The sequence below is a fragment of the Pogona vitticeps genome, chromosome 4, assembly GCF_051106095.1.
Source record: "Pogona vitticeps strain Pit_001003342236 chromosome 4, PviZW2.1, whole genome shotgun sequence".
Classification (NCBI taxonomy): domain Eukaryota; kingdom Metazoa; phylum Chordata; class Lepidosauria; order Squamata; family Agamidae; genus Pogona; species Pogona vitticeps.
Window position 1 is genome coordinate 235245635 of NC_135786.1, and position 144179 is coordinate 235389813.

Below are 144179 nucleotides of genomic sequence, written 5' to 3' on the forward strand. Positions count from 1 at the left end.
GGAATAGATTCATGGTTTGTGTGGCCATGTTAGGGCTTTAGGCTTCCTGTGTGGGGAGATGACCATTCTCCCCCCCCCCCGCCATTTTGTAGGTGGGAACTGTGTGTGTCAAGCAACAGATGATGTGATACGTTTTATCTTTTTCTGTTGTCATTATATATCTTTTAGGTCATTTTTGTGACTCTCGTAGCTTCCCAGATATGCAACGTCTCCAGAGTGTCTGTTCCCGTGTTTCCATGGCTCTAGTGTTTTGAACACAGATCCTTTAAATGCTAGTCCCACATTATTAATGGCTGTTACGTCTATGGAACTCCTTGCCACAGGATCTGGTGAGAGGACATCTGGCCTAGATGCCTTGAAAAGGGGGTTGGGCAGATCCCTGGAGGAAAAGTCCATCACAGGTGACAAGCCATGATGGGGATATACAATCTCCAGGCTTAGAAGGAAGGGACCTCCAAATGCCAGGTGCAAGGGAGGGGTATTAGATTAGGAGAAAGGTATCCAGTTGTCTGGAAGGACAAATCCTGAAGCTGAGGCTCCAATACTTTGGCCACCTTATGAGAAGACTCCCTGGAATAGACCCTGATGTTGGGAAAGTGTGAGGGCAAGAGAAGGGGACGACAGAGGACGGGATGGATGGACAGGGTCATCGAAGCGACCAACATGAATTTGACCCAACTCCGGGAGGCAGTGGAAGACAGGAGGGCCTGGCGTGCTCTGGTCCATGCGGGGTCACAGAGTCGGACATGACTTAATGACGACTACATCCAGTTGTCTCGTGTGCTCCCAGAGGCATCTGGTGGGGCCACGGTGATAAGCTGGACTAGATGGGCCCTTGGCCTGATCCAGCAAGGCTGTTCTTACCTTCACATGTACCAGCCTGATTGGTTTGAGATCATGAGAAGGGGACGTACGGTTTGGAACGCAGAATATGGTGTAGGTGGCAATGGAAGCAGCAGGTGGAGAATGGAGACCCCTTGGAAAACACCAAGAAGGTGTGTGACTTCGGCGATTGTCACAGCAGGAGTTTCTCTCAACTCCGACCGCTCACAAATTAGCGGGATTCTCCCAACTTCCCAAAACTCATATTAGTGGGTTTCTGCCACTGGTCTCAGTACTTAAACACAGTGTTCCTTTTACGTTTGATTTCTCAATTGTGAAATTCTGCCCAATTTACGAGTAATCTTCAACACCAACGTGCTTTGAACTCTAATGACAGGCTACGTATAATGTACATTTCTGCCCCAGTAGGGAAAAATTAGAAATGGGAAAGGATTGTCCACTTTCATACAAAACAGCGAGGCCTTTTTATTTTAAAACTTTTCCTTGTCTTTACGGCTGGAAGCAAAATTCAGCTTGGCACACTTTAAGGAAACCTTTCACAACTCAAGAGTGATTATTTAAAAAAAAAAACAACAACACAAAGTTTTACACAGGACTTGAGCAAAAAACTGACAAGTTTTATTTTTCCTTATTTTTATTTTTTTTAAAAAGGTTATAAAGTGACAAGATTCTAGACCTCATTGGTATATGCCAAAATTTATCCTTGCCTGATATAAAAGCACTGCGTATAACATTAACAGTAATAACTTAGCTATGGCTCAGAAGGAAAAGAAAAACCAACTGTATATCCCAGAATGTTCTTCATCTATGAATTACCGAGACTGCACATAAGAGGAGGAGGAGACACATAAAACCATGATGCTGAAGAAACGGGAAGGGGGAGCCAATGCTTCTTTTGGGAAAACACTTTTAAAACAGAAGGAAAACTCACTCCAAATTGGTGCTTCTGACACTGAACCCAGGCAGAAGCACGTGGGAGCAAGTGTTCCCCCTCAAGTCCACACCAGGGACTAGAATCTTGTTTGACAAAAACATCATCTTTTTCCAACAGGTTAGCGAGGTCGCTAAGGTTCAATTTGCTTTCCATGGCAGTGATGCGGGAGCCATTTCCTTGTGACTCTTTCCCTTGGCGCTCAAGAAGTGTGCAAATCTAAGGACCATTCTATGGGTTGGATGATGTGCTCAGCTCCCTCCTGCAACAGCCGTGGTCTCCTACTTGGCTAGGCAAAGAGGCAGGATGCCCTTTTGAAGCCTCTCTTAAAAGTTATTTTCAGCTTCACCTTACTATACTGCACATTAGCACTCCCATATCCATAGGGGAATTGGTTCCAAGCACCACTGCCCCGTGGATGCGGGGAAAAGTGGATAATTGCAAATGCTATATGGAGAATGGTAAAAGAAAAAAATTCAGAAAAGAAAATTTCACATTCATTACCAGAACTGGCCAGGAGAGGACGCCAGAGACCATGTTATGCATCTTCCAACAAGAATTCATAGTATGGTCTCTGGTTCCCTCTATTGGCCAGTTCTGGAAATACACGCGAAAAGATTTTTTCTGGGTTTTTTCCTTTTTTAATATTTTCAGACCGCAAATAAATGAAACAGATACTGATTCTGCAGTTATAGGGGTCTCATTGCATTTAACACTTGCTTTGGGCTGCGTTCCTAAGCCACATGACTCGTGAGAAGACCTGATCCCAATGCCCTTGGGGGAAACTGCTGCTGTTACACATCCACAGATGACAAAAAATAATTTGAAAAGAGGTACACCATTAGCAGGCTAAACGGACGATCTGAGGTGGGCCATGTGCTCTGGTGTATTGGGATCAGGTCGGTTGAGTTGGGAACATCACTCAAAGCCAACGTTCAGCTTTGTCAAAGGCCAGATATTAGCAAAAAAACAGAGTCAACTAGTAAAGTTGAAAAGAAGACAAACCAGCTGGGAGTTGTAAAAGGTCCTACATGACAATGACCTGAGACATGTGGGAGAGTCAGTTCAAAATAGCTCCTGTCGCCAGCCCAGCAGGAAATGTATTTATAGGGAAAAGAATTACTCAAGCACTACAGCTATGTTTCCCAACCTTGGGTCTCCAGACGTTCTCGGACTACAACTTCCAGAAGCCCTTGCCAGCAATGAAGGCCTCTGGGAGTTGTAGTCCAAAAACATCTGGGGAGGCAAGGTTGGGAAGCACTGAAGCAGAGGTTGTGAATTTCTCCTCCCGTTTTGCCTTCTTGCAGGAGCCACTCTTAAAATAGCCTGAAGATGTCAAAGGAGTGGAGGCTCATGAGCTTCATATGTTGTCCTTTCAAAGCCATTCAAGTTACGTCGAACGTACAACAATAAGGGCTTGGATCCAATCGCTGTTTCCAACCAGAGTAGATCCACTGAATCGGTGGGATTTATGTAAGTGATGCTGACTCGCTATTTGGTGCTTCATTCTCTGGGACTAACAAGGGACTTTAGACCTACTCCTTCTGTGGACGTGGGGTTAGGGAGACCGGTTGTTCTCAATGCCCGAGACCCATTCAGGCTTGTGCGTATGGACAGAGAGGTGTTCTTTTTCCCCCCCAAGACCCAGACATCACTGAACAACATTTCACTGAGTTGCCTTAACAAAAGAAAAGTTTCAGGAAATCCTAACGAACATCATCCCGAATCCTAATTAGAGGGACCAGCTAGCTGTCTTTGCTTCCACAAAGTGCATGATTCACATTCCTGGACAGTGTTACAAACCACATCGGAACAAAATGAAGGGTGGCCAAGAGGTTTTGAGGTCCAAAATTCCCAGAATTTGCATTTTCAGGGCACAGAGGCCTGAAAAACGACAACAGAACAGTCAGTTTTGCTCTACAAGTTGGGAAGGGGGGGAGGGAAGAAAGATCACCAACACAAAGCAGGAAGGCATTACAAATTTGTTTTTTTGTTATTACATCTTTCGTGACACCCCCCCCCCTGCCCCAAAGTCCTTCCAGCTCAAGGATACACACACAGGCTTTTATTTTTTAATTCAAGATTTCCACACTATAAGGCTATTAAAAATGCTGGTATATCTCTGGTTGGCTGAGCCTGTCAATTCAAAGCCTGAAGACATGATGCGCCATGATGGGCTGTCAAGGGACCTAAAGAGGATTTAAAGAAAGGTATGTGTGGTCCAGGGAAGAACATCAACGGAAGCAAGGTAGGTTTGCTTGTTTTTATAAAATTCGGGGTTTTACACTCAGGGGAAAGACAAGAACGGCAACCCCCTGACTGGCTAGGCTTTGTTGCAACACTGGCATCCCATAGATGAGGGCCGAAGCTTTTGAAATTATGATCCCAGGCAGATCTCGGTAATTCTACAACTCCGAATCTCTCTTAACGAGGGATTCAAGGTTCAGCTTCTCCAAGGTCTGTCTGGCATTCGTAGGCTTGAACCTTTGGCCTCTTGACGACCCAGTGCCACAGATGAGGGAAAGGAGGTAGGACTGAAGATTTCCCCCATGGCGGTGAAATACAAACCGGGGTTCACGGCTTCACTTAGAAGAGGGGAGCAATTTCCTCCCCATTAAAGAGGCAGGAAGAAAGGAGAACCGGAAATGGGAGTCATGACCTCCTAGTCATTCCTGCCCTGGACAACACCTTCTGGGGTTGGCAGTGGGGGGGGGGGAAGATGCTCAGCACCGAGGAAAAGAACATAATCAAGGTGAGGAGCCTAGCTCCATTTTGTTTTCTCAGAAAGCAGAGCACCTTTTATAGATATAAAAATGCAGTCTTACTAAATCTTGGCCTATGATCTGACACGGTCCAATCTCAGGAAAACGCTTATCTCTTGATCCTGTCTCAAGCAGAAGTAGCTGTAGTTCTGGCACTGCTCTTGGGGGGAAAAACAATGGCTTTTTTGCACTGAAATTTAGTGGAATCCAACTTTCAGAAGAGCTGAGCCCCCTTTCCAAACAAAGTCGTGAGAGGGTGGCCATCAGAGAGGCTCCTTTGGACTGAGTTGGTGCGGGCTCTTAAGTGTCAGGTTGACATGACATTTGGTACAATCCTCACATCCAAATGGCTTATTGATCCAATTTTGGTCCAGTCCACCTCCTTCCAGTGGAAATATCTGATATTGTGAAGTGGCGTAACAAGCAAGTCACTTCAGGATATTGACAAACTGAACGCTTTCTGTGCCCCTCGGAGCAGAGGAAGTGAATTTTTTTTTTAGACTGCAGTAGACTGTCACTGATGCACTGCACCATGTCAGCAATGGTTTAATCTAACCCCCCCCCCAACTTCCTTCACCCCTCCATTAAGGAGTAAAAGAAGTGTTCACTTTGCTGCTATCCTGAAGTGACTCACTTATTAAGCCATTTGACACCACTGGAAATTCCAACTGGAAGCCTTGATGGCAAGAAGGCACACTTTTGGCCCGTTCCCAGCAATCATATGTACTAGAGAAAAGCTCTGATGAGGCTCTCAGAAAGAGGTGGGTAGGAACACTCTAGTGATGGTTTGGTTTGCCCCAACGATTACATTGCGTGATTGCCAGAAAAAGGAGCAAACCAACCCAACCCTACAGCAGACCAAACACTGGACTCCATACCCCATCTGACCACAATGTGTCTCAAGAGAGATCTGTGTCTTTAAGAGTTTAACTCAAATAAAACATGGTGTGGATGGGAAACACATCCCTCATCTCACACAGCTGTGAGAGATCTCTGGTTTATCCAGACAAATGGAGTTAGAAATCCTCCGGGATCCCTCCTCACCCTTCCCAACAGGAGGCAGAAAGGGAGATAAGCCAAAGTTCTCCCCAAGGTATGCGTGGGCAGGGCTAATGTGAACAGGAGCACTGGAAGCCGGCCATAATGGGTGTGAGGATGATTCAAGAGACCTGGAACATGAATGTCTGCTGCTAGAGACAGTGGCCAACACAGGAGCCGAAGGGCATGCATGGTAGCTCTTAAATAAAACCAGGACTAACACCAAAAGCTGGTTCCAGCCTTTGGCTTCTGTTGGATATATCTACTGGGGCAGAAGGAAGAGTCTTCCTTTCCTTCCAGGACACACTTGCACAGTCGTTCCGTGCCTTCTCTGTGTGTGGACGTGAAAGGAGTGTCTTCAATGTATGCTTTCCTTAAAACTACTTCATGAGATGCGGAAGGAAGCAGCCTGTCTTCTCCCGAGGAAAAGTACCATATTTTTCCATGTATAAGACTGTACTTTTGTCTAAAATCTTTAGAATAAAAATTGAGGGTCGTCTTATACACGGAAGTAAGCTGAGGAGAGAACAAAAACAAGTGGAAGGAAAAGTAGGGATCAAAGTGATCCTGCAGGGCCTTGATCCCTTTCCCCCTACACTTGCTAAGTCCCACTTAGATTTCTTACTTTTGGATTAGAAAAGTGGGGGGCGTCTTATACATGGAAAAATACGGTAATCTACCAGTTCTTTAATCAATGGTGAAGCATCGTTGGGTTTCTCATCTCTAAGCCCAAGAGTTTGGAGATTGTTAAGGGGTAAGGCAGGCCCACTGACACTGGAATGCATTTATCTCCTCCTCTCCCGTGGAAGCGTCAATATTACTAGGTTCATTCTTGTCTTTCTTAATTCACTCATCAATTGTCAGATTTTTTTTTCAAAGCATTTAAAAATGATCTAAAAAGGCCATCAGCAGATTGCAGTCATTAAGAAATTTCAATCTGCTCACTCAAAAATCACACCATCAGCAGTTTACAACTGAAATTGGGTTCTTTTTTTTAAAAAAAATTGCCAGCAAAATTGGGGGAATTTAACGGGAGGAAGACGGAATATTTATTTTTAATGACTGATTTCTCTAGGCCTGTCTTTGGCTCGTGGCACAGTAGCTAAACTGCAGCCATGCAGCCAAAATTCTGCTCATAATCCAGGTTCAATCCAAGGTGGGTGGCTCGAGGCTCACTCAACTTTCCATCCTTCAAAGGTCAGTAAACTGCATATTCAGCTTGCTAGGGTGGGGGGCAGAGTGCAGCCTGCTGTAAACAAGCCCGAGTGCTTTAAGCGCTCTGGAGCGGTATGTCAGCAGCACGCTTCACTTTTGCTTTCTAGGTGTGGTGGTGGGATACTAAATGGGGATAATGGGAACTGTAGTCCAATGGACTGGGAAGACACTGGCCTGGAGCAGCTTCCTCTGAGCAGATACCTTTCCTGCAGAGGTTCCAGGGTGCCACTGGCCACCTTTAACCAGGCAAAAATAAGAGACTGGAAACAATTTCCTTCCACACCAACCTATAAGATTTGTTATGCCATTTATACAATCCTGATTCATCCTATTATTTATTTCACGCTGTTTAGCCTTTACGAGCGTGGCCAAAGACAGAGGTTGAGAATGGCTGAGCTGGACTATAGAAAGCCATTTTCTGTGGGTCCTTGCTTTGACTTCTTCCCCATTCCAGATTTCTCTTCCGTGGGCTTGTCCCAAAGAAAGCTCGGTAAACACCCGCCCCGCTTCTCGCGGTTTGTGAAATCTCCACCGTTTGGGACAGCCTGGGGCTGCCGCGTGATCGACCAGAGAAGTCACAAAAGCAAAGGGGAAGGCTTTCTCCCTGCACGGCGTTGGCGTGGCTTTGCCTACAGGCGACGGGCGAAGCCGCTCTGCGGCTGTTCCACATCTCGGAAGGCAACCTGACGAGACAGCTCCGCAAGGACAAGCGTTTTAAAAATCCTTAATAACATCTCGTTCGTTTAATCGAAACACAAAACAGCCGCACGCCAGGTGTAACCTTAGATGCTCCCGGGAAAGCCGGGCTCAGTAAAAGCTTTTGCAGCTTCCAGATGCTCTTCACAGCCTAGGAGTGGTCGAGAAAACATGATTAGCCTGCTTTCTCCTGGGGGTGTGTGTGTCGAGCTTTCTTCCGAAAATGGCTCTCTCTATGTCTACCAAGATTTCTTCATGGGCACTCAGGCGGCGGGGAGGGGGGGGGGAGCAAACTATTTCCTTTATTCTCTGTACTCTTTCCCCAAAGGTTGCGCATACTTCACTAGTTTCATAGCTGCAGGTTTTGCTTCCTCTGTACAGTAAGCACACGGCATATACATTCTTAATCCTCAAACGGGTTGCCTCACCGCTCAGTTAAAGACCTTTGGACATCTACTGGAAACGTCTTCCTTCACTCACTCTTCGCCTCTCGCTTTTTGGCTTAAGTGTCAGTGGGACAGCTGAAAGAACTGGGCCGGTTTAGCCTTGAGAAAAGAAGACTGTAGGGAGACCTGATAGCACATTTCAAAGACTTGAAAGGGCAGGCAGGATCCGTTTTTGATCATCCCAGAGTGCAGAACGCACAACGAAGGGCTCAAGTTACAAGAAGCCAGATTTTTGGCCGGCTATCAGGAATAGCTTCCTAACTGTTAGAGCAGTACGACAATGGAATCCATGACCTCGGGAAGCGGCGAGCACTCCAACATTGGAGACGTTCAAGAGAAAATGGGGACACCAGATCTGCTTTGATTTGGATTCCTGCCTTGAAGAAGAGGCTGGAGGCAATGGCCTTCTAGGTCCCTTCCAACTCAAAACATTCTGATTCTATGTCTTGTCTATAAATCCCTTCCTTCCCAGATTTCTCTGCACTCAGAAATCTAGGTAGCAAGGAAAAGGGCTGGCTACAACTTTGCTGTGCTACTAATGTGGTCTTATGCCAAATATAGTGGTGCCTCACTAGACAGTTACCCCGCATGACAGTTTTTTCGCTAGACATTGACTTTTTGTGATCGCTATAGCGATTCGCAAAACAGTGATTCCTATGGGGGAATTTTGCTGGACAATGTTTGGTTCCTGCTTCGCAAACTGATTTTCGCTAGATGACGATTCTGACAGCTTCCTCCACTCCTCACAAACCAGGTGTTTTCGGGACCTAAGCTTCGCAAGACTGTGACTTAAACAGCTGATCGGCGGTTCACAAAGCGGCTTGCCTATGGCCGATCTTCACTAGACAACGATAATTCTTCCCCATTGGAATGCATTAAACAGTTTTCAATGCATTCCAATGGGGAAATGCTTTTCACTAGACAATGATTTAGCTAAACAGCGATTTCAGTGGAACGGATTATCATCATCTAGCAAGGCACCACTGTAAAACTTGGTTGTCTTCAACATGCCCCAAGACCCTTCTTAGTTATATTTGCTGAGATTAAGTTTGTACTGCAGATGGTTTAGTTTTGGAGGAGCATTTATGATATACTGACTGAAAAACTATTGCTCTTGGTATAGCGTCAAGTTATGCATGTCAACTTACACCCTGACCTTCCTGCTTTGCATACCTAAAAGTGCAACTAGCCTCACGACTGCACTGGTGGAACTGCCTGCTGCATAGGACTCCTGAAGTTCGCAACTCCTTTTCCTGCTTCAGATTATCCCTCCCCATTAACCCTTGGGCACTCCAACTGGCTGGCGCAGGTCAATCAGGAATGGGACACAGGATTCAAACCCAGTACTCCTAAGTCCTAGTCCATCACACTATCCACTACACCACACCGGCTTTTTCAGGTTTAGAACATGGAAATACTGCTTTCTTTCTTTTTTTTCTTTGGACTACAAATGCCAGACCAGCCCGCACGGTCAGTGGCTCTGCTGGATGGAAGATGATGAGCTCTGCAGTCCAGTGGTGCATGGAGGATTCTGGGATACATAGTCCAAGAAAGTAGTTCCCCCCCCCCCCCCACAAGCACTGCCGAAGGCTAGGCAGCGTATGTCTTTTAACGGCTCTGCACGTGTGCGTAAACAGCAAAAAAATGCATGCGGAAGGTGACATCCAGTCCTACAGGAATGGGTCAAAACCCTGCTTCTACTCTGTATCCGTTTCCAGCATCCAAACCCAATTTTACACAGGTCTTAACTCTTCTGCTCTTGGATCAAAGAGAAGCTCACATTCCAGCGTTTGGAAATGATGCTCTTTCTCTTTTGGACTGTCTATTCCCAGATCCACCAGCTAAAGCTACCAGCTGGTGTTAAGTTTCTGGGAGAAGGAGTCCACCCAAGTAACTTCTCTAAACTTCTCCCCATCAACCACACCCTTGCAAAAGGCATCTGGAGGTCAGGTAAGTCTTTTCAAGCCAGAGGTAGAGGTGGATCTATAGACTGTCAAAGGGAAACCAAAGGGACCCCAAAGTGGAAGCACAGGGACTTCTAACCGAGCGGCCCTTTCTTTCCCCGATGCACAACCAAAGCAACAACTTCACTCTAGCCCTCCAAACTGGGGGGTGGAGGTGGATAACGCCTCTCTGCTCCCATTCCTGGGCTTTTCACAATGATGGGGTGGGACCCAACCATGCATGGCAAAGAGCAGTCTATCAGTGCTGCTCCTACCGCCCCCACCCCCGGCCCACCAGCCCTCCCCTCCTTCTCTTAAGCACTTCCACCAATTCCTTCCCTCTGAAAATCCAACCATGCCCCAATCTAGAGGTAGAACCGGGATCGAGACCCAATACAGAAAAGCTGCCATTGGACTACAACTCCCAGAATCCCCCTCCTTAGGGCCACTCGCTGCAGTCCCCTAAAATGGAATTTCCCCCTGCTTTGGCTACAGACTTCCCCTTCCTGCCTACCATAGCCCTGGCGGAGCAACAGGAACATGGGTGTATTATTTCAACACCAAGAGGTGTGCCTGAGAAAGGACAAGAGGAACCGGGATCATTTCCTACCCTGTGGAAGCTAAAGAGATCAGCACTCAGATGCCTTTTGTTTGCTGAGATTTGGGTGAAACTTAAGGGAATCCGGACCGCCAAGAATAGCTGTGGCACCAAGGTCGCCTACGGGTTCAGAGGTCAAGCTGCATGTAGTCTGTGTGTTGTGTAATGGTGTAGATTTGTGTGTCCCCTCCCCCTTGTGTATGTGTGTGTGTGTGTTTTGGCAACAGGCTATGACTGAGGTTATTACATGATGCAGCACTTGTTCTTATGGTTCTGAGGGTCCTTGAATCGGAGCCGCTGTTTCGGACGGTACTTCTCCAGGTACGTCAGCTGCTTGCTGTTGATGGCTCCCCGGCGTTTCCTAGCGGGAGAAAACGGAAGGGGACGTTAAAAGCAGAGGAGGGAAGGGGGACGTATTAGCACTTCCAGCAAAAAACCCTTTTGCCCACGCAGAGGGGAAACCGACAATGCTTTTGGAAGACTCTAAACCAAAAGCAAAGCAAAGCAAAGCAAAGCGTGCTGCTTATATACTGCCCCATAGTGCTTCAAGCACTCTCTGGGCGGTTTACAAGTTAATTATGCAGGCTACACATTGCCTCCCATCCCCAGCGAGCTGGGTACTCATTTTACCGACCTCGGAAGGATAGAAGGCTGAGTAAACCTTGAGCCGGCTACCTGGGATTTGAACCCCAGGTCGTGAGCAGAGTTTTGGCTGCAGTACAGCAGTTTAACCACAGCTTCCACGAGGCTCAGTGGTTTCAACAAGAAGCGTACCCAGCCAGTCAGCATTCACCAGTGGTTTCCAACTTTACGTAGCTCAGGTGGCAACTCTCCAAAACCTCGGGCTAACACAGCTAGTGGGTGAAGGCTTCTGGGCATGCCCACATTTCCGCAGCCAGAGGTCCGGTTGAAGGAAGGTTCCCTAGAGCTTGGAGGTGGGGGCGTTTTAATACCACCACCCCCCGCGCTGGTGCTTGTGCCTCTGGCAAGACTGGATCCAGTTCAATACAGCTGGAGAAGAATTGCACACGTTTGCTCTAGTCTGTATAATGTATATGGATCACAAAATGCTGGTTTTGTTTGTGCTGAATCTTAATCCTTTTAATGGGTTTCAGATAAGAAGATGATTAGGTGAGTTTTTAAGAATTTTAAATGTTTTTCATCGCTCAATGTATCTTAATTGCTATGATAAGTTAAATTAATGTATAATTTATTGTGTTTTTAATTCTACTTTTTTAACACGGCAAGCTGCTTGGAGTCGCCTTGTCAAAGAAAGGTAGGTTCCATCCGTCCCTCTGTCTAGCCTCGCTCCATCCCTCCTGTCCTTGTCCTTCCTTCCTTCCTTCCTCCCTCCCTCCCTCCCTCCCTCCCTTCCTTCCATCTGTCCTTCCCTCCTTCCTTCCATCATCAGCAACTTCCTTCCTTCTGCCCTCCATCCCCCCTCTGTCCTTCCTTCCGTCTGTCCGTCCCTCCCTCCTTCCGGAGTAACTGAGGTTGAGACACTCCAAGCAGCTGCAGAGAGAGGATGAAGGGGTGGAGCAGTGGGACTGCTTGATTCTTGCCCGCCCCCTTCCAATGTGCAGAGGCGCCTCTGCCAAGAGCAGACAGGGCACAGAACAGCCCCACTCTCCTGCTGGAACAGAAAGTGCTAAAGAGATTAGAGGAGGGATCGAGAGCAAACCCCCGGGGCTGCAGCTGGCAAGGAGAGCTGGCTCCAAAGGGGAGCACGCACGCACGCACGCACACACACACACACACACACACAGATACACAAAACTTTTAAAGTGCAAGCTGAGCGGTTCAGCCAGATGGGCTGTAATCCCTGGCTGTTCTGCTCGGCCAGTTTGCACTGGGTATCAGAGTTCATTTCAGTCCTTCCCTCTATCCCTATCTGCTGGAAAATGATGCCCGGGTCACACTGAAAACTTCCTCCTCATGGGGTGGCAGATGGACCATAAAGAAGGCTGAACGCCGAAGAATTGATGCTTTGGAATTGTGGTGCTGGAGGAGGCTCTTGAGAGTCCCCTGGACTGCAAGGAGAACAAACCTATCCGTTCTAAAGGAAAGCAACCATGAGTGCTCACTGGAAGGACAGATCCTGAAGCTGAGGCTCCAATCCTTTGGCCATCTCATGAGAAGAGAAGATTCCCTGGAAAAGACCCTGATGTTGGGAAAGTGTGAAAGCAAGAGGGGAAGGGGACGACAGAGGACGAGTTGGTTGGACAGTGTCACTGAAGTGACCAACATGAATTTAACCCAACTCCGGGAGGCAGTGGAAGACCGGACGGCCTGGCGTGCTCTGGTCCGTGGGGTCACAAAGAGTCGGACACGACTTAACAACAACAACAACAACAAAACCTGAAGTTTTCTTTTTTAAAGATCTCCTGGCAATGCACCCTTTCAGACCGCAAGAGGTGGAGGCATGTGACTGAATGCCCAGCTGGAGAATCCCCCTCTATGCAAAAAAAGAACTGCATGCTGAGCTTTAAGGGAGTGAGCTAACTTTTCTTGCCCTGTGGATTCCACCAACACCAGGGAAGTCTTGCTGGATTATAGCAGAACACGCATATACCACGATTATAACCTGTACAGGCAGCTCAGAGCTTAACTGGGAGAAGTCAAGAGGGGACACTTACTGTCTAATGAACTGAATGGCATCTTCATATTTCATCCCGCTCTCGATCAGGGCCAACGCGACAAGGACAGGAGCCCTAGAAAAGAGAGGAAAGTGAGAAGGGCGAGACATCAGGTGTGTGCATTGAGCAAGTCCTGTCTGGTTTTGGAGGACCGTCCGCGGGCCAGGCAGGGAAGTGCAAAGCTTCACCCATACTGGGTGCAAACATCCTCAGCTTCAGCACCTCGACTAACTGTCGTTCAATATGGCGCCTCATAGGCTGGACTGCTAAATTGAGTGCACACGACAGGGAGACAATGTTTGAGAGGATGACGACGACGATAATATTTTTATAATTTTGATTTGACTATGTCTAGTTCTTTTGAATAACAACGATAGGCAGATCTCAGAGATAACACCCCCAGAGCTACAAAAAAACACAAAAAAACAAAACAAACAAACAAACAAAAAAAAAAAACGGCAATATTAGGCCCAGCAGACATACTGTGACAACACTGAACATACACTTTGGTTTTGGGTTAAAACTTGTGTCTGTTATATAATACTAGTTAAAGTTTTTATAATTTTGACTGATTGTGCCTGTCATTTTGGCATATTTTTAATAACAACAACAACAACAACAACAACAACAACAATAATAATACGACAACAATACTAATACTACTAATATTAATACTACTAATACTAATACTAATCATCATCATTGAGCCCAGCTCCTTTCAAGAAGGCGCTGCGGGGAATCGAACTCCCAACCATGCCTAAACCACTGAGCTATCCAGAAGTTCTTATGGGTGAGATAAATCAGCATAATCTAGAGAGGAAAAAGACTGGGGATGGTTGACCTGGCCTCTAGCCAGCAGAGATTAGACCCATCAAATTAGCAGCATTTACACAAGTATTGGCTTACCATTCAGTGGGTCTACTCTCGTTAGGACTAGCAATCAGACGGAAGCTTTTAGAAGGGACCTGTCTGTGTGTCATCACGTTCAGCCTCTACTGAAGAAGGAAACCACCACGAAAACACCCAAGAGATTATCATCTAATAAACCTTCATTTAACAGCTGTCGGTTGAAGCCACAATCCGCCACCCATGGGTGGACTCAGCCGGATGGAGAAGCTGCACAGCTTTAACTGCCCAGTTACCGTCCCACCTCCTGAAGCCTAGCGGTCACTTTTTCAATTTAGAATATAAAGGTCCCACATAGTGCCTTCCTCCACATTTGAGGCAAAACATGTACGAGCACAGGGAAGTGAAAACACCTAGACCCAGAACAGGCTTGCAGGCTTGCCCCAGAATTTCACAGCTGTATGTGGGAACTGTCTCTTTTTCAAAGAAATTTAGTTTGAACTGAAGTCAGGTTGATGCACCCATTCCAGCGACAGGTTGGATTTGCAGAGAGCATTTCCCTGCAAGCCCCTCTCTCCCTGAAGCTGCTCTTACCCTGGTGTAAACACCAGTATGGGGCAGAGCTAGTCTACAATCACAAGGATTCAGTCTCTACGATTCTGCTAACCACCTAGCCATGGTGCCTCTCTGGAACAGAGATGGAGACTGATAAACGCTTTGGACAACTGCCCAACTCCTACGGCCATGCTAAAATCTTCCACCTCTGCTGTGGAACTCTTCGCAATAATTTCAGGTTCCTCCTACAGCAGGAACAGAAGGTTCTTGCAGGCCAAGCTGTGCATTACAGCAGTGGTCCCCAACCTTGGGCCTCCAGATGTTCTTGGACTTCAACTCCCAGAAATCCTGGCCAGCAGAGGTGGGGGTGAAGGCTTCTGGGAGTTGTAGTCCAAGAACATCTGGAAGCCCAACATTGGGGACCATTGTATTACAGCAGTGGTCCCCAACCTTGGCCCTCCAGATGTTCTTGGACTTCAACTCCCAGAAATCCTGGCCAGCAGAGGTGGTGGTGAAGGCTTCTGGGAGTTGTAGTCCAAGAACATCTGGAAGCCCAACATTGGGGACCATTGTATTACAGCAGTGGTCCCCAACCTTGGGCCTCCAGATGTTCTTGGACTTCAACTCCCAGAAATCCTAGCCAGCAGAGGTGGGGGTGAAGGCTTCTGGGAGTTGTAGTCCAAGAACATCTGGAAGCCCAACATTGGGGACCATTGTATTACAGCAGTGGTCCCCAACCTTGGCCCTCCAGATGTTCTTGGACTTCAACTCCCTGAAATCCTGGCCAGCAGAGGTGGTGGTGAAGGCTTCTGGGAGTTGTAGTCCAAGAACATCTGGAAGCCCAACATTGGGGACCATTGTATTACAGCAGTGGTCCCCAACCTTGGGCCTCCAGATGTTCTTGGACTTCAACTCCCAGAAATCCTGGCCAGCAGAGGTGGGGGTGAAGGCTTCTGGGAGTTGTAGTCCAAGAACATCTGGAAGCCCAACATTGGGGACCATTGTATTACAGCAGTGGTCCCCAACCTTGGGCCTCCAGATGTTCTTGGACTTCAACTCCCAGAAATCCTAGCCAGCAGAGGTGGGGGTGAAGGCTTCTGGGAGTTGTAGTCCAAGAACATCTGGAGGCCCAAGGTTGGGGACCACTGGTCTAAGGGATAAGGCCAGTGGCAATATTGTCCCACCCTGACTTCTGCTGCTGTCTGGACTTCACAAATGATCTTCCCAAGAGTAATGGTTTAACAATCCCCAGCTCAGGGGAGTCTTGAAACCAGGCGACAGCATCATCGCAGGAACCTCTTGAGATCAAGGTAGCTTTCACTTACCGCCCCAGGCCAGCCACGCAATGAACAGCCACGCAGCAGCCAGGGTCTTCACAGAACTTGGTCTTCAGCAGGTTGAGCCAGTCGTCCACAATCTTGGTGGGTGGTGGCGCTCCATCATCAAATGGCCAGTCCTAGAGCAAAGGGAACAAAGCAGGTAAGCGGGTGCCCAGTTGAATACAGCAGAAGGAACAGTGTTATTCAGCACTGGTTGTGCTTCATCTAGAGCACGGTGTCCGGTTCGGGACACCACTCTTTAGGAAGGATGGGCACAAACTGAAGTAAAGAGGAGGGCGATGAGGAGGATCAGGGGGCTGGAAAACACGTCCTATGGGGAAAGGCTGAAAGAACTGGGCATGCTTAGCCTTGGGAAAATAAGACTGAGGGGGAGATAGGAGAGCACTTTTCAAATCCTTGGAAGGCTGTCCTACAGAGGAGGGGCAGGATCTGTTCTCGATCATCCCAGTAATCGTGGGCTCACAAGCTACAAGGAAGCCCGATTTAGGCTGAATATCATAGAAAAACTTATTAATGGTTAGAGCAATATGACAATCCAACCCATGACTTCAGGAGGTGGTGAGAGAGAAAACTGGACAACCATCTTATAGGACTCTTCCAGCTCAATTATTCTATGACTCTATGAAGATTGGAGGGCATCTGGGGTGGGCAGAGAGCTAAAACTCTAGGGTGGGTTCAGAAGCAGGGGCTTGCTCTCCCTGCGTCAAAGCTCACAGGTAGCCCCTGCACCTTGCACTCTTTCCCACCTTGGGACTGGACAGGTTTTCCTAGCCGCCAAGAACTTTCAAACCTGGGACCAATTTCTCCACAGGCAACGCTTCAAAACCTTCTGCATCATAAATCCCCCATTTGCTCTGGCAGACGTCCTGCTGATCCCAGTTTGGAAAGACGCCTACAAAATCCCTAAAACCTGTTTGGATGGGCAAGGAAACGGGAGGGATTGTCTTGCGGCCAAGCTAGATTGAAGAGACGGCTCTCTCTCTCTACCCCCCCTCCTTTCCCTGGGGTGGTGATAAATCTACGGCTTGTGCGTAATCGGCGAGGCACCGACCCAAGCGGGCGGCTCGTAAAACAGTTCAGGTCTAGGATACGATTCCCCTCCGTCTTGGCTAAGCAAATGTGGAAGGCACGCTCCGCTTGTGAGCGGCTCCTGCTGCGGAGGATTGGGGGGGAAAAACCCTTGCTGGCCTCTGGAAGGAAGCAAAGCTTTTCCCACTTGCTCGAGAGGAGAGGGAAGAGAAAGCAAAAACGCGAAGAAAAGAAACGAGAAGCTACGCTGTTGTTTGAAGGCGGCACTCTTTATTGTGATCTCTTTTCCTGCTTTTTGGCCAGTGAGACACTGTTTGGGGACTTTTGGTGGAATCTAGGAGCGCTCTCTCTCTCTCTCTCTCTGTGTCTTAATGACTTATATCAAATCCAAACAGAGAGGTGGGGAGGAAAAAAAAGAGAAAAACACAAGAGGCGCCTTCCTTAACTCCCTCTGCCTTTCTGACGAAAGGTCATTCAAGGTAAATGGGGCAGCTGATTCCAGCCTTCCAACCACAAAATGAAATGAAGGCAGATAAGATTGTGTATGTGTGTGTGTGTGTGTGTGTGTGTGTGTGTGAGAGTGTGTGTGTGTGTGTGTGTGTGTGTGTGTGTGTGTGTGTGTGTGTGTGTGAGAGAGAGAGAGAGAGAGAGAGAGAGAGAGAACCCCCTTCCAAAATCCACAAGGCTGACTTGTTTGCTGTGAAATAAGAGCCAGGTGGGACTCAACCACCACTAACACCTGCACAAAGAGTCCAAAACCACGAAATTTGGCTCTTGTTTCGCTTTGGTAGGAGGAGAAAGCTGAAGAATAGGGGGGTTTAAGCTCCCCCCCAGGAGGAGATAAAATGGGAAGAAAAAAAAATAAGGAGTGCCAGCAGTTTTACTCACTGCCGGGCGCCAGGGTGAGGATGGCCAGTCAATCCTCCTGCACGAAGCTCAGTGCAGAAGCTGGATCCTGATGGGTGCCTTCCGTTTTGGAAGTGCTCGGATCGCCCCCCTCCGAAGGAGAGCACCAGGGGGAACGATTCTGCTTCCAGCTCCAAAGGCAGGACCACATGGGTGAGCCCCCCCCACTTTCCGGCAGAGGTACGGATCTTGGGACAGGGTCCCCCCCTCCCTACGATCCTCCTCAAGCTCCCGGTAAGCTCTGGAACGTCTCTGAAGGTCAGGGCGACGTCAGAGATGGCATGTAAGGATGGCAAAGACATTGAGGAAAGGCTGCCAAGAATGTGTGTGGGGGGCAGGATAGGGGAAAAAAAAAGGAACAACAGCAGGTCATAACAGAGCTCCTTGACAAGCTTGAAGTGACATGTGGAATGGGAAAAGTCCCAGATTCATAGGCTTCTGCTCACATCGCTGGTCTAAACCAAGAAAGAGGGACCTGGGAAAAGCCTAGAAGAGACTTTCAACAACAGGCATCTGTAAAAAGCCCCCCGCTTACCCTTCCTTCTCTCGCCTCCTCCGCTTATCGACTGACAAAAAGTTTTCAAGCAAGGGCTGACTTTAGAGGTAGAAAAGCAGACATCAGCCTCAGAGAGCAGGATCTCTCTCTCTGCCCTTTTAAGATTTGCTGTGCATCATGAGCCAGAGTTGAGAACAGCTACCCTTTCCTGGGTTATAGCTCCCAGCCACCATGTTGGCTAGGGTGTGCTGGGGAGTTACAGAGTTCAAGGAAAGGAACTTTTCTCAACTGTGGAGGTGCACAAAGCTCCCTCGATAGGCTGGACTTCGTGTGCCTCTCTTTTGAAAAAGATTTTATTAAAAGTCTACATCGGCCTTCCCGGTTCCTGAGCTTTCCTTGTCACCATTCCTTGGCCAGAAAGAACACCAGATGGACACCAAAGCAATCGCTGGCTTAAACTAACAAGTTTTGAGGGCAGTGCTTCCTTACTGTCTTCTACAACAACTTCCCTCTGGCCCATCTCTGGAAGAGAATCATGAAATAATGCAGCTGGAAAGAGGCTAGAAAGCCACCGAGTCCAACTTCCTGCTCAAGGGAAGGAATCCAAGCCAAAGCAGATCTGACCCATTTTCTCTTGAAGGTCTCCAGAGATGGAGCGCTCACCACCTCCCGAGGTCATGGGCTCCCTTGTTGTACTGCTCTAACAGTTAGGAAGTTTTTCCTGTTATTCAGCCTAAATCTGGCTTCCTGTAGCTTCAGCCCATAGGCAGCAACCCAGTTAAACGGCACACAACTGCATTAAGATAGGCACGATCTAGTAGAGCAGTGGTTGCCAGCCTTGGGTCTCCAGATGTTCTTGGAGGACAACCCCAGCCATCACAGCTAGGGGTGAGGGCTTCTGGGAGTTTTTAGTCCAAGAACATCTGGGGGCCCAAGGTTGGGAACCACTAAAATAGAGGGAGGAGGAAGTCCAGAAACTCCAGGCAGCACAGCTAGTGTTGAAGGCTTCTAGTGGTGCAGTGGAAAATTCAGCAGTGCAGCTGCTGATTATGACAGACTCCGTAGCCATCCCAGCAATTCACAACAAGGAAATTTTTAAAATGCAAGTACAGTGGTGCCTCGCTTAACGAGTGCCTCGCTGAGCGATGAAATCGCTTAACGAGGCACTCTGGGCCATCGCTGGAGCATTCGCTCAGCGATGGCCCCTATGGGTTTTTTTCGCTTTGCGAAGATCGCTAAGCGATTCGCTTAGCGATCTTCGCAAAACGAAGCCGGGGAGAACAGCTGATCGGCGGTTCCAAAATGGCCGCCGGAAGGTCCGGGCCGCATTTTCGCGCCCTGCCCTCGCTTAACGAGGGCGTGAAAATGGCGGCGCTATGAAGAAACATCGCTGAACGGTGAGTTTTCAAGCCATAGGAACGCATTGAACGAAGTTCAATGCGTTTCTATGGCTTTTTTTGTCCCGTTTAGCGATGTTTCGCTATAGCGAAGGTTAATCCGGAACGGATTAACCTCGCTATGCGAGGCACCACTGTAGTTGGATTGATCCATTATCAACAAACAAGGAGGAGGTCTTTTGTAAAGCAAATGGCTTCTGACTACCTATTCATTACAGAACTACCTTTAAGCCCTTCGTATTACAACAGGGATACCGTTTGCAACACTATACTCACTGGAAAACCCATTTCCTTCCCTCCTCCAATACTGAAGTGAAATCCATATGGGAGGCCGAGGGGGGTGGCTATAATAACAGCCCCTGTTGATCACAAAGTCCTGGGGCTTTGACCCTGTGATTCCTGGTTCCATTATCCCTGGGTCCTGTGAAAGACACCAGCTGAGAAACATGACTGGTCTGAAATCAACCAAGGAGCTTCATAGCTGTGTAGAAATTTGAACCCAGGTCTCTTGAGATCTACTGTTTCTCTGAGAACTCCACTACGCTGGCTGTTTTTTTTTTTTTTTTTTTGTTCTAATATACTTCTCCCCCAGGGACGTGGTAGCACTTCATGTTAAACTGCAGAAGCCTCTGTGCTGTAAGATCTGTAGATCTTCAGCTGTAAGTTCGAATCCACGCGATGGAGTGAGCGCCCGTCGCTTGTCCCAGCTCCCGCCAACCTAGCGGTTCGAAAGCATGCAAATACAAGTAGATTAATAGGGACCACCTCGGTGGGAAGGTAACAGCGTTCCGTGTCTAAGTCGCACTGGCCATGTGACCACGGAAGATTGTCTTCGGACAAAACGCTGGCTCCATGCCACAACTGAAAGTTGTCGTGGCTGAGCTAGGCCTAGCTTCGCCCCAGTTGCTTTTTCTCGCCCCAGTGCTAGCTGGGACCTTCCTTTCTGAGCAGGAAGTCAGCTGGAGCTAGGCCTGAGTGCTTTCCAGTTTAGGCCTTTTCTCCCAGGTGAGCCAAATTCAGGTATCTGTAAGGTGTGTGCAAGTCAGACAGAACTCTGGAGAACGGGGAATTATGGATTTGTGGTTCAAGAAATCTGGAAATCCCATCTGTACTTGGAAATATCAACGTTTTGCATTTCACCTGTCAAAAGAACTGTGATGTTAGCTTTTCCAGAACTCTTGCACAGGACAAGTCATGTGAGTTTGTTTTTCCCTCAAAGGAAAACAAATAAACGGAAGCCACTATTAGAGACGTCTTGCCTCCCACAGCTTAAGAACTGTTCCCCCGTTTTCCAAGCCTTTTCCTTAAGCTTTTTGATGGGCATGGCAACTAACATTAAGGGAAGGCAATTTAAATGTTTTCCTGCTAGAGAGTTTAAAACCGGTTCAATCTCTGGGCAGTTCTTAGAAACCTATACATGCACACTATAATAATGAATCTTGCAAGTCTTCCTTATTTAGCCCGATTTATTAAAAGTGTACTTGAAGGAGCTAATGCTATTTTTTAATCATCTTGAAAAAAAATCGTAGGTTTTTTTGTGGCAAGAAATAAAAGATCTTTAAGAATGCCACGTATTGCATCCTTGGGCACTATCTCTGTGTATGCCTTCTATTTTTACCCAAATCCTTCCTCTGTCTTTGCTCCTTTGACAGTAAATCTTCTTATGCCCGGCTCAAAAACCTGGCGTGTGCCTAGCTAGCGCTATAATCCTGGCTCAGAGCAGCACACTGGAGCATTGACTCATCGGTCAGCCACTCCCACCGCTCAAGCATGTTAAAACAAACAAGTCCCCCCCCCCAGGCGCATGTCTAGAGTACTCTAAGCTGGCTTTGTCATATATGCTGCATGATCTCAGTATTTAAGCTTCACATGGCATGGACCTCAAAGGGCAAAAACAATAGGTAGCCCAGCACATGAGAAGAGTACAATGCAATGAAAATAGAGATCATTTTTTCCCTATAAAATACACATAACCCATTTTGAGATCCTTTTCCAGGTGCTGCTCGGTGCAAAAAAGTCCTTTCCTAGCACAGATATCTTGCATGCGTATTCTGTATTCTCTAGTCATCTGGCTCTCGGTGCAAAATTGATGTTGGAATTCACCACTGCTACTTCCAGTCTTTTGTTTCTGTCCATGGGGTTTTCTTGGCAAAGATACTGGAGTGGCTTGCCAGTTCCTCCTCCAGGTGGATCGTATTTAGTCACAACTCTCCACTATGACCTGTCCGTCTTGGGTGTCCCTGCATGGCATAGGCCATAGCTTCTCTGAATGACTCAAAGCCTTTCGCCACGACAAGGCAGCAACCCGTGAAGGGAAAAGACCCTGATGTTGGGAAAGTGTGAAGGCAAGAGGAGAAGGGGACGACAGAGGACAAGATGGGTGGACAGTGTCATCGAAGCTACCAACATGAATTTGACCCAACTCCGGGAGGCAGTGGAAGATAGGAGGGCCTGGCGTGCTCTGGTCCATGGGGTCACAAAGAGTCGGACACGAAATAACAACTAAACAACAACAACACTTCCAGTCTGTTCTCAGTTGCCATTGCTACTATCAAAATGAATCCACACCATTTGTAAATGTTCACAGGAATGGCTGGGGAAACCGTTACCAACTAAACCTATTTTTAGCCAATGTTAGAGTCAGCAGTGAGTTAGGGAGCTGGCTATGAGAGCCAGAGGTTGGGGGTTCAATTCCCCACCATGCCTCCAGGAAGTAAAGCCAGCCTATGTGGCCCGTGGGCAAGCTGCACAGTCCCAGAAGGGAAGGGTAAATCACTTCTGCGCTTTGTCTGCCTGGGAAACCCTGAAAAGGGTCACCATAAATGAGAACTGACTGGATGGCACAACTTTATAAATATTTCTCCACCAAAAAAACCCCCTATCTCATGATTATACCTGATAACTTGCCCTATGTGGGATAAAACAGTGGTCTCTCATATCACCCAGTATTTGCTTTACAGAAGCTTCTGTCTGGATTTCCTCTGGGGACCGGCCAGTTCACATTTTAATGTGAACTCACATAACGTGCACTTCCCAAACCAAAGCACAGTTCAAAAGTCACATCTTCTTAATTTTTCCAAAGCAGTTCTCAAATAAAAAACAAAATACAGTTGTGCCCTGCTCGATGATTACCCTGCTCTATGACGAATCCGCTTTACGTCGACGTTTTTGCGATCGCTTTTGCGATCGCAAAACAATGTTTTAAATGGGGTATTTTTCGCTGTGCGATGATTGGTTCCCTGCTTCGGGAACCGATTTTCGCTTTATGACAATCAGCAAACAGCTGATCGTTGGAGTTCAAAATGGCCGCCGGCTGAAGAAAATGGCCCCCCACTGTTTTCTAGGACTGATTCCTCACTTTACAGGCACCGAAAATGGCCGCCGTATGGAGGATCTTCGCTGGACGAGCAGGTATTCAGCCCATTGGAATGCACTGAACGGTTTTCAATGCGTTTCAATGGTTTTTTAAAATTTTGTTTGACGACGTTTTCACTCTACAGCGATTTCGCTGGAACGAATTAACGTAGTCAAGCGAGGCACCAATATACATGTATCAATTTTTTAAAAAAATGTACAAATTCAGTACACTGGGCAGGCAGGGCGCTTGCAATAATGCACAACAAAGCTGTAAGCCAGTGGTTGCCAAATTGGCAACCCAGCTGGTTCTTGGACTGCAGCTCCCAGAAACCCTGGCCAGCTCAGCTGGCGGTGAAGGCTTCTGGGAATTGCAGTCCAAGAACACGTAGGTTACCTAAAGTTCGGAACCACTGCTTTAGGCCAAAAGTATACAGAAATACATGTCAGTCAGGATTATTCTTTTAGATAGACCGGCTGGTGGGGTGGGGGAGAACCGGAGCAGGATTTATTCTTTAACCCCAAACATTTCTAACCTAAGACCTGGGAGACCATTAAATGAATGCCAAGAAAACGCACATGCCTTCCAAACACACACACACAAAAAATGGCAAACCGAGGCAGGAATACGACAAAAACAGAAGACGGGGGGAAAAATGAGAGAAAATAAACTCGATCTTGCCCATCCTTTACTGTGTCTCCCAACGAACTAGAAATTGAAGGCCGGGAATATAGACTTGCATCTCTTACGGAGTGATAAATTTTTTGGCAACCTCTCCTGAGGTTGCATGCTCCAAAATGCACGTATCTGCTACAAGCAGAGACTCTGCCTCAGAGGCCTCCAGAAGCGGCTCCTTTCCCATCCCTTGCCTCAAGCAAGGGAAAATCGCACCTCACACCACCATTAATTATTTATAATGAAAGAGGTTAGAACAGACACTTGCAAAGATCTGGTTTTTTCCCCTCTTTTTTTTTTTTTTTGGCAGCCTCTGGTTTTGTGTTGCGTTGCTGAAACGGTTGTGCCAACGGCTGAAACAGGGAATTTTATAATTTCATGCATTCCATAGGGCAGAATCATGGGAGTGTAACACAAGCAGCTGGCGTGACTTATACAAGGAAAGGCCTCGGAGAGCGTTTTGAAATGCTTTACGAATTCCCTCTGGAAGTCGCACATCAAGCTGACCAGTTATGTCCGGCATTTTTTTTGCTCCCCACACCTGCTTCTAAAGGGGGCGTTCCTGACCAAAGAAGCGCTGAAACGGCCCCGGCAAACCTTCCACTTCACCCACAACTCATCCAAGGGGCTGGCCAAGATGACTCGGTGGGAAAAAATATGTCTACACTTGTTCCTAGGTAGTCCGTTTTCTTTTTCGCTTTCCAGCATTTCCCTCTCTAGCAAAATTAAGCACATGGGATCCTAATGCTGATTTTATTGATCTGGCAGTTAGGAATGGCCACACCAGCCCAGCCCATGGCAAGTTCAACGGCAAGCTTTTTTCATGTTCACTTCTTCAGACATATGGAATAAAGTGAAATACAGCGGTGCCTCGATGTACGACCATTTCGAGTTACAACCAGCTCCAGCTGCAAAATTTTTGCTTCTACTTGTGACTGGAGCTTCCACTTATAAACAGAAAAAGGCAGGGGAAAACGATGGGGAATTCAAACTGCTAACTGTAGGTGGCGAAAGAGGCGGCTTCTTTGTAGCTCTTTTGCCCTAGCAGTTACAGAGGGTGCGATCGGACGAGGCTTGCGACTGCCTCGCTTCTGCTTCTGAGCAGACATGTATGTGTTTGCAGGGAGGCTTCGGGCTGCCTGGTAAGGTAAGGTGCCGTTTTTTGCTTTTAAAAACTGTTCTGGGTGTTTTTGCAGCGTGGTTTTGAGCTGGGGGGGTTATGTTTCTGTGCTGTGATGGGTCTTGGGGGGTTGTTTGTTCCCCCCATTTCCGATGGGTCTTGTGATTTTTTGTTGCTTTTTAGTGATTTTTCCTATGTCCAATAGGTCTTGGAGGTTTGTTTGTTTTTTGGTCTGCCCCATTTCTGATGGGTATTAGGGGTTTTGGTTGCTTTTTGGGTCCCCCCCATTTCCGATGGGTCTTGGGGGGTTGTTTTTCTTTTGGTTTCCCCCCCATTTCCGATGGGTCTTTTGGGGTTTGGTTGCTTTTAGGGGTTTCCCCCCTATTTCCGATGGGTCCTGCATGCTTCCCTTGCTTTTTCCTTTGTTCTCTGTGCATTTCCGATCTGCTCCGTTTGTTTTCTGTGCATTTCCAATGGGTCTTGCACGCTTGATTGCTTTTCTCCCCCCCCCACTTCGGCTGGAAGGGATTAATTGCTTTTCCAATGAGTCTTGCAGTGATTTGGGGGGGGGGTGGAGCGTGATTTTTTTTCTTCGGCCGGAATGGATTAATTGCATTTCAGTGAATTCCTATGAGAAATGGTGCTTCGACTTACGACCATTTCGAGTTAGGTCCATCTTCTGGAACGGATTATGGTCATAAATCGAGGCACCACTGTCTAGAATTCAGAAGTAAAACATTCAAAAATTCATTGGCTTTAAGAGTCTTGGGTGTATGGTTACATCTCACATACAGTAATTTATGACCTATGTTTGGTGTTCAGTTCTACTGTAAACACTCCCACAGCAAGGAGATAGCAAAACCTTCTAAAAGGCTTTCAGGGTGTTTCCCTGCTATACCAGATCAATTCACGTAACAAAGACCACAGTGTGCTTGGCAAAATCTGAGGAGGTCCACGGATCAAGACAAGCAACTCTCAAGTACACAAGGCAAGACAAGTAACCCTGCTACAATCCGAATGAAGGAAATGGAGAGACAAATACCTCTTTATGATCTCCGGCCATTACGATCAGAGGGGGAAAATACTCTAATCAGTTCCGAAGTTTCTCAATAAAAGCATCCAAGCTTAAATCGCATGACGTATTTGAGAAGCTGAACTCCAATCCATGACATTTGGTGTTAGTTCAAGAACTAGCAAGTTCTCGAAAGGGCCATGCAACTCTTTGGTCTTTTCCAGATCAAAAAAACACACTACACGTTAAAAATATATATGTGAAGATTCTCAGTCGTCCAGGTGAGGTCATCTGGAAGTTAAGTCATGGCAACGGGACTTCTTTCTTATTGGGCTGAAATGTTTCGCTACTCATCCAAGGACTGAAGAAGCGACTTGGATGAGTAGCAAAATGTTTCAGCCCAATAAGAAAGAAGTCCAGTTGCCATGACCCAACTTCCGTATGAGTTTAAGACATCCAAGTTCCCTACGGGGTTGGGCCTCCTCCACCTCTTGTTTCTCAAGGATGTCGTATCACCTGTGTCTGGCCAGCTTTCCAGACTGCAACCCACAGAATCTTTCGCCATTGTCTATATTGGCTAGGGCCACCACGGTCCACCCATGTTGTACAGGAGCGTCAGGAGCTAATTACAAGCAGGGAGGGGAAGGAAAGCAAACAAGAAAACCAGCCCTGTGGATCTGATTATATGCCGGGTTGTTTTCAAGCACCACTGAAAACAACAGGACGTCTTGCAGGCTACAGTCCACAGATCATGCCCCCCCAAAAAAAACTTCTTACCCTTTAGGTTGCCATAAGAATCTTGTACAAACATCGATAATATCAAATGACCGATTTTTCCCATCTTGTCACTACCCCCCAAGATGCTGGGGTTATGAAGGCAGAAGACTTGGGCAAAAAAACAATTATGGGAGGTGGTGAGTGCTCCAATGCTGGAGGCGTTCAAGAGGAAATGGGACACCCCTCTGTCCAATCTGCTTCGATTTGGATTCCTGCCTTGAGCAGGGGGTTAGACTCGATGGCCTTCGAGTGCCCTTCCAACTCAACTACTCTATGACTCTCTCCGTTGCCCGTTTTTATAACTATATTCAGCAATCGGTTCTCTAACACTCTTTGACAGAATGGGTTCTTATCAGAACAGGAAGGGGCCAGCACACCACCGCCGCCTTCTCCCCCCCCCCCCCCACAGTGAGACACCCTGCCCTGCAGATGCCAACCGACAAAGACCACGTGGATTCACAAAACAGACTCTCGAGAAGCAAACCCGTAGATGCCAAGAGGAAAACCAAGGAACAGCTAAGAGAAACGGCAGCCTGGCCCGCACGAGGACAGGTAGCTTCGACGGCCATCAGGCCAGGTGGTCTCAACCAAGACAGCAACCAAGCACTTACCATCACTGTAATGCCATCTTTCTCCAGCGGAGTCTTATCATAGGTTATTTCACACACTCTCACTACTGTGGTTGCACCGTACTTCTTCAGGTCCTGCACAGAAGACAGGGAGAACAGATGGTTTTGAGTCCACCTACCTTTCCGACTCGTGTACATCAGTGCCGGCAGTTGTTGTCTCATGGTCTACACACCCTGGCCAACCTGATTTTCTTTTTCGGAAGAACTAAATTCCTTTACATCGTTCATCCCTATCAATATTGAGCTCCTGAAAGCAAGCAGAAACACTGGACGGATGAAACATACATAATTATGGGGGAGTAAATCATGCAACCCTCTCCTCTTTGAAGAGAAGCAATTACTCGGAGATGGAGTTCAACTTGTGAGTGCAATGACAAATAAATTTCTTATGTCTTATGTGTAGTCTCCCAGGTTCGAATCTTACCCTCCTCAAATCTCCTCTCAAAAAGAACTAGATGACTAGTAAAGACCATTCCCAGAGAGTCACATTAGAGAAGGATACTGGGCTAGCTGGATGAGCTGATTGCCCAGTTTTTCACTCTTTATTTAGGGAAAACAAAGACTAACAAAGAAGCAAGAAAGCTATGCTGGATCAGACCAAAGGCATGTTTACTTGTATCTTCTGTTCCCCATGCTGTCCAACCAGCTGCCCCTGGGAACCTATAAGGCAGCACCTAAGCACAGCAATACCTCTTATTTAATGTCAGCCAGCAACTAAGTTAATATGTAGAAACAAACTGCACTCCTGAAAGCATATAACCAGGTGAGACTCATAGAATGAACCAGGTGGCAGGCTCAGTCTCTGATGTGTTGCAGCATGAGCTCTGGCTGTAAGCTGTTTATGGACGTAACCACCCCGCTGAAGCTAAGCAGGTGTGGGCTGGGGAACTGCCAGAATGACAGACCATTTGGGAATACCTTATAGGCTGCCTCAACTTCAACAGAGAAGGGGGTGGGAGAGAGAAACAAATAAACAGAATGAAGACAGAAGGCTTAAATAAAACAGCAGAAATGGGATTTGCATCAGCGACTACCCAATTTATGGCTTAGTTGCTTAACCACTATACCAGCTACATGTTCAATTATTCTCGATACCTCCTGCTTCTTGGCAATTGAGAATTCCAGAATTTAACATGTACCTCTAACCTTGGACTAGCTGTGTTATTAATAAACCCAGGAGACATGTCCTCGCTAAACTTTCTTTAGTTACTAGTTCTTTCTTTCCTAGAGGCCATGCACACAAGCAATTATCCTCTGGTATTCCAACTTGAACCAAAACTTGGAAGCATTCTTCCTCATTCTGGATTTTGAGGGCAGCTCAGTGGTTTCGCTCTCTGGTGCCTCCTTGACTGGGGCTGGACTCCCTGAACCATAGGGTCCCTTCCCGCTCTGCAGTTCTACGATTATTATTACTCCAGCCTAACACAACCACCTTCCACTCAGGCTCTCAGGCACTTTTTATGCCTCAGAAGCGTTTAGATAAGGGCAATGCAATTATGATACAGAGAAAGCTGTGAGAGATTTTTGCCTGTCAGAATTTATGAGCTTGGACAGCATCCATCCATCTATCAACTGTGTCATCATTCCTGAGCCACTACCTACCTACCTACCTACCTACCTACCTACCTACCTACCTACCTACCTACCTACCTACCTACCTACCTACCTACCTACCTACCTACCTACCTACCTACCTACCTACCTACCTACCTACCTACCTACCTACCTACCTACCTAGCATCCACTATTTTGGGTGGCTTACAAACACAAACATAATATAAAATTCACTAATAAGCACAGGTTAAAATAACAAACAGAAAAGGACCCCCCCAATAAAACTAATTATATTTAAGGCCATTGCCTAACACAAAAGACGATGGGAAGAGCATCGGGCCCTCAATAATTAAGCAATGGGCTGTTAGTAATTAAAAGCAGTAAAACTACGTAGGGGCAAGACTGTGGAAAGCTGAGGAGGGTGGCGATGCACTTCCACCAGATGGGAGTGCCATGAGAAGGGGGCCACCACTGACAAGGCTCCGTTCCTAAATGTAGACATCCGGGCCTCCTTTAGGGTGGCCACCTACTACATCAGGGACTGGGGGGGGCAGGAGGTGGATCTGAGAGGCATTCTGACAAATAGCAAGGCCCTAAGCTGTTTGGGGCTTTGAATGTCAACATTAACACTGAGAACTTGCGCCTGGAAGCACATTGGCTAGGCCGCTTCTAAATTGGACAAGTGGAGGCAACCAACTTAGACAAGATCAGAGATGACATTTTTAATTTCCTAGCTGAGATCAGGAGGGAAAGAGATTCTGGCTGCTTTTAAAACAAACTCTATTGGCAACCTTTTTTTTTTTTTTAAAGGAACTAACGGGAGTGCACAAAGCAAAACACAGAGGTAGGGGGGGCCACCTCTGGATCCCTTTGCAGCCCCCCTGCTACTTTTAGAGACAAGTTTGTACAGCCAGAGGACGCTGAATATCTTCTTCTGCTCCTCTCAAGAGTAAACAAGGGCATTTATTTTTAATCCTTGTAGGTATGCAACAGTTCAGCTAGTTGCCCATGTAACCAGAACAACATCTGTGGACAACACAGCTGATCTAAGTGGGGAAGGACGAAGGGAAGGCATATGTATAGCTAAAAACAGCACGCTGGCCATGAGCCCAGGTATTAAAGAGAGGGCAGGCGATGTCAAGCAAATGCTAGCGGCTCTGGAGGGGCCAAAGAAGCACCCGGGGGAATAGAAAGAGAGCAAAAGAGAAGGGGGGGGGGAAAAAGCAAAGCGCACGGAGGAAAAGGAAGCAGCGAAAAACCAGCTCACCTGGTCTGCTTTGCAGGTGAACTCATTTGGCGTCACCTGGGCATGTCTGAGCAGGTTCAGCCACCAAGCCCATCCTAACCCTGTCGTTAGGATAATCATGTCAAACCCGTCTGCAGAACAGAACATGAGCAAAAGGTGTGTCGACAGCTGTGCGGAGGGAAGGAAAAGGCCCTCCCGGATTTCGCTTATGGCATTTAAAAGTTGTCAACAGCCACCGCAAATCACTCTGAACACTTCTGTGGCCGGGTGAACCCATGATTTGCTTTTCTGCTTGATTCAGAGCAGTTCCAGAAGCACCTGGGAGGACCCCTGATCAAAGCTAGATCTTGCCTCCATCACTCCAAACGACAGTCATACTAAGAACACATTTGAGGCCTCAGAGCAGGCCAAGTGATGTGAAAATTTGCACAACATACGGGGGGGGGGGGTGGTTGTGTCCAAGTCGCGCTAGACCCAGCACCGATTCCTGGAATGGTCTGCCATGAGAAGAGATTCATTTTATGTTTCTCCCAAGACTTTTCGGTGCTCAGCCGATCCAAGATCTAATCCCCACTCTTACTTACGCTGCAGAGACTCACGTAAACCAAACAATGTGGAAGCGCCTCACAAAGAAAGCTCAGACGGGAAAGGAAGATGGGCATTCTGCCCAACAGTGCATTTCCTCTCCTGCTGGATGAGACTACGAGAGTTTCTGTATCAGGAATTCTCCCTGTTTTGGTGACCTGAGAAGCAGAGAAGAGGAGCCGTCTCCTCCTTAGGGCTTACAAAACTTCTGGAACAGGCCCTGGAGGACTGTCCCCACTGGGGGGAGAAAGGTGGGATAAAAATCAGATGAGTGGGTAAATGTGGAATCCAGCCACCTTTCCAATGGGCATTTGGCACAAAGAAAGGTCATAATTCAAAGGAGAGACCCATGAGCATCCTTGCAGTGACAAACCAGATGCCTCCAGGAAGGCCACCAGCAGGACCTGTGTGTGTTTGCACCCTCTTCTTGGTTTCTCAGAATCTGGTATCTAGAGTAACAGAGGCCTAATTCTGGAGAAGTCATGTAGGTATCTGGCTATGGGGCCAGAGGTTGAGAGTTCGGTTTTGCGTCGTGCCTCCTAGGAGAACAGTCAACCCGCGTAGCCCTGGGCAAGCTGCAACAGCTCCACAAAATCGGAACTGAGCACTCCATACCGAGAAAATCCTGAAAAGCGGTGCTAGAGATTTGAAAGAAATCACTGAAAACACTGTTGCTCTAGCACACTGGTTCTTAACCTTGGGTTACTCAGGAGTTTTGGACTGCAACTCCCAGAAGCCTTCACCACCAGCTGTCCTGACTGGGGTTTCTGGGAGTTGCAGTTCAAAAGCAGCCGAGTAACAAAGGTTAAGAACCACTGCTCTAGCAGGCTTTTCAGAATAATCTATCTCTGGAGACCACTGGCTCTATTAACCTCTAGCCTGATCTAATTACCACCTATTTTTGAACGTTTTTATGTCTTTTAAAACATACAGTTGATTTTGCTTTGATTCTGAATGTTTTAGTTCTCTTGTGTTGTGATTATTATTGTCATTTTCACGCATTAAACCACCCAGAGTGGCCTTTGGCCAGAAGGCGGTATAAAAAAAATGCAATCAATTGATCGATTTTCTTATGCAATTCATTCTTGATTTAGGGTTTGCTCCCTTTGGCACAAAAAATGTGGTTCGCATTCAGCACGTTCCTGCTACCTGTCTGGAACGACTTACCTCAATGAAGGTATTCAGCGTGGCATTGGTAGGATTGTGGGTGATGAGAAATCGCATGTTTTTGTAGCAGACCTCCACGGGCGCAGGCCTGTTCATACGAGCCATGATGGGGCGAGGGAAAAAAAATTAAGATGGACGGGAGGGGAGGTTGAAGTAAAAACAAAACACACACACAGACACCCTGAAGAAAAAGAACAGCAGGGCAAAAAAAAGGCAATCAAAAATAACCCTGGTGGGCGGGCGGGTGTTCAGCAAAAGATGGTATTTCCTTTTCCTCCAATGAACACAAATTGTGCAAAAACTCCCAGTGTTATGGTGAACGTGTAGGTGGGATTCTCTGAAGCATCCAATTTAAAAAAACACGAAACCCTGCAGTTGTTGATGTGGAGTAAAAAAAAAATTCTGCGTGTGTGTAATTAGAAGGTGTCGTCGTTGTCTTTCGGCGTCGTTCGGCTTCCCTTCTGAGCTCTCCTCTTTAGAAAGGCCTCTGCATTCAGTTAACCCCACCGGCGGCGTCGCTCTTGCGCCGTCACGTTACCCCATCTGGATGTGTGTAAGGTTTCGGCGCAGCGGTGGGAGCCCGACGCAGGTCAGGCCGGGGTGGCAGCCGGCGGAAGTCCTCCTTCGGCTGCAAGAGCCATACAGGGGAGATCGGAATGGTGAAGCCCCCAGGGTTGGCGGTGCCGGCTTCTGGCGGGGCTGCGGCGGTCTCGATTCAACGGGCGGGATGTTGCGCGTGGCAAGGCTCAAAGGTGCGGCCAGGCCCCTCCATAAATCCACAGCTCCTCAGCATGCGAGATAATCTGAGGGGAAGAACAATGAGGCGGGGGGGGGGAAGAGAGAAGGGAGAGATGTCTTTCATTAAGGGAGGAATCTAGGTCAACACTGTGATGGATTTAAGTTGGAAATCATACAACAATGTGACAGCTAAGCAGTGGCATTCATCTACAACAGCCTCCTGCAGTCTTGTGCACTCTCAATGTTTTCGAACCTTCGTGCCACCCAGAACGAATGGATCTGGCTTGATTTTGGATGCTGACGCAAGATCCTTGGGTACGGATACCTCTTGGGTAGGATATGGGATGCAGCACTAGGGAGAGGTGGACCCATAGGAGATCTCACATAGAATTCTCCAGCATCTCCAGGTGGGCTATGAAATAATCCTGTCCCAAACACTGCGGAACTCAGCCAGCCAGATTTGGCAATGCTGGATTAGATGCACCAACCAAGGGTCTGACTCAGATTAATAACCTTAGAACTACAAGACTGGAAGGGACCCTATGGATCATAGGAGTTCAAGGGATGTCAAGGAGGAACAGCGGGGAATCGAATTCCCAACTTCTGGCTTCAAAGCCAGAGAGCTAAATCACTGCACTATGTTCCTATCCCAATATCTCTCGGTATTCCTGGCTATCACCCCACATTTAAAGCGGTTACTGAGGATGGGAATTGATTAACCCATTAATTAACCCGTCCATCCATCTCTCTTTCTCTCCATCCATCAATTTCATTTCATTTTATACTGCCCATTTGGCCAAGGGGCAACTTTGGTCGGTTTACAACAAAAACACACCACAGCACGGTTAAAATACCTGTTCAACAGAACAGAAAGCAAAAATAATATAATACAAATAAACACTCCAACCCAAATGCTTTAAAATATATTTATATAAATAAACATTTCAAAAGGCGGAATTGGTCAAATCACGGCTAGAAGAACTCGGCTGACTCTGCAGATGTTAATACTGTATTTCGAAATTGCCTGCCAAAATTACAGGGTTTTTAGTGCCTCTTTAAAAAAAATTGCCAGTGAAGGGACCAGATCAATTGCGGGGGGAAGTTTATTCCACAGGTGAGGAACAACTCCCGAGAAGGCCCTGTTTCTCCTTCCTTCTTTCCAGAAACATCTGGAAAGCTGACAGCTGTAGCATGCTACTACTCTAGAGAGGAGATTTCAACACCACCACCCCCCGGCTACCTTACCAGCTCTCGCCTTTCTGCATAAAAACAACAGAATAACAGAAAGTCACACACCCTGCAGACAGCTTGATTTCCGGCAAGCAGCACTGCAGGGTGGATCGCCCCCCCCTTCTTTCTTTGCTAGAAGTGGGGCTCCATGGGCTGGAGCACACCAGCTTGACCTGACCCAGATTACTCTCCTGTCACAGAAGAGGATCCATGAGGTCACAATAGGCGCCAGGGAGAGGAAAGCTGGGTAGCAAAGAAGCACATCGGGAGCTAAGAAAATTCCCGTAGCATCATCTTCATAAGCCAGCAAGAAGGGAGGAGGAGTGAGGAGACGACCAAGACTGTGCAAAGCCTCTCAGAAACATCACAAGCTGCCTACCAGCAGGTCCTTTCCTCACCGTATAAATGACTGCCTTATCCAGGAAGGCAGTTCAACAGGTGCAGCTGCGTGGTTGGTTCCGCAATCAGGATACCTGGGCCTAATGTCCCATGAACTTAGACAGGCCTAACCTTATGCTATACCCAGTCTGGCACAATTTCTGTCAACATCAGGCCACACACATGCCAAAGAAAAGAGATGCATTTATTGGCAATGTAAACTGTGATTTTTTTTAAAAAAAGTATTCTGGCATCTTAAATATATACTAGATTTATTTCCGCATGAGATCTGATGGATTACAGTCCACATTCTCAGATAAAGACTTAGCCACAGATGTACGTACATGTATAGACTGTGACAATTAATTACCAGGTAAGCCATGGTTTACTTTGAAGTCCAGAGATGCTGATTCTGAGGCACAGCAAGCAACTTTTGTCTGCACACAAGATTATGCCCCATTGCAAAGTCGTTAAAACTGCAGTAGTGCAATCAAGCCTCTGCTCACAAGCTGAGTTCAATCCCAAAAGGATCAATTAGCCAGCTTGGGGTTGATTCAGTCTTCTATCCTTCCAAGGTCAGTAAATCGGAAGGGTGGGTGGGGGACTGTTCCTTGCATATCTGGACCAACGGTCCATAGAGTGGACCGTTGGTCCAGATAGGCGGGATAAAAATCAAATACATAAATAAATAAAAAACAAATTACCTTGTAAACTGCTCGGAGAAGTGTTCTAGCACTATGGTATTGTATATCAGTTGAAATAATCATAATCATGATGATGATAATAAAAACCATATGTGTATCTTTGTGTCTGTAGCGAACATGGGCTTTATTTAAACCTTCAGACGCACTCTGGAATTTTTGGATATAACCTCATTAACTTTCTCTTTCTCAAACCTCCCTTCGTCATTTCTTTATTTTAAAATGCCCACTTTATAAGCTACATGTCCTGGCTAAACAGGAAATAAACCTGGGCCACAGATCCAGGAGCACCTAAGGCTACCTCCCTACCCAAGACTCGACAACAGCATTCTTGCAAAGAATTGCTCCACAGTCATCAAATCCAGATTTCCAGCCCACCAGCTCCAATCCTAATGTGGGCTGAAAGCACCCAAGTTAAGCAATAAATCAGAAGCAAGGCGAAAGCTCCCTCTCTATGATTTATCTTTGAGAAAATAAACAGGGCCAGTTCTCAGATCTCTCCTGGCCTATACTACATTCTTGGCCTCTCTCTGAATTGTCTACCTAGGCACAGAATACCCCAGGGCTTTCAAGGTGTGTGAAACCTGGGGGGAAATGCACATACAGTTACTTTTTTGGGGGTACAATTCTATGCTCAGCGAGGCGGAGGAATCAAAGAATTATACTAAAATAGGTGAACAAACAATTTATCCAAGCCCTGGGTGCATGGTGCATCACTAAAACTGCTTTATAACGGCGCCCTCCCAAATCCATAAAAAGCATATCGTTATGACTCTTGGAGTGTTCATCACTTCCTCTTGCTTTTTGGGCACAGACCTACCCAGTTAAAACTGGAACTTCCAATTTGGGCATATCTTAGCGTTGGCATGACTCACATGCCTACAACCAATGGCTTAAAATTCTTATTTACTCAACAACTCATCTACCGACTTGCTGTGGAATGTGTCGTGAGTGGGTGAACTGCTGGTACGGATGAGCAGCCTGGTTTGGTGATTTGAGTGCACTGCTTATAGAGCATGAACAAATATGAATGAACTTGCTCTTCGCATATAACTCAAAGGGGAGGGGAAGACGGTCACGCTACATTCCACGAATACGTCTGTCTGAAGTCAGCCTGTGTTCCTGCAGGGATTCGTGGAAGAAGAACTGGAAGGGCCAAGAGGTGGAGGGAGGTTTTTATGCAGAAGAGGCAAGGAGACACGGAGAGGGAACCTTGAGGTTGTGGAACTTGCTGTCCACTCGGTGACACGACTCAAGACTTGACTTGGGTGTTTCCTTCCCCCCCCAGTGACTCAGCCTTGACTTCTGATTCAGAACCCACCCGCCCTGATCATTGCAGATGGGGACAGCAGCCACGAAATTAAAAGACACCTGCTTCTCAGAAGGAAAGCGATGACAAACCTAGGCAGCATCTTAAAAAGCAGAGACATCACCTTGCCGACAAAGGTCTGCAGAGTCAAAGTTATGGTTTTTCAAGTAGCGATGTATAGAAGTGAGAGCTGGACCATAAAGAAGGCTGACCGCTGAAGAATCGATGCTTTTGAACTGTGGTGCTGGAGGCTCTTGAGAGTCCCCTGGACTGTAAAGAGAACAAATCTATACATTCTTGAGGAAATCAACCCTGAGTGCTCACTGAAAGGACAGATCCTGAAGCCGAGGCTCCAAGACTTTGGCCACCTCATGAGATGAGAAGACTCCCTGGAAAAGACCCTGATGTTGGGAAAGCGTGAGGGCAAGAGGAGAAGAAAGGGACGACAGAGGACGAGATGGCTGGACAGGGTCATCGAAGCGACCAACATGAATTCGACCAAACTCCAGGAGGCAGTGGAAGACAGGAGGGCCTGGCGTGCTCTGGTCCATGGGGTCACAAAGAGTCGGACACGACTAAACGACTAAACAGCAACAACACTCTCTCCCCCTTTTTATCTGGGGGGAGGAAAAACTAGTTTTAAATAGGGACTTGGTTCCAAAGACTCAGGCTTGGTCATGAAACCCAAAGACTTTCCCACATTCCTGCAAGGACATCCCGAGGCCAGTAGCCATTGTGGGTTCAGAGATGATTAGCTTGTACCATGTGCTCTCCACACACACCTGTGGAACGTTTACCAGTAATAAATCGGCACTACCTGGAAATCCTCATTCCTGAGGGGTGCTCCGTTACTACACCTATTCACAGAAGTTGCCGTGGCTTTATGAACCTATTTGCCAACGAGGGTCCCGATGGCTGAACCGACATCAAGCAACTGAGTGTCTTCCACCTGGTTTGCTCGACACACTGTCTTGGGAGCGTCAACAAAGCAGATGGATGGAGAAGAGTGCCGGAAAGATGCTGGCCGAGAAACACAGCATCGGAAGGCCCTCGGCATTCTCCATCCGGCTTGCCTACCCCAGCCACCATTTCTCAGTCGTATGAGCAAATGTGGGTCTTGCAAGAGGCAATCTTTATTTCCTCAAGTGGACGATGGGGATCGGACCAGGAGAAGACACCCAGGTGAGGAGGGCGGGAAGAAAGGCGGCCAACAGTGAGAGGTGTACCTACCTACCAAAACTGTGTAGACTAACAGATCATCCTTGTTCCCTTTGCCTAGAATGATGATCTATATTGCTTTGGTCCTTGCACATTTGCATCTGTGTTAGACTTATTTATTTATTTATATTTATTTATTTATTCAATTTATATGCCGCCCACACTACCCAGAGGTCTCCCTCCTTCCTTAACACTCTCTCTCCTTCCAGTTTAGTTTAAATTGCTGGATTAAGTTCGTTCGCTTTTATCAGATGCAATATGGCATTGTCAAATTATTTTAATGTATTTACTTTATATCCTACTCACCTCTCTTGCAAAATGCAAGGTGGCACACAAACGTTAAGATTTCAAAAACATAGGCGTAATAAAATTAATTTATTATTTATTTAATATATTTATAGCCTGCTTTTCTCCTTAAAAAGGACCCAAGGCAGCTTACCTCACTGAAAGACAATATTTAAAGCTGAAAACAATGAGCATACGCCGGTGGCTTGACATCATTAAAAGATGGTATTTTAATGCTAAGAACAATGAGTGTGGCAATACTGAAAAGGAACAAACAAATACCACTCTGAGGAACGGTAAATATAAGCATTACTAAAAACACAGTCAAAGCAGTAAGGGACAACAATTTCTCTAAAAATCCCACTCAGGCAGGTGGCACTGAGGGAAAGCTTGCCTGAAGGGAAAAGTCTTTGCTTGCTTGCAGAAGGAGAGCAAAGATAAAAACAGTACTGAGCACAGAGTCATACCTCTGCCCCCAATTAATTGTTTAAAAATTTCTGTGCAAAAGTGGGGTACAAGTAAATAGATAAATCAATGCACCAATAGACCAAAGGAACAGCTAGTTTTTCAAATGACACCCTTTTTTGGGGGGGGGGCGTATTTTATTCATACTTACTAACTGAAAATCTGTGGACATTCTAAGCTTGTCTGACTTTTCACTATGTAAAAATCAGTGGGCAAATTAGTGGACGGGTGGTCTTCAAAAAGAGGACTGGCAATGCAACTGCTGAAGCAAACCACCGGGGAAAACCAATCTTAAAACTGCCAAACGAACAAGCACATAGAAACACTCAACTGCTAAGAGCATCTCTCTCTGCAAACATGTTGTGCAAATAAGCTGTAAAAGGACCCAGGGAGAATCAGATCTCAGACACGGACATGTCTGCCTGTTTTCAATTTAGGCAGAGTCCACACCTTCCCCTCTTTCTCGATAGGAAGTCTCTGATAACGCTGGTTCATGCCTTGGTCATTTCGAAGATTGACTACTGAAATCCTCTTTACGTGGGGCTACCCTTGAAGGCGATTCAGAAGCTGTAACAGGTACAAAATGCAGTGGCCAGGATTGTATCAGAGGAACTATGCCATTTCCCCGTTATCACTTTATTTATCCTGCCGCTAGATAGGTGGGGTGGAAATTAAGCAAGCAAGTAAGTAAAGTAAGTAAGTAGACTTGCATGTCCCTTTTGTTCTTGGCTGGGGGTTAATGAAAACAGCACGTTGAAGCCACCACGATGATCATGACAGACCTTCTCACAAACTGAAACTCTTCGATAAGATCCATCATGATCAGTAATATTTATTTTTATTTATTCAATTTGTATCCCGCTCCCATTTGTGTCGCAGGACTATTCTGGACAGGTTATAACTTGTAAAATAGAAAACCAAAATAAAAATAGACATATTAAAACCAACAGTAATAACCATAAAAAATCTTGGGGGGGGGGGAAACCCAAAACAGATGGCACTGACTAATCCCAGAGCGGATGGAGGAAAAGCAGGGAGGGAAGAAGGGGAAAGTGGGGGGAGAGGTGGTTAGTTGAGGTTGGTGTGGAAAGCCTTTCTGAAAAGCAACATCTTTAATTGCTTCATAAAAGTCCACAGGGAAGGGGCTGGGTGGAGCTTCTCCGGAAGCTGGTTCCATAAAGCTGGAGCCACCACAAAGAAGGCCCTACCTCTTATGGGCCTCCCTTGGGGTGCCCCCCCCCCAGGAGGCGCCTCAACTGGGGTGATCTTGTGGGCCGGGCAGATGATCTTAAGGAGAGACGCCCCGGCAAGTAACATGGGCCCAAACCGTGGAGGGCTTTGTATGTGTCAAAAACTTGAACCCGATTCCAGGACGCCACGGGCAACCAGTGGAGGCGACCCAGAACTGGCGCGATGTGGTCACATTTACTTGCACCCAACACTGATCTGGCTGCCGCATTCTGGACCCGCTAATACTGTAATCTGTCAAGTCGAATATGACAGATTACAGGATTCTTTTCACCTGCTCTTCTAGGGGAGCTCCTCTGATCCTGAGTTTCTCTCCGAGAGTCATCCAAAGCAACAATTCTGGGCTCTTCCTTTCATACTGCCACCCGTTCCGGATTCTACATTGGCCGGATCAGGATTTGGCCCCATTGCCAAAAGACTGTCCTCCTATCTCAGTCTGTTCTGGTTTCGCTCCTCCGCTTTCTGAACATTGCGATGCCAAAACTCTTGGTTTATTTTCGGTTCAATTTCATACGACGGGGACCGTTTAAGGCTCCTTCTCTTCCCGTCACTGTCCATGTTAGGCTTTTCAGAACTTTCAGCTTTTTCCGTTACAATTTCCGCCGACGAAACTTTACCGATCCACCGGGGGGGGGGGGGAATGCTCGCTGGACGCCAATAAGCACAACTCCAGGGAAGCATCGCTGGAAAACACAGAAGCTGTTCAGCACTACGACACCCACGGCCAGACATGACTCTGACTAAATCCCAGGGACTCCTGCAAACTTTGCAAACAGAAGATGCTTCTGTCAATCTTCAGCACCTCCTTATGAAAACATACCAGGCAATAAATGCTGGGGGGGGGGGGGGAAACCTCTGTTTGAGGATCTGGAGCAAATGTGCTGTGACTTAAGGGCCGTCCAACATGGACAAACATTTGGAACCGGAGCTTCCTATACAAAAAGGGAGGCACTTCAATGCCTGGTAGCCTCTGACCACCTGGTAGCGTTGTGGTAGACCACACGGCCCCACAACCCATTTGATGGTGCTCACAGGAGCGACCTGGACTGGAGCAGGATTGTGCCAAGTCAAACGATACCCACGGGTCCCATAAAAATAAATAAATAAACTACTGGGAAGCAAAGGGTCTAACCCGTTAACTTTCCACCCCATTCCGGGCAAGGGTTTGTGCCAACACAGAGGGTATGTGTGCAATAATGCCCAGCTTGGCCACTGTTAGGATACAAGGAAAGAGACAGACAGAAGCAGACTCCAAACAGTCCGCCGGCTGCCACCCCCACTGTCTCCAGAAGGCCAGCAAGTTGTTTTTATTAGCAGAGGAAACCAAACACACGGCATCCACAGGAGGCTCGGAAAACAAAGAACAGGGCCCGGGAGGGGAGGCTTCCAGCTGTCCGGAATGGGTGTGTTTCCGCAGAACTTCCTCCGCCTTGCCCCAGAGCTTCCGAAATGGACCCCAGGTTTTTTTTCTCTCTCCTCTCCTCGGGACCCTCCAGTTAAGTCACGGATCAAAGAGAAAAGAGACGGGGGTGAAAGGGGGAATCTGGTTTTCTTTGTTATATCTTTTGAGCGTCGGAGATCTGGCGACGATGGCACGGGCCATAGGACCGAAAGCAGCGCATTCGCTGCGCCTTCCAAAACGGCATGGGAGAGACAGAGTTAGCTTCCCGGAGCTGAGAAAAGCCTTCTAAAAAAGGTTACGCTATTTTCGGGTACAAAGCACTGACTTTGCCAAGCACGTCCCAGATTAAGGGCTACGAGAGAGAGAGAGAGAGAGAGAGACAGAGAGAGAGACAGAGAGACAGAGTTCCATAAGTCCGAAGTGACAGCCTGGGCAGAACGGGAGCAAAAGCAGACAGTCCACGCCTTACCTGGTTCCATTCAGGATTTCCCAACGCAACGCACGTTAACCGAGGGTAACAAGCCAGGGCACGCTCGGCTTCCGAATAAGCAAAAATATCCTTTCTGCCTCCACCTGCGGACTTCAAAGCCCTTCAGACTCCCAGGTAAAGTGGACGAGCCCTTCTGTGGTCACCTTCGCTTGGCACGGAGGTGCCTCTCCCACTTCCTCACCGGCATCGTCCTCTCGGGGGTCCCGGCCTCTCCTTCAGAAACAGGAGCGGCAGGTCCCGCAAAATGGAGAAAAAGCCTATCCCTGCGCGACAGGAGGACCAGCCAGCATACACCTCGGCAAGCCGGCGCGCACACCCGTTCCAGCGGCAGCTCCCAACACCCAAGCTCGCAAACGCCCTGAGCATAAGCCGGAGGTGAACCCCAGCCATGTACCTCCCTCCCACACAGATGGGCTGGGTCGTTCCAAGCTATCGTCACTAACAATTTCCTCTTATTCTCCACCTCTAAAATTCTGTGCAAAGGAAGAAGGCGTGTGCTAACCAGAAACCTGCCGAATTGGAAAGCAACTGGGACTGCCCGCCCGCCCGGCCTGTGAGATGGGTTTCTGAGTCGTCCGGGCCAAGCCACGGAGAAAGCGCATCGCGGGCATCAGCTTGGAAAGAAAGAAATCGATGGAAACATTTCCCAGAAGCAAGAAAGACACCGACTGCGAGAAAAGACAACACAAGAGAGGGAGATGTGCTTTGATGGAAGCTATGCTGTCCAGAATTATGTTACCCAATCACCCTGCGTGGGTGTGAAAGCTGGATGGTAAAGAAAAGCGACAGGACAATATTGGTTCGTTCGAAATGCGGTGCCGAAGGAGAGCTTTGAGGAAATCCTGGACTTCCACCAAAGATGAACAAAGTGGATCCTGGATCGAATCAAGTCTGAACTCTCTCTGGAGGCAAACGTGTTGTAACTGAGGCTGTCCTACTATGGGCACATTGTGAGAAGGTAGGATTGTCCGGAAAAAGCACACTGATGCTGGGAAAGGTGGAAAGCGGCAGGAAAAGAGGAGGACCAAATACGAGATGGACAGACTCCATCCAGGAAACCACAACCTTGAATCTCCAAGAGCTGAGCAGGGCTGTTGAGGACAGGACATTTTGGGGATTAGATGGCGCACGCCGTAAATGTACTCATTTTGGAGATTAGATTGCTCACGGCGTAAGTCAGAGGTGACTTAGCGGCACATCGCCACCACAAAAGACAGACCACTGTTCTATCTGGTTCAGCATAGTCTCCACAGACCGGCAGGATTCCCCCCCCCCCCAGCTCTTGCTGGAGATGGCAAGGGCCAAGATCTGGCACCACGTGCATAAAAGTCATGAGCTTCTCGCACTCAGCTACAGCCCATCGTTAACAGAAGGGTCAACCTGGGGCCAAAAAAAAGATTAACACATCCAGCCTCTTGCCCCGAATGACGACAGTCCTCATTCTGATACCCTTCCCAGCTTGCTTTTTTAGTTCTTATTTTTTTTGGCAAACCAACCAGCCAAGAACCAAGTAAGCATCGACACCTGTGATCCAGATGTGCATCGCAAGAAGTAGAAAGTGTCCCACAAAAGCTCCTACTAAAATAAATGAGACTCACAGGTGCCACCATACTTTTGATTCTCCTGTTGCTGAAAAGAGACGAATGCAGCTGTCTTTCCGGAAGCCTTATTCTCCCCCCCCCCCCGTCCCCGGCACCTCCCCACATCATCTTCCTGGTATTGCTCTGCAATAATGGATTGCTTCTGTGAATAAAGAAGCTGCTTGGAATGAATTAAATTTTTTAAAAAATATGGCACATCCTCGGAATGGATTGTGGAGGAGCGGCTGGCTTTGGGACAAAAATCCACACTCGCCTGCTGTACGGAAGAACCAATTAAAGCTTTAAATTAAAGAGGGGGGGACACAAGAAAAACTGCACCCTGCCATACTTGGCTTTGACAAAAGGGTGGGGTGATGGAAATGGAGGGGGGGAAGCCCTCAGATTATCAGCTTTGAGAAAGTATCTACTTTCCAGCCGTGAAGATTTTGTTTAAAAAAAAATAAATCTTATTCTCAAGGGGGAGAAGGATGAGGAAGTTGCTGATCAATCTCCTGCAAATGCAAATTTAAAAAAAAAAGGCGAGGGATCCTTTGCTCTGCTCACCTTTCGCTTGAGAACCAGGACCCCCAAGTTGGCGAAAAGACTCTCGCGGCCAGCTTTCCGACAGCTCCCGCGTTCGGTTCCCCTCCATGAGGCTGCCAGCGACAGGACTGGCACAATCTGCCCCGACCGCTCTGGTTAGTAACGCTTACCTTCAGGGTCACAGGCTGCTTAGCACCCGCGTGGCCAGCGACTCAAAATAGAACATTAAGCGCCTAAGTAAACTGAAACAGGGGAGGTGGAGGAAATGCTGGCAGGACCGAGGAGGTTGGGGGAGGAGGGGGTGGGGAAAGGAGGTTTTACTGGCCACGTCTTTCCCTCCTTCCTGGTTCAGGTATTAAAAAGAATAGAAACGGGACAACAGAATTAAAAAGAATTGGGGGGGGGAATCTTTGCACTTAGTGGTGCGCTAACCTTCCTGGTCCAGGGCAGTTCTGCATTTCCATGGAAGTTCAACAGAATTCGATATGCTTTCCAAGGAAAAGCAGAAGAGGATTAAAGGATCCTTCCTCCCAGTTCCCAGGGGTGTTTGTGTGTCCTTTTTAAAAAGGCCTGGCAGCTGTTCATATGCAAATTTAGGATGAATCTCAGGAACAACTTCCTAACTGTTAGAGCAGTACGACAATGGAACCGATGACCTCGGGAGGTGGTGAGCGTTCCAATGCTGGAGCAATGCAAGAGGAAATCAGAAAACCATCTGACAGATGTTTTGATTTGGATTCCTGCCTTGAGCGGGGGGGGGGGGGGTTGGACTTAATGGCCTTACAGGCCCCTTCCACCTCCATTATTCTAAGAACAAGCCTTACGCCACTCACTGACCCACATTTCTTATTGCAACACCCCTTCCAAGTTATTGGCAGGTATGACAGGACCAGAGAACTCGAAAAATTGTAGAAGTGCAGAAGTATTAATTGGTCCTAATAAAACCATGGCCTGCCACTGGATTTTGAATCTTGTGTTGTTCTTATGGGCTACCATAGTCTTTCCACCCCTTCTTCTGGCAATACAGTACAGTGGTGCCTCGACTTACGAATTTAATTGGTTCCAGAACTACAGTTGTAACTAGAAAGGGTTGTTAAGTCGAAGGACCATTTCCCATAGGAATGCATTTAATCCGTTCTGGTCAAAGAAAAAAAAATCACCAAAAAACCCCACAAAACACTGCAAGACCCATTAATCTGTTCCAGCCGAAGGGGGGGGGGGGAAGAAAAGCAAACAAACCCTGCAAGACCCTTTGGAAATGAAAAAAAAAAAAAAAAAAGGAAAGCAGAAAGCCAACAAACCGTGCAAGACCCATTGGAAATGCAAAAAAAGAAAGCAAAGCAACAAGCAAACAAACCCCACAAGACCTATCGGAAATGGGGAAAAAACACCAAAAAGCAAACAAACCCCGCAAGACCCATCAGAAATAGGGAAAAAACCAAAAAAAAAAAAAAAAAAAAGAAAGAAAGAAAACAAATCCTACATAGAAACATAATCCCACCACCCAGCCCCAAACCAAGCCTCCTCCGATCACGCACTTTCTAACTGCTGGGGGAAAAGAGCTACAAAGAAGCAGCCTCTTCACCACCAACGGTTAGCAATTTGAATTCCCCGCCTTTTCCCCCTGCCTTTTTCTGGTTGTAACTCGAAGCTCCGGCTGCAAGTCGAAGCAAAATTTTGCAGCCGGAGCGGGTCGTAACTCAAAATGGCCGTGTGTTCGTAAGTCGAGGCACCACTGTATTTTACACGGGAAGAGCCCACGTTTTCAAATCTAGAGGCTAACATAACAATACCTCATTTGGCACTTCACTCCAATTAGGGCTATAATATTAAGGATGTTATGCCAAAATACAAGTGCAGAATTGGAAATGCAGGCTGAAAAGATGGTGTCAAGAGTCAAGAGGCAGTGCCTAGTAAAACATTTCAAAGACAAGTTGCACGCGCATGTGTGCGGGTCCCAGTCCCAGCAGTAATGAGTAAAGGACTCAACGGCCAAAATCCTGTTGCTTAGCATAGGAAATGACACTAGAGAAGGTTCACTGAATCAGTGGGATTTAGTGAGTCACTTCCTCCATATGTTTCACTGATTCAAATGGGCTTGCTCTGCTAAAGTCTGTTAGAGTAGGCCCATCTGAGGTGTTGACTCACCTAATCCCCAATGATTCAATGGGCCTACTCTAGTGCACTTTACTGTGTTAAGGAAGAGTATTTTGGCCAGCGTCCCACGCTACCAGTTTGCCCTCCCCTACAAAGGAGTCCATTTTCCCCCCACTAGCTACTTCATTCAAAACAGGAAGAACTTCTACAAACCATCTTTTCTGTAATTATTAGATGTTACTGACAACTACTGTGGTGTTTTGAGTAAATATTACACCAGAAGTGTAAAACAAACCCCACCAAAAAACACTAGACTATCTAGCCAATTACTGCTAATAGGATTTACTGGAGTAAACAAAGACTAAGCTGCAGTAAGAATGGGAAATGGAATAAGAAAAGAAATGTCCTCGACTCAATACCTCCATATCTTGCAGTATCTTGCTGCTGTTGTTATGTGCAGTTAAGTCACCTCTGACTTATAGTGACTCCAGGAATGGACAATCTCCAAAATTTCCTGTCCTCAACAGCCCTGCTCAGTTCTTGCGAACTCAAGCCGGTGGCTTCCTTTAGGCAGTCGATCCATCTCATTTTTTTTGTCTTCCTCTTTTCCTACCGCCTTCTACTTTTCCCAGCACGACAGTCTTTTCCAGAGAATTCTTCATCAGATAATGTGCCCAAAATAGGGCAGCCACATTTTTGCGTCCAGACATAGTTCAGGCACAATTTTATCTAGGACCCAGGGTATCCACAAAGCTCTCCTCCAGCACCACATTTCAAAATAATTTTTTTTTCTTGTCTCCTTTCTTCACTGTCCAACCCCCCCCCCCCCCGCCCAAATACATGGTGATCAGTTAGACAAGACAAGGGATGGTCTGCGTCTCCCGTGACTTATCCTGGCATCCAATTCCTTCACTGCTGTGTTTCCTAGTCTCAGTTTTCTGGTCAATTACTCTCTGGTATATTTCCATCTCACTGGCATTTGAGCCCACAAAAATATGTACGTACCTACTTTTAGGTAGGTGACAAATTGAGACAGCATCTTAAAAAGCAGAGACCTCACTTTGCTGACAAAGGTCTGCAGAGTCAAAGTTATGGTTTTTCCAGTAGCGATATATGGAAGTGAGCGCTAGACCATAAAGAAGGCTGACCGCCGAAGAATTGATGCTTTTGAATAGTGGTGCTGGAGGAGGCTCTTGAGAGTCCCCTGGACTGTAAAGAGAACAAATCTATACATTCTTGAGGAAATCAACCCTGAGTGCTCACTGAAAGGACAGATCCTGAAGCTGGGGCTCCAAGACTTTGGCCACCTCATGAGATGAGAAGACTCCCTGGAAAAGACCCTGATGTTGGGAAAGCGTGAGGGCAAGAGGAGAAGGGGACAACAGAGGACGAGATGGCTGGATAGTGTTATCAAAGTGACCAACACTCCGGGAGGCAGTGGAAGACAGGAGGGCCTGGTGTGCTCTGGTCCATGGGGTCACGAAGAGTCGGACACGACTTAACGACTAACCAACAACAACAACCTATAAAAGAGATTTCATCACGTCTACTGCACATCCCAGGATGAACACGCACTGTTCCATGGATTGAGGGGTTTGTTATTTCCTTTGGTGTGAGATCCTTGCTCCAAAGAGCAGGCAAATGTACCATGTTCTGTGCTTTGCTCAACAGACCTGCGCCTCAAGCTGCTCTTTCTGTTTACCTTTTTGAAAAGCAGTTATTCACCGTAGAGAAGATGTTATTCCCCCCCCCTTTGGAAACTGATAAACCACAGACACCCATTTCCTCCTTTATGCTACAGCTCGTGGTAATGTGGCCAGCGATTTGCCTCTTGGGCTGGGTGGGAAGGAAGTGGCCAGCAGGCTCCATGAGAAGCAAGCTCCGGAATCCTCCAGGGAGAGTTGGAGGTCTATTTATGCTCCTAACTCACATTACACAGGACAAGCCCTGACTGCAGGAGCCAGGATGCAGCCGTGTAGCTGAGGTGGCTTTGAAAGATATATATTCCCCCCCCCAACAGACTTCTCGGGCCGTTAGAAAAACATCCGAGCCCTCCTTTCTCACCACAGACACCTGTCCTGCATCTGGCCTTTTGTTTTCAAGATGACAAACAACGGCCGGGGGGGGGGGGGGCTGGAAATAGATCGTTTCTGTTTTAGAAAAAAAATATATTTGTGCCAACTCTCGAGGAACCCGAGAGCAATTCTGCTGAGGAAAAAAAAAGAGAGAGAGGTTTGTTTTTTTGTTTCTCAATCTTTCTTTCTCAGAACTTGATAGCATCTCTCAGTGCAACCGAAACGAACAAACCAACCAGAAACGGTTTGGGTTCACGGGAACAAAAACTCAAACCTGAAATTCTACTGGTGGGCAAATTGCGTTATAAGACACGGGGATGCACGCTTCTCTCCTCTTTCCTAGTAGGTATGCTTAGATATGAAGAGATGCCTACATCCTCACCAGGGATTCATCCAGTCTGCAATCAATGCTTTTGGGACTGAACTGAAATGCAGGCTTCTCATCAGCAAACTCTGGACGAAGATCGAGACTTCTACGCTCCTCGCCTACAGGTTCTGCGCCTTGCCTGCCACTCAGCTTAGTAGAAGAGTTTCGGGGAACAAAAAAAGCTCGTGGGGGACTTTAGTTGATTTTATTGCAATAACCCTCATCCGCTAGTTGTGTTCTGAACGGGGCAGTGCTTCCTTCCATCTCTCCGTCAGGCTCACCGGAGTGGCTCAGGGGAACACAGTCTTCTCCCCTTCTGCTTTTACCACACAATGCACAATCTATCTATTTTTTACAACCAGTGTATCTCTTTATATGTGTGTATCTCTCTTATCTACCCTTTCCCAAATTCTAGGTGTCCTCAATTCAAAACAAAAAGCTAAACTTGTTTGTCTTTCCTTTTTTGGGGAATAGTGAACCAAATTTTGGATCATTCCACTTGACTCTTCCGGCCTATATTATCGGGGGTGGTGGTGGTGGTTTCAGGCTGACCACCATCATCGGTGAAAGTGCAGCATGGATTTGTGATGGAGAGGGAGTTCCGCTAGCTGGCTGGACGGCTCACTGGTTTAGTCACTTGGCCAGAGGTTGGGAGTTCAATTCCCTCCCAGTGCCTTCCAGGAGAAAGAGCCAGCCTGGGTGGCCTTGGGCAAGCTGCACCATCCCAGGGAGCCCCCAGAAGAAGGGGAATGACTTGATGGTAGACGATGATGACAATTAAGAGGTCCAATATATCTCTGGAAGATTTCCTGAATAAAATGTCAGCACAGAATTTGCTTTTAAGTTTCCACTTCAGTTTGAACTGTGGCTTTTTCTTGGGAGACCCTCCAGGACCCTTGAATCTCCCCCCCCCCAATATAAAAAAAAAAGCTAGAGCAACAGATGGCCTACAGACTTCCAAATGCCTCACCCTAGCTCTGCTCACACAAATATTTCCAAGTATATGTTATAATTTCCTTTCCTCCAAGGAGGCGAAGGTAAGCATATAAACGGCTCTCTTCTGCCTCAACCTCCCTGTGAGGAAAGTCAGACTGCAGGAAGGTAATGGGCCCCATTTCTCTTCTCTGATTTCAGCACCATGTTGGCGCCACTATTGGCCCCCCGCCCCCCGAGGGTCTTGTGAACAGAGTACCATGAAATTTCAAGCCTTTGCACCTACCTGCTGGACAGGTGACCTTCGGAAAAGACTAGGCGCATGAGAGCAGAAGGGGAGGGGAACTTAGGCAGAGGAATAGGCTGCCTCTTTCTGAATATGGAGTAGGAATTTTCAACCACATGCTACCAAGGGTGAAGTGTTTAACCTCGCCTCACACAGCCTGCCTATAACACACCTTATGAAGATGGTGCTCAGCAATGTCTGCCATGAATTTTGGGGACCTTCGTTATTTTTCTGCATAATTTTTCTGCTTCTTCTCCAGGTGCATGCCTGAAGAAGGGATTTTTAAACTATGAAAGCTTGCATTAACTGATTTTTTTAAAGTGATCTAATAAAAGTGTCACATTCTTCTAAATTTGCTTTATTAAGCGGTTCACTCTCACTTACCTGAACTGCCCTGGAGACTGAGCTAGAAGTCCTCAGTGGAAAAAAAAAACACTTCCCAATTACCATTCCAATCCTTCACAGCTCTTTTCAACAGACAGCCTTAGTGAACATACACTACCAGCCAAGCCCACAAGGACCTCTTTCCCCATAGGATTTAGTCTGCAGACATTCTGCTGGTATTCTAAGCAGCTACGGAAGGCACACAAACACTCCAACATTGCAGCAGCTCAACCAATCGGTATCGAGAGTCGTCACTGCTAGGAGCAGAAGATGCAAATTGTTCACGTGGGTGGAGGCACACACATATGTGCCAGCAATGACGGCAGCTCACCACCTGGCCAGGAATTACTCATCTGGCAGCTCTCTGCAGAGATCATAGAAGGAGTGAGTGCTAAAGAGGATTTAACAAAGGATCAGTCTCTTAACCAACCCGATCCGGATTTCAAAATGTGTTGAAAGCTACTGAAGTGGGAAAAATCTTCAGATCTTCGGTGGAAGACTCATCCTAGATGTGGATGAAAAAAGCGCAAGGCAATATAATTTACCCAAATTTTGACAGGTATCGCCTACCAGTTCTCAAACTCGGGAAAGAGTGTCTGTGAAGAAATTTGGAAGTTTGTGCTTGAGTCTGTGGCGCTGAGATTTTCACAACCAAAATAATTTTTTTTAATCAGCTGAAATTATTATTTTGCTTTCAAATCCTGAAACTTGTCTTTTGACACATCGGGAGTAGCATTTCAGTGGGGCGGGAGATGAATCATGATACAGAATGTGATGAAATTTTTCAAAGACCCTTTTTTAAAAAAAAAAGTGGGATGGAGAAGGAGCAATGGGGAGGCAATGAAGCTTTCTCAAAAACCAAAAAAGGAGACAGGACGTCCCCAAGTTTCGTCTCGTTGATTGCAATACAATGCCTGCCATTTTTTATTCTGCAGAAAAGTTGGACTGCCCTCCTTTCTTTCCCACTGCTACCTTACATCTGTAATAATGAAATCAGTCCAATGGTGGGAGGTATTCTGTTGCGTTTCCCACGTCCCACCCTACCAAACAAACCTCAATGCAGGTTGAAATAGAAGCTTCCGTTCATTTCCCCAAGGAACTGAAGGATATCCAGATGCAACATGCTTATTGATTCCTTGTATTTCTACCCCATATTTCTCTAGCAAAGACATTCCAACATGTGTCTGAGAATGAAAGTTACTGCACCCCCTTCAAAGTTTTATAACTTCAGGGAATTTTTGTGAAAAACGCCCGACCTAACTGCACACCCATGAAATAACCTATATTCCATTTGTGGGCAGCTGAGGGCTTCTTCATGGACTGATCCTGTATGGTTTTTATAACTCTTTCTTACACTAATTTTTTGATGGGTTTTGGAGTTGATTCCCCTCCCCTCCCCATTTTTAGTGTGATATTTGTTTGATCCTTTAAAAATATTTGTATACATACACTTTTTAGTTTTTAAATCCAGTACAGTAGTACCTCAGTTTACAAAATTAAGGCGTTTTATGGGACGTTACGCAAAGCGAAAAATTCGTAAACCGGAACGCGGATTGCCATAGAAATGGGGGCGGCGCTATAAACCTCCAGACACAATGCATCCTAGGGAAACTTCCTTCATACTCCGAACCCCGCCTCCCTGTAAACTGAGGAATTATTTTCAATGGATTTTTGTTTGTCAAGCGAAAATTACATTAACCGAGACGTTCGTGAACCAAGGTATGCCTATAGTGATGTAAATTGCGTCGAGTCCTTTTTAAGGAGAAAGGCAGGGTAAAGATATTATAAAGAAATAAAATAAAATACACTCCCCTTATCTCCAGGAGCAGCAGTCCAAAAAAAAAAAAAAAACCAAGGTCCACAACCCAGATTCCCTTTACAGGCGTACAGGTAAGGCACTTATTACTGCAAAGATTCCATGAAGTTACAAATGTTTGAAAACGCCACAGCATGACAGTACAGTAGTGCCTCGCTTGATGATTACCACATTAAACTACAAAACTGCTATACGATGACTGTTTTGCGATCGCTTTTGCGATTGCAAAACGCTGTTTTAATAGGCAAAATCCACTTTGTGACGATCGGTTCTCTGCTTTGGGAACCGATTCTTTGCATTACAATGTTTTTAAAACAGTGGCTTCAAAATGGCCACCCGCTGTGTTTTTGGACAGATTCCTGGCTTTACAGGCACCGAAAATGGCCGCCCCGCTACAGCGATTTCACTGGAACGGATTATCCTCGTTAAGCGAGGCACCACTGTAATTTACATCCTCCCTTACAGGCTTCTCACCCATCTCTGCTACGAATGGTTACTGAGCATTTTGGAGCATCCTCTCTCTACTGAAGTTGTTTTTCTTATTTCTTACAGCCGTGACCAGGTGGGGGGAAGAATAAGAAATACTCTTGGTGGGGGTATAAGAAGCAGTTGCCCTCACCTTGGCCTACCTGTGATTCACCTGTGTCCCGAAGTTATTTATTAAATTGGACAGCCCACCCTTCCAAAGAAAAGAGCCACGAACGAGGTGACCAACATACAAGGTAACACAGGAAACTGGAATTGCAAATAAAAACTATGCTGGTTCAAAACCTATTCCATAACCCCACTCAATAATTAAAACAAAAATCCGACTTCAGCAAATATCTCCACTTCAAAGACAAAGGCCTGTCCGAATGACAACATCTTTACCTGCTGGTAGGAGGAAAACCAATATGGTGCCAGGCTACTTTATGTTGCAAACATGATGATTTTGGGGGGGGGAACCACTCAGAAGGTCCTGTCTGGCATTCTCGCCCCATGCACATCTCACAGAAACAAGACAGAGAGAAGAGTCTCTCTGAAGGGTTTTTAAAACGGGGCTGGCTCATATGGGAGAACTGAGCCTTTTCAAACACTCGGGTCTTAAGTTAGGAAGGGTTTTTATAGGCTGCGACCAGAACTTTGAATTGAGCTGGGAAAAATAACAAGGAAAGCACGTGATCTGTTTGACTGTCTGGATGCAGCTGGACTACAAAGAGTCCCTGAATATTTTCCAAAATCAACTCAGCCTTCTTTATGGTCCAGCTCTCACTTCCATACATCGCTACTGGAAAAACCATAGCTTTGACTATCGGACCTCTGTCGGCAAGGTGATGTCTCTGCTTTTAAAGATGCTGTCTAGGTTTGTCATCGCTTTCCTCCCAACAAGCAGGCGTCTTTTGATTTCGTGGCTGCTGTCTCCATCTGCAGTGATCATGGAGCCCAAGAAAGTAAAATCTGTCACTGCCTTCATATCTTCCCCTTCGATTTGCCAGGAGTTGATGGGACCAGTAGCCATGATCTTAGCTTTTTTGATGTTGAGCTTCAGATAATTTTTTGTGCTCTCCTCTTTCACCCTTATTAACAGAAAGAAACTTGACAACCAGGCAAATCGCAAGGTGTGTGTCTACGCAGCTCCCTTGAGGAGCCAACCCTTGAAAACCTTTTAAGGAATCCCTCCAAACCATGTGTGAAAGCTGGTGCCCTCGACTGGATCATGACAAAGGTCATGCCACAGCGCCTTGGCTAAGCAACCACATAGCCTTGCCTCTCTTTTTCCCTGCCGATGGCTGCTCTGCGTTGACTCCAGACCAGGTAACATGAAGCAGACGGTGGTCTTGCAGATGGAGGTGTAAAAAAGGCAGATGGCTAGAAACGGCTGTGAATGGCCCAGAAGAACAGAAGGGAAAGCGAAACTGGATAAAAAGGTTCTGAGGCTAGTGTCAATTTCATGCGGTTTTCAGGAGTTATTTGGCTCGGCACCAAGAGGCACCAGATGTGGTTCCGGATGGTGTCCGAGGCCTCTATGGCATCTCATCAAAACAGCTGCTGTCAGCGGGAGGCCTGAGAAATGGCGCTTTTAATTACAGTGCGGGTTTAGGAATGGCTCGGCATGCCTCTCATCCTAAAGAATGAGCCTTCTCCTTATGGAAGTACACAGAGTTGGACAAGGAAGGAGACATTCAGTAGGGCTGGGATTAAGGATACGGCAAGAAATGTAGGGGAACTAAAAACTTCTATCACCAGTGAAATCCCAGGGATGGTAAGACAGCCCAGTCTTTGTCCAAGTGTTGGTCTAACATGTGGAGGTCCCAGAATGGAGAATTCTTGGATCTAAAGTCTCTCTCTCTCTCTCTCTCTCTCTCAGTACCCACTTTTGGGCTCTGCTTGCGGTAAGAACCACACCGAGCCTTTGCAGCTCAGAATTTATCAATGCAGCTTTGCTCCTCCTTAATAGGGTGGGATTCAATGCACAGGAAATGTGGTTTCGTATCTGAGAGCTTTACACGAGTCTCCTGCCCGCCCACCCTTTCATTCGAACGGGCACAGTATTGGTTTAGCACCCCACCGAAAGGTTTGCCAGAAACAGAACTGCAAGCAGCTGAAAACGGATCAGCGCTACAGAAGGCTTCAGCATTGCACAACAAGGACCGAAACCTATCTCGCATCCAGGCATGCTGCAGAAACTGGACGACATAAAGTGTTCTGCCCCTGCTTATCATGCACTATTGATATTTAATTCAAGTCAGCTGGAAGCTTCCTATCTCCTTCTTTCAAGTTCTGGGTCCCCCTAGAGCTACCCTTTGTCCCAAGGAAGCCTCTGGATGGGAGCCTCTAATAGTCAAAGATTGCTAGTGGACCATTATAGCCAGGATTGGTACTGCTGGTGGATATTTTTGGCTATTAAAGGTCCCCCCCACCCCCACCATCCTGAGGAACCCAAAACCTTCCTAAGAGGAAAAGGGAACTTGAGGGAGCCTCTGAAGCTGAAACAGGGAGATGGCAAACCTTTCTATTCCTTTAAATTAGATATTCCCTCTGCTGAACGATGCAGAGCATAACTTTGCAATAACAGGATTCTGGATGATATCTGATTGAGCGAAGGGCCAACCCGGTTTAATACAGTGGTGCCTCACACAGCGAGGTTAATCCGTTCCGGATTAACCCTCGCTGTATGAAAGCATCGTTGAACGGGGCAAGAAAACCAATTGGAACGCATTAAACAGTGTTTAATGCGTTCCAATTGAGCTGAATACTCACCATTCTACGATGCTTCCGGGCGGCTGGCAGCCATTTTTGCGCCCTCCCCTCGCTGAACGAGGGCGCGAAAATGGCTGCGATCAGCTGTCCGGCGGGTCAAAAATGGCCGCCGGAACAGCCGAAATGGCCGGCCGCAGCGTTTTCGCGCCCTTGGTAAGCAAGGGGAGGGTGCGAAAATGCTGCGCGCAGCCATTTCGGCTGTTCCGGCAGCGTTTTCGCGCCCTCCCCTCACTTACCAAGGGCGCGAAAACGCTGCGCACTGTCATTTTGGGGTCGTGCAGCAGCCATTTTGGACTCGCCGACCAGCTGATCGGGCGGGTCGCAAAGCGAAGGTCAGTAAGCGAACCGCTTATCGACCTTCACTCTGTGAATTGTGCCCTATCTAGGTGCCGTTTTGCAATCGCTTTTGCGATCGCAAAAATGGCACCATTGCGTGGATTCGTCGCTCTATGGAGCGACCGTTCTGCGAGGCACCACTGTATATACACATATCATACCGTAGAGCGAAGAAGGAAAGGAGAAATGCAACGAGAGGACACACTCTGCAGAAAATCACTACACAGCTTGCGCCAGAGGACACACAACAGCAGGAATCCATTCCAGACTGCAGCTGTGAGGGAAAAACAACAACAAAAACAAACAAACACACACACACCAAACAAACAAACCCCAGGATGTCCCTCACATACTGATCTGGGGCTTCCGGGATGCTGTGAAAACCTGGCATCAACACAAGACTTCCGTCCCTTCTAATTTACACAGGCAGAGGCGGTAATTTTCAGGTCTGGGCCTTCTGAGGCCCACCGTCTTTTATTTTCTCCAGCCGAAAAGCCTCAACAAGTTCTGGAACGGATACACAGCTATTACACCAGACTGAAGCATTTTTTTAAAGCAATGCCTTCAAACGGGTAGAGATAGGGACAGAGGGGGAAAGAAATCGGCTCGATCCAGAAGGAGGGCCTGCCCGAAAGCCTCCTTTTAATCCGATCACTGTGGTGTGGAGAAAGTTCTTCAAAAGAGCAACTCAGTCCTGTTACTCAAAATGCATTATAAATGTTTGCAGGGTATCTTATCGACGGAGATCTTGTTGCGCAGCGACACCATTTAATGAGGCAGAGTGCTGAAGGCCATTTTTCAGAAACAAAACATTTCCAATCCTGCCCCGGAAGGTCCAGTGGAACCCTTTTCATTGTGAGGAAAGCTTCTGAGAGCTGCAAGAAGGTGTCAAGCGTCTTTAATTTTCAAAAACTGCTACTGGCAGTAAAATGATTCTAGCAGTAACCCCAAACATCTTCCCCATGAGGAAAGGAGTTCCACAGGATTCCAGGAACAGAACGGCTGGCTTGTCTTATCTCCTCCTCTGTTATCCATCTGCAGCAATCCAGTGGGTGAAACAGTTATGTGGCTTGCCCCAAAGAGCTTCCACATTTAGAATTGTAGACTAGAATCACAGACTCACTGAGTTGGGAATGGGGCCTCGAAGGCCATCAAGTCCAACCCTCCAGCTCACGGCAGGAATCCAAATCAAAGCAGATCTGACAGAGGGTTATCCAGTTTTGAAGGTTTCCAGTGCTGGAACACTCACCACCTCCTGAGGTCACTGGTTCCATTGTACTGCTGCTCTAACAGTTAACACCCCCCCCCACCGATAGTCAGCCTAAATCTGATATCCTCTAGCTTGATCCCATTATTACGTGTCCTGAACTCTGGGATGATGAAGAAAATATCCTGCTCCTCCTCTGTATGACTACCTTTTGAGTATCACATAACTGATTAGGGCAGATGTCCCAAACCCGTGGCTTGAGCCGGCCGGAGCTACGGAGAGAGACCTCCTCCCATCCCCCGCACGCACTCCCCCTGCACAGCCCGTTTGCACCTGCGCCCACATGAGCGCTCCCCCACCCCATTGCGCATGAGCGTGCTCAGACAAGCACTGCACCGCCCTTTCCGCATGCGCAGAAGTGTCCGCATGTCACCTCCTGCTCCTTTGCACATGCGTGCGAGAGTGCACACTCCTTTGCGCATATGCATGAGCATGGGGGGGGTTGCCCCCGCCTTCCCCAGCCGCTCTGCGGGGCTATAAAGGTTGGGAACTGCTGAATTAGGGGATCCACTTCTCGACAGCTCAGCGGTTTCGGCATCTAATTACGGAGCCAGAAGTTACGAGTTCAATTCCCCACTGTGCCTCCTCGAGAGGGACCAGACTTAATGACCTATAGGGTCCATTCCACCTCTGCAGTCCTAAGATTAAAGTCTGTTTCTCTCGCAGAAAGGAGGTGGATTAGCAAAGGGATCAAGACGACAATGACAGGAGAGCACAACATGGAAGATGGCGCGGCAGCCTCCTTAAATCCTGGGCTAGTTGACTTAAAGCGATGGAGATTTAGAGAGAGAGTCATAGGATGCGTTGGCAGATTCTCAGAGAGGATTTCTCCAGGCATCTGATGTAACTTAGAGACGGGGGGTGACAAAGGGCGCAGATGACTCATTTTAAAATCCACATCAAGATACTTCTCTGGCTGCGATTTAAGAGCAGCAAAGCTAATGAATCATTTCAGAAGCTAAAGTCCCTTAATTCAGACGGCAACGTAGCTGCCCGTGAGGTCAGCTCGAGAACCCCGTCAGCTTGTGTCCCCCGTCTGGGAAGAACAGCACAGCGCTGACCTACCTGAGAAGGCCACGGCGATGAAGACCGAGAGGATGGCGGGGGGGGGGGGAGGACACACTTTCGAAATGAAGAAGCCGCAGGACAAGTTGTGAGAGTCAGGAACGTTGCACCTGTAATTCCTGTCCAGCCGGAATCCGTATTTCAGCAATCCGGGAGGCTGGATAGGGGTGTGTGTTCTTATACATCTGGCTGCTATCCTCAAATTTCTAGGAACGAAGGTGCCTGGAATCCAGTCTTGATTATAGGCGTTGTGAACGAGCTAATCCAGACATTTGTATTAGAACAGAACCAGAAGACATGGGTCTGTTTTTTCTCTTTCTTCGTACAGATGTCACTTTTCAAGAGAAATGACCTACATCTCCCCTTCTCCTCCATAACTACACTGAAATGCTAGAATAATCAATAACAATCCTGTGCCGCCAAATCAATTCTGACTTACGGTGTCTCTTTCCAGGATTTCCCAGATAGAGAATACTCAGAAGTGGTTTGCCATTCCCTTTTTTTCTGGGGGCATCCCAGGACGATGCAGCTTGCCCAAGGTGACATAGGCTGGTTCTACTTTGCAGAAAGCACAGTGAGGAGCTGAACGCCCCACCTCTGGCTTCTCAGCCAGGGGTTTAAACCACTGAGCTATCCAGCCAGCTGCATGCTAGAATACCAACCCATATTCCCCAAGGGTCTCTTCAAATTGGGAGAGGCCGTGATGCACCGTCTGCCTCCAGGCTGAACGCTCAGAGGTGAAGGTTTCCCATCGGTTGAGGTCCATTCCTAAGGCCTTCAGATCCTGCTTGCAGATCTCCTTGTATTGCAGCTGTGGTCTCCCTCTGGGGTGCTAATTCTCCATACAGGAGATCTTTTGGAATCCGATCATCAGCCATTCCTCCCAAGTGCCTCACATGGAGATGTTCCTCAGATGCCTGCAAGGTCCATGGAACACCTAAAATGGAGAATTATGGCATCTGTGGTCCAGAACGTTTGGAAGTTGCATCCCTACCCTACAGCTCTACACAGCAAGCTCTGTCTGCTCCTGCTTGGGTCCTGCTTTCCCAACTGGCAGCAAGAAGAGGAAATAAGTTGCACGCCAAGGGAAGTGCATGAAGGAAGACCTATGCACCACAATGGGTCCAATAACTCCCCCTCTCCTACACAGAAAACACACTGGGTTTCTCCACATCGAGGAGCAAATGAGTCGTCGTCTCTGGATAACCTTTCTGGGATCGTGGGAGAACTAGGGCATAAGCTGAGGAATCCTGCCAGCATGGTTTGGCTTTGTACCTGACCAGGGTGGGCAGGTCTTAGCGTTCCAGAATCCATATTTCCATTCATTGCGGACCACATCACGACCCAAAATACAAAGGAGGACACAGCAGTTTTTTTCCCCCTTCTTCTAAAAGTTAGGAGCAAGACTGCAGCAAAACCACAAACCCCAGAGGCTTCCAAGAACACGAAGTTAAGCTATTCGAGTCCTACCAAGTATGTCATTTATAGACCACTCTTCGCTTGTCCCTGTTCAGTAGACTTTGGCACAATATAACCTGCAGATTTAACTACCTTTTGTGTTTGTGTGTGTGTGTGTCTCAGATGAGCAAAACTGAATCCTCATGGAAGTAAGGATATGTAAACAGAAGAAAAAAAAAAAGAAGATTGTCAGAACTATTAGCTTTACTCCCGCCTTAAGAGCAACAACAACAACAAGCAGCAGGGTGGACAAAAATAATGATTACAATGCATTCTGGACCATTTTAATTACACCGGTGCTTCACCATGAGAATTCTCAATAATGAGGTTATCCAAATCTCCTGAAGGGGATGCTCAGAAGCAAAACAGTAACAGTCATAATCCACTTTCATCCTATTTGGGACACTGTGGCCTCACCACAATCAACAAAAAGCTTTGTCAAAATTCCGTGACCGCGCAGTTCTTAACAGCTTCCTTATCACACACTCCAACTTCTTCCTGCATCTATTCTCCAGTTTGATTAGGAAAGAGAGACCAAAGACTTGGGGGGGGGGGGGAGGAGAGAGAAAAAGAGAGAATAATACCACTTTATTACAAGTTAAAACTGTTCAGCTGTTTCAGCCTCAACAATTTATGGCCTTCCTCAGGGGCTGTAAAACGAAACGAAACAAAACCCAACCCAACCCCATTTTTTTTTAAAAAAAAGGGTAACACATTACCATTTTTATGTTGCAATACATATAACTACAGGGGGGGACAAACTGCTGGAGGCAGCGCCTGGAGGAGCAGGAAATCCAGATGTTGCCTCTGAGTGGACACCTGGGTCTGGACTTTGGCAGGGCACCGAACCCCAGACCAACTGTGCGCTCAGTAAATGAACCACCAAATTGGCGGTTCGTGCCCATCCCTACAAATATCCACCTGAAAACTTTAATATACGTTGTTCGCAATGAGAATAAGTCACCAAGCACACGATCTTCACGTGTAAAATGCAGCCATTGTATTTTATACATGCTGTTAATACCCTGTTTCCCCTAAATTTTTCAAGATACTCGTCATATAAGCCCTACTTCAATAATAAGCCCTAGTTAAGTCGAAAACCCGCCCTCCACCCTTGTGCAGCAACCAGAAGAAGATGACAGGACTGTATTTGAATAAACATACAGTGGTGCCTCGCATAGCGACGATAATCCGTGCAGCAAAAATCGCTGCAAAGCGATTTCGTCGCTATGCAATATTAAAAAGCCCATAGGAATGCATTGAACCCCCTTCAATGCGTTCCTATGGGCTTCAGACTCACCTTTAAGCGAAAATCCTCCATACGGCAGCCATTTTCGCTGCCCGGTAAGCGAGGAATCCGTCCCTGAAAACAGCGGATGGCCATTTTTTTAACCCGGCGGCCATTTTGGAACCACCGACCAGCTGTTAAAAAAATCATCGCTTTGCGATGATCGGTACGTGAAACAGGGTACCGATCATCGCAAAGCGATTTTTCCCCATAGGGAACACTGCAAAGCGATCGCAAAAAGTTAATCGCTATGCGATTTCATCGTTAAACAAGGTGCCCGTTAAGCGAGGCACCACTATAGATGGTTGTACATGATAAAAAATAAAATGTCCCCTGAAAATAAGCCCTAATGTGTTTTTTTGGAGCAAAAATTAATATAAGATCCTGTCTTATTTTCAGGGAAACACGGTATATGGCCTATAAATCTCTTCTTCTCCACACACACCCTTTTTGGTCTTTTTTTGGGGGGGCAGCTCCACTGGATTACTTATGACATAATGGGAGAAAAGTCCCGTATTTATGGACTTACTACAGATGATGTCCAGGTTCATTCTGATGAATCGACAGACAACCTGCCTGCAAGGCCTGAGGAATGCATGCAAGAACTGGCACTGCTGAAGAAGGCGGGAGAAAGTTTAGTTCTCCATTTAGACCTTGGGAAGCCAATGCATCGAGTCTCAGTAGCTCGCCCCCTCCCCAGGTGATGCTACAGGCTCCCCCCCTCGCACCCCAGGAAGAAAGATTACATATTCCCTTGCTCTTAAGTCTTCACTTCCACCTTGTCCCTTCAACCAGGATACCTTAATTATGAAACAGAAAGAGATGTTCTTGGTTCCCGTAAGCAACACCAGCCTAGCTGGGCATACAACAGTAACTCTGCATAAGACAGGATTTCATCAAGAGCAAGAGTGAGAAATCTGGGATGCAATTGTCTTTTCAGAGATTGCTTGGGAGGGGGCACCCTTTCCTCCCCAGCTACTGGGTACACATTTAAAAAAAAAGCTGGACAGGAAAACGACAGACTCATCTGAAATACGGTGCTGCATAAAGGCAGGCATGAGTTTGTGCAAGACCCGAGCCGGGATGTCAAAGATAAAGCATTCAGGAGATCATTCATTCACTGAATCACAGAGGACAGCACAGCAAGCACTTCAGAAGAACTTATGTGGATTTTGTTTTGGTTGAGAAATTTATTTCAACAGCTTCCTATGTACTTGCTCCTACCTTCAGACTGTTTTTTTTGCAGAATACGGATACAGTGGTGCCTCGCTTTACGAGCGCTCCGTTTGACAACGAAATCGCATTACGTTGAAGATTTTGCGATAGCAAAAGCGATCGCAAACCGATGTTCCCTATGGGGGAATTTCGCTTTGCGATGATCACTTCCCTGTTTCGGTAACCGATCATCACAAAGCGACGATTTTCGGCCACCTGATCGGTGGTTTCAGAATGGCCACCGGGTGAAAAACATGGCCACCCGCTGGTTTCTGGCACAGATTCCTCACTGCATGGCCAGCGAAAATGGCCGCGCTATGGAGAATCTTCGCTGGACTGTGAGTTTTAAGTCCATAGGAACACATTAATTGGATTTTAATGTGTTTCTACGGGCTTTTTAAAAGCGCATGACGATGTTTTTGTTTGACAGTGATTTTTGTGGAATGAATTAACGTCGTCATGCGAGGCACCGCTGTAACTGTACATAGTAATGGAATCAACCCGGAGTGCTCACTAGAAGGACAGATCCTGAAGCTGAGGCTCCAATACTTTGGCCATCTCATGAGAAGAGAAGACTCCCTGGAAAAGACCCTGACGTTGGGAAAGTGTGAAGGCAAGAGGAGAAGGGGACGACAGAGGACGAGATGGATGGACAGGGTCACTGAAACTGCCATCATGAATTCAGCCAAACTCCGGGAGGCAGTGGAAGACAGGAGGGCCTGGTGTGCTCTGGTCCATGGGGTCATGAAGAGTCGGACACGACTTAATGACTAAACAACAACAACAATCTCACAGAGATCAGCAGGCAAAAGGGTCCATTTATCCCCTCCCACAAAGGTAAATATAATTTAAATGCAGACAATGGGGGGCGGCTGCAGAAGGATAGGACGGCTGAGGGGTGGTTCTTCCTACAACAGCATTCCTACACGGCCAAAGGGGTGTGGGAGGAAGTGACACGATGACCACTGACCACAAGAGTCCTCTTAAGTAAAGACCGTGCCCTGAGTTGCCCTGGCGGTGATGATGACAGGAAGCGTCTGTGGGCAACATGCGGTGGGCCCACAAGAGTCAAAAGGGCATCTGGCAAAGCCTCACGGTGGCTACAGGCCTGTCCCTTCCTCCCATCACTGAAGCGTCTTGACCCCCACCTCAAGCCCAGCAACAAAATAAACTATGACAGTCGCAAAAAGAAAAAGAAAAAAAAAAGCCAATTCCAGCATCAGACTTTAGAAACATTTATTTTCTAGGTTACATAGCTCTCCTAAGCAGGGCACTTAGCTGGCATAGTTTTTTAAAAGACTTGGATATTTATTCTGTGAATTATCCACCGCAGCAGTCAAAAATCTCACTTTCTGCACAGTGAAGATCTGGGTTTTTTTTTTCTTAGCAAGGCTTGCCCATTTATCCTTCAGGAAGGCAAGCCTTTTTGTTCTCATCAATCATTTCTGGATGTCAAAGGCCAGGGACAAGCCAAATCATGTGTGTTTTTTGTTTTTAAAAGGAAAAAAAAGCACCTTTCAGAGTCCTGGTAAAAGACACCTAAGTCAAATACATAACAAAGCACTGAGGCATGATGTAACAGAGTTGAAACCAAGCTGAGCATCTCTGGGAATCTGCTGGAATCCTGTTCTTTTTCCAAAAAAAGACAGTGAGTCTCAAACTGCTTGGTACACTTCTACCGACCTTTTCCTGCAACACAAATGAACATGGAGGATCCTGGTGTTTTCCAGGGTTACCTGGGTGCATAGGTATAGGTAAAGGATCCCCTTGACATTTAGTCCAGTCGTGTCCGACTCTAGGGGGCGGTGCTCATCCCCGTCTCCAAGCCATAGAACCAGCGTTTGCCTGAAGGCCATTTCCATGGTCACGTGGCCAGCGCGACTACACACAGAACGCTGTGATCTTCCCACCGAGGTGGTCCCTATTTATCGACTTGCATTTTTACATGCTTTCAAACGGCTAGTTGGCAGGAGCTGGGACAATGCGACGGGCGCTCCCTCCATCGCGTGGATTCGATCTAACGACGGCTGGTGTTTGGAGCCTCCAGCACAGAGGCTTCTGCGGTTTAACCCGCAGCGCCACCACATCCCACAACGAGGGACTGGGTGCATACAGGGCAATAATAGGAACAAGTCTTGTGCACCCATGCCCTCTAAACTGGAACAGGAGACGTCAACACGAAAACGGTTCTTAAGAGATTAAAAACAAACTGACAAATGTCGAGGTAACAAAGGAGCGGACATCATCCAGCCCTATACTGTGGGGCTCCCACCTTCCTTCTTTCTTTTGCAAATTGAATGACTGTTTTTAAGGAGATGGACGGGGGGGGGGGAAACAGCTGTGAATGTGTATTTGCACGTGTCTTTCACACACACAAAAGCAGCAACAGGAAAAGCGACCGTTTACCCAACTCCCAGTGGATGGGAGGGGTGCAGAACAAAGCAGGATGTAGAATCGAAAGGGTTACAGGGAAAGAGACACAGGAAAAGGGGGAGACGCTTTAAGCGGAAACTGGGAAGATGGGCTGCCAATGTCAGGTTGCTGATGGTTTTCTGTGTGTGACAGAGGAGAAGCTGGGAGATAGGCCAGCCGGAAAAAGCCAAAAAGTCCAAACCGTGTCATCCGCACCGGCAATTTTCCTCAATGAACAAAAGCCACAGAGAGCCACGGCCATCTGTTGCTCCCACAGGAAAGACGCAGAGGCAGACGGATAACAGAGAGACACACTGTTGAGCGCTCCTGCATTCAGAAGCCGGAGGAAACGGGGGTTTTTGCTATAAAAAAGGACAGCCCTGTCATTCGAAAGGTTCGCTCCGGGATTCTTCCTTTCCTCCCCCTTCCTCTTTGCTCAATAAAACCAGGCTGGCCCAAATCCTCTCCGTGAAGAGGAGGAAGACAGAAGCATGCGTGCCTTTACATGTGTGGGAAGCCTCGCCCGTAGCCATCTCCAGCCTCACCCGATGACTTATGAATGGGGATGCCTAGATTTCCACTGCCTGGTGAAGCACAACTCAAATTACCGACCAGATAGGTGGGATATAAAATAAATAAATAAATAAATAAATTTCTTTCCATGCTGTTCTAGGTTTCATTCCTGATTATTCTGGCCCAAAGACAACAGCACCCATTCTAATGGACCACCAATGCATGCATGTGCGCTGGTGAGCTTCTCCATTCATTCTTCCCAAGGAAGAAGGATCCCCACATCAGTGGGGTGATACGGGAAGGCTGACGTTTCCCTGGCTTCGACAGCACCAGGTAGTATCTGAAGAGAGCATCGGAAACTTACCGTTTAGGAAAGCAATTTGTTATGAAGGTCAAGAAGAGCCGTTTGTTGCACGGCAAAACTCCCCCCTCCCCAAAACTCGTTGAATTGTTGCTTCTTCGTTACGTGTTTTAATTTCAGGATGGATTGAGAGAATGCCAAAAGGCATGGGAAAATCTGTCCAACGCTCATCTGGATTTTACTCTGGAGTTGCGACACTGCCACGGTTGCAGTGGCAAATCACAGTGGATTAAGGACGGTTCTGTGGTTGAGGTCTCTGGCTGCAGAGCCAGAGGCTGGGAGTTCCCCACCTCCTTGACAAGGGTTGGGCTTGGTAATATACAGGGCATTCCTTCCAATTTTGGAGTTCTAAGAAGTTGATGATAAAGAAGAAGATACAGTGGACCCTCGACTTACAGACGGCTCGACTTACAGACTTTTTGAGTTACAGACTTCTCTGGCTGCAAAATTTAGATTCGACTTGCAGCCAGAGAATCGACTTACAGACCAGAAAAAACCAAAATGGAATAAAAATAGAATAAAAACCACTGGTTATGGGATTAATCGGTTTTCAGTGCATTGTAGGTCAATGGAGATTCGACTTACAGACTTTTCGACTTGCAGCCACCATTCCAATACGGATTAATTCCTTAAGTAGAGGGTCCACTGTAGTCAAGTGGCCATGCATGCAACCAGCACCTTATTAATAAGACACCGTTCACAGCTGAGACTTAGGCAATTTCATTTACTTATATTTTGTCCCCAAAATGTCCTAAAAAGCTAATTTTGTACAGTAACCATGAAATGTTACTTCCTACAACATTTAAAAAAATATCCAATTCCCACCACTTCTGAAATGCATCTTTGTTACGCACATGTTACAAAAATCAAATGCATATCCCTTTGTTTCAGGCGACTTGGGTTCTTCCGGATGGAGGATTTGTTCCCCATTAAAATACTGGGTCCCCAACACTGTTACTGGCATGCTGACCACATGACATTCCTTATCTGACTTCATGATATTCCAGTGACTTTGAGCTCCTCTTTCAAACCCCTAAAGGCCCACACCAAACCGCTAGCAGTCGCACACATGCAGAAAGTGGGTTTCCAAAAAAGGCCTTAAAGAGAAACAGGTTTCTTTAAGAGGAGGGATGTTTGGATAAACATATAAGAAAGCTGCCTCTGTGAGCAAGCAAGAAGTGATGGACTTTCTTGGTCCACCAGGCTGAGTCATGGTCATGCGTAATGCCAAGAAATGAGGACTTGGTCTTCTGTCTTGCGCTACATTGGATGTGCCACATTTGGAGACGTTAAGGGTTGGTAACCTGTTGCTCCTTTCTCCAAAACTGGCATTTCTATGTTCTTGAATAGCAATGGTCCATTTTACAGGGCTCGCTGGAGAACAGTTTCAACCGGAGATGTAAAACTCCGAACACGAAAAGTGCTGTACAAAATGATGAAATGTGGGTTATTGGCAAAACCATGGATAAAAACCAGCCAAATTTAAGTCCATGAACAGGTTTGTTCAACGCAAATAATTCCATGGTTCCTTCAACCAGATATAGTCGTGACCCGCTTTATGATTACCCCGTTTAAAGACCAATCTGCTTAATGGTGAGGTTTTTACAATCATTTTGTGATCGCAAAATGATGATTCCAATGGGGTTTTTCGGTTACCTGCTTCAGGAACCGATTTTCGCTTAATGACAATCAAAAGCAGCTGATCGTCGGGTTTCAAAATGGCCGCCAGCTGAAGAAAATGCCCCCCCCCCCGCTGTGCTTAGGGATGGATTCCTCGCTGCACAGGCATGGAAAATGGCCGCCCCTATGGAGGATTTTCGCTGGATAGTGAGTTTTCAGCCCATTGGAACGCATTGAACGGTTTTCAATGCGTTTCAATGGGCTTTTAAATTTCGCTTTAAGACGTTTTCGCCCTACAGCGATTTCGCTGGAACGAATTTATATCGTTAAGCGAGGCACCACTGTATGTAAGATGACAACCGGCCAACCCTAACAAAGCTCAGCTTAAATATCAAGATGGAGAATTCACTCAAAAGACACATTAGGACACGGAGACCGTGCACTGAAGGTATACAGAGAGAAGAAAACACTGACATTTAGTATTCAGCCCCAGATTTTACAAAAACACAGGGTATGTCATTGATCTGGTACTTCTACCGAATCAGGCTGCTGGCTATCCAGAATCTGGAGAATTTCCTTTTTGAGGATCACAAAATTTCACAGCCATCTTGGCTGCTCAGGGATTCTGGAATCTCTACCCCTCAAAAATAAAGATCTTCAAAATCTGGGATCTATCTGGCCCAGTAACACGAGCCACAGATGACATCAACGCTTACTAGGAATTACAGTGGTGCCTCACTTAATGCCAATAATCTGTTCCAGGAAAATAGCGGTTAAGCAAAAACATCGTAAAGCGAAAATAAAAACCCCATTGAAACACACTGAAACCCGTTCAATGTGTTCCAATGGAGTAAAAACTCACAGTCCAGTGAAGATGCTCCATGTGGTGGCCATTTTCGCTGCCTGTATAGCAAGGAACCCGTCCCTAAACACAGCGGGGAGCCATTTTAATCACCCGGTGGCCATTTTGAAACTGCCAGTTGGCTGTTCAAAAAATGTCGTTTTGCGAAGAATCGGTTCCCAAAGCAGGGAACTGATCATCGCAAAGCGAAATTCCCCCATTCAGACCATTGTTTTGCGATCGCAAAAAGATCGTCGTTAAGCAGATTCATCGTAATGTGGGGCAATTGTAAATCGAGGCACCACTGCTGGCTAAGGAGACAATCTACTCATGAATGAATAGTTTTTCCATTTATTTTCCAAAGGAAGCCCTCGACTTCTAAGCACTTTGCTTTCCCTGCCAGAAAGCCACCTCCTTCCTCGTACTATCCCCAATCCACCCTAGCGGCAAGAAGGAAGTGGGAAGGGAAAGCAAGGCCCCACCGGTCTTATTTTACTGGGAGATCACCCAGTAAGAGAGAGAGAGAGAGAGAGAAATATGCAAGGAAAACATCCATGCACTTCCAGAGAAATTTCACCTTTACCCTCCAGGAATCGCTGCCTCGGTGACCGACCTCAAGCGGTGCCTCCAGACAGTCGTTGCTGTGCCACAACCACGTTTTGCAATGGGAGGAGGAGTGTTTCTAGTGAGGGTGTTGGCGGCGTGAGGACACTCAGTCTATGTGAAGGAACGGCGGCAAAGGGACGCGTCTTGGTCGGAGCTGAGCCGGTCTGACTTTGATTAGCAATCTCAAGTGCCAGTTTAGAGAAAGAAAAGGAGAGAGAGAGAGAGAGAGAGAGAGAGAGAGAGAGAGAGAGAGAGAGAGGCCAACTCTACTGGGAATCGTAATATAATCATTGAAACTGGCACTGTTGCAAAGCAGAATACTCCGGCTTTGTATGGCAGGCGGCCAAAGCCCGAAGCAGCAGCAAGAGCAGCTTGGAGAGAGAGAAAGCGAGTAAGAGAAACTTTTGAAAGGGGCCTGCTCGGGAAGAAGGGGAACGGATCAGAACTTCGCTCGTTCTGTTTTTAACAGAGGTGGCTGCACGCAGACAGCCAGATCCAGCTCACAACCGACGAAAATACATTACCCGTGCGGCCGAGCGTTCAAGGGGAAAACGGAGAAGGGCATCTGACAGCCATCTGTGCAGAGGCCACACTCTGGCTTGCACTGACAACAGACTCCACACAGTTGCCCTTCGCAAGGCCTCCGAGGAGGGTAAGGGTGGGTTCCTTCTGCACCCATTCAGACTTTGCATGCACGTACACAGAGAGAACGAGCACGGGAAGGGAAAGTAGCCAAAATGGGAGAAGCAGCATCCACTTGGATTTTTTTTTTGAGGGGGGAAACAGACTCTGAAGGGAGGGCCATTAATAAGAAGGCCCTGCGCCTGCTCCCCCACCAGCTTCATGGCTCAGGGCAGGTGCCTCTAATCCTTGGAAGGGAATCTCAACTGTTGGGACAACCAAAACATGTAACCTACTGATGCCTGAATTAATGTAATTTTATTGGTGTTTATTTTTATTTTTGAAATTTATAAGTAGCTCCTGCATTTTTGAGCCTGGGCTTATACTTGAGTCAATAAGCTTTCCGAGTTTTTTGTGGTAAAATTGGGTGCCTTGGCTTATACAGTGGTGCCTCGCTTGACAACGATAATCCATTCCGTTGAAATCGCTGTTAAGCGAAATCGTCATCAAGCGAATTTAAAAAACCCATTGAAATGCATTGGAAACCGTTCAATGCGTTCCAATGGGCTAAATACCTGCTCCTTTTGAGAAGATCCTCCATAGGGCGGCCATTTTCTGGTGCCCGTAAAGTGAGGAATCCATCCTAAAGTACAGCGGGGAGCCATTTTGCATATCGGGCGGCCATTTTAGAGCCGCCGATCAGCTGTTTTAGAATCATCGTCAAGCGAATTTTCCCTATCTAAACATCGTTTTGCAATCGCAAAAACCTCATCGTAAAGCAGATTCATCGTTTAACGAGGTAATTGTTAAGTGAGGCACCATTGTATTTGGGTCAGCTTATACTCAAGTATATACGGTATTTGCCCAGTTCTGGAAGAATAAAAACATCCCAGCAATGGTTGAGTAGCTAAGAAAAATGTGGGAAGTGACACCAATGTTTAAATATATCTATTTTAAAAGAGGATTAAATTAGCAACATAAAAATTAGTTCATTATTCTTTTCTGTTTGTTCACCTTCATCTCAACAGGTGGATTTCTCTCTCTCTCTCTTTTTCAAAGGATGGTCTATAACTATAGCCATTTCACTTTGCACTGCATATTTAGCACATAGGTTCTTGAATCACTGGTTATTCTTGAATTCTTTAAAGTTATTTACGGGAAGAGAACATGCTACATTTTAGAATCCGGCATTCTGAATGAGATTTTTGTGATCAAGGGATTTAAACGAAAATAAATACATCATTTTAAAAAGCCTTTCAGGGAGTGGTGAGATTTGGTCAATTGCCTCTGAGCAATTCCTCTGCCGATCGTGGAATGCCCTGAACAAGAGCCAGCGCTGGCACTAAGTCAGCGCCAGGTTAACACTTGGCATTTCAGCTTCTGGTGACTCTGTGAAAGCAGCTTGCTGAGTTTCTGGACTTGTTAAATTGTAGTAGTTTTTTTGGCCTGGATCCTGTGAGCGACTTATGTCATGTGCAATTAAATTGCACAACCTACTGTAGTGAACGGTCACTTGCTGCATTACTAGGAGACCACCTGCACGGACCTCTTCACGTGCCCAGTGCATCGTTAGTGCCAATTCACCATGGAGAGTTCAGTAACTTAATTACATGCACACCTACAGTAAATCCCATCAGGAGTCTTGCCATTCGAAAGCCTGTAATTCACCGTTTTGAGGGTTTCCACTTGACAGACAGACACTTAAAGGCATGTGAATGTGGCTCACCTGGGAGAAGAAGACAGGAGGGCTTGGAGTGCTCTGGTCCATGGAATCACGAAGAGTCGGACACAACTAAACACCACCACCACCTGGGAGAAAAGCCCATGCTTGAAGGAAGTATCGCAGTGCTAACTGAGAGTTTCCTTTCTAAACAGGAAGCCTGAGTAGCTAGGCCTAGCTAGGCCACATGGTCTTCCTGTTTAGGCCTCTTCTCCCAGTTGAGTGAAATTTAGGTGTCTACAGGTGCCTGTCAGGTAGAACTTCCAGAATAGTGACCTATGGGATCAACAGTCCAAATATTCCAAATCGGACATTCCAAATTGCAATATTCCAAATTGCACCTCCACCTGCAATTTTAGATTTAGGTACATAGCATCCTTGCCTCTTCCAAGATATTGCAGATCAACAAGAATGAGGAGCGCTGGAGTAGTTTGCAGGAAGGCAGGGACAAATTAAGAATAATGGTTGCACTGGCATGGAACACAGCCACAGATGCAGGAAATCATAGTTATGGAGAACAGACAGGTCTGTGACAGGACAACATCTTTATCCCTGCCATCAAAAAAACAGAAAGGGATTCCACACAGCATTATAATTTTATATACCAAGCTGGGAGGCTTCCAGGTTTGCCAGCTCCCTCTCTAAGAGTACCTACTCTAGACCTGTGGCATCACTTTTTTGGGGAGGACTTTTCGTCCCACTTTGCCAGGCCTCTGAAAGGGAAGCAACTGCTGGCTTAACAAACAACATCTCACTATGTGCGAGAACTCCATCATCACCCTATCTCCTGAAAAGGACAAAAGCTGTTCCCAAGCTATAAATAACCACCCAACAAACAGCAACAGAGCATGGACAGAGTTCCTACTCCTGTTCCTTTGAAGATGCCAGCCACAGAGACTGGCGAAATGTCAGGAAGAACAACCTTCAGAACACGGCCAAAGAGCCCGAAAAACCCACAACAACCAACGCAATCATACATCATGTGGTTGGCTAACTGTGGTGATATCTCAGTTGGGCAAATGGGTGGGCAATCCAATACAGAGCCAAGATGCGCTCTGGCACTGCATAAATTAGCTACAGTTAGCTACCCCAGGTTAGCCAAACCCCATGCCCACATCTACATGATTCTGGCCAGTGTAACTTTGAGGATCACCAGCTGAAAAATGGGAACTCCAGCACCAGAGACCCACCCGCTGCTCGTCCCCATGAACTTCTCGACAGGACAAAATTCATGCTTTTTCACCAGCAACCAGACACACGAGATTCCTCTTACATACTGAATCCCTGCAAGAATTTTTAACCGGAAACCATCCAAGCAGGGTAGAAGATAAATGATTCATAGAGATGGGGAGGTTGGAACTCTTTTAACATGGAAACAGGCAAGTTTGGGAGAAATACTGCATTTACAGATGTGATGGGCTTCAACTTGTCCAAGACTGGTTCATGCTCTTCCCACTATCTCAGATTTGCTTCCAGGGTCTTTATTTTCTGTTCACTCAAGCTGCCCTGTCTCTGATATCCAGTGGTGTCCCAGTATATCAAGTGACAACTTGCACGCTTCCCGAGTCAAGGTCTATTCTGCAGACAAGTCCACTTGTGCCAATGCAAACAACCGAAAAATTATCTTGGCCCGCTTCCTCTGTCTACCTTGCTCTTTGGCTTCCACATCTGCCAAGATCTATATACTTGCCAGCCCTCAAGCTCTGCTGTCTCTTGCCCTTTCACAGCAGCTAATGAAGTCAGTGTGACCTGATATGAACGCTTAAAATCCAGGCTTACCATGAGGGAAGACCGTATTTAGCTAACTAACATGAGATAATCCAGAAAACCCAGGTGATTCCTCAACTGAAAAGCAGACGGAACTTCTTACTTCCAGAAAAAATGTTCTTAGGGATGGGATTTTTGGACGTTCTGGACAACGAGTACCACAATTCTCCATTCTTGCTGTTACACCTACCTTACAGGTACCTTACAAACACCAAAATGTGATGCAACTGGGAGAAAAGTCTGCAACGGAAGGGTCTGAGGCTTAGTTGGAACATTCAAGAGTCAAATCTGTATTCAGTCTGTGCTGTTATGGAGTGACGGGTCACGTGAAAGCAAAAGTGGAATGCTACTGGTCCCCTTTGCTCCAACTTGTCTCTGCTGAATCAGGAGATGCACCCATGACCTCCGGGCATCCAAAGCAGTGTTTCTCCAGTTTTATCAGTCCCCTCCTCTTAGCAAGCTGTCACGTGGGAGAGAAAGAGGCCTCGGTCTTCACGCTGGGAAGCCTGTAATTCAAGACAACCCCCCCCCCGAGTCTTTGCGTTATGCTTTTTTCTTCATCCAAGCCGGTGTCCCATCCCATGGCATTACGATATATAAACCACAGCGCAATATGTAATTAGTTCCCAGGCCACGTAATTAAAAGAAAGCCAAGAAAGCAGAAGCAGCCAATAATTACGGCGCAGGACCAAACAGGTAGGCGTTATTACAGGCCTTCCTGAGCGTTCGCCAAGTTAGATGCTGACGTTGAGTGGGCTTCCACATTCGTCAACAGAGTTGAGTGACTGTAAGGTAAAGGTTCCCCTTGACAATTTGTCCAGTCGTGTCCGACTCTAGGGGGCGGTGCTCATCCCGTTTTTCAAGCCGTAGAGCCATCGCTTGTCCGAAGACAGTTTCCGTGGTCACGTGCCCAGTGTGACTAAGGAACGCCGTTTCACCTTCCCACCGAGGTGGTACCTATTTATCTACTCGCATTTGCATGCTTTCGAACCGCTAGGTTGGCGGGAGCTGGGACAAGCGACGGGAGCTCACTCCGTTGCGCGGATTCGATCTTACGACGGCTGGTCTTCTGACCCTGCAGCACAGAGGCTTCTGCGGTTTAGCCCGCAGCGCCACCAGCGAAGGGTTTATCCCAAAGTCCCATCAGCCTCCTTCAGAGGTCTCTGCTAGAAACAGGCACCTTGTATTGGTATCCGGCGGATATGAATATCCAAGGGACATGAATACGAAATGGTAGTCCAGTCCCGTCCCTTTAACCAGTCTTGATCCCATGTCCAGTCTCTACCCCAGATCTAAGAGATGGGGGTGGGTGCACTGCAGTGCTGAAGAGATTCCAACAGTGAAAGTTTGTCCGATTCCTCTCCTCGAATCTCTTCCTCTGAAATGGAATGTCCCAAGAAACAGGCCAGTCAACAACTGCTTGCCACCAGGGAGAGAAGAATCAACCGCAGCGGCAATTAGAACAAATTTCTCCTTCTGACTGCAAGCCCCCAGAGGCCAGGGCTGTACTTCCAGGACTTGAATTCACAGCCAGCGTTTTGCATACAGATGATCCCAGATTCAAACCCAAGAATTAATCTCCGGGTAGTGATGAGGAAGACATTTGGCTAGAACCACTCCCCCCCCCCCCGAGATTCGTTGGCAGCCACTGAAAAAGAAGCCTGAGGAACTCAGTGCTCATGGAAGAACAAAGGTTGGGTTGGAGTCAATGGATTAAGGATTCGGCAAGCGGGGTGGGTCGGTCTTCGTCTGTGAAGCAATCCAAGGAGATCAAGCACGTTGAAGCGCTGCACGCTTTCTCTGTGTGCACAATTGTGTGTGTGTCTGCCCTACGGCAGTGGTAACCAAAGAGTGGTGCAATAATTCCCTATTCTGAAGAGGCTACAAGCCCAACATCCACCGTTTTAGTCTAGAGAAGATCCATTTCTGGAAGTGGACCTGGAAGGTTCCAGAGGATCCAACACTGACTGCACACCTGATGAAGGCTCCTGCCTTAAAGAGATGGAGCAAAGAAGCAACGGACGGAGGATCAAAGCAAAGTGGTTCCTACCTTCACGGCACATCTCTTTCCTTTTTTATGTTTTGAGCTGCCAAGACCCTACTTTTCAGCTCCATCTTTGAGGCTATGCGAACAAGTGAGCTGGTGCTTATACCACCAGGCTGCCTCCAACTTAGAGCAGCCTTATGAATGGATGAATGAATGGCCTACAAGATGTCCTATCATGAACAGTCTGGCTCAGCTCTTGCAAACTCAAAGCCATGGCTTGCTTTAGAGCAGTGGTTCCCAATCTGGGGCCCCCAGAATCCTGGCCAGTACAGTGGTGCCTCGCTTAACGATTGCCCCCCATTACGACGAATCCGCTTTATGACAATCTTTTTGCAATCGCAAAACGATGGTCTAAATGGGGGAATTTCGTTTTTGCGATGATACGTTCCCTGCTTTGGGAACTGATTCTTCGCAAAACGATGTTTTTTAAACAGCTGGTCGGCAGCTTCAAAATGTCAGCTGGCTTTCAAAATGCCCCCCGCTGTTTTCTAGGGACAGATTCCTTGCTATACAGGCAGTCCAGGGTATTTTCAAAACTCTCCCCCAGCACATTTCAAACAAATCAATTTTTTTCTGGTCGTCTTTCTTCACTACCCAGTTTTTATATCCATACATAGAAAATAGGAATGCAACAGCCAATCTTGGCCTTCATCTTGACACATCCTCACATGTAAAAGGGGTATATAATCCCAGTGAAACTGTGTCCACCACTGATGGCAGCAGTGGTGATGAAGAACATAACCAAACTCCAACCGCTGGAGTAACCAATGCCAAGGAAGTTTCTGTATTTCTACAGTAAAAACATGCAACAAAACACTACACAACATATACTGTGTTGGCGGGATTTTCCAACTCTGCCTTTTTAAAAGGAGATCTGTTTAATCATGACTGGATCCAAACTGAAAGTTTGCAGAAATTCTTTCTCCTTTTGCTAAACTGGCTCTGGACCAAATAATATATGATGCACAAACTGTAATTACAGCTGAAATCATGCTAGTGTTCCAGAGACATGATTTAGGCCGCTTTTCATGACCGAAGAAGCCAGACTCGCAGAGGAATTTTCATTAACTCCCTAAGACCAACCACAAAACAAGGCGAACTTATTAGTAAATTATGGGCTGCGACAAGCAGATGCTGCGAGGAGTTAATGAATCCCCTCTTTTAATGACAGTTATCTGTAATGCATAATTTCGTACAGTTTTTGCAACGTTTTAATGAGACGTCGCCAGCAGCCTTTAGGTCTCTTGCCGTTTTCAGCTGTCCAAAACAAAAAGGCACCCGGGAAATTTACCGACCTAGATCCATTGTAGAATTAAGACAGATGGCAGGTCTGCCCTCTTTTCGAATGGTCAATTTGGTGGCTTCAACGAGAAAACAAGGAGGAAACAAAAGAGGATCTCCAGCTCCTGACCCAGATACTATGGTGAAACTTCATGTAAAGAGGGACTCAATATTCTTTGTTTGAATATTTTTGGTTTGAATATTTTTGGGGGCAAGAACAATGAGTGCCAAGAACGAGTTCAAGTGAAAAGTGGCAAAAGACCAGGAAAAACAATACAGATTAAATTTACAACGTGCTATTGTGGAATGGTGAAAGCAAAACCCTCGACACTGGCAATTTTACTCCTGCTTACGGTAGAATCTTGTGACCAAAACCAATATTCCCCGAACGACTGAGATGAATATTACACCAGCTAAGAGTTTATTATGGCGTTAGCAAGAGAAACACACAAGCGACTCGAATCTTGGCAAACGCATCTGCAGTTATGCTGTCTACTTCCAACAGAACGGTTCTGCAGTTATTGTTGGATTCTTTTATTAAAGATCTTAGGATGGAATCAAAAAACAAAATGCTGGCTTCCAGGGTTCTATCAGCACATCGTTTCGCAAAACAAGGGTCAGGAAGAACAGGGATCAACTTGAGCGCTAGAAGATTTTTCTGGTGGTGAATAGGATGGGACTTAAACACCTTGTAATATGAAAATCTGATAAAGACAGAAATGCCTAGGAGAGGGGGAACATAAGACTATGCTGAAGACACCGGGGGTTGCTAAATGAGGAGTATCCACCTCCTTCATCTCCTTAATTCAATTTAATCAGGAGAGAAAGAGAGAGGTATTAACTATGGTTAATACAGTTCATTATAATCAGGTGTCTCCTTAAACACCATTTTACTAGCAGACCTCAAATCTTAATTAAGAAGGAAACATTTTTTTAACTGTTGACGGTGTTAATTGATTCCCAGTGTAGTGTGGTGAATAAAACAACTAGGACTCAGAAGCTCTGAGTTCAAATCTACATTCAGCTATGGAAACTTAAACCACACCTTAAATATCCCACTGACTTTGAAAGCCCTATTAAAGCCCTTGTTGCTATAAGCTGGTTCCAACTTGATGCCACCTAACAACATATCCCTCATGGAAGTGGTTCTCAAAGCATGGTATGAGTACTGCCACTGAGCACAGAAGTAGAGGCACAGGATTTTGCAACGTGAAACCATGAAGTAAGGGCACAGGGTTTTACTACATGGAACAAAATACTCTCAATAATATTTCCGCCTTTCAAAATGCATTATCTTTGTGCTTTACGACGATCAAAGCCACGACACGTGTTGTTATGTGCCACCAAACAGCTTATGACTTCCAGGAATCCAATGGATTAGTAACCTCCAAAAGGTTCCATCATTAAGACCTTTGCGTGGATTGTGCAAACCAAGGGCAGGAATTCCTGGTTCTTAACCTTTGTTACTCAGATGTTTTTAGACTGCAACACCCAGAAGCCTTCACCACCAGCTGTCCTGACTGGGGTTTCTGGGAGTTGCAGTTCAAAAACACCTGAGTAACAAAGGTTAAGAACCACTGCTTTATTGCAGTGTTCCCCAACCCTGGGCCTCCAGATGTTCTTGGGACTACAACTCCCAGAAGCCTTCACCACCACCACCACCTGTGCTGGCCAGGATTTCTGGGAGCTGGAGTCCAAGAACATCTGGAGGCCCAAGGTTGAGGACCACTGCTTTATTGATTCAGCCTGCTTTCAACTCTTCCCAGAGACTTATTTTTTCCAGTAACTCTCGTCTTCTCCTGATGTGACTTATGTACAAGAGACTCACTCTACAGTACTTTCAGTATTTTTGATTCTACAGAGTTCAGTCTTGACCTGAGCTAGAATCCACTTATGTGTCTTTCTGGTGGTCCGTGAGATCTACTGAGTATAAAATACAAGCATTATTCCAGTTACCAGCCAGTGCTGAAATTAGTGTTTGTTTGCTTCCTCTTCAGAAAAGACGCTCCCAGTAAGCAGCAGAGCAGCTTCCTCTCTGAACAGGAAGTTAGGCCTAGCTCAGCCACAAAGGCTTCCACCTTAGGCCTTTCTCTCAGATGAGCCAAAGTTAGGTGTCTGTAGATGTTCGTCAGGTGGAACTCCCAGAATGGAGAATGATGGGATTTGCAGTCCAAAAAAAACAACAACAAAAAACAAAAAAAACCAATGTCTAGCTTCTGTGAAAAGGTGGAGGGAGGAGAATCTTTAGGATTTCCTTTGGTAGAAGACCCTAAAGCCCCACATTAAAGAAAAATTAATTCAATATCGCTCAAGATTCCTGTGTTTTGGAAGAAGAAGCAGCACAGAAGGAAGCCTTTTTTGGCCCAGACAGCCTCTTCTGTCTTCAAAATGGAGTTAAGGCAGGGCAAGAAACAGGTTACTCCCTTAGATGAAACAAACTTCCGTTAAAACGGGCAACCCTCAAAGGGAAAACGCTTGGGGTCATACAAGGAGATGAAGGCTGGCAACACATTTTACCGCTTGAAAGAGACAACCTGGCTCAGCATATTAAGAATAAAACATGGCGCCTATAGGCAGATGCAACTCTGAAATTTGCTGGTTCCACATAAAACAATTTGTAGACCAGGCCGCTGGGCTGGAGTATGATCTGTACTGGCAAAAAAAACCCTTCGCCAATATTCTGCCACTGATTAAAAAAAAAATCTGTATTTGTTTTAGGTTGCAGAAATGGAAACTCTCCCAGTTTTATCACCAAAGTACAGGCATTTCCGCCAAGAATTATAAAGAGATGATGGAACACAGAGAGAAGAAAAACAGGCATTTTGACAGAGGAGGCTACACAACCCTCCAGAAGCTCTTAAGGATAAATACTGACTGTTGTCTCTTTGCAGCTATTCATAAACTCCTCACTTACTGTCACTAGAATTCGTTTTAACATTTACGCAGTTATCAACCTCAAGGCAACCCACACGTGGGGGGAAAAACCACTCTACTAACAACAGGGTATCTCCAGTAGGCTGCAACAAGACAATCATCCCATAGTTCTTAAAAAGCAATTAAAAGCAACTTCTCTCTCCACAAACCCACCAGGTTGTTCATTCTCTCTAACAGACCTTATCCTTCCAGTAGGTTTCTTTGTCACTCACTGAGGGAAAATCTTGTAATGGATTTGTCTTCTTTTTATGATATGGATTGGCATGCTATTGGTATTCATATGAGGTTTGCATAACTTGACACAGTTAGCTCATGAGGCGCTAGGGTGCATCTTGGTCCCAAAACTGGTCACGTGACTGGGATGTGCCCCGGGACCTCGTCAATTAGCTGCAATGAGTGGCAGCAAGTTATTTAGCGAGCATCAACAGGACTCTGGGCGATGCGTATCTACAGTTTGTAGTTTTAGAGTATTCTACTATTCCAAGTTAATTTCACAGCGTTTTAGCTCAATAATGTGTACCTGTAACTGTTTTTAAATGCCTTATCTTTTTTTACCTGCGCCTGTTGTGAATTCTGGTTGTGAACTGCCTTTTCTCCCCACTCTGGGAGATGGACAGGATATTCGTGAAAGAAATGGTAAATAAAATGCACGTTATGGCGCTAAAGTTCTTGCTTCCTTTGCACCACACAGAGAAGGTGCACCTGGAAAGGGCCGAGAGCTTTGCTTACACTGGAAATCAAGGTGAAATGGACTGAGAAGGTCTGCCAAGATAATTCTCCTTGCAGGGAAAAAGAGGAGTTCTCCTGGCACAGAGTCAATCAGGCTTAAGCTGCCTCCTAGGGAAAAAACCGTTAAGACCAGTTGCCAATGCGTTTCTGTGTGATTCTCTCATTCCACTTACACAAACACAAGAAAGCAAGTTTTTAATCTCCTTAATTAGTGTTGAAACACCTGGATTTCTTCTTTCTGCAAAGAAAGATCTTCCCCGGAGCTGTTCTTCACAGATCTTTTTATTTAGAGACACCGGGTTCTGAACCAGACACCTCCAGAATACAAACGATTGCCAGCACCTTCACAAAATTTCAGCTTGGCCAGGCATCAAAACACAGAATCTTCTGCTAGGTGATGACTGTATGCTGTATTTGCCAACATACTTACTCAAGTATAAGATGACTGATATGGGTAAACAGTGTGGCTCACAGGCAAACACTGATCTGGGAGCCAGGATGAGTGCTGGCTTTATGTCCAGCCTGCTTCCAGTGGAAAACTAAAAGTTATTACCAAATACAGTGGTGCCTCGCTTAACGATGATAAGTGGTTCCCAAAAAATCACTGTTAAGTGACTTCATCACTAAGTGAAACACGGTTTCCCATAGAAATGCATTGAAAACCGGATAATCCGTTCCAATGGGAACGGATTGCTGTCCTTAAGTGAAAATCGCCATAGGAAACATTGCTAAGCGAAACACAGTTCCCCCATTGAAATGCACTGAAACCTATTCAATGCATCTCAATGAGGGAAAAAAATTTACAACAAATTTAAAAAGAGTCGGAACAAAGTCAAATTAGTTTAACAAAGGGTTAATTAAGTGCACTTATGATTTCAAGCATTCTAAACATTTTTAAACATTGTTAAACATTTAAAACACAGCCAACATGAGGCTGTCAAAACCATCGTTAAGCGAAACAGGGGGACCCAAACTGTCATCGCTATGCGAAGCATGGTCCCAAACATCGCTATGCGAAAATCGCCCATAGGAACCATCGTTAAACAGAGCGCAAGATTGCTCCAAAAAAGTCATCGCTAAGCGATTTCATCGTTAAACGAAGCAATCGCTAAGCGAGGCACCACTGTAATGTGTGAAAATGCCACAAGAGCAAGGTAGTTAATGGTCAGCAAAAGAGGGGGAGGGCAGCAAGTCTGGAAGACTCTCTGCCACACCCCTTTCTATTATGACGAAAACCCGGCAGTCAGATACCGTCACTGTATAAAGGCAATTTTATTATAATTATTTCATCCATCCATTGACTAACCCATCCATCCATCCAACCAACCATCCACTAACCCATTTATCCATCCATCCATTGACTAACCCACCTATCCATCCAACCATCCCCTCAATCTGGCTACCAAGGCTACTCTGGATGGTTCACAACATAGAGAAACAACAGTCAAAACTTTTAAAAGCACAGAACATAATAACTATATGAAAAAACCCAAAACTAAACATATCCATTCAGATACACAAAAGCAACACAGAAATAACTGAAAAATAATTTAAAAGGCAAGGTGGCAGAAAACATGGTAGGAACGTTGAAAAACCAGTGCACTATGATGATGTGGTCTCTGGGAAAGACCCGTCTAAACAGCTATGTTTTCAAAGACTGTTTGAAAATTCCCAGTGAAGGGGACAGGTCAATTTTGGGCAGATTATTCCAGAGGTGAAGGAGCAACCGCTTCAGTTGCTTTGTTACCACCATTTAGATTGTCCCTCCACTCCAGTGATTCCCAACGTTGAGTAACCAAGGTGTTTTTGGACTGTAATTCCCAGAAGCCTTTGCCATCACTGTGCTGGCTAGGTTTTCTGGGAATTGCAGTCCAAGAACACATGGGATGCCCAATGTGGGGAACCAACTGCTCTAGTCCAGTGGTTGCCAATCTTGGGTTCCCAGATGTTCTTAGACTAGAACTTCCAGAAGCCTATGCCACTAGCTATGCTGGACAGGGTTTCTGGGAGTTCTAGTCTAGGGATGCAAGGTCAGGAGCTGCTGCCCTATACACAGCCCTTCTCCTTCCCGATTTTGTGTGGTATTTCAGGTTGAGAGAAAGAGAATGAGTGGCCTAATGTCTCTTGTTTGAGTTGTGGTTCAGAAGGGGTAAAACTCAGATCTCCTAAGCACTAACTTCATGCTTTATCCATTATTACACCAATATGACACATAAACATTTATGATGTTATGGAGTTAAAATCCTCCCAGGCTCTCCCAAAAATCCCTGCAAACTCTGTGGAACCCTATTTCCAGACCACAGTCCCTTTTATCATATGAATATCATGGCATGCTGCACTGATCATCTTGGGGTGCTCCATCATCTCCCGAGTCATTTCCTTTGCCAGTCTTACATGGAACAGGAAGCAGGGCTAACTAACTCCCCTGAGGGAACAAGTGTCCATGAAACCTGTTGGCCTGGTGATGTAGAGATGATGCCCCTGGATTCTAGACTGTGACATGAAAACACGTTGTAGAGACATCCCTTCTGGTTGATCAAGATCATGGTCTTCATGGCTCAAAAGGATCTAGAACGTGTATCTTGCATCATCTAGAACTACGCTGCCGTTCACACGGATAGTGGCACACAAGCTCAGAAAAGGAACACATCTGCATTTCTCCAGAGAGATTTCACACCAATCTGAGAAAATGAAGTGTGAGGCCCCACACAAGTTCACACATGCTGTTATGCTTGGGAATCACATGCAAAGAATTCCCAGTGCTTGGATAACACCAGATGTGAACTGTTTTTTGAAAAGAATCATCGAGGTGGCAGCTCTCATGGTGTTTCACCTTGAGCCCACCGGGTTCCGGCTGAAACACGGAACGCATTCCATAGAACGGAAGCCTCCCCAACAGGCGGACCATCGAATCAGAAGCTGCACACCACCGGCAGTGTTGGAAAGCATGAAAAGACACGGGCTCCGACACACACATGGCTGGCTGGCACTCTTTCTCTCACTCTCTGGACGGATTTGCTGGTCTCCATCTGGGCTGCCGAGCAGGAAACAGAAAATAGGTTACTGTCTCAGCAGCCCGCCCCTTCTCCCCGGTCCCTCCTCACAGCTGGAGCAGCAGGGAAAAGCTACAGCGAAAAGAGGAGGCCATAAAAACAAATGTGTGTATGCACACACACCAGCTGTTGTGCTTTTGCTTTCATTACAAGGCTTCTCAGAGAATATTTTAAGGGTTTCCTGTTGTGGAAAGACAAAAACAAATAAAGTAGAAGGAACACCAGAAACAGAGGCGGTGGTGGGGAGGAGAAACACCCTTTATTTCCATCTTGAGTGCAATTGAGCAAAATAATTTGCATCGCCACTTATAGTAAGGGTAGGCGGGCATTTTCAGTAAGTGCCCACAAATCACGCCCAACGAAAGCGACCGGGCAACCTTTAACAGCCTGTACCTTCCTAATGCCCTAAGCTGCCTACTACATTCCTTGCCTATGTTGGACACAGCTTGGAAAAGTTCCTTTTCTGGACTCTATTTCCTCCTGAACCATGGCTGTTCAGCTCTGGAAAATACTGGTTCAGGATGAAACGGGGTGAACTTTGAGGACAGTTACTGAAGCAGTACCTGGACAGCCCAGTGGTGCGGTGGCAGCAAAATCCAGCACTGCAGAAGCTGGCAACTTAGGACCATCAGAGGCTGCCTCCCATTGGGTCAGACGCCGATTCATTTAGCCCGGAACGATCAACTCTGAGTGGTAGACACTTTCCCCAGAATGCAAAGTAGGGCTCTTTTCCAGCCTGACGTGGAGAACTGGAATTTCTTGGTGGTCTTCCAACCCAAAAGCAAGGGTCTGCAAATGCACGTGGCAGAGTTAAGATATTGGGAAAGAGAACAGGCAGAAACAGCGACAGTTCAAAACGCTGGTTATAGCCTATCAAGCCTGCTATGGCTCCGGTTGAGGCTATTTGAAGGACTGGATCTGCTCATAAAATCCGTGTCCTCCAGACTCCCAAGATCTTCAGGGCTAAGCCCTCTCTTAGTCCCACTGCCACCACAGGATTGAGCGCATTTTTGGTGGCTGTTGCTAATCTACAGAATTCCCTAACTTATGAGGATAGACTGACTGACTGACTGACTGACTGACTGACTGACTGACACACACACACACACACACAGAGTCCTCCCTGCCAGCAGGTGAAGACTTTTCCCTTTAAGTTGGTTTGTGAACTCTGAACTTTGCATGCTTGTATTTTCAGAAGGGGATCCAACACATTTGATCAGTATGTGTTTTTTTTTAAATCAGGTTTTAAAAATTGGCTTTAACTTTTTAACCTGATGGTTTTTCAACATTCTCTTGGTTTAATTGTGGTGCGGGAGGAGGCTTTTGAGAGTCCCCTGGACTGCAAGGAGAACAAACCTATCCATTCTAAAGGAAATTAACCCTGAGTGCTCACTGGAAGGACAGATCCTGAAGCTGAGGCTCCAAGACTTCGGCCATCTGATGAGAAGAGAAGACTCCCTGGAAAAGACCCTGATGCTGGGAAAGTGTGAAGGCAAGAGGAGAAGGGGACGACAGAGGATGAGATGGCTGGACAGTGTCTGCGAAGTAACCAACATGAATTTGAGCCAACTCCGAGAGGCAGTGGAAGACAGGAGGGCCTGGCGTGCTCTGGTCCATGGGGTCACGAAGAGTCGGACACGACTGAACAACTAAACAACAACAACTTGGTTTAATCCTGTTTTAATGATAATGTCCCAATTTATTGTGATTTTAAACATGCATTTTTAAATTATTGCATTCCACCTTGTGTTAACAATAATTTTAATAACCTTAAATGGGAAGACAGAAGGGACCCTATGGATCATCAAGTCCAGCCCCCATCAAGAAGACCCGGTGGGGAATCGAACCCCCAACCTCTGGCTCCACAGCCAGAGACCTAAAGCCCTGAGCTATCCAGCAGATGATAATATTAGAATTACAAAACTGGAAGGGATCCTATGGGCATCAACACTGAGCAACTGCACACCCATACCGCTTAGGGGAAACTTTGACCTTGGGACATCTGACCGTGTCCCTGATTTCCAGTTTGTTTTGCAATTTATGTCACACAGGCCCAAGGATTCCAGGAGTGGAAATTCAAAAAAAGGTAACTCTTCCAACCTCCACTTGTTTCTTGAAGCCTTGCGGCAAGCACTTAGATGCTTGTTTTCAATTACAATCCCCAAAACTAGCAGCTCTTACTTGGAAAGAAAGGGTGGTGGAAGAAGGAAAAAAAAACAATTTGCAATCTTAGGAATCTGAACAAGGAGCAGATTTTTTGCACAGCTGTTGACACCCTCTGGCCATAAGCCCCTGATTAAAAACAAGAGGAGAAACTAAGAGCTTATAATTCTCTGCCTGAGTTGGGGGGCTTTCAAGGAGCACATATTTAAGTAACTTGCAAAGTTCTGTAAGGAAGAGCAATTATAAAGATGTCCTCTTTCTGTTACAAGATCAATGCTAAAATGCGAAATCTAGGGTGGGTGAGGGAGAGTTGTAAAGCACTTGTGCTTTGGAAGAAATTCTCCCACGCCGCTGCTTAAGTGTGCAACCACTTGCATTTTTAAAGATATTTGCATGAAAAGCTATATCCCTGGGGTAATGCAAATACCTTACAGGAAAGGGAGTCTTGCACTTGCTAAATTTGACACAGGCTCCGCTTTCCTTATGATTCTGGTAGAATTACCGTACACCGGCCCAATCATTTCTGGGAAGTTCCTGCAAAAGTGATCTTCCATGGTACGACATCATGACTGCAGCAAAGGGAGGCGATTTGCCCCCACGCTGAAACCAGGAGCCTCCATACAAACATTTTGGAAATGACCACTTCAATTCACTTTGTGTGCACGCTGAACCTCCAGCAGCCTCTTCCAAAGATGGAGTCAATGAAAGCAAAACTTCTGTCGGGTTGTCTACGTACAAGTGTATCTCCTCCATCTTGAAGAAGATTGTTCCTCGGAATCCAAAGGCAGTGTGGTGTAGTAGTTACCAGGTGTTGTCAGGAGACGGAAGAAATCCCATGGGCCCCTCAATCTGTCTCAGTCTACCTTGCAAGCCACGTGGGGACACTCGTCCTCCCATGTCCTGCCTGGAGTGGCCAGCTGAGCGTAGCTTCGGATGCCATTGGCAGGATGAGTCAGACTAGCAGGACACGTGAACAGATGGTCCGGTCCTGGGGGGGGGGGGCTGAACCCTCATTAGGTCCAGCTGTGCGGGGATATTCGTATTTGTACACGAATACGAATATCCCCATTTCTACAAAGAAGCAAATCTTTCTCTGCATTACCTTTAAGACCTTTTCAAAAGATGATAATAGGGAGAGATATTTACAGTGGTGCCTCGCTAGACAGTTACCCTGCATGACAGTTTTTTCGCTAGACATTGACTTTTTGTGATTGCTATAGCAATTCGCAAAACAGTGATTCCTATGGGGGAATTTCGCTGGACAATGTTTGGTCCCTGCTTCGCAAACCGATTTTCGCTAGACAACGATTTTGACAGCTTCCTCCGCGCTCGCAAAACAGGTGTTTTCGGGACCTAAGCTTCGCAAGACAGTGATTTAAACAGCTGATCGGCAGTTCGCAAAGTGGCTTTCCTATCGCTGATCTTCGCTAGACAACGACGATTCTTCCTCATTGGAACGCATTAAACAGGTTTCAATGCATTCCAATAGGGAAATGCTTTTCGCTAGACAATGATTTCGCCAAACAGCGATTTCAGTGGAACGGATTATCATCGTCTAGCGAGGCACCACTTGTAGTTCAATGTTTTTACACCAAATACCCCTCTCTGACTTCTGACTTACCAGCAAAGATGAGGCAGCAAGAAGGTCCTGAAAAATCTGGTCTACATGAGAGAGATCTTTGCTTGAGAACCAGCGGGCATCCAGGTTTCCACAGAAGAAAATCACGACTGGCTTCTCCAGTGCTTTTTACACATGACTGAAGAAGAGAGATCAGGTCTTCTGAGAGCTACATGGAAGGACGGCGGCTAAACACGATTATGATCAGTACATCGTTTGCTTCCCTCTTGCAAAAGTGAACTGTGCGGGGGGGGGGGAACCCTCTTGCACCTTCTGCTCATTCAGCACAGGCAACCAGCCAGCTCTGTGTCACCACAACAATGCCTCCACGGCTGGCACCGAGTGCGAGACTTGGCATACGCAGCCTCCCGGCAGAGCGAAAAACCTGCTTGGTGCTTTCGATCTAAATGCAGAGGAGAGCCAGCTCTTTGATCCCGAGTCAGCGGGTTCCACCGAGGGCGCAGACATCCAGGTAAGCAGCACCTGGCTCGCCAATGAAACCAGAGGCGATTTCTACAAAACATTGTTCTTAGGACAGCTCATTTCCATGCTAAACTGGTACGTTTTAAAAGCCAGACATAAACTGGAGACTCAAAATTGCTTTTTAAATGACCACATCAAAGCAAGGAAACACGGATTCTGATTTATACGAAGCCAAACCCACAGACGTCTTTGGCTACGTTCCTATTCCAGAAAATCTCATTAACTTGGGCGATGCTCTCGAGATCATATAAATCGCTGCAATTCTGTATTACTCCTCGGCCTCTGGCTTTCAGGCTAAGATGTACAGCCCAGCAGTAGGGAGAAAACTGTAGGTTTTCTCCCTGCCACATCCCCTTCCCCCAAATGATTGGAAGAACAAAGGTTAAATAAACACAGAAATGTATTCAGCAATTAATGTCCACCACTACAAAACCAACAGAAGGACAGACAAGTTGACCTCCAGGAAACGAGAGCCTCACATACTAGATCAGAACCTTCCCCATGGCACAAGCCCCATGCCACTGTGGCAACAGCATATACACAACTGGAAAGTCTGGTGTCAGAAAGTATCTTAAAAAGACAAGGCTTCCTGCAAAATTACCCTGTTCCATATTACACAATACCGACTTTCAGAAGCTCTCTGGAAGTCCTGTCCTCGGCTCCCCGGCCAAGTGAAGTTAAGGCACACGGTTTCTGCAGACGGGGCCTTTTTGAGAATGGCACCCTGGCTGTTGAGCAGCTTCCTCCTACAAGCCTGCAAAGCTGCTTCTTAGGATATTTTCAGATTTTAAAAAAATACACGGGCTTTAAAAATGTTTTAAATTGTGTGAATTTGTTTTCAACACAAGCACTGCCAGAGGGACCTAAATTATTTGTGCTGCTCAACTACTTCTGTCTCCTTTTCTGCCATACTCCTTTTCTGCCAAATTCTGCCATACCCAGTTTTATCAATTTTTTGCGAGACATAGAGAACACGATGTTAAGTAGGCAGTGTATATACGCCTCTGGTGTGCTGTCAGGTTGTCTCTGGGTCATAGCAGTCCCATCAGGCTTCTAGGGGTATGAGAGATATTTAAGGAGTGGTTTCACCATTATCGCCCAAAGTCAGTTTTCAACGTAGAGTAGGGATTTGAATCCAGACCCCTCGAGTCCAACATTCACTACATCACAGTGCATCTCAAATATATATATATATACCATTGGAAAAATAAACAGTGTTGTGTAGGAATGGAAGGTGAGAAGGAGTATTTTCCGTTTTTGAGATCGTCAGCTCTCTTTTTCTTTTTACCCATTAAGTTCCCAGGTATTAAGGAATTTCAGAGTCTAACAACAAGTGTGACTGACCTCAGCCCTGAATGACCACAATGAAATCCCCGGCCATCTATGACTTTTGCATTTCTTGCCTCATAGGACCAAAGCAACACGCGTATGTTCTGCAAACGCAGCTGTATTTTGGAATTATGCAACACAGAAATCATGCAAAATTGCGTAACCATCATTTTCCCTTTTGTGGGTGGAGAAACTGAGTCAGCGTTCGATTGAAAAAAAAAGATAAACCAAAAACAGGGTGTGCACGGACCCGTTTAGCTTAAAATACAATTCATAAGCCTCTTCACATCACCTAGCAAAAAAAAAAAAGGGTCTTCCCCTAATCTCCCAGCCATTGAGGTCACGTGCAAGTATTTAAGACTTAATTCCTCATAAGGGACTCATTTCGCCAAACTACTCGCTCGGCGGTTCTTCAACACTGTTCCAATCTGTGTTCGTTGCGCCTCCCTCTTTCTCCTCTCTCCGACCCCCAGGAGTACTCCCAGTTTGTTTTTTGTGGGTTTTTTCCCTCTTTTGCTATTGAGACCACATTTCTGATGTGGTTGAACCGCTCTGCTTTGAAATCCAGACCAAGGATTCTTGTACAGGGTGGTCTCTTCTTTCTCTGATCTTCCTCCCCGTTTTTCATTCTATCCACGTACAACCGGAAAAAAAATGGCACACAGCATCCTGACTTTCGTGAGGAGCATGATGAATTATGCGTGTGCGCACAGACAGAGAGAGATCCTGACAAGTCTTCTTTCAAGCTTTTAATGCATTCATTCATTGCTGGATGCACAACTGGATATTTCAGAAGCAATTGGCTGATTTTAGAAGGGACTCCTCAACATGCTATTTTAGACACTGAATAAAGCTGTGCTCTTCCTCTTTTACCTATCAGCAAAATTCTCCAGACACACGTGATCACATCTGCTCGCAGTATTTTCATAATGCGAGGTATATCCAGAGGATGACAGAGGACAAGATGGATGGACAGTGTCATTAAAGCTACCAACATGACTTTGATCGAACTCCGGGAGGCAGTGGAAGACAGGAGGGCCTGGCATGCTCTGGTCCATGGGGTCACGAAGAGTCGGACACGACTGAACGACTAAACAACAATATCCAGGTGGTTCCATACTATGAAATTTCTTCATAGTGTATAGTTACACTATGGAGTTTCCACTGCAAGATGTAGTGACGGCAACCAAATTTGTTGGTTTTTAAACAAGGTTTAGACAAATTGAGGTCCTGACCCGTACTCGGAACAGGCCATCTGCCCTCATCCTGCAGTCCTGGGAGAAGGCAAGGGGGATAAATAACAGGTGTCCACACTACTGCTAGCAAATAAGACAACGTGTGCCGGGAGGAGGGGAAACTTCGGGCAGGGAAAAGGGAGACAGACAAGAATGAGGGCTTTGGTGGAGCAATGCAGTAGTTAAACACAACCTGGGTTTGGTCCCAAAGGGCTCAGGGTTAAGCCAGCTCAAGGTTGACTCAGCCCTTCTGACCTTCCAAAGTCAGTAAATTGGGTACCCAGCTTGCTTGTAGGGGGTGGTCAACATGTAAATAAATTGTAAACACAACAGTGCTTTAACCAGTATTGGTGGTCTGTAAGCAGCTGCATAGTTTGCCTGCAGGAGGCGGGGCAGGAAAGCCAGGATGCAGCTTTCGAGTGGGCGGGTTGCCAGAGGAGGCAGGCAGCTGAATCGTGCAACATCTGTTCGGCAACCTGCCGAACCAGCATGAACCGCCGGGCCATCTCTAGTTTATCTGCTATGGTCGTTCATCCGCTCTGAACGGTCCTCTCTGTTGCGATCTGCTGAACCTGGCGCTTACCTTGCTTCCCCCCCCCCCCAAGAATAAAAACATTTTGTGAACTAATTTGTGCTTCTGTGTCAGAAGGGAAACCAAATGTCCCAACTGCATCAAGCTACAGATTTCCCTTTGCACCATGTAAGCATGCGTAGCTTCTTAAGAAATTAATAATAATCATTTGCTATCAAGTCAGTTCTGGCGCATGACGACCCTTTAGGGTTTTTCAGGTACAGAGTACTCAGAAGTGTTTTCCCATTCTCTTCTTCTGGGGGGTGCCCTCAGACATGCCAAAGGCAACACAGACTTAAGAAATCAATGCACCTTTTGCTGACACCTTAAGAACCACCTCTCTGTTACTCTCGAAAAATAAAGATGGAGAGAAGACTCTGAATGAGTTCCACTCTATCTTTTCTTTCAGAAAGCTCCTGAAACACGCTACGGGAACAGCACGATGAGTCTACTCCCAAATATCCATCTGAAGACGGTATTTAACAATAGTTAAGGTAGCAACGAAAGCCATCTTTCCCTTTGCCCAATTAATTCAGGCTGCTCCCCACTGTTACGTCTCCCATGGAGAAGACAAACCAAAATTTCACAACTCTACGGAAACACCTCAAACTCCAACATTCTTGAGTCTCAACACAGAGAACATACACAAACCTTTGTCTGCATCTTTAATACGCACTATGTTCAAAGCCTTAAAATCATAACCTAAGAAAAACAAGCCATAACTTTTTTTTCCGATGAAGGCTCTATAACAAGCACCTATTTAGTGGTAAACGGACTGAACAGGGGGTTGGACTTGATGACCTTATAAGTTTCTTCCAATGTAATTATTCAATGATTCTGTGTAACCTAAGGGCAGTTGAAACCCAGTTAACTTACGATCATCATAACGTTGGGGACCATTTAGTCTTTCTACAAAGGAAGAACAGCAAAAACAATGACTTACCTAAATTAGCAGAGACATTCAAGGAAAACCCCAATATAGGCAGATGCTGGGTACAGTAATTTCATCTCCGTTCAATTATTTCCATCATCAGCTCTTCCTTAAGTCACCATCCAACCATGATCCAGGCCTGTCAAGAGAAAGGGAGTAAGAACCTCGAAACACCACAAACGGGATAGTTAAGATCCGTTTCTTTCGAATCCATTTAAGAATTTCCTAGATCAAGAACTGTGAGCAGCAAGGCAGCACTCAAGCGAAGAAATAAAGAAAAAGAAATCCTAAGAAATTCCACCTAAAACGGAGGCGGAAGCTAAAATACTTTGGCCATGGGTTAAAAAACTGAAAGTAAAGATGGCAATTATTTAAGAAAAACAAATGGGATGAAGAAGTCTTGGAATGAGAAGAACATCCAGTACATCTCTGGGAGAATGCACTGCATGATTCTGGGAGACTAGTTAAGATGTAACACAACATCACTGTCAAAACAACCATAACGAAAGTCAACTCCCAACAGGAAAAGCAGAACCCACTACCTCCCACGCTTAAAAAAACAACACACTGAATATTAAAACTGATTTACTTTACTGATCTTCCTATTCTTGCACCTCTACTACTGACACTTGAAGACCACACAGTTTAAAAGTAGACTTGGAATAAAGAAATACAGTGGTACCTCGCTAGACGATGATCCTGCTGTACGACAAATCCGCAGGACGGTGACTTTTTGCGGTCACTATAGCGATTCGCAAAACAGTCATTCCTATGGGGGAATTCCGCTTGACGACGATTTGGTCCGTGCTTCACAGACCGTTTATTCGCAAGACGACGATCTTTGTTGGGTTCCTAAAATGGCTGCCCTGTGTTTTCCGGACCCATGCTTCGCAGAGCAACCATTTTAACAGCTGATTGGTGCTTGGAAAATGGCTTCCCCTATGAGCGATCTTCGCTGGACGATGAGGTAATTTCCCCATTGGAACGCATTAAATGGGTTTCAATGCATTCCAGTGGGGAATTGTTTTTCGCATGAAGATGATTTCGCTTAACAGCGATTTTCCCGGAACGGATTATCGTCGTCATGCGGGGCACCACTGTACTATAATTTTAATATCTTGCATAGTTTTCAGTGTCTTGTTATGAGCTTGCAAAGCGGAGGGGAGAAAGAGAAACAGACAGAGAGATGCTTTTTCTACAGCAGACCACAATATAATGAGTGATGTATTTAGTATCCACGTCGGGTGCTCAGGAGAACTGGAACGCTTGACCCTGTTCTACCAGCCTGTGTCGTCGCTCACACTCAAAAGCCCGATCCATCTGTGGCAAACAGGCAAGTGATTAAATAAATGCAAGGATACCACACTGGAGCGAAATGCTTCAGTGAAAAATTTCCTTCAACAAAAAACAGGCTTTTCAAATGCATCGTGGAATTTAAATGAACCCAGGAGTTTTGGTGCCCAGTTTTTTTGGAGAGGTGGCAGAGCTCAGTAGATTGGAGCATTTGGTGGCACAGTCTTGGTCTGGGAGCTGGAACCCCCACTGTGCAGAAACAATAGGGTTCCGATCCAGCGAATGGAAGACGATAAATGTAATTTTAAGTTCTAATTATGGTTATGGTATTATATGTTATCTGTTACTGCTATACACCGTCCCGAGTGACCATCGGTCAGATGGGCAGTTTAAACATTGAAAAGTACATACATACAGCTGACTCTGAGTCAACCAGGCTCGGTATGTGATGTTTTTGCTAGTTCAATTAAGGTGCTTTTCATAGCTTGAGTTTCACAAGTCAAGTTAAATTGGATTTCACTGAGCGGTAACTCCATGGGAGCTTCTGATTTCGGCGTAAACATCCCTACGATGAAGCAACGAGGCTGTGATGACAGCCAGCTCTGCAGCAATAGGCCGAGAAAGGAAGAGGCGAGATCAACAGAAGCAAGAAAACAACGGACCGCAAATCCCGGCAGAGCCACTGATCTTCAACATCAGAGCTTATTCGCTCCAAATCACAGTGAAATCTCAGGAAGACACACCTCACAGCTGCTGGCACTGACTACAAAGTGTGGTCTGCCATCACTCCTACGAGGCACCTGTTCCTACCTCTCTGATACCTCAGGGCCCATTCTCAACCTTTTTCGTCCACGGCGAAAGAAGTACAGGCCGTATCAGGGTTGGACAAATTGCACAATGAACCTTCTAAGGTGGTGTCTGAAAAATTGTTTCCAGCCTGTGATTCCCCCTTCAAATGTGACACACACACACACACACACACACACACACACACACACACACACACACACGTTGAGAAGGGCTACTCTAGAACAAAGGGGCCAATTTTGGCAGTCCCGGAGCCTTGTTTTGATCTCGGACTCATTTGTTCGTTAAGGTGTGAAGCTAAGAATGGGCAACAACCATGCCATGGTCCAAATTGCACGTTACATTCAAGAGGTAATACGGAGCTACCTGTCTACTTTTGAATGACTCACACGCAACCAAAGAGGACCCCAATCCAGGAGTGGGAGGGAGGGGGCTTAATGGTACCAATTCCACAGGGCGATTTCTCCTGCTTTTTAACCCTATTCCATATACACAGAGGGAGGGACAAGTATCAAATAGGGAATATATACCATATTTTTCTGTGTATAAGAATCCCCATGTATAAGGACCCCCCTTTTTCTAACCCAAAATTAAGACATCTAAGTGGGGCTTAGCAAGTGGATGGGAAAGCAGGGATCACAGCCCTGCAGGATCACTTTGATCCTTGCTTTCCCCTCCACTTATTATTTTTGTTCTTTCCTCAGCTTACTTCCGTGTATAAGTCCACCCTCAATTTTTAGTCTAAAGATTTTAGACAAAAGTATAGTCTTATACGCGGAAAAATACAGTAAATCTCCCCCTTCTCACATATAGTGATCTTCCCATGGCCTTATTTATAAGCCCCTTCCAACTTGATTATCCTACGATTCCCAAACTGAATCAAGGTTCTACCTTCTTATCTTTCAAGTAATTTGAGGAGTGGAGAGGACTCTTCAACAGAAGGTATCGCTTGGCTTCAGCTAAACTTTGCTAAACATGGTGGGATATGTTTTCCCCTGCATGTAAGTGAATGAAATCTGCTTCTCGTGGTTAGTGGTTTTCAACCCTTCGCCTACCAGCTGTTTTCGACTCCACCTCCCAGAAGCCCCAGATGACATATCCGGTGGTAAGAAGTTCTCGGAGTTGAAGTTCAAAACAGCAGGAGCAGCGGAGGCTGAAAAGCTCCGCTCTGGTGAACTGAATTCCGACCAAGACTTTGAGGACAAGCTTCACAACCAGACCACTTCAAGTCGGCTCCAAATTTCGTCAAGCGCCGAACAGACCACTGAAATCAATAGGACTTGGCTTTGTCATAACCTCAGTCTGGCTCCTGCCCAAAGAAGAATCTGTGTCACTGGGCCATTTCATAAATATGACTGTCAACCAATGATCACAGACATTGAGTGAACAAGTAAAGGACTTCTGAGCTGGGATGTGCATTTTCCAGAAAAAGAGAAAGACAGATTTTTTTTTCCAGTGCTCTAAATAATATTATCTGATTTGGCATGTTTGGTTTGTTATTGAAGAACGTTAGCAATAGAGGGGAATTACGTCATGTGTACGTTTGGTCCAGACGCAGCCAAGAGCCAACCACATTGTGCAAAAGAAGGGGAAGTCATGCCTTGTTTTTCATTTTTCCCCACACTAGGGTTTTCAGTGCTTGCCTTAGAAGAACAACTGAAAGAAGTCCGCATCCTATATTTGGGCCATTTAAATTGGTTGACTGCAGTAAAAGAGCCCAGACAAGTATGGATAAAAGCACAAACATATATTGTACAGAAAACTGTCGACAGAAAAATAAAGGAACCCCAAATTTTCCAAAAACTTGATGACACACATCTCTGACTTTATGTTCGATTAATATCAGAATGATGTCAAATTAGGTCTTTGCTTCAGATACCCGCAGAAATCAATGGGAGATGAATCCAGTTAAGTATCAACTGGATTCAACCTTTATTTTCTGTCTGATGGAAACTCATCTGTCTCAATCCATCTCGTCATAAAAGCAATAATACAGTGGTGCCCTGCAAGATGATGTTAATTCATTCCATTGAAATTGCTGTTTAGCAAAAACATTGTCTTGCGAAAAGCATTTCCCCACTGGAATGCATTGAAATCCGTTTAATGTGTTCCAATGGGGGAAATAGTTGTTGTTTTGTGAAGATTGCCCATAGGGAAGCCATTCTGTGAAGCGCCGATCAGCTGTAAAAATTGTCATCTTGAGAAGCATCTGTCCCGGATAAAAAAGAGTCTTCCAAAGCAGGGACAGAAACATCATATAGCGAAAATCGCCCATAGGAAACACTGTTTTGCGAAGCACAATGGCGATTGCAAAACCTTGTCATGCGGATTCATCATTTTGCGGGGTAATTGTCTAGCAAGGTACCACTGTACTCTGAGTGGGGCCTTGTCAAGATTAAATCTTACTAGCCTCCTGACCTGTAATGACTAACTCTTGCAGAATTACATTGGATGGTCTTGCTTAACGTCTTCAAATATGTTTTGCAAACAGAAATCCGTAAATTCTGTAATTGCACCTTGTCTGAAAGCTGTTAATTGTACAGTACGGGACCAAGTTTCATAGATTACCGTCATAGGGTTGACGTAAGCTCTACTTAGTTACAAACACAGTGCTTTTATCTAATTCAGGCAAAAGCATGCATGAAAAAAATCCTAGTGCAGGAGCAGAGAAAAAAATGGCTTAATTCTTCAATTTAGAAGAAATGGTTACTTGGCGAGTTAAAGCAATCCAGCACCCAACCCACCAGAAAAGAGAGAAAGAGAGAGAGAGAGAGAGAGAGAGAGAGAGAGAGAGTATGTGTGTGTGTCTGTGTGTGTGTGACAGAGAGAGAGAGAGAGAGAGAGAGAGAGAGAGAGAGAGAGAGAGAGAGAGAGAGAGAGAGAGAGAGAGAGAGAGGAAAGCATGCCATCTGGGCCAAGTTAGTTTCCTGGGAACTTCTTAAGAATTTGGCAGTTCAGAGATACGGGAGCGTTTACAGACGGATCTCAAAGATATTGCTGTGCATTGCAATGCATTTTCCCCCTCCTGATCAAAAGCATCAGTTCGCAAATATTTGGGGGTCGAGTAGGGCATTTCCAGTCATCACTGTATTCAAAGATCTGGGCTCTGAACATCTGGATTGCAGAGATTGATGGAGCACCATCTTTGGTTTGGTTTGGCTTACTTTACAAACCAAAATACATTTTTTAAAACTAACAGGGCAACTATGGTACAATGTAAATAGTTTTTAAAAATAATTTAAAAGAAGTACACTAGGAACTCTGACTGGTACTTACAACAAGCAAACAAGCTGATTTTTCAAAAAGTACCTTAAATGCTAAATGCTTTTGACACTTCCAAGCTCTGATTTGAACATGACAAAGATTTTAAAAATAACTAAAACATCTGAGTAAGTTAGCTCTGACAAGTAAATCACAGCACAGAAGTCTCAAGAGGTATACCGTTCAGAATCCATTTATTTTTATGCATATGCTTAAGTTCCCTTTAGGAGGTTGTATTTTTTTTTAAATTCCACTTATCCACTGTCATACACAGCAAACAGAATAACATGACATTTATTTTGGTTGGATAACTTGTAGGATTTAAGAAGTTCCCACTGTGGGTTTTGTTGCAGCCCAGAAGAAGACGGTATCCTGTAAAATATCGGACATTCTTCAGAGATATTCCTATGTTAGTCTGTTACTATACTTCATTAATGATGTGCCATTGATTCTGACCTCTGCTGAACTTTGCCAATGTTTTCTAGTTATAGAGTTATCAGAAGTGGTCTATCATTCTTCTAGGGATGCCCTGGGACTATGCAGCATGCCCAAGGCTATAGAGGATGGCTTTTTTCCTGGGAGGCACCAACAGGAGAATTGAACTCTCAATCTCCAGGTCTGCAGCCAGATACTTAACTCACTGTGTTAATCTGCCACTCAGGGCCAGCAGAAACAGCACATTGGTTCATGCTTCTTTGACTACAACCCCCCTGTATTTACCTCTGGATATGCATTTAAAGGAATGTGATGGCGTTGTGGTTTAAACCGCAGAAGCCTCTGTGCTGCAAGGTCAGAAGACCAAGCAGTCGTAAGCTCGAATCCACGCGACGGAGTAAGCTCCCGTCACTTGTCCCAGCTATAGCCAACCTAGCCGTTCGAAAGCATGTAAATATGAGTAGATAAAAAGGTACCACCTCGGTACCTCGTTCCGTGTCTACTCACGCTGGCCACGTGGCCACGGAAACCATGTACGGACAAACGCTGGCTCTACGGCTTGGAGATGGGGATGAGCACCGCGCCCTAGAGTCGGACACGACTGGACTCAATGTCAAGGGGAACCTTTTATGCATTTGCAATTCAAGCAAGCTTGTCCATTATCAGTAACTCTGACCACCTCATTGCAATCCAGGAGTCCCTGTCCTTGGGACGTCCAGATTTTTGACGCTGGCTTCCAGAAATGCCGGCCATCTCTAGCACAGTTTGGCCACTGTAAGAAATGAACATCAGTAACCAGTGCAGCCATTCATACATTGAACTGTGCACTGGACTGCAGGCGCTAAATGTCATTCAGAAGCCAAAGAGGGCACTGTGAGCAAAATCATAGATTCCAGGATTGTTCTGCATGGGGAGTAGGTGTCCAGAAACATCTTCCATATCTATTTGTAAAAAATATATGCACCCCTGCCCCTCCTCTCAAAAGCTCCTTGTGTGGATCCATATGCCTTGTCTAGACCTTGAGCAAAGATTATCCCTTTTCAAGACAAAACCATTCACACCTGGTTAGAGTGTCAACAGATGCGCCTTCCCGCTAGATTTCCCAAACTTTTATAATTTAACAACTCTTCCCCTTCCCTTTCATCAACATTTTCACATTCTCCGCCTGCAGCATGGATGTCAGAGTCTCATGTTTTGCTGGCACTGGGCAGCTTGACATCGGGAAAAGCTTCTGAGTCTGCTATCTCCATTTATGAATTTTGGTAGGTGCATGATGAGGTGCATGATGGCTTTTTGGCACCATGTCACTCAAAGCCTGGAAAGGCTGCTGTCTTGAATTCAGCTTCTTACTTGAGCCTGGGGAAATTACAGTGGTGCCGCGCAAGACAATGTTAATTCGTTCCGCGAAAATCGCTGTTAAGCGAAAACATCATCTTGTGAAACACAGTTTCCCATTAAAATGCACTGAAAACCTGATAATTTTGTTGTATGGGTATACTGTGTATATACTTACAATGACAATAAATTATTATTATTATAATCTGTTCCAATGGGAACGGATTGTCATCGTAAAGTGAAAATTGCCATAGGAAACATCGTTAAGCGAAACACGGTTCCCAAGCAAAGACAGCCGTCTAACGAAACAGAGCCCATTAAAAGACTTGTATAGTGAAGCAGGACCAAGCTGTCAAAAACATCGTAAAGCGAAAAACAGGGACTTAAAATTTAACCGTCTTGCAAGGCAAGGTCCCTAACATCGTAAAGCAAAAAATCGCCCAGAGGAAACATCGTTAAACGAAGCGCAAGATCGCTCCGAAAACCTCACTGTAAAGCGAATTCGTCATCATGCGAAGCAATCGTCTTGCGAGGCACCACTGTACATGATTGGGGGGGGGTAGAAGTCCTGCCTAAGTTTTACCACTTCTGCAAAAGGCCAATCCAGCTGGCTGATGTGCTCCTGCAAGGTTAGATGTCTGTGGGTGTCTAGAATTCTGAAACTGCAACTCCCATAATCCATTATGACAAGTGACACTGGAGGGGCTGGCGGGAACTGGAGGCAATCCCAACCAGCAAATCTGGAGAGTCATATTCGCCCCTTCCTCCCCTTCCCAAAGACTCACCCGAAGTTGGTTCTAACTTGATGGCACATAATGAACTCGTGAAAGGAATGTGGTCAGAATGCCAGACTGAGGGGAAAAGATCAATGCCACAAATGCCCCATCACAGGACTCAATGCTCTTTCCACAACCCCTAACGTTGAGGAGCAAGGCAGGGCTTTGAACATCTTCACATTCCCGGGCCCCTTGCCAGAGGTTTTATTCTTCTCGTTCTAAGGATACTTGCGTCAGCAGAGCTCCAATCTGCACCCTGCAAATAATTCTCCTTATTCACGGAGCTTCTAAGTTGGGGGAAGCCAGATGGGGAAATGCAGCAACTTTTAGAAAACGTCTCATTTGTTCGAAGATTGTTCATGCATTCCAAGAATAACTCGAGTCTTTTAAAACCCGCCCTCCAATTTATGAATGTAGCATATTGTGCTTCTGTACTCAGGATTCAGAAGGCCAAGAAATGGTCCAATATACGGCTACACAATATCGTGTCCACATTGCCAGCTGGAAAAAAAAAGGTGTCCAGCTTCACCTAGCAAAGGGCAACCTGAATGTTGATGACACCCAGGGCAGCAATCAAGATGGTCTACGGCAGGGACGCCCCCCCAACCCCAAGTGTGCGACCTCTCAGCGGTTCAGAGCCTAGGCGGACAGATCTCCCCCGCTCGAGCGCTGCCCCAGCATGTGAAGGAGCGCACCCCACCCTCCCCAACTGGTCCACATTTGGGAACAGGTTGGGGGCCGCTGGTCTATAGGATACCTTCTTGTTCTCATGACCATTCACAAATTGACACCACTTCCTATCCAAACACAAAGCAATTGTCAGGGGCTCTCTTTTTTTGACAACTGTGAATGGTAATGAAACCAGGGTTCCTTCCAATTTTTTTTTTTTTAAAAAAGGTTAGTGGGGCCAACAGTTCCCTTTCAAGGTAAGAAAGGTGGTTTTTTTTTTCTGATTTATTTGATTTAAATCTGGGGACATTTAAAGTCACTTGTTTCTGAACAGGCAGAACCATTTTATTTTTAAATTGTAACTTGAAAGCCCTCTGCCCAAATTTGCCACAGTGGAAGAACAGACTCTCTGCTACATCTGTGCCACATCTGGTGCTGATCCAAAGTCCAGTTCCAAAGTTTTAATTTTTTTATTCTTCATTCTTAGAACTGCCTTGTAGAATGTTGATTGGCTCTGTTGTACAATACAGTGGTGCCTCGCTAGACAGTTACCCCGCATGACAGTTTTTTCGCTAGACATTGACTTTTTGCGATCGCTATAGGGATTCGCAAAACAGTGATTCCTATTGGGGAATTTTGCTGGACAATGTTTGGTCCCTGCTTCGCAAACTGATTTTCGCTAGACAACGATTTTGACAGCTCCCTCGCACTTGTAAAACAGGTGTTTTCGGGACCTAAGCTTCGCAAGACAGCTATTTAAACAGCTGATTGGCGGTTCGCAAAGCGGCTTTCCTATGGCCGATCTTCGCTAGACAACGATGATTCTTCCCCATTGGAACGCATTAAACAGGTTTCAATGCATTCCAAAGGGGAAATGCTTTTCACTAGACAATGATTTCGCTAAACAGCAATTTCAGTGGAATGGATTATCATCGTCTAGCGAGGCACCACTGTACTATCACCGGTGATAATAATAATTACATGCTGTCCAGTCATTTCTGACTTATGACGACACTTTCCAGGACTTTCTGGGTACAGAGAAGTGGTCTGCTATTCTCTTCTTCTGGGGGTACCTGGGGCTATGCAAAAGCTGCTTCTTCTCTTGGGATGCACAACGGGGAATCAAACTCCCAACTGCTGGCTCCAAAGCTAGCTACCCAACTTTATGGGGTATCTGGGTAGTTATGCAGCTGAAGAAGTGGATTGTAATCCCCCAAAAGCTTCCAACATAAATTTCATGATCTTAAAGGTGCCACAATATTTACCCTGTTTTCTTGGTGCTGCTAAAACAAACATGGCTAGCTTTCACATTGTGCCAACAGTCCTATAATTAACGGGGCCAGCTTTCCTTACTCCGTACAGCTTTCAGTACGACAAGAACCACAAGACTGGTTCGCCATTCTCTCACACACCTACATACCTTCTTCTCCATTACAAAGAGGAGAAAGAAGTCTGATAGATTTTGGTAATTTCTTTTGCTCCAGAAACATGCTTACAGCCTGAATACCAAAGGGGGGGGGAACCAAACACCAACATTTGAAAGAAATGAGATTTCCCGTTTTGGCCGCAGGTAGGAAAGGACTTTTTATTTCATTTCTTGGCCTACAAGGTGTTTTGGACTTTAATTCCCAAGAAACACCTGTCAGCACAGAAGCCAAGAGGCATGAAGTCCAAAACTATTTAGAAGGCGTCTGAAGTAGTAGACGTCCTCTCAGAAGCAGGTTATGCATTTCTGATGCCGTGTAATGTACTTGCAATGGTTGGACAGGGTCATCGAAGTGACCAACATGAATTTGACCCAACTCTGGGAGGCAGTGGTAGACAGGAGGGCCTGGCGTGCTCTGGTCCATGGGGTCACGAAGAGTCGGACATGACTCAACGACTAAACAACAACTGTACTTGCATCTCAAGAACTAGAGAAGGAACTCCACTGTATTGAAAAGCTTTGGGACAGGGAAGTGGGGGAGACAGAAAACCAGGTAACGTTGGGCTAGTGACAATGAAATCTGCTTGGGTGAAAAAGGATCAGAAGATGAAAAGAAACCCATACCAAAAAGGATGCAATTTCAAACTCATATACAGAAAAAGGAGGGGAGAATACAGGACGTCAGCACCAGAGGAAGGCTGCGGACGTCTGTAATGTGGCCACTTGTCAAGGATGCTTTAACTATGGATCTCCTTTCACACCAAGTTGTACATTTGAGGTCTCTTTCGGCTCTAGAATTCATTGACTGAAATCTTGTTGGTTAGGGGAGAATATCTCTGGTGGTTCTGATGGACCTCATGGCAGCCGTTGATATCATTGACCAGAGGGTATCTTTTTGGGGTGCCTTTCTGGGATGGGTTTTGGAGGTACTGTTTTACAGTGGTTCCAATCCTTCCTGGATGGCCGAACTCAGAAGGTGGTGTTGGGGGAATCCTGTTCAATACCTTGGCCATCAGCTCATGGGGTCTGTCCCCCATGGTTCAGACCTCTCCCCCATGGTATTCATCATCTACAAGAGGTTTCCAGAGTTTGGGGATTTGGTACAATCAGCGGGCTGTTGACACCCAATTTTATCTCTCCTTTCCATCCGATTCCAAGACTAGTGTCTGTCATCATAAGTGACTGCATGGGGGATAACAAACCTAATCCAGACAAGACTGATCAGTCAAAGGGAAACAGGGATCAGCCAGTATTGGATAAGGTTACACTTCCCCTGAAAAGACAGGTTTGCAGCTTAGGTGTAGACCTAGACTCGAGCCTGAGTTTGGATACACAGTTTTCAGTGGTCACCATCAGGACGCACAGTTAAACCGGCTGCACTCATTCCTTGAAATGTCCCAACTTCACCACAGTGAAACATGCCTTAGTTACATCCTGTTTGGATTACTACAACAAACTCTACATGAGGCTGCCTTTGAAAGGTGTTTAGAAAGTTCAGTCGGTTCAAAATGCTGCAGCCAGACTGCTGATGGGTGATGGTTACAGGGAGCATGTTGTTGTTGTTTAGTTGTTAATTCCTGTCCGACTCTTTGTGACCCCATGGACCAGAGCACGCCAGGCCCTCCTGTCTTCCAGTGCCTCCTGGAGTTGTGTCAAATTCATGTTGGTTGCTTCGATGACACCGTCCAGCCATCTCGTCCTCTGTCGTCCCCTTCTCCTCTTGCCCTCACTCTTTCCCAACATCAGGGTCTTTTCCAGGGAGTCTTCTCTTCTCATGAGATGGCCAAAATATTGGAGCCTTAGCTTCAGGATCAATCCTTCCAGTGAGCACTCAGGGTGGATTTCCTTCAGAATGGATAAGTTTGTTCTCCTTGCAGTCCAGGGGACTCTCAAGAGTCTCCTCCAGCACCACAATTTAAAAGTATCAATTCTTCAGCGGTCTGCTTTCTTTATGGTCCAGCTCTCACTTCCATACATCACTACAGGGAAAACCATAGCTCTGACTATGCGGACCTTTGTCGGCAAGGTGAGGTCTCTGCTTTTTAAGATGCTGTCTAGGTTTGTCATCGCTTTCCTCCCAAGAAGCAGGTGTCTTTTAATTTCGTGGCTGCTGTCACCATCTGCAGTGATCATGGAGCCCAAGAAAGTAAAACCTGTCACTTCCTCCATATCTTCCCCTTCTATTTCCCAGGAGGTGATGGGACCGGTGGCCATGATCTTAGTTTTTTTGATGTTGAGCTTCAGACTATTTTTTGTCCTCTCCTCTTTCACCCTCATTACAAGGTTCTTTAATTCCTCCTCATTTTCTACAGGGAGCATAACAAACACTTAATGCAACTGTTCTACTGCCTGTCGTTTTGTTTCCAGGCACAATTCAAAGTGCTGGTTATGACCTATAAAGGCCTTTAAAGCTACCTGGAGGATTTTTTTTTCTCCCCCTGTGAGTCTTCTTCATTTCTCAGATCTTCTGGGGAGGAACGTTCCTCAGTTCTAGCACCCTCCCAAGCTTTTCAGTGAGGAATCAAGACAGGGTCTTCTCAGTGGCTGCTCCCAGGCTTTGGAATGAAAAGCCAGGTTGGCTCCCTCCCTCTTGTCCTTTCCTTCATCAGGCAGACGTTTCAGGCACACTGGCTTTTAAGCAATAAGAGGAGGTCTCAGGAACGCTATATTTACAGTTGACCCTCGACTTACGAAGGTCTCTACTTACGAAAATTTCGAGGTACGAAAAGCTCCGGCTGCAAAATTTTGGTTTGACTTGCGGCCGGAGCTTCGACCTACAAAAGGCGGGGGAAAGGGCGGGAAAACGAATGTGTATTGCATTTAGAGATTTATTTATTTTTTAAATATATCTCTACAACTTTTTTTAACTATACTTCTCATGGTGTTTTTAACTGCCATCACAGTGTTGTTTTAATCATTTGGGCTGCGCAGCATGCAAATAGAAATATATATGTTTACATAACATTACACAATCGGTAGCCAAACTGTTTTCCCCCAAAGCACTTCCACAGGTGCGTTGCACAACTGGTTGCAACAGGAGCGGTGTGACCAACTGCACAATCAACCTGTGTGGTTTTTGTTGCCTGGGTGTACCAATGGGCAAAGTTGCACCTGTATTGCCTTAGGTTAGGTGGCAACATATAGAATTCCAGCTTATGACTCTAGGAGGGGCAGAAAAACACAGCAAGTGCTAAACTACGTGTGTCTACTCAAAGCCTTTTTCTCTGCCTGATGTCCACACCCCTCCATTTCAAACCTGGGCCTGATTGTTAGTGTCATCGAACCCATCACCCAAGTCGAACCTGTTTTGGAAAATGAATTAAAACAAAGCACAAGTGCAGAAGGAAGAACTACAGGGGATAGAGCTTAGGGAAAGAATCTGAACATAAAATATGCAAACTAATCTCTACAGATATATTCATCTCCTAAAATAATGCATGCCTCTTCCCGGTGTTTGCTCTGCAGAGAGGAAAACAGATCCAGGTGAACCGAGAGAAAGCTTGTAGGCAGACTGAGATGGAAAACACGCGGTGAAATGATTTCAAGCGCTCCTTCTGATTACCTGCAGTGATGAGTCCAATTCTGAAGAGGTGTTTCTCATGATGCCCACCTTTTTTTGGAGCAAAGAAAAATCCCTCTATCCACCCCTTAAAGGTCAAAATCAATCTCTGGATGGATGGATGAAATTAAGGCTGTGCGTTTACAGGACGCCACTAATCTAATGACGCTAGAAGCATGGTTGGGTGTCAATCATGTACCTGGAAGGCAGGCATAGAGGGCTTGAGCCTGCCATGAATTTCTGAACACTCACCTACAGCATAAATAATATTGATCATTACTACCAGCCTGTTTTTTCCAGATTAACAAGCGAACATCTCTCTGCGTATCCTGTTGCCTGTTCTGAGCAGAGATTAGCGCAGATCTAAAGAATTATCCCCACAAAATGTATAGTGTAATGATTTATTAAAACCAGGGCAGATTTGATTTACATCAAAATTAATTTAAATTTAAATTTTTGATTTTTTTCTGATTTAATTTTTTTTAAAAAAATCAGTTTTTAAAAGACAGAAATCGTGAATTAAATCAAATTTTTATTCACCCTGACTAAAACTGTGTTTGTAGGGTGATGCAGAAGAGCTTAAATGAGACAGTGGTTAGACTTTTGGACTGGGGCTTAGGAAATCTGGGTTTTAGATCATGTGGTGTCATAAAACTCACTAGAGCAGTGGTCCTCAACCTTTTCCAAACCGTTAACTGGTTGGGGGGTGGTGGCACCCCCCGTTTGTGGGTGGGTGTGGCACGCTCGCACACATGCATGGGTGGGCATGGCGTACGTGGGCAGGGCACCCTAAGGGGAGGCAGGCCATGCGTGCATGTGGACATGCGTGCAGGGGGGCAAGATCTGCCTCTGCGGCTCGGTCCTGCAAAGGCCACAGACCAGTAGCAGACCGCGGAGCAAGAGTTGGGGACCCCTGCACTAGAGGACCTCATGCTCCCCCCTTGAAATAAATTTGGGGGGTCATACAGTGGATAATTGAAAGCTGCACTCTCCTTCGAAAGGGTGCAGGTCTTGCTTTCATGAAAAGCTGCATTTTAATGTGTGTGTGTGTTTTTTTTTTAAAAAAAAGAAATCGACTTCAGATTATTTTTGTTTTCTTAATTTCTAAACATTTTCAGAGGTGGTGAACCCCTGGTGAAGGGGAAGATTTGCCAAATGGGTAATAACATGACCGCGTCAAGGGCAATGCATATTTAACTCTAAGCTAAAGTGGCAGTTCTATATACATAGTGAAAAAGGTAGCAAGCCACTGCTTTAAAATGAGTACCCAGCTCGCTGGGGAGGCAATGTGTAGACGCATAATTAACTTGTAAACTGCCCAGAGAGTGCTTGAAGTGCTATGGGGCGGTATATAAGCAGCACACTTTGCTTTGCTTTTTATCTCCTCATTCTTCTTCCAAAACTGGACCAGTTTGAGGAGGATAATTCATACAAGGAAGCTTTAAAATAAACTTTCAAAAAGATCAGATTTTTCTCTCTCTCTTCATTTCCCAGGTCCTGGGGAGACCCGCTGAACCTGACAAAGATTTCAAGTGTCCATCCTGGACTCCAGATGTGACCAACCTCTACTATTTCTGTTTCCAAGAATAACAATCATATATTTACGGCACGGACCAGCCCCCAGAATAGAGCCACAAGAATCACAGAGCTTCCTGCAGGATTTTGGAAATGAGAACGGGGCCAGCAATTTGTGCGTAAGAGCCCAGTTTCACAGGACAGAAAATGATCAACAAGACAGCAATTGAGGTGGAACGCCGGGGGTGCAAAATCAAAGATGCAGGCTTTCTTTCTTCCCTAACGAAACAACCATCTACGACAATGAGTAAAGTTGAAAACCTCTGCAATCTCAGCTTATCCTTTTTTTGCCCCGGAGTTCACATTTGAGCCAGGAAGGCACAGCATTGTGGCTTAGTGATTTGATGGCTCAATGAAGTCCCGTGCGTCATCTAGCAAATGTATTTGCTGTGAATGCAGAAGCCTTGGGATTTGGCTGCAAAACATGTGGGTAAATTACGCTGTGAGGATCAAATGTCTTTGCTGAAATGTCTTCAGACTCAGCACTCTTTTCTGTTTTTGCATGGGAACGGAGATCCCAGTCCAGATGCACTCAAATAGAAAGAACAGCTGCCAATATGGGTGCTAAGAGTATTTGCAACTCCCACGTACAGCAGAATTGCAGAATCAAAGGGGGACACGGCAGCCGATGTCCCAACTTTCTGCCTGATGCAAGACATCCAGAGCTAAAGGACCTACACTACTGTTGCTTAAGGACTTCTCTCTCTCTCTCTCTCTCTCTCACACACACACACACACACACACACACAGAATGTATAGATCCTGTTCCTCCTCTGATTTTCTGCGTCCACTGTCACAACTGCTATTGCCCACAAGGAATGGCTCAACAGCAATCAGGGTGGATTTGCTTTAAATCAAACCTGACTTCGATCAAATTTAAATCACTAATCTGGAAGCATTTTATTAAAAAAAATCTGATTTAAACAAAAAAAGAGATCTAAATACAAAACTGTGATTTTTTTAAAAAAGATTTTTTCCCCTAAATAAAATGTTTATTGATTTGTGATTTAAATCAATTTGATTTAAATCAAATCCACCCTGGCGGCAAGTCATTCTACTGTAACTTAAGGCAATGACACTCAGCTGGCCTTTAAAGATGTGCACTTCGAATGGACTTGAACCCACCGCTTCCGACTAAACACCAGTAAGCACTATCTGATGGTAAGATGTTGTGGAACAATGGGTGGGGAGGGGGTTACCTTGGAAGGTGGTGCATTCCCCCACCCCCCTTTGGTGGTTTTAAATGAAGCTTGGTCCTCTGTCAGGCACTCTTTTGGCATGGACTTCCCACATCAGTAGAGGTTCAAACTGGGTAGCTCTTGGGACTGATTCCAGCTTCAAATGCTATGACTCTAAGATAATGAGCATGTCATGAGAATGGCTGATGGTCGGATTCCAAAAGATCTCCTGGATGGAGAATTAGTGCAGGGAAATCTCCCCAGATGGATTCCACAGCTGCGATACAAGGATATCTCTAAGCGGGATCTGAAGGCCTTGGGAATGGACCTCAACAGATGGGAAACTCTGACCTCTGAGTGTTCAGCCTGGAGGCAGGCGGTAGAATACTGGCCTCTCCCAATTTGAGGAGACCCTTGTCCAGCAGGCCGAGGCAAAGAGGCAGTCACGAAAGCAGCAAAATCAGGGAGCTGGACAGGGGACCGATTGGATTTGTCTTCAGTGTGGAAGGGATTGTCACTCTCGAATTGGCCTCCTCAGCCACACTAGACGCTGTTCCAAGACCTCTATTCAAAGCACGTTACCATAGTCTCTCGAGACTGAAGGATGCCTAATCAAAATCATCATCAAGATACAGTGGTGCCTCACACAACGATGTTAATTGGTTCCAAAATAATCAACGTTGTGTGAAACATCGTTCTGTGAAACACCATTTCCCATAGAGATGCATTGAAAACCGGTTAATCCGTTCCAATTGGAACGGATTGCCATCGCTGAGTGAAAATCCCCATAGGAAACATCGCTGTGTGAAACAATGTTTCCTCCATTGGAATGTATTGAATCCGACTCAATACATTTCAATGGCTTTGCGAAGTCCTTTTTTGCTCCTGTAAAAGTGTCTTACAATGTTTGGAAGCCGTTTTAAATGCTTGCAATGGTTAGCCCACCTCCTGAAACCTATGCAAACTGATTTTGGTGTTGTTCTGACACTTCGTTAATTTATGGTAATTTTTTGTTTTCTCCATTGAAAACAATTGAATGGTCTGTCTAATGGTTTCCAATGGAGAAAACAAAAAATTACCATAAATTAACGAAGTGTCAGAACAACACCAAAATCAGTTTGCATAGGTTTCAGGAGGTGGGCTAATCATTGCAAGCATTTAAAACGGCTTTCAAACATTGTAAGACACTTTTACAGGAGCGAAAAGGGAGATCGGGAAAGGGGTCTTTGATCTCCGTTTGCCTTTTAAAGCTCTTCCCGATCTCCCTTTTCGCTCCTATAAAAGTGTCTTACAATGTTTGGAAGCCGTTTTAAATGCTTGCAATGGTTAGCCCACCTCCTGAAACCTATGCAAGACACTTTTACAGGAATGAAAAAGAGACATCGTTGTGTGAAAATCCCCCATAGGAAACATCGCTGTGTGAGGCGGCAAATTTAACAGAAAAAGGCATCGTTGTGTGAATTCATCGTTGTGTGAGGCACCCGTTGTGCGAGGCACCACTGTAATGGTGATGCTACCAGTAGCTTTCACATTTTGTATTTCCATGTTCCCCCCATACCTGCAATTCTCAAACATGATAAGGAAACATTTGAAGAAAAACAGGAAGCAACATCTTCCCCCCCCCCACCAAAACAAGAGTCTGCTCTTCACTTGGCATATGTTCTGAATGTCCATCTTAAACTCTGGACGTATGACGAGCATTGCTCTCTCCCTTCCTCTTTAAAGCTCTGAAGTTGAGGAGATGCATTCAAGGCTTTCTGACTGCTTGCCACACGAGAATTGCTCATGTGGACATGATCCGACAAAACAGACAGGTCACAACACCTCAAAGCTGTATCCCGACCACCTAGACCAAAGGTCTACTCTGTAGGCGTGGCAGGCTTATTCTAGGAGCAGCATTCCCTCTAGGCTGTGCAGCTGGGCGGCCGCACATCGCAACATGGGTGCCGCGCACCCGCAGCCAGTGCTGCCACCCACCAGGCTCCCGTTGAAGCCAGAACCCCTCGCTGTAATTGAAATTTCATTGGCTCCCTGTTGGTTTCTGTGCCTGATTCAAGAAATAAGTAAATACTGTATCGCTCACAGGTGCCTTTTATTACTGTTTCCCCGAAAATAAGACAGAGACTTATATTAATGTTTGCTCCAAAAAACACATTAGGGCTTATTTTCAGGGGATGTTTTGTTTTTTTTAATCTACAGTGGCGGCCCGCTTGACGACGATAATGCGTTCCGTTAAATAGCTGTTAAGCGAAATCGTGGTCAAGTGGAAAAAAAACCCATTGGAATGCACTGAAAACTGGTCAATGGGTTCCAATGGGGAAAATACCTGATCGTCCAGCAAAGATCCTCCATAGGGCGGCCATTTTGGGATCCCTGTCTTGCGAACAATCGGTCCGGAAAACAGCAGGGAGCCATTTTGCGAACCGCTGAGCAGATGTTTCTAATTGTCGTCTAGCGAAAAAACGGTTCCCGAAGCAGGGAACTATTCATCGTAAAGTGAAAAAACCCCACAGAAACATTGTTTTGAGATCGCTTGTAAAGCAATTTCGTCATCAAGCGGGGTCATCGTCAAGCAGGGCACCACTGTACAGCAATCTACATTTATTCAAATGCAGTCATGTCATCTTCTGGTGGCTACACAAGGGTGGATGGCGGGGTTTAACTTAACTAGGGCTTATTTTTGGGGTAGGGCATATATGACAAGCATCCTGAAAAATCACACTAGGGCTTATTTTCAGGTTAGGTCTTATTTTAGGGGGAACAGGGTAGCTACCTGAGATGTTCCAATCTGTTTTAATGTGCTTAATTTTATTGAAAGTTAGGTTTTAGCCATGGGAAGGGTTTCTTGTCAGTTCCGTATATTTAATGTTGAGCATTTGTTGCATCTATACATATTTTTACTGTGCTGTAAACTGCCCAGGGTGAGTGTACACAATGGGGTGGTATACAAATGGATATCAATCAATCTAACAGATGATGCTGATGAATGCCTTATGAATAACTTCAAGATCAGTATCATGGCACACCAGTTATAAAGTTACTTAAAAGCTGCTTTGAAGAAAGGTTTTAAACACCCAGGGCTACAAATGATGCACAAAACGGCTGTAGGTTGTTAGGTAGATTTTTTGAAATCAGAATATGGAATTTCAAAACTCCTAAGATTCTTCATTTTCTGACAGTCTTCTTGCTTTTAAGTTTGCAAACAATGCTTCCATGCTTGCGAACAAGCATACGGTGAAATCTCAAAAGCCAGAACTGATGATGAAATGAGACTTGAGCGAGAACGATGGAGAAAAACACAAAATAGTAAATATTTTTATTTACTATGCTGAGCCTCAAAATGAGACCTTTCTCTGTTTTGTCATGCAGTCTTGTAGTGATAAAGTGGGAAATCATAATAGTCTCCAGAATCTGTTCCCCAGCCTCCATATGGAGCATTTAGTAAGCTAGGCTTCTGGACTTATTCATATCAAGCTGCTCGGTTGGTCTGCATCAACAAATGAGGAACCAGTCTTTTATAAAGTTAATGACTCCTGACTGCCAATGTCAAGGGCTATTAACTTTACAGCATCTAAAACAGATTTTTCTTAATGAGTGGACCATGAGAGGCTCCATGAATTAAGTGAGCTATTCAGCAGTCTATGTTCCACAAAAGTACATATTCCAAGCTCTGAGTTGGGGGGGGGGGGGAAATGGACAGAATTTCCTCCACAAAAGGGTTGTGGACCTTGCTCTCTAGATTACCTGTGCTCAGCACCTATTAAGGTGCAGACATATAGTTTCCACACCTCAAGGACTTTCCTGAATTTACAGACACCGCTCCCAAGAATGAAAGGAGAAAATTTTTTAGCTAAGTTTCTATATAGAAACACCCCCAATACACCTCTAAAGATTGATCAATGGAACAGAACACACATGTGGCTTCAGAAACCTATATATCTTAGACAGGCTGCAATGAGTTTGAAAAAATATAAATGTACAGACAAGGATATAAAAGATACACAACTGAAATAGTACAGCATGGTCATTGTGTTAGCCATGTTTCAGCTAAAGTCATTCCCCAAAAAGCAAACCACCTGCCAGGCTCGAGGTAGCCAGCTCAGTTGTCAGGCGGCTCTGACTTTGGTGCTGCTGAATGCCAGGTCTGTATCCAATAAATCCCAGCTAATACAAGATCTTATTCTGGAAAAGGATGCAGATCTGGCTTGCATAACCGAGACACGAATGGGTACTGATGGGGGTTGTGCCCCTATCTCTGGCCCGTCCCCCCCGATTATGCTGTCCAACACAAGGGTATACTGGAGGGTTGGGGGTGAGTTGCCATTGTCTCCTCAGCTCTGTTGGGATCCCGAGACTGATCGTCTTGGGCGATTTCAACATCCATGCGGAGGTTACCGGTCCGGCTCTTGAGTTCTTGGAAACCATAGTTTCCTTGGACATTGCCCAACATGTTAATGGTCCCACACAAGTGGGTGGCCACACTTTGGACCTGGTATTCTCCACTGAGCAGAGAGTGCGGCCCAATGATGAATGACCTTCGGTTGGTCCTCTTGTCATGGTTGGACCACCACCTGATAAAATGCAACCTCACGGTGGCCCTACATTCCTGTGGGGAGCAGAGACTTATTTTCATGGTCTACCCTCGCAGGCTACTGGATCCTATTGGAGTCCAGGATGCCACACGTGGGATTCTGATTGACCTGGCCGGGGCTCCTGTTGGATGGCTGATATGCCAGCTCTGCCAGGGCTGTAGACACGACCACTCCTAAACGCTCTCTCCGCCATAGAGCCTGACCAGCATCTTGGTTCAACCAGAAGTTGCGGGTTATGAAGCGGGATAGGAGTAAAGACTAGAGAGGGTTTGGAGGAGGAATTCAACAAAAAACAATTTAAAAGCTGCCAAGGTTGCATCTAAACTTTACCTTGCTAAGGTAAAGGCTGCCAGAAAAGCTCAGTTTTCTGTCCGGATAAGCAAAGCATCCAATCAGCAGGTGGAACACTTTTTTTGTATAGTACGCGACCTATCTGCAATTGGCCACAATGATTGGTCTCCATTTAGCATTTCTTGTGACCAATTTGCAACATTTTTAAAAATCAAAAGTGGAGGCCATCTGCCGGATCTAGCACCCTATTTGAAAACAGTGGATCAAGCTGAGACATCCAGCGCAGCACCTTGTCCGTTGAGAATTACTCAGTTTCAACCTGTGATGTCCACAGAGGGACAAGGTCCTTTGATTGCTGCCGAGCCACCACCACCTCCCTTGACCCTTGCCCAGCCCGGCTAATCAAAGCTGCCAGGCCAGTGATAATTGAACGGGCCACTGAAATAAATGGGTCTCTTCATGAAGCCTTAAGGAAACGCTCATTAGGCCCATTAGAAAGAAATCGAGCTTGGCAGCAGACAACACTGGCAATTATAGGCCCATTGCCAATGTAGTCGAGAGGGTGGTGGCCGACCAGCTTCAGGGTCTCTTGGATGAAACCAATATTCTGGATCCATTTCCATTCGGGCTTCAGGACGTGCCACGGCATGGAAATGGGATTGGCCGGACTGCTGGATGACCTATTTAGGGAGGCCAACAGGAGCAAAATGTCCTTGCTCACACTCCTTGATATCTCAGCTGCCTTTGATACCATCGACCATGGTACCCTCCTCTCTGAGTTGGGAATTGGTGGCCTGACGCTTGCCTGGCTCTGTTCCTTCTTGGAGGGCCGTCCCCAGAGAGTCCAGCTTGGGGAAAATATATCGGTCCCATGGTCCCTCAATTGTGGGGTTCTGCAGGTTTCGATCATCTCCCCAATGCTGTTTAACATCTACACTCAGGAAGCCACGAAGGGTGTCATCTGAGGATGTAGAGCTTCGTGTCAGCAATATGCTGATGACACCCAACTCTACATCTCCTTTTTTTCCATCTGCAGTGGATGCCACTCCGTCCCTTGGGCGCTGTCTGGATTCATATACAATGGATGCAGTCGAATGGACTGAGGCTGAACCCGGACAAGACAGAGGTCTTGCGGGTGGGGCCCCCCACTGTCAGTGGTTTGGGGAACTCCCTCTCTTTTGGGGAGGCGACTTTCACCACAAAGAATGCGGTTCGAAGTCTGAGGGGGTCCATCGTGACCCGGCGCTCAGCATGGACACCCAGGTAGCGTCCGTGGTTAGGTCTGCCCATTTACATCTTTGACGGATCGCCCAGCTGCGTCCCTATCTAGACATGGGGGCGCTTCACCATGCAGGTCCATGCACTCGTAGTCTCAAGAATAGACTACTGTAATGCTCTCTATGTGGGGCTTCCTTTGAGACTGATGCGGAAGCTCCAGATGGTCCAGAACATGGTGGCCAGGCTATTAACAGGGGTGAAAAGATTCCACCATATATCCCCCACCCTGGCCGCCTTACACTGGTTACCTATCCACTTCTGCATTGATTTCAAGGTGTTAACCTTTACATATAAAGCCCTTAAGGGTTAGGCCCTCAATACCTAGCAGAGCACCTTCTTCTGCCCAGGTCTACCTGCATCAACCGCTCCGGTCAGGCCAGACGGTTGAGGGGCCTAACGCAAAGAGAGGCCCGGAGGGAAAAAAACTAAAAACTGGGCCTTCTCGGCAGCAGCCCCTTGTCTCTGGAACAATTTACCTGCAGAGATCTGCCTGGCTCCCTCGCTGAGGGCCTTCAAGACTAACCTGAAGATATGGCTATACAGGCAGGCCTTCCCTACAGCAGTCACCTAGCCTATTTTTCTTTTTCCATCTTGGATTCTGCTGTTAATTTGGGTTGTATCTTTAGTTCACTTATACCTTCTTAGTTTATTTTTTTATATTTTGTGCAAACTGCCTCTTCTAGGTGGGCAGTATATAAGTTTAATTAATGAATGAATCATCATCCCAAACACAATAATAATAAAAGTCTTGTGGCACCTTTAAGACTAAGATTTATTTCAAGCTGGACTTTAATGGATTAGTACCCACCATTTCAGACATATCATGCACTTGATGGATCTGAAAAAAGTGGATTTGAATCCACAAAACGGGTGGAGCTTTTTTACAACCTTTCATGATGCTTAGAAAGAAAGAAAGAACTTCAGACTTCGGATGTCTTGCCACAGATCAATCAAGTCAGGATAAGGCCAGGGAATTCCTGATAACTCTGCATCGATGAGAAGCTGGACAGTGACAGAAACTATTAGGGGGAAAAAATCTACTTATTTGGCTTTTGATGCTTCTGGAGGGAGACAACGGATCAATCCCAACTTTCCCTAAAATAGCTAAATGGGGACTACTGTAAATTTATACCTCAAGAAAAGGCAAGACTCCCTAAAAGAGTCAAACCGATGAATAGCTGAATTGTTTAGGGGGTCTCTGGCTATAGTGGCTGGGGGTTCGATTCCCCGCCGGGCCTCCTTGGCAGGGGTTAGACTAGATGGCCCACAGGTCCCTTTCAGCTCTGCCGCTCTAAGATAATGATGAATGAATTATTCTTAACGAATTATTGAACAACTCAGTGGTTAGACACCTGGCTGCGGGGCCAGAGGTGAAGCGCTGGATTCCTCATTGCGTCTCCTTGATAGGAGCTAGACTCGGTGGTCCAGAAGGTCCCCTTCCCGCCCTGCAGTTCTAAGAGATGATGGTGAGGATTCTTAATGAATTACTGGGCACATCAGGGGTTTAGGCATCTGGCTGCGGAGCCAGAGGTTGGGAGTTCAATTCCGCCAATGGGTCTCCTTGACAGAAGATGGGCTCAATGATCCATAAGGTCCCTTCCAGCTCTGGAGTTCTAACATGGTGATCATTACTATTACTACTATTACTACTATTATCATTATTATCATCATTATCGGGGAAGGTGGAAGGCAGGAGAGAAAGCAGATGACCAAAGGGGAGATACAGCCTACGAGAGAAAGGATCGGGGCTGGTCAGTGACACTACCTTTTGGAGGTCAGCTGCGGGTCACTACTAGGTGGGGTCAACCAAAGGCCCAGAGTGGACGCAACTCGGCCCAAAGTGCAATCCTTCCTAAATCACCACTGCAAGACCGTGGGGCGTGGGGGGGGGGGGAAGAGCGCTCTGCGCGACATCCTGAACCAAACCACACGCCAAGCGCCGTCTCTCTCGCTTGCTGCCCGGCTGGAATTCCTTGCGCCCTCCTCCTCCTCCCATGCGCCTTTCCTCCCCGGCGCAGGAGGGCGTGATCCAAGAAGGCGAAAAAGCGCAGCCGGTTTTGCAAAGGGGGCCGCCTCGCGCCCCGCCGGGTCTTCCCAGGCCTCGCCCCCACGCGGAGGGTGAGGGGCACCCTCCAACCCCACCCCCCAACGCTCGGGCCCATAGGATCGGGCGCACTGGAAAGTTCAAAGAGGGGCGGCGAAGGCAGAGCCTTCCGAGGGTGTGTTCTCCCCCCCCCCGGCAGGGCCGCCTCCTCCCCGGCACGGACACAACCCACGGCTTCCTCCCCCCCCCCCTCGCAGACCCCACCCTGCAGATGTGGCTTGCACGTGCCTTGCAAACGACACCCTCCTCCCGCCCCCCCCCCGCGCGCGCTTCCCTTGCAACCTGGGAACACGCCCGCGGGCAAGGCACAACTTTGGCCGAGCCGTCCGTGCGTGCGTGCATGCATGCATGCAAAGCAAGCAAAGCATGCACAGGGCTGGGCGCAGCTCGCCGACGTGCACGGACGCCGCTCGCTTGCAAATGCGCGCGCGCCCGCCTTGCAACGCGGCCCCGCGGCTGCAAAGCCAATTTAAAGGCATTGTTCCGGATTTTTTTTCTCCTTTTAAAAAAAAAAATATTGCAACACGCAGGAAATGCAGAAAAGAAGAGAGAAAGGGACGGGAAGGAGAAGCGGCCTTACCTTACCTTGCACCCCCCCTCCTCCTCCAGGCCACCTCCGGCTCCCGCGCCCGCCTGACCTGATTTGCCCGCCGCCGCCTCCCGCCTCCCGCGTGCCGAACGGGGCGAGAGCGACGTGGGTCGACGCCTCTGCGCGTGCGCCGCTTTTCCGACGTTCCCAGGCCAGCGAGCGGGCGCGCGAGGGAGGGAGGGAGGGAGGGAGGGAGGCGGAGAGCCAATCAGAGCGCGACATCTTCCAGGGCCCCGCCCCCTCTACTCCCGCTCTTTCTTCCCCCCAACCCCTTATGTCTCTCGAACGGCTCAAGCTCCGCCCCCCTCGCTCCCTCCTCCGGCCTCAGGCCACGCCCCCTCCTTGCTGTGGAAAAGGGACGAAGCGCAGAGAGAGAGAGAGAGGCGGGGGCGATCATTCCGGTCATGTGACGCGTTGGAGGCGAGCCAATCAGAAAAAGAATTAGGAAAAAAAATGGAGAGGGGAAAGAGGAGGAGGGGGAGGGCGGGGATTGCCTTGTGAGGATGGTTACCTTCCTCTTTCTCTTCAGGCAGGCAGGAGTTCAACAGGTCGAGCTGAATGATGCTCCAAAAAAACCACACACAAAAAAACCCCAAAAAGCGTGCTGTTTATTTAAAATATTTTTTAAAAACTCCTTTCTCCTTCACAAAGACCCAAGGCGGCTTATATCCTTGAAAGACAGTATTTCAAGCTGAAAACAGAGAGCCTGCCAGGGTGGTTTTACACCGTGAAAAGACCATATTTAAAGCTAAGGACAATGAGTATAAAGAGGCAGCGTACATCCTTAAAAGGCAACAGCTCTTAAAGCACTCTCCTGGCAGTAAATTTAATTTAATTTACAAGTTGGGGCTACCCATTGCCCCCACCTAGCAGCTGACTGGTGGGGTGGTGGTTCTGTGCCACTGAAAGGAGGGGGGGCATGTAGGCAAAAGTGCTACATGAATGCAGTTTGGAAGGATAAAACACAACCAGCTATACACATATATGTCCAGTACATGTTTTTTGTTCCCTCAAAGAGTCTCTGTAAAAGAATAAGGTTGGCCAGGTCATCCTTCACCAGGGCGGGCGATCTCGCTTTCCAATCTAGATTGGAGAAGCAAACAGACACCGCACAGCGGGGTTTTGTCTCTCTTCCCCCAGGTGAATACCAAGACCAATCTTATGCAAATTGAACATCCAAAACTGGACAGTCATGGCACAATACCTTTTCCTATAAAAACATTATTTTCGATATTTGGCGGAACGCCTCCTCCTACCAAGGTCTACCCGGATCACCCGCGCGAGTCAGGAGGTGAGGCTGAGGAGCCTGACTCTGAGAGAGGCCCGGAAGGAGAAGACACGAAACCGGGCCTTCTCGGCGGTGGCTCCTCGCCTCTGGAACAATCTCCCTCCGGCGATTCACGCGGCCCCCACGCTGGGCACCTTTAAAACCCAATTAAAAACATGGCTGTTTATTCAGGCCTTCCCACCAGCCAACTCTTGATTTTTTTCTTGCTTTTCCTTTTTATTTTTACTGCTGTTCTTGTTTGATTATTATGTATTTGTCTATGTTTTATTATTTGATTTTATATTTGGAAGCCGCCTAGAGTGGTCCGGTGGGCCAGATAGGTGGGGTATAAATAAATAAATAAATAAATAAATAAATAAATAAATAAATAAATAAATAAATAATTTCCTATCATCTTCAAAGTCTCCTTTTCACACAACCTTGTAACCTCTTTGCAAGATAATAAATTGCTTTCCTTTCAAAAAAAATACTGTACAACAATGTAACTATGTATTTCCATAACTGCTGTCTATAGGCCCACCCTGTTGCAAAATTCTATCCCTTCTTTGATTCCCACTCTGATAAAGTTCGGATTCTTTTGTAACCCCATCCCTTCTGCCAATAGGTCATGAAGCACCCATTTCTCCCCCCCATTCCCTTGTGTAACCCATGTTATAAAAGTCCCAGTCTTTCCTGTGCATGACACAGTTGTTCTTGCCTACCCTTGGAGGCATGACTTCCGTCACACCTTTTATTTAGCTAAATAAAACAGCAACCATTTGGACTCTCTCTCGTGTCGAGGTTATTGGCTTTAAAGCTTTGACTTGCTATTCCGGAGACTGGCTCCTGGTTTCAACACCATCAAGTCAGCCCAGCTTATGGCAACCCCATGAATAAGCGATCTGCAGAATGGCCTGCCTTCTGCACCCCTTGCTCAAGCCTGTGGCTTCCTGTCGGGAAGTGGCGGAATAGGGGTTTTGAACCCAGGACCCTTGAGTCCTCGTCTGCCACTTTGTTGACTACATCACAATGGTTTCCTTTAAAATAAATAATAAGAATATAAATTAACATCTCTTAGTAAAGTTACTTTAAACAAAAGATGTGAAGCTTTGTCTTGGATAAAATAAAGTGGTGAGAGGAACCTTCCTTGCTCAGCTCTCATGCACCAGTGGATACTGTGGAAGTAGAGAAGAGAAATAGGGACACTCCATCTCCTTAGTTATGAAGCCGGATCCCTTTGGGGCCTCCCCTCCTTAAACTGCTTCATGGCAACACCATGACGGAAAGTAAGGATCAGAGATTAGTTTAAATTTCCATCCTTTGTTTCGATCTATGTTTTCTTCCTATCAGCAAATGTCCTCCTCTACTCTGTGTAGGACAGACATGATAATCTCTATGAAAAAAAAAAGGAAGGAAGGAGACGGGTCAGGCATCGGGGCAAAAACCACGGGTAGAAAACCTCCATCTCCAAAAGAAAGATTTCCTTGAGAAAGATGAGAGCAATTAGGATTTGGAGAAATGTAGGAGTCTCAGTTGGTGACAGCAGCCACGAAATTAAAAGATACCTGCTTCTTGGGAGGAAAGTGATGACAAACCTAGACAGCATCTTAAAAGGCAGAGACCTCACTTTGCCGACAAAGGTCTGCATAGTCAAAGCTATGGTTTTTCCTGCAGCTGTAAGGTGCAGCTGCTAGCAGTAAGACTTTCAGAGCCCATATAACACTGGTTCTGAAAGAATTATGCTGACAATACATGTCCGGTCTGAGGTCAAGGGGTTGATAATAACCTATAAAGCCCCCCCCCCCCCGCTTTAGACCTGGATACTTGAGAGACCGGCTGGGTGATCACTAAGATCTGTTGGGAGAGAGGGGTATTCTTCCACATCCTGATGCAGAGACCAATCCATTATGGTATTTGGAGATATGAGCAAGGGCCTGACTGGTGCCAACACTAACCACATTTTTTTTGCACCAAGTTAAAACATGGTTACTCACCAAGACCTTTGAAGATGAAATACTGTGGCTTTAATGAGCTGCGGAGGCTTTTTTTATTGTTGCTGGTTTCATTGTATTATTTATTTATTTATTTATTTAATTTATATGCCGCCCACTCTACACAGAGGTCTCTGGGCGGCTTACAATAATTAAAAATTCAATACAATAAAATGATTAAAATACAATTAAAATACAATTAAAATACAATTAGAATTGCCATCATCATACATGTATGCCATACATACATTTAAAATGCTTAAAGTGGTTTTAAAATATGCTGAATTGTTTTATGTTGTTTTTATTGGTATCCCACGCTCTGATCTTAGGATATACAACCAAATATTAATGTCTTGGATAAATTATAGTGACCTTATGACTTAGTGAACTCCGAAAGGTTCCGTCGTCATTACCCCTGTTTAGGTCTTGCAGACTAAGGGTATGGTTTCCTTTAATGCGTCAGTTCATCTCGTGTGCCGTCTTTCTCGTTTCCTACTGCCTTCAACTTTTTCTACCCTTATTGTCTTTTTTTAGTGAGTCTTGCCTTCTCAGGAGCTGTGATCCTTAGCACATGTAGCTTATTAGATGGTTCTATGCTTAACCACAACAGGTTTGTGTATTCTCTGCCATTTCACAGATATTCCTTCTGTAACTTTTACTAGATTTGTGGGAAGTGATTTCAAAGTGAAAAGCGAGTGTGAATTGTTAGATTAGTTAGCTCCAGCACGGGATAACAAGTTCTTATCATACCATCTGGTGCTAGGGTGTTTAATTTAATGTTTTATTCCAGCCAATCATTTGGCATTTAAATTTGTTCTCATTTCACTCATACCCTGTCGTCGCCCATCTGTACAATATGCATGCAAAACTAAATTCTGTGCATTTGAGGGACATGGAAACTCGCATTGCAATAAATCTGGTTAAGTCTCAAGTCTGTCATGTGATTTTTAAAACTCTCAGAATGGCTGCCTTTGTGAATGACATATGTCTGAGCTGCTGTGAGGGACTTTTCTGCACCAGCTAATGAACTGTGGGAGTCTTAATAAATAAATAAAGGGAAATAACAAGTAGATCTCACCAGTCTGCCTTTACTAGTTATAAACTAATATGATAAGACATCTGTAATCTATGAGATCCGTGTATCCATGGTTTCAGTTATCTATGGTTTTATTTATTTATTTATTTTATTTATACCCCGCCCATCTGGTTCACTGTAGCTTTATATACAACAGACAAGGGTGTGGATCTTGTGGCCTTTGTATTCGCTCTGTATGTTATATAGAGTTCCCTTGTATCTGCGGTTTCATGCATCCACAGGAGATCATGGAACCAATCCCCCACAGATAAAGGATTCCTACTGTACTTTCTTGTCCAGTGCTTCTGTGGATTGAGGTAATAATATGGTGAATAGTACATATATGGCACCCCTTGGGGCTTCCTGAAATAAGCAGCTAACTTGATCCTACCTGCAGTATTGGTACTGGAACCACATATGGGGAGCTTAAATAACCACCACCAATTTAAAACTTAAAAAGAGTATGCCTGGTAATTTCCTAAGTGAATTACAAGATAATAAATCCTGTAAGTTGCAAGGTGCATTTGAAACCATGTGTATAATGAAGCTGCATCAGGGGCCAGTATCCTGGAGGGAGGGGTGATTTATTACCCCAGAAAGCTCACTCCTTCAGGGCAGAGGGGCTTTATCTTCGATGGGCTGGTCTGGCCATAAATCATTCCTAGTATCTCTCCAGCTGATACAAAGAGCTGTAATAAATTCTTAAGAAATGAGAACAGACCACCCCGCCACTTGCCGCATTAAGCTGCCACACTTAATTTATTTTTGATTTACAAAATCCTCCATGGTGTTGTTAGCTCTATAGCATCTGTGTGCCTCGGAGACCTCCACCGTCATGATCTGATGCACAGCTTAGAGTTAGCCATGGAATGCCTGGTGCCGCTTTCCGCTTGACTCTTGCTGGCGCCTTTAGAAACTGCAGAGTTGTGTGCCATCCTTAAAGACGAGGAGGTTTTACCTGCCTCGCTCTTCTGCGGGCTGCAGTCTAATTGGGGCATCTCCATTATGAGTCCCTGAGAAGGTGGTACCGTACTATGAATCGAGCAATTGAGAAGCCTTACCTCAGTCTGCTCTTGATGTGTCTGCTTTTCACCCTTCCTGTTGGCTCAGCACACTTAAAGAGCATCACAAGAGTGATAGGGCCCCAGAAGGTCTCTATAAGCACACACAACCTTCTCAGCACATGGAAGGGGAAATGACTTGACTGCCATAGTACCTACCACACTCTTGGACCTCCTCCCAATGAAGGTAGGATTGTACCCTTCTGTCTTTTCTCAGAGGTGGGATAATGAGTTTGCTATGTTTTGTGATAAGTCTCCAGGACGTAAACTGGCTAATGTGCAAATCACAGGATTAGGAAGATCTCCTCTTGTGACAATCACGCACAATCTACCACTTCTAATGATGGGTGATCTGTAACATACCGATCACTCCTTCAGTTCATAGAGCCTGAGTTTTATTTAAAGCCAGAACCCAACCTCTTAAACACAGCAACCCAGTTTTTCTTCCGATCTTTTGTTATTTGGCTGCTTGGCAGCTCTACATTAAAACAATACATTGCCTGGAGAATTTATTTAAATGACATCTTCATATAATTAAATATAACCATTAATGACAATGAAATTACTGGGAAAGTAGAATAAAACAGACTGATAAAATTCACATAAGGTAAGAACAAAGAAAGATGTCGTTCCCTTGGTAACATCTTGTGTTTATTTAAGAAACACAAGATTTAAACCTCAAAAGCAAAAATGTAAAATCAGGTGGAATGGGAGGTCGTTGTAGAAACTTTATGAATAAATGGATGCCTATACACCTGTAGTGAACCTTCGTACAGATATGATACAAACCGCGACTTTTTAAAGGTAATGTCCTCTCTGCCTTTTACTGTAGATGCACCTTGCTGATTTGCTATTTTAAAATATTCATGGCTGTTGTGACTGTGAAGAGCAGCAAGGGCAGTCGGGGAAAAAAGGAAAGGAAAAAGCAAGGAAGAGGGGAAGTGTATTCACAGCAAATGGGAAGCTGATGAAATAAAGATGAGTAAAAACAGATTTCACATACCTTGGTATGACTGGAGCGGATCAGGCATTCAGCTGCAAATGTCTGCAGAGATTTTTCTTTATACATACATATTTAAAATTATGGGTATAAAAGAAATATACTGTAGTTCAAAATGAAAATGTTAAGATAATTAGGATGTTTTTGACCAGAAGTGGATCACTTCAATAGCATTATCTCAACCTTTTGCTAGATCTTCTTTAGTACATGTGGTGGGGCATAAATTGTGTGTACATAAATGCTGCTTTGATTGAGTTTCTCCACAGTCACTGAAAACTTGTCTTGTGCCTTAGTAGTCCCATTTTACTTGATGATTCTTTGATTTTTCCTACTTTGCTTTGAAATCTATTAAGTGACTTCCAGACGGTCCAACTAGAGTTTTGTCCTCACATTAGGTATACAGTGATATACTTCACTGATTTGAAGGGATTGTGGGACTTACTACATGAGCGCTTAGTGTGCTACTTGATCAGGAATGGGCTCAGGAACTGATCAGATGACGTTTCTGCTGGAGTGAAATACCCCACCCCAGAGTGGTCCTATGCACACTTTTTTTGACCCCTTTCAGGGTAGAATTGCTCTGATTTGGTTTGTTTTCAGCATGTGTGATCACTGGGAACGAACCAAAAGCAAGCCCTCTGCCTGTCAAGGCTGCTTCTGGTAGGAATTTCTGAAATTGTGAAGGGGCTTAATAAAGAGTCACATCAGGATATTGGTAAATCGCTTCCTCTGCCCCTCCTCAGCAGAGGGGCAGAGGAAGTGAAAACAATTTTTAGACTCTATTAGGGCAGTATAAATGCACTGCATCGCATATGCAAAAATCTACAAAATTCCTTTCTTTGCCTTGTCTTAAAGGGCTGATCAAGAAACTGCATTTAAGCACTGCTGTGGCATGAATTCACAGACCTACATATCCAGCTACCCCTGAAGTATCTTTGTTAATGAATAATGCAATGTAATTTCCCGGTTTAGTGTGCCATAAAGTTGAGGGGAAAAAGAGGAACATTTTATGAGGCCCTAGGAAATAGTACAATCAGCACTGGATTTTCTGGGAATGGTTAAAGCAGATCATAAAAAATAAAATAAAATAAAGTTATCGTATAATAAAAAAGGATGGTTTAAAATATCAAGGAACTCAGCAGAAAAAGCCTGTGGATTACCCCCCATGCCAACATAGTAAGACTTAGAAGGAGACGTGGAATTTGGCTTTCAGGGCTGCCAACATTTTTATTGGCCTTTGTAGCAGTTTATACAACAGCTTGGTGCATCCATAAATTAACAGAAAATATATCTCATTTTTCTTACAGTGGAAAGCTGCACCTGCTGGTTTTGGCGCACAAAATAATTTTTCAAGGTGTCAGAGCAGTCCACACCCTTTTTTTTCCTAATCACTTGGACATCCTGGTTACCAATTTGTCTCACCGGTCCTGTTTCTGAGTAGCTGCTGTTATGGGCGAAGGATGTATATGTGGGGAGAGGGTGTCAGAAATATCCCCCCCCCCGAGTTGGGCATGAAGCAAACCACAAACCAACGAAACCCCATGAACCAGGTCTTTTTTTTAGTTTGTTTCGTGGGCAGTTCGGGGAACTCTGCTTTCATGAAGAAAAACGGAACACCATACTGTTTCATTTTGCTTTGTTCTCCTTCACCCAGAAAGACCCCTCAGTGATGACAAACTAAGACAGCATCTTAAAAAGCAGAGACATCACCTTGCCGACAAAGCTATGGTTTTTCCAGTAGTGATGTGTGGAAGTGAGACCTGGACCATAAAGAAGGTTGACTGCTGAAAAATTGATGCTTTTGAATTCCAAAGAATTGATGCTTTTGAATTGTGGTGCTGGAGGAGGCTCTTGAGAGTCCCCTGGACTGCAAGGAGATCAAACCTCTCCATTCTGAAGGAAATCAACCCTGAGTGCTCCCTGGAAGGACAGATCCTGAAGCTGAGGCTCCAATCCTTTGGCCATCTCATGAGAAGAGAAGACTCCTTGGAAAAGACCCTGATGTTGGGAAAGTGTGAAGGCAGGAGGAGAAGGGGAACGACAGAGGATGAGATGGCTGGACTGCGTCATCAAAGCAACCAACATGACTTTGACCAAACTCCAGGAGGCAGTGGAAGACAGGAGGGCCTGGCATGCTCTGGTCCACGGGGTCACAAAGAGTTGGACACAACTTAATAAACAACAGCAACAACAAAGAACTCCACTACCAGTTTGTTTCCTTAAGATGGCAGTTTTCATCTTCAATTCAGCATCAGAATTTTTTAAAAGCCCTCGAGCATTGGAATGACTTTGGGTTTGTGGATGTTGGCATGGCGAAGTTTATTTTTGGGGGGAGATTGCTGTTTTGTTTTGGTCGATTCTCACACAGTGTACATTACTGGGGATTTATTTAAAGCCTCCGTCTAAATTCTCAGGGTGGGTTATCCCAAGAAATCACCGGATGAGAAGAGAGATTAACAAGCAGCTGGGTCTTCCTCTGCTGAGCCTCTGGGACTCCGCGCTGACGTCAGTCGCTCCTCGTGGGCCTGAGCGGGGTCTGCCACCAACTCAGATGGCCCGCGTTTCCCCAGAGAGAGCCTCTTTGCTGATGTGCTCCCTCTTATAGGCAGCTGACCTCTCAACGTGGAGGCTTGAAATAGACGAGCCAGCCTCTCTCCACAGGCCTGCTGAGAGGAGTGTCAAAGGATACCCACCAAAAATGGGGTGAGGGAAGAGTTTTTCATGGAGAACCTGGTCTTCAAGAAACAAAACCCAAGATTTTTTTTTTCGTGACTTTTTTTGGACCACCCAGCTTTCAAAAGCGTGATGAGATGTTAGCTTCTCTGGAGCACTTCCACAGGTTAGAACAGTGGGTAGGTGGGCTGCAGCTGGAGCCGCTTCTGGTCCAGCTGATTCTGGAAATCGGAATGAAGGGGCACAGCCACCTACCCTCTCCTCTTGTCCCTGATACTGGCAAGTGCAATACTTATATAAACCCCTTCAGGTTGAGCCAATGAGTCCTGATGCCAACTGGCACCAGGTGGAGATGGATTTCCACAATTTATCCAGCTTTGTTTACCGGGAGACTTTTCTCCTTGCATAGCGTGTTCCTCGTGACTTCGGCCAGTGCCCGAAGACCTGGCACCCCTAACTTCCATGTGTTCTCAAAGGGATGTAGCTGGTCTATATCTTACCTAGACTTACATCATTGCCACGAGTACGGTGGTGGTTGCTGTCCAACTGCAATGGGCGGCCACATGACATCCTTCCCATGGCACGGAGTGGGTGGCTGCTCAGAGAACTGTTGGATAACTCAGGGGTTTTGGTCTAGCTCTGGAGCCAGAGGTTGGGAGTTCGATTCTCCATTGAGCCTCCTTGAGAGGGACTGAATCTTAATGATATGTTTAAGTATAAGGTCCCTTCCAGCTCTGCATTTCTAAAATGATTATTGTTATTATAGTGGTTTGACTGTGGTATACAGCCACCAGGGTGGTAGTCCAGTTAAAAGTGGCCTTTGTTGATTAACTCCATGAGTTTTAATAAATTAATAGACCAAGCAGAATATGTTCACATGCAAATAAAGCAAGTGTTCTGAAGACAAACGTAGGCCTTTTCTTGTTGATGATGAGTACATGGTTCTGATAGTTCTGCCCCAGCCTAGGAGACATTTCAATCAATTTGTTTGTTTGTTTGTTTGTTTATCTATCTATCCACCCCACCTTTCTTCTTGAAAAGAACTCAACCAATTGATGGCGTTCAACTGGTGCCACCTTGGGCCCTTTTAAAGAGAAAGGGGGGGGGGTAAAAAAATATTTTAAATCAGTACTTGCACATATGAATTAATTCATTAATTCAAGTACTTGGAAGCAGTGGTCATATTTCAGTCCCTCTAAGAATGATCCCTGAGCCTCAAAATGCTTCTCTTGCAACAGCAAATGAAACATAATACCAACAGCGAAGCATTCTGGCAAACATCATCTTGGAAAAAAGAGCCGATTGCAGTTTCGTTTCGTTTGCTTCAACATCGCTTGGTTTTTCTTGAACATTTCTTAGTGCTGCATTTGTTTGATTCTTTTTAAGTATTATTCTACTTACCCTTTTTAGTTTTTTTAAAATATAGCGTTTGAATGATGTAAATGACCTTGGGCCCTTTTAAAGGAGAAATGGAGGGGGGGGGAGGCGTATGTTAAATAAAGAAACAAACACCAGGCAACCAACTATCAACACATATCTGATTCTTATATCATTGCTATTTTGTCTTCATTGAGCCCCTGTGTCAGAAGCAGAATGACTTTGTCTGCTCTCTTAACGGTCAGTTGGTTGAATGGAGCTTATCATCCCACCTGTGACTTTACCACAGAACTCAGGCACCCAACACAATCATCCAAGAAAAAAAAAAACGAGTTGGTATGTTTAATAGACTGGCTGTGTGTGTGTGTGTGTTTTTTTTTTTTTTGCAACGCTGGTGGAAAAGAGAAAACATGACACACTGGTGTCACCCAGTGGCTGTTTCTTCAAAACACAGGCAGAGAGATCGATCCGGAACTGACTTCTACCAGGACACGTCTTTGGTCCACCTTTCTCCTTTTTAAATTTTTTTTAAAATTTTCTATAACTACAACATAAACAAAAACTCACTCCAACAATGGAACCCATGACCTCAGGAGGTGGTGGAGAAAACTGGACAGCGATCTGTTGGATCTGCTTTGATTTGGATTCCTGCCTTGAGCAGGGGGTTCGAAATGAGGGCCTTATAGGCTCCTTCCAACTCCGTGAATCTATGATTCTATAATCTTCTACTACATGGAGGACTGATAGCCCTGCTGCCCATTTTCGACCTTCTTCCTACTTTGCCTTTCTGTGAACAATCTGGTCTGTGTTCACTCTTCGTGACCCCATGGACCAGAGCACGCCAGGCCCGCCTATCTTCCACTGCCTCCCGGAGTTGGGTCAAATTCATGTTGGTTGCTTCGCAGACATTGTCCAGCCATCTCATCCTCGGTTGTCCCCTTCTCCTCTTGCCATCACACTTTCCCAACATCAGGGTCTTTTCCAGGGAGTCTTCTCTTCTCATGAGATGGCCAAAGTATTGGAGCCTCAGCTTCAGGATCTGTCCTTCCAGTGAGCACTCAGGGTTGATTTCCTTCAGAACGGATAGGTTTGTTCTCCTTGCAGTCCAGGGGACTCTCAAGAGTCTCCTCCAGCACCACAATTCAAAAGCATCAATTCTTCGGTGGTCAGCTTTCTTTATGGTACAGCTCTCAATTCCATGCATTACTACAGGAAAAACCATAGCTTTGACTATTCGGACTTTTGTTGGCAAGGTGATGTCTCTGCTTTTTAAGATGCTGTCTAGGTTTGTCATTGCTTTCCTCCCAAGAAGCAGGTGTCTTTTAATTCTGGGGCTTCTTCTTCTTTCTAAATGGCTTGTATTTGACTCACAGCTGGGAACTCACCGGCCCAATTCTCAAGAATCTCCTCCGGCACCACAGTTCAAAAGCATCAATTGTTCGGCAGTCAGACTTCTTTATGGTCCAGCTCTCACTTCTCAGCCCACATAGAGGGGAAAATGGTGGACATCGCATGGAGGTACAGTGGTGCCCCGCATAGCGAGGTTAATCCGTTCCGGATTAACCTTCGCTATGCGAAAACATTGCTGTACGGGCAAGGAAAGCCTATTGGAACGCATTAAACTTAGTTTAATGCGTTCCAATAAGCGTCCAAACTTACCCCTCCAGCGATGTTTTCGCGTCCGGCGGCCATTTTGGAGCCGCCGATCAGCTGTTCGGCAGCTCCAAAATGGCTGCCGGACGCCCCAATCGTCGCAAAGCGAGTGCAGCTATTGGGGCAGATCCGTATAGCGATCCCCAAAAAGGGATCACTATACGGATTCTTCGTTAAATGGTGTGCTCGTTAAGCGAGGCACCACTGTACTTAGAAAGCATTTGTGCTCTTAGGCATCTCAGTTGCAAGAGAGTTGCTAATCAGCCTTGAAATGAAGAGCAATTAACTAGTCTAATTAGCCAAAGCAATAGGGCAGGCTGTGTGGGTGGGGAGGCAATGTATTTTTTTTTTAAGTTCAGGCTGTCTAAAAAAAATAAAATTATTTCCAAATGAACCCAAACCCTGATTCGTGGTTCCTTCGGGAAAAATCCCACGAACCAAGACGAACTACCATTTTGATGGTTCGTGCCCATCTCTAGTGCTGTCTTATCATTCATGAATTGTTTTTATGGGTCTACTTGCTGTGCTTGTTTGACACTTGAGTGAGCTTCAGTGCCCATGGTTCCCTAAGCAACAGAAGAGGCAGTTCTGGCGTGTTTGGACTATCCCATTTCAAAATTCAGGTTAGGGGTCACATGATGGCACGTTTCTCAATAAAATAAAAGTGTTGCTATGCATCAGGAGAGCTTCGGCTTCTCCTCCTCCTTTATTTCTGACTAGCTTCCCAGAAATTGTAGCTGGAATCAGATCAGAAAGTTGTTCCTCCAAGCACAGGGAAATAATCCAAAAAAGCTGGGGTCAAACCTTGCAGTAGTCGCAGCTACGTACAAGGTTTCTCGTACACGACGAGGCTAAGATAATCTCAATTCCTTGTTATAAAGAGACCTCTGGGTAGTGTGGGCGGCATATAAATTGAATAAATAAATAAATAAATAAATAAATAAATAAATAAATAAATAAATAAATCAAAGGTTTTTAAATATTTAATCTAATTTTATTTCCTTTCCTTTTTTTTTTTTTTTGCAAGCGATGTGATCCGTTGGCACTTGCCTTGTGTGGCAATGGCTGACTTAAATTGGGGCACTTTTAATTGGGAAGCCTTCCAGGGAGCTAATTGAAGCTTAATGATACCTAATGGCAGCGATGGTGGCTGCTCAGCAGGGAGGCTCATTCTTCTAATAACTGGAGGTCCTGCCAACACCCTTGATATTCCCATCACGGGAGCTGGTATTTTGGCTGCAAAGGATGTAACGGATACATAAAATTTTTCTTATCCTCAGTGGAAATGAGTGTCTTGAAATAATGGAGAGTTGCTAGAGAGTTTTCATTCCTACATGGGAGTGAAAAGACCATCACCCCTTTTTTTGTCAGTAAGAACATATGCCAAAACACAAATTTCTTGTGGGAAAACTTACATTTTGAATTTCAAATCCATGTCTTTTGGGCCTTTTATTTGGCAAAAAATATGCTTTTGCTTTTTTTAAAAAAATAAATAAGAGACTATTGACCTGCAAAAGAATGCATAAACTAATTGTAATTTTTATTTTGTAGGTGGGAGATAAGTTTCAAAATTATCTGGGAAACAAAAACGAAATAAGCAGAGAGAGGTTTATATCTGGGGTAGCAAAGTTAATGAATGCAACTCATCCCAGCTCCCTATCTGAAAAATCACAATATACCTGATTGCCAGGTTAGAAACTATTTGTTGTTCAGTGACAAAATTGCATTGGGATGAAGGGTGTAGTCTGGATGACCTCTGAGGGACCCCTCCCAGCCATATGTCATTGTGACATGGCAGCTTCTGAAACATTGGAAAGCATTATTAGAGTACTTCTCATGCTGCATCCAACAAGAATCCCAAAATGCAAGCACTGATCCAAACCCAAACCAGTTCTAGCAGCTTTATGTTGATATGGAGCAGGTCTTTTGTAAATCCAATGGGTCTCAATTCTCAATTCCATATTAAGCACACAATAATACTCTGACTTATTCAGGGACAACTCAGTCTCCTGGGGAGAGGGAGCAAGGGAATCTGAGAGAATGTGGATGGAAAAGGAATATCATTCTGTCTGTTAATCAAAAAATTCTGGCACTTTTACCCAACAGTGCAGGCAACATCTAGTTCGATGTATCTTGTGGTGTTGTTTTTCCCTTGCATCTTTTGTACAACAGCAACTGTGTGGGTTCATCAATAGCAGTTCCACGTTACACTGCTTCCATCAAAGGACTGAAGAAAATGTAGCTAGAACGTAAGCTGGAGAATAAATGGACAATGGGTGCAGGACTGGATTGAGGCCTTTAGAGGCCCTAAGCGCTAAAAAGATTATAGTGCTCCCTAAGAATATAATGTGCAGCAGGTCCCATGGTTTGGGGGAGAAAAAAACTTTACAACGTGCACATTATATGCATGAAAACATGGTAATTCAATTGCATAGCATGTGACAAAAAAGAACCACATATCGTTTACAAAATCATACGTACAATCAAATTGCCAGCTTCCAGCCAGACCTTGTGCTCTCACAGTTTGATTAACGTAGACAGATTTTGTCAGAATCTGTAAACTGAAAAGCTCAAACAAGAGCTTAAAACCTCTTTTTTGTGGTGGGTATTTGTTTTTTTTAACAGTGGCTATTGTTTCTTTACAGAAAATTCAATGCAGACTTCCAAAGAATAGCAAGGAGAGACAAGAGGGCCTTCTTAAATGAACAATGCAAAGAAATAGAGGAAAATCACAGAAAAGGAAAAACCAGAGATCTGTTCAGGAAAATTGGAGATATTAGAGGAACATTTTGTGCAAGGATAGCATGATAAAGGACAAAAATGGTAGGGACCTAACAGAAGCAGAAGACATCAAGGAGAGGTGGCAAGAATACACAGAGAAATTATATCAGAAAGATTTGAATATCCCGGACAACCCAGACAATGTAGTTGCTGACCTTGAGCCAGACATCCTGGAGAGCGAAGTCAAGTGGGCCTTAGAAAGCCTGGCTAACAACAAGGCCAGTGGAGGTGATGGCATTCCAGATGAACTATTTAAAATCTTAAAGGATGATGCTGTTCAGGTGCTACATTCAATATGCCAACAAGTTTGGAAAACCCAACAGTGGCCAGAGGATTGGAAAAGATCAGTCTGCATCCCAATCCCAAAGAAAGGCAGTGCCAAAGAATGCTCCAACTTCCGCACAATTGCACTCATTTCACATGCTAGCAAGGTTATGCTCAAAATCCTCCAAGGTAGACTTCAGCAGTATGTGGACCGAGAACTCCCAGAAGTACAAGCTGGATTCCGAAGAGGCAGAGGAACTAGAGACCAAATTGCTAATATGCACTGGATTATGGAAAAAGCCAGAGAGTTCCAGAAAAATATCTACTTCTGCTTCATTGACTATGCAAAAGCCTTTGACTGTGTGGACCACAGCAAACTATGGCAAGTCCTTAAAGAAATGGGAGTGCCTGACCACCTTATCCATCTCCTGAGAAACCTATATGTGGGACAGGAAGCAACAGTTAGAACGGGATATGGAACAACTGATTGGTTCAAAATTGGGAAAGGAGTACGACAAGACTGTATATTGTCCCCCTGCTTATTTAACTTATATGCAGAATACATCATGCGGAAGGCTGGACTGGAGGAATCCCAAGCCGGAATTAAGATTGCTGGAAGAAATATCAACAACCTCCGATATGCAGATGATACCACTCTGATGGCAGAAAGTGAGGAGGAATTAAAGAACCTTGTAATGAGGGTGAAAGAGGAGAGTGCAAAAAACGGTCTGAAACTCAACATCAAAAAAACTAAGATCATGGCCACTGGTCCCATCACCTCCTGGGAAATAGAAGGGGAAGATATGGAGGCAGTGACAAATTTTATTTTCCTGGGCTCCATGATCACTGCAGATGGAGACAGCAGCCACAAAATTAAAAGACGCCTGCTTCTTGAGAGGAAAGCGATGAGAAATCTTGACAGCATCTTAAAAAGCAGAGACATCACCTTACCAACAAAAGTCCGAATAGTCAAAGCTATGGTTTTTCCTGTCGTGATGTATGGAAGTGAGAGCTGGACCATAAAGAAAGCAGACCGCTGAAGAATTGATGCCTTTGAATTGTGGTGCTGGAGGAGGGTCTTGAGAGTCCCCTGGACTGCAAGGAGAACAAACCTATCAATTCTAAAGGAAATCAACCCTGAGTGCTCACTGGAAGGAGAGATCCTGAAGCTGAGGCTCCAGTACTTTGGCCATCTCATGAGAAGAGAAGACTCCTTGGAAAAAACCTTGATGTTAGGAAAGTGTGACGGCAAGAGGAGAAGGGGACGACCGAGGATGAGATGGCTGGACAGTGTCTGCGAAGCAACCAACATGAATTTGACACAACTCCGGGAGGCAGTGGAAGATAGAAGGGCCTGGCGTGCTCTGGTCCATGGGGTCACGAAGAGTCGGACACGACTAAACAACTAAACGAACGAATAAACGAAATTGTTTCTTTCACAGATCGTGTACATATTCATGGATCTAAAAGACAGCGGCTTTTTAAATTCTTATTCTCTCCCAACCTCTCAGAATACAGAAGTAGAAATTAAAAAAAACACACCACCAAATGATGATAATGATTGATCATTTCATTCCAACCATGAGTTTTCTCACTAGGCGAGTCTTTATCCCTTTTAGTTTTCACTGCTTCATACACAGTTGCTGTAGGTCGGTTTTGTTGGGGTTCTTAAGAGAGGGAGGGAGAGAACCGAGGGTGAGGGATGGATGTGGTTTGTTAAGGAGAGTGCACTATTTACACCATGGTCCATTGTAAATCCAGCACTGAAAAAAAAAACTGTGGTGCCCCCTTCCCTTAATTATGCCCTAAACATGTGTTTATTTCGCTTAATGGTTAATCCGGGGCTGAATGGGTGGTGGACGTTTTTACAGCTGGAGTATGGAAGGGAAGAAAATTTCCAGTGCTAAAAAGAAGGGGTTTCCATACAAAATGGAACAAGTGACTTTGCTTTTGAGCGCAGCTCTTAGAATCCTGGATTACTGTGGAATTTTGGGAGATACAAGATACCTAAAACACTGAGGTATCATATGCTCTGTATAAGGAAAAAGCAGGCCTCCCTTAACCAGAGAAGAGAAGAGACCCATGCCTGCTTTTGTCAAGTTTCATGCAGACTCCGGAAACCTATAAAGCGTTGCCTTATGATCTGTGTAATGCATTAATGTGCAGTCATTGGGTTCAGCCTTATGCCAAGTCAGTATTTATTAAAGACTGACTTTTTCACGTTAGCCTGTAATGGAGTTTCTCGCTCTGGAAAGTTTGCAGAGACGAATAACTTTAACATTAAGGAACAGTTTTTCCCCTTTTCTGGTAAATTTGCATGTATATAAGCTGCCTTGCATAACAGATCCAACACAATCCCAGCCCTCACTGGAAATCGATCTTCCTGCACCCTGGGGATGATGAAACGTAAAGCATATGATAATAGTATTCAATGCATATTCACATGTGTTTGTGTGCATGTATACACAGATATACAAAAGCAAGAAAGGGGGAGACTGAGTGTCTAATTTTCGATACTTCTCTTTGGGATAAAATTTGAATAATGAAATATACAAGTGGGGTCAGAAAAGAGGAGCAGATTGGACACTTTCCATGTGCTTTCTCTTTGCAATTTATTCAAATATCAGTGATGACTGACAACCGTCTTCCAAGAACCCTTAATGCTTTCTGGTGGATCACTTTGGATTATACAGTACATGCCCAGGTTGAAAGAGGGACAATTGGGTTTTCCAAAATGGTGTGTCTACTCCCTTCAAGCACATTGTCTCAAAAACATGGAAAGCACAGGAGAGAAAAAAGTTCTGCATCACATTGCATGCTGTCATGCTCCATGGCGAGAAATCCCTGTGTCTCCATGCCAAACCACTTTGCTTTAAAATGTGTTTGATTGCCTATCTCTTACAGGCATGTCCCTTGGAATCATATGCTTAGATGTGGACCCAGAGTATATGGCCCACATGTTTTGAGGCATGAGTTTCCCCCTCATTCCAAAATCTAGAAATCCAGGCTGAGAAACATCCCCATTTTCTCCCGATGAAAAACAGTTAGGAACCTAACTGAAGATCAGTTCCAAAGTTCCATAAGTTTTATTCTTTTTTGTCCCAACCCTACAATCACTGCATTCAGATAACAGTGGCCAATATTAAAAATGCCATAAAACCAAAGGAAGTGAAAGAAAAGGACAGGCCAGTTAAAGGAATGGAATCCCCAGTACCGAAATAAATATGGAGGAGTCACTGTGGGAAGGACAGTCCAAATATAGGACAGGAGATATTTGGGGAAAGATTCCATGGTATGAGTGGGTTCATGTAGAAGCTGCTGATTCCTGAGTGAGGCTTGTGCTAAAGTTTTTTCCCCTTGAAATAAAGCACCAGAGCATGTAGTCAGAGAGCTGAACTGCTCGCAACAAGGATTGGGAGTGCCACAGGCAGACAGATGATCCAGGCAATAGTTTGCCTTCTTGTCTTTTCTAGATTTATGTATGGCTTGATACTCTTAGTTATCCTTTGTTCTTTTTCTGAGATCACCACCAGTTTCTTCAGTTTTAGTTAGAGCAGTAGATGTGCACCCAAGGGGAAAAAAACTTTAGAAAAGTTTTTTCCCCCTTCTGCATTCAATTTGTCACCATGCTGACAAAGGTCCACATAGTCAAAGCTATGGTTTTTCCAATAGCGATGTATGGAAGCGAGAGCTGGACCATGAAGAAGGCTGACCGCTGAAGAATTGATGCTTTCGAATTGTGGTGCTGGAGGAGGCTCTTGAGGGTCCGCTGGACTGCAAAGAGAACAAACCTATTCATTCTAAAGGAAATCAACCCTGAGTGCTCACTGGAAGGACAGATCCTGAAGCTGAGGCTCCAATACTTTGGCCATCTCATGAGAAGAGAAGACTGCCTGAAAAATACCCTGATGTTGGGAAAGTGTGAGGGCAAGAGGAGAAGGGGACGGCAGAGGATGAGATGGTTGGACGGTGTCATCGAAGCGACCAACATGAATTTGAACCGACTCTAGGAGGCAGTGGAAGACAGGAGGGCCTGGCATGCTATGGTCCATGGGATCATGAAGAGTCAGACACGACTTAACGACTAAACTACAACAACAATATGTAATTTTGATTTCTTTATCACCATTATGTCTTTGTTTTAAAGTGTTATTTGTTTTACAGTTTTGTGAACCCCCTAGTGTGGCTTTGTTAGCCAGTGTTGGAAAATAATCCTCCTTTATCTAGTTCTCCTAGGAAAAGGGTAAGCGGAACATCCTAAGAAAACAAGAAAGGTACTAAAATACATTAGAAAACATACCAAACAGTAAAGGGAATTAAAGGTGGTAGCTGCTCAGGCAACGCCCACAAACTCAGGTCAGTCAGCACCATCGAAGGGCGAAAGGGGAGAGAGAGAGAGAGAGAGAGAGAGAGAGAGAGAGAGAGAGAGAGAGAGTTTTCTAGAGACTTATTAATTATAAGGGACAGGTGAGGTCTTTAAGGATATTAACCCACAGTGGGTTGAATGTTACATCTTGCGATATTCCAACAGCCAGATGGGTGGTATAGAAGTGGAATGAATGAATGAATGAATGAATGAATGAATGAATGAATGAATGAATGAATGAATGAATGAATGAATGAATGAATGAAAATGACTTCTCTTCAGCACTCATAAGTTCGGTATTAGACGGCGAGATTCTTCTATCAGTGAAATTGCAACATAATCCCAACACTTTAAAAGCTCGGAACCAGAACACGTGTTTGGAATGACATCCAGAAGCAGATGCGAAGTTGGTCCAGGAAGGTTGCCTTGAGGGAAGACGTACCTTTGTCCAGAAGAAAACTTCCTTTTGTTCACCTTCTATAAAAGGCTGAAGGTCCAGGTTTATGCTTAGTTCTTCCCATGGCCCACTAGGGGGTACTCATGGATCATGTTGAGGCAGGAGCGCCAACGTATTCATCATCTTACCTGCTTTCATTTTTCACACAAAAGGTTTGGCTTGAGGAATGTCTCGAGAAGGAATGTACCATCAGGATGGATGTTGCCCTTGTTAGAAAGGGGTTTTTTTTTGGGGTGGGTAGGTGGGTGGATTGAAGAAAGGCTTTTATTTTCTAGAAAGCTACCTGCAAGACAATGTGCAATGGAAGTGAGGAAGGATAAAGGCCAGACATACAGAGAAGTGGCCATTTCCGAGCAACACCTATCTGAACATCAGGATAGTGTTCATGGAGCTCACAACAGAAGAGAGCTTGGGAACATTGCATTTTGGGGCTACATCTCCCAGAATTTGGAAAAAAGCCACACATCCATCCTGTGTTAAGCCTGGGTTGTGTGACACTGGCATGTGTGTGGAAAGGATGGAGAAATGAGGAAGGCCATTCAGGTTTGAGAATGCAGTGGCTATACTGGGTCTACGCAGAGTATCCCTGTTTTGTGTTTCCTTCTGTCTGGGGAGGAATGGCAGGAGGTGGCTTGCCTGCTCAGAACAGAGAATATACTCTCTTCCAGAAGCAGAGACCAATAAATAAGGATGCATCCATTCTTTTAGCCCATGTTCTTCCCTCTCTTCAAAAGCCCCAGTTGCCCCACCCTACAGGAGAACCTGGAGAACATTCCTGCCCCTTTCCATCTCTGGATAGGACTGGCCCTACCCTAAGCCAGAGGAAGGCAGCAAACTCAAGGACCATTTTGTGTGTGTGTCGTGGAAGGGGCCGAAAGTAATCAATTTATCAATTGGTTTTGTTCTGTGAATGAAGAGAGGCAGTTGTGGGCTTTTCTGCCTTATATGCCAAAACAATTTGGCTTGACATGGGCAAGAAGGGCGTCGCCTATTGCTACCTTGCCTCCATCTTCTGAGGCACAACAGTGGACAAGCTTTGCCCACTCCTTCCTCAGTCCACCCTTTCTCCCGCAAATATATATCCAAGTAGGGCTCCAGTTGCCTCCCAGCATGGGCTGGCCACAACTAAACCATTTTCATCTTCTCATGGATCTTGGGGAGGTTTTTCCCCGATACCTCCCAGGCCTCAAGGGGATAGAAGGAGGGCCTTCAGGGCTGTCCATGGCCTGAATAATACAGGGAACCCTTTCCTGCCTTACCACCGATGAGAGGCATACCATAGTATCAAGAAGTAACCACATTGCTTGGTAGAGCATCTCTCCCCAATGTCTTCTCCCCAACCCACTGCATCTTTCCAGGTAGCCATCCCGAGGGAGGTTCTCAAGTCTTCTACAAGCAGGGTGGCCTTCTCTGTGGTGGTTCGAACCCTATGGAACCATCTCCCATAGCTGCTACACCTGGCTCCCTCCCTTTTGTCATTTAGGAGGCAACTCGAAACATTGATTTTCAGGGAGGCCTTTCCTATCAACTCTGGTCGATGGATTGCTTCCCTGCTATCATTGGGAAACTGTCTCTGGAGCCACTGGTTTTTAGGCTGTTACATGCTTTAATTTCATTCTTTATTGTATGTCTAATACATGTTTCAGTTTGTTGTTAAACCACGCAACGTCTACATTGACTTGGGCATGTCGTGAGAATGGCTGGTGGTCGGCTTCCAAAAGATCTCCTGTATGGAGAATTAGTGCAGGGAAATTGCCCCAGAGGGAGACCCCAGCTGTGATACAGTACAAGGAGATCTGCAAGCGGGATCTGAAGGCCTTAGGAATAGACCTTAACAGATGGGAAACCTTGACCTCTGAGCGTTCAGCCTGGAGGCAGGCATTGCATCACGGCCTCTCCCAATTTGAAGAGACCCTTGTCCAGCAGGCCGAGGCAAAGAGGCAGTTACGAACGCAGCAAAATCAGGGAGCTGGAAGGGGACAGATTGTATTTGTCTTCAGGGTGGAAGGGATGGTCACTCTCGAATTGGCCTTCTCAGCCACACTAGAGGCTGTTCCAAGTCCTCTATTCAGAGCACGTTACCCTAGTCTCTCGAGACTGAACAGTGCACTTGCACTTGCACTAATGGGGTGGTATGAATAAATAAATAAGAAGATATCAGCCAGCAGAAGCAGTGGCTGCCTCCTCTCCTGTCACCCTTTGAGTATCTGGAGGTATAATATGCCTGTCCTTCATCTTTTAACCTGGAAACTCTGTCTATCTACCTCCATACAAAGCCAGGAGGTGGGAAGGATTGTGTCACTGCTGACCACAGAATTTTGGATTTTTTTGGATTTTGGATTAGGCATCCTTCTGTCCTGAGAGACTATGGTAACGTGCTCTGTATGGAGGACTTGGAACAGCGTCTAGTGTGGCTGAGAAGGCCAATTCAATGATTTTGCTGGTTTCGGGACTGCCTCTTTGCCTCGGCCTGCTGGACAAGGGTCTCTTCAAATTGGGAGAGGCCATGATGAACCGCCTGCCTCCAGGCTGAACGCTCAGATGTCAGGGTTTCCCATCTGTTAAGGTCCATTCCTAAGGCCTTCAGATCCCACTTGCAGATACCTGAATACCTGACCAAAGGTAAGAAGTAATATCCAATGAAGAAGATTGGAACACCCTTCTTCATCTGCTGAGCTGCAAATATCTTGCCAGCCTGAGCAGACCATATCATTCAAGATGGGACAGAACTTGCAAATGCTGGGAAAGATGAATGAGTTGAGGAGGAGGAAGAGAGAAATGGTTCCTATGAGTCACCATCAGGACACAACTGCCATTAAATAAACAAACCTTTTTCGCTTTAGATTTCATACGCTTGAGCCTTGTGTGGGAAGATGTGGGCTATCATAGCCACTGGACTGGAAATGTTATATCCATTTGTGTGGATGGCATTTCATGACACTTTTCCTCACCCAACCCTCCGCAGGTGCTGCTGAGTTACTCACGAAGCGTGCTGCTTATATATACCGCCCCATAGCACTTCAAGCACTCTCTGGGAGGTTTACAATTTAATTATACAGGATACACATTGCCCCCCCCCCCAGCAAGCTGGGTACTCATTTTGCCGACCTCGGAAGGATAGAAGGCTGAGTCAACCTTGAGCCGGCTACTTGGGATTTGAACCCCAGGTCGTGAGCACAGTTTTGGCTGCAGTACAGCGGTTTAACCACTGCGCCACGAAGGCAGCTGCTCACAACTTGGACGTACAGTGATAAGAATCATTTACATGGTAAGCTCTCTTTGGACTGTACGACTCGAAGCGCCTGGTGTCACAAAACCAGAAAGAGAAATTGGAATCTCACCCCCGATGTGAACACCAGAAGCTGACCTTAGGCAAGCTGCCCATGCTCAGTCTCTGCTTCCACCCTTCCCTGTACAATGCAGAGAACATAATGCTGACTCACGCCATGGCGTTGGTGCAAATAGCAAGATGAAATAACCCGTGTGGACAGAAACTTGGAAGTAATGTATCAACATTCCTTATTTTAGGCTGGAATCCTGTTGGTAACTCCAATCAGGGAAGACCCATTTAATCCATCATGGAAGAGTGAGTCATCACATATGTAAATCCCATTGATTAGGTGGGTTTATTCTAGTTGTTCATTGTTCCTAGAATAATGTGGATATAAAACATCTGGTAGTAAAGGTTCCCCTTGACATTTAGTCCAGTCGTGTCCGACTCTAGGGCACGGTGCTCATCCCCGTCTCCAAGCCGTAGAGCCAGCGTTTGTCCGAAGACCGTTTCCGTGGTCACGTGGCCAGTGTGACTAGACACGGAATGCCGTGACCTTCCCACCATGGTAGTACCTATTTATCTACTCATATTTACATGCTTTCGAACGGCTAGGTTGGCAGGAGCTAGGATGAGCGACGGGAGCTCACTCCGTCGCGTGGATTCGATCTTACGATGGCTAGTCTTCTGCCCTCACAGCACAGAGGCTTCTGCAGTTTAACCTGCACCGCTACCATATCCCTGGTACTAGGATAGTACTAGGATAAAAATTAAGATGGACATCAACTGGAAAACTGGTGGTTGGTGATGGTTTGTCACTACCCACGAACCACAAATGGTTACAAGCAACACCCCTGAGAAATGAACCAGTTTGCAGTTCGTTTTTCAGGTTTGTGTTGGGTTCAGCTGACAGGCAGGTGCCTGAACCCCAGGGGCAGGGCTGGCTTCCATGCCAGGAGCTGGGCCGGCTGCCTCACAGGATGGCGGTGCTGGTGGTGGTGGAGGAGTTGGCGGTTTCAAGGTAGTGTAGGGAGGTTATGGGTGAGGTGGAGAGGCAGGCATCCCATTTTGCTGAAGCCAAATGAAGCGCTGAGGGAGGGGACGATTGGCGCTGTGTTTTATTTTGACAAAACGGGATCCACAAACCGAACCATGAACCAGCCGAGTTCACGCTTCTTTCTGGTTCGTGATTCATTTCATGGCCATCTCTAATAAAAAACCCATGCCAGTCCAGTCATCCTAGGTGTATGTACCAACTCACACATAGCAAGGTTGCTGTTCTCTGTGTGGCCTTGTGATTTGTTACTTCACAATACCCGCTCCTACTACAAATTAGTGTAAATAAGCAAATAATTACCCTGTTCTTGAGCTGTTGTGAGGGTGTGCGCCCACGGATTGTGTGTTTGGGACTAGAAGGAGATCAAGTGAGAGGCAAGAGTTGTTGTCATCCTCTTAAAGGAATAAATTGCCACTTGAAAAGTAATCGGGGAGAAAACGTTGGTGCCGGTGAGAGGGAGAAGCAAATTCCTATAATTTACAGCTCATTGCCGTTAATTGAGATAAATGTGCTTTCCTTTCCTTTTTTCCTTATCAAATTACTATGAATGGTAGCCAGGCTGAGCGGTAGCGATCCGGTCCTCAGTACAGAGAGATGCTTCATCCGCTCCATCCTGGCAAGGCCAGGTGATTAATGAATGTCGGCCTAATGGTGAGGCGACTTTTTAGCGGTAATTATCCCCGCTGTTTAAATGAAATGGGTCTCTCAGAACAGAGAGTGAATTTAAAACGTGAGGAGCTCTTTCGGGCCTATCCTTGCCAGCCACTCTTCCTAAGCACTGCTCACAAATCTAGTTCCAGAAGAATCCACCACAGGAGGAGGAAGAGGAGATGGAATAACATGCTGAAATGGGCTGGCGGTGTGTGTGTATGTATGGGGAAGGTGTTTTTAAATTAAGGTTAATGGGAAGGAATGGGTCCGGAGAGGTAACATGATGTGGACAGCTAAGCAAGGAGCCTGGAAATCAGCTCTATTGGAATAGAAATCTACTGGGGATGTTAGGTCTCTGTGCACCATCTGTAGCCTCGGGAAATTGCGACGCTGTACCAGATTCCCAGGTAGAAAGAGACAACATATCTGAGGGCAAGCACTGCTGGAGGAAGAGAAAGTTCAGTTTCGTTGTCCGAGGTGGCTTTAAGTCCTGAGCTTCCAACTCCTGCTCCCCGGCACTAGGGTTCATTGGCTTAGCACAAAAGTGTTTGTAAACGTGGTGCGTATACAATGCTGAAGGAAGCCAGGGGGAATGGGAGAGGACTGGGCTGAGAGCCAATCTCTGTGTTTGGGCCCATTACACAATTTGGAACAAGGCAGGGGGTGGAGCTCCAGCATCGCAACTTGTGAGACTTCTTGTAGCAAAAGCCCCACCAGCTTCAGAGTAGGAGCTGGGCGGCAATGGTGAAGGTGGCAGGGATCCCAGTAGACAGAGGGTGAGCCTTCTTCAAGACCAGTGCTACCTAATTTGCTAGGTTTTACCCAGGTTCTGGGGTCAGTGACCTGGAACTCCCTCATGCACATTTCCACTATCAGCTGGCCCAGAAGCAGTTCTGGCTTCCCAACTAGACTTTGGCACACACTGTTGCACAGGCATTCTACAGGTGCTCTGGGCTTCCCTCTTCCATCTCCTTGTGTCATCACTCACTCCCTGGCAGAAGCATGGGCTTGTTTGAGTGGGTGATCACCGGAGTCCCGAATCTGAATCCTATTGAAAATAAGCTTTTTTCCACAGAAAGTGGAGTCTGAGTTGTTGAAAAAAAACCTCAGAGTCAAGTCTGAGTTGGGTCACCCATAAGTCCAAACCTGATAGCAAGCCCCATCCCCAAGAGCCAGGTACACTGGCTTAACTCATTAGAGGAAAGATGTGGTATAAATAGAAATAATAAATACAAAAAGGAGCAAACAAACATCCATTCAAACTCTAGTTAAGCAACAAACACGTAGACACAGAAATTAAAACCCTGGCTTTGATCTGGTGTCTTAATCTGTGAAGACTGAAAAGAATTACATGATAAAATAGCTTTTCCACCTTGCTTCTAGATAAGCCTTTTAGTGCAGAAATTTAATTTAGAGGCCAATTTAAAATTCATTTATGGTTTGAAACTTGCTCTTTTTAACACATGTGTAATAAAATTAGAATTTTTTTGAATTATTAATGATTAAATTGGTGTGTTAACCCCTTCCTACACATTTCTCTCTCTCTCTTTTGATTGCAAAAGTAGCCGTTCCAGCAAAGGCTTTGCGAATGACGAGGGAAAGCTGCAGAGAGCTTACAGAGCGAGGGGCTTCCAGTGTGTCGGTGGTCTGTCCAGAGATGAATTCTAGGCTTCTGTCCTGTTCTTTAACCGCCGGCACGCAGACAGGTGGGGATGGATTTTCTCAAAGGGGACCACAAGTGGAAACGAGAAACAGCCAGACCAGTTCATGTGCAATAATGACAGGAGCAAGGGCCTCAACAGGTCATGAAACAGAATAAGCAAAGCACAAGGCAGACTATGACATGGATCACAGTCCTACAAGAATGTTGGTTCAGACAGAGAGGAGCCCAAAGAGAGATCAAAGGTGCATTATGGTCAGAATGCCAAGAGAGCCATCTAGGAGGAGGAAGAAAAGAAGAACATAGTGACAGAGTAGCGGTAGTACAGGTATACACCAGGGGGCGATAACCAAAAGATCTTCCCTGAGATGATGAAGACGCCAAGCACTGGAGTAGTGTTGATAGCAGATGCTGTATTATTTACAGAATATACAGGTATATTTATAGCTAAGTCTTTGTTCTCAGTTCCAAAGTAATGCACAACAGTTTCCACAGAGTTTAGTGCATATATCAGAGTCAATGTCCAGTAAATAAGTTCAGTAGTCGTATACCATACGTTCCATCCAGGTAGCCAGAGTTCCTCTTCAATTCCAAGCACGTAGACACGGCTTCCTCCAGGATTCTCCAGCACAGGAACACGACGACTCTTCTCCACGAACACACAAACTAGAATCACCACCAACAACCCACAGATTGTGTATGCTTGGTCTGCTAGTTTTATCCCAGTATTGACCAATCCTAGGATTGCATTCACAGCTGTAACAATCACCTCAGCTGTGTATATTCATGCTTTGCTTCACTTTTACAATACTGATCCTGACAATACTTATTGTCATGTTACAAAACTGGATTTAACAATTCTATCCAGGTTTAGCCCAAACCTGTCACATAGACCAGATTGTTCACAGAAAGGCAAAGTAGGAAGAAGGCCGAAAATGGGCAGCAGGGCTATCAGTCCTCCATGTAGTAGAAGAGTATAGAATCATAGATTCACGGAGTTGGAAGGAGCCTATAAGGCCCTCATTTCCAACCCTCCAGCTCAAGGCGGGAATCCAAATCAAAGCAGACCCAACAGATCGCTGTCCAGTTTTCTCCACCACCTCCTTGAGGTCATGGGTTCCATTATTATACTGCTCTAACAGTTAGATGATGTGCCTTGTAATTTCCTTAGATTTCAGTCTCTTGTGGGTGGCTTTGGCCTCTTTCTCACAAAGAAGTAATCTGCAATGACCTATCCAATATTCGGAGGGTTTGCAGGAAGAGGTAGAATCTTCAAATATGAGATCAAGTTCTACAAGCAAAGATTTCTCTGAAGACTTTGATATTTGCTTACTCACCCCAAACGTGGAAGGCCACTTGGCAGAGAGCCTTCTAAAATGCCTCCAGCATTTGGTCGGTGACTGCCTCCCCCTCCATGTCCAGGGATGACACTAAGCAGAGGGTGCGGTGGAGGGAGGAAAACAAGGATCTGGTTGCCAGTACAGCTGCGGTTTCTATCGTTTGCCGAGAGAGTGCAGAAAATAAAAACCCTTTGAAGGAGAAAAAGGACAACGTTGTGTCATAACTCCTGCTAATTGTGAGTCCTGTCTCTGAGAAAAGCTTCGGGAAATTTGTCCTTTCCCTAGGAAAAAAATTGAGAAGTTCTCCCCCCCCCCCAATTGTTCCACCAACAGGTATGCTGGAGAATTTGCAAAGCCTATTTGCACACAACCGTAGTTTGTTTCTGACGGGCTCCTGCCACCCAGCCGCAGCTCACAAGAGCTGTTTACTGACTTTCTCATCTGTGAAGTGGGAAAAAGGGCAGCATAAAGGACTCAAAGCAAACAAAAGGCAGTCGATAAGAACCTTGTTGATAATGGCACAGAAGGAGATCCAAGATTCTCTAATTTGTGCCCCAAGGCTCCGATCGCTCCTGTTAAAAGGATCTTGGCTACACTAAAACACCCACCCACACAGATACTCCTGATTGGTAGACAAAGAACCACGGACTAAGGCACTTGGTGTGTGTGTGTGTTGGGATGAGATGTCAATGGGACAGGGAAGATGATGACTCTCAGTTTTGGGGGGGGGGCACTGAACCTAGAATCAGGTTTTGTTCCAAATGCTGCAGGAGCTCACCATGGTGCTGAACCTCTTCCTGTTAAAAAAGTGCTGTGACTGGGATCGCTCTTTCAGCTTTTGGATGGAAACTCGGAACGGATTCACTGCCACCCTACAACGTCCGAGGCAGCCAAGCCTCCATGGCCATGGGGAGAAACTGAGGAAAAGTCAGTCACTGGAGTTGATTACCTCGACAGATATAAGGCTTTCCAAGTCTCCTAAAGAAGAACCCTGAACAATTTGAACTATTCATCCCTTCGA

At 45.8% G+C, this 144179-nt stretch overlaps 1 protein-coding gene and 1 long non-coding RNA gene across 5 annotated transcripts; one reads left to right on the top strand and one right to left on the bottom strand.

The window, feature by feature from the left end:
• Positions 1-1439: 1439 nt before the first annotated feature.
• PTP4A3 (protein tyrosine phosphatase 4A3) lies at positions 1440-115370 on the bottom strand. 4 transcript variants are annotated; one of them, XM_072999404.2, is made up of 8 exons: positions 115211-115370; positions 90059-90185; positions 31798-32600; positions 27228-27320; positions 15835-15965; positions 13109-13183; positions 10720-10833; positions 1440-7636 (listed from the first exon to the last, which is right to left on the bottom strand). In XM_072999404.2, exons 3-8 carry the CDS (start codon positions 31900-31902, stop codon positions 7630-7632), a joined length of 525 nt encoding a protein of 174 aa, XP_072855505.1. In that variant the 5' UTR covers positions 31903-32600; positions 90059-90185; positions 115211-115370; the 3' UTR covers positions 1440-7629. The 4 variants fall into 4 exon arrangements, with proteins under 4 accessions (XP_072855505.1, XP_078248142.1, XP_078248143.1 ...); XM_078392016.1 differs by having other exon boundaries at positions 115206-115370; XM_078392017.1 differs by lacking the exons at positions 90059-90185; positions 115211-115370 and adding an exon at positions 43406-43551.
• Positions 115371-124185: 8815 nt separating this feature from the next.
• Positions 124186-131902, top strand: LOC144588717 (uncharacterized). The gene is made up of 2 exons (XR_013544394.1): positions 124186-124447; positions 129957-131902. It is a non-coding gene; the product is annotated as an uncharacterized LOC144588717 (long non-coding RNA).
• The last annotated feature ends 12277 nt before the right edge of the window (positions 131903-144179 follow it).

Coding starts and splice junctions, on each gene's coding strand:
- PTP4A3 (XM_072999404.2), bottom strand. CDS start 31,902: ATGGCTCGTATGAACAGGCCTGCGCCCGTGGAGGTCTGCTACAAAAAC. Junction 27,321..31,797: donor CGCTGAATACCTTCATTGAG/GTAAGTCGTTCC, acceptor TCTTCTGTGCAG/GACCTGAAGAAGTACGGTGC. Junction 13,184..15,834: donor TGCGTGGCTGGCCTGGGGCG/GTAAGTGAAAGC, acceptor TCTCTTTTCTAG/GGCTCCTGTCCTTGTCGCGT.